Here is a 144,179-nt window from a genome sequence, read left to right as displayed (position 1 = left end):
TACACACCCGCTCAGCAAATGTTGCTGAAGGTGTTGCCCACCCAGCGGTGCTCCTGTGACCTCCTTGCTACCTAAGGATTCATCCCATCATGTTGCCCTCACTGAACCAGCCCTCTGAAGCCCGCCAACAGACCCCCACCCCCGGCCGGGCTCATTGTAGGAGAGTCAGCATGTGATGCCTGATAGGGTTGAAACATTTAGGAGGCACTCTTTTAGACTGGGTGGGAGCTGGTGCGGTGTGGTGCAGTGGTTAGCGCTGTTGCCTCACAGCTAGAAGGTTCCTGGTTTGAATCCTGGTTGGGGACTTTTCTGTGTGGAGTCTGCATGTTCTCCCCGTGCGTGTGTGGGTTCCCTCCAGGTACTCCGGCTTCCTCCCACAGTCCAAAGACATGCTCCTTAGGTTAATCGGTGACTCTAAATTGCCCGTAGGTGTGAATGAGAGCGTGAAAGGTCGTCTGTCTGTGTGTCAACCCTGTGATTGACTGGTGATCAGTCCGACCGCCTCTCGCCCAACGACAGCTGGGATAGACTCCAGCCCCCCCGCGACCCAAAACAGGATAAGTGGTATAGTACTCACTCTACGCCACTCCAGTGTCAATGTCTCATGTCGAGGAGAGCGCTTTGTTAAAGGGGGATACAGGTAGTGAATATGATGAACCATCTTTGTGATGTCTCTAAACATGCACTTAGTCAGTATAATGAACGTATTCTTTCTCATCCCAAACGGCGCCCCAGGGCATCACAGGTGCACCTGGTCACTAGGCCTCCAAAAGTGCGTTGGGCACGCTCCCGACTGTGCTTCACTGTAATCTGCCCTTTGTGTTCCAGCTTCTGCACACAGAGCAGCAACAACCTCTCTGTCGCACGCTCAGTACACAGGAAGTACAGAGGAAGCATGACGAATCTTTATCAACATGTACTAACAGCACTAATGTGATCGTACGTCCCTCTGTCAGCAGCTTGTGAGTGTGTTGCTCGTTTACATCTCTTCTGTCTTATGGATGTTTTAGATGTCGTAGCTGTCTGACACAAAACAAACCCTGGATGCAGGTCATATTTTTAGCTTTGGCACACTGCTGCTTATTTTCAGTGTTTCACACAGAAAAAGAACCAGAGCTTCATTTACATTTTACAGCAGAAACATGAAAGGGGATTTTCTCAGTAACAACCAGCTGCCCTGTCCGCTTTTTCTGTCCACCGCTCTGTGTTTCGACACATACACGGCACCTTTCACCCAGGCTCAGTGTTTACTGTAAATTATCGAGGCCGACTTCCTGGTCTACAGCAGCTTGTGGTTGCCTGTACTTTTGTAACCAGGTGATGATATGTGTGCGGACTTTTTTATCAGTTAATGACTCAGAGATAAGAGGGATGCACAGCTCTCCTCTGCAACGGACGCCTGGGAGAGAAGAGGAAGGAAGAGCCCCAGCTGTGATGCAACGTGTCGCATGGGGCTGCAGAATGAGTCTTCTTATGTTCTCTGTGTAAGTACTGTGAACATTAAGCGATTTACTTCCTGCTCATAGTTTGTATAGGTGCAGTGGCGTGATCGCAGACTGTGTGTGGGCAGGTCTGTGAGTCTAAAAGATAATGTGCTGCAAAGATGTTTTCTTACCAGGTTTAACTGTAAGAAATAAGAGACATAAAGTGGAGACTGGTGTGTTTTTAGAGGCAAATCAACCTGTGTGTTCAACCCAAACCTATTATATATTTTTATTTCTGCTGTTAGGACTGAACACCAACAATATGTTAGCAGTGGCATGCACTTCCAAGCTTCTGTTCTGCCCTTTGTCATGCACATGAAGCCTTTCCAGCCGTCACAGATCATAGACGGAGCTATTTATGGACATTTGGATCTTTTCACTGATATATTTCAGATTTTCTGCAGTTCTGCAGACTGAAAACGCATGGATTTGGTGATCATAACTTCAGATGCATTCTCTTATCTTGACATTTCAACGATCTTTAGACACATTTCTCTTGTATAACCTTCACATAAGCTGTGTCCCAATCCAGTGGCCGCAGCCTTGGAAGGCCGATTGTGTCACAGAAGAGCGTCAAAGGCTGTCCCAATTCGAAGGCTCCTTCAGATGCGTCCTCCGTTTCCCCGGCCCACTGTATCCCAAGATGCATTGCGCGGCAATTCAAACGAGATGGCGGACTTTTAAACGACCGAGGAAGTTTTTGGTTTCAACTCAATCGAATAGCCAGTGTTACACATGTTTAAGAAAACTAAAGGGCCCTTGAAAGAAATGATGTTTAAAATAATAGGTTAACTTACGCAACGTTAGTTATGCTAGCTAATTAGCCTGCTGGCTACCTGTTGCTAGACGACAGGAGCAGCGTTTGGTGACGCGAGGGCAGACCAGACCGTCTCATTTCAGTTCGGCTTGAACGTCTGCGCAGGTTCTGAATGGAGCATCCTCCGTGGACCGCCTCCTTCGAAGGCTCCGTGGATCGGGACACAGCTACAAAGAGGAACGTTTGCAAAACATTCAATAAAAGTGCAGATTTCTGATGAGAGTCGTCTGTTCATAACATGTTCCCATCAGTCTAAGGCAACATTTAGAGACAGTTTGTTTGGAACAAAACAGGGAAGTGAAGAAGTTAGGAAAACCAGCGTGGACGTCGGGGGAGGAGAAACAGTGGTGGGCATTTAGTTTTGCATTTGGAACATTTTCACACCGAGATCTCGTGTCCGGGTCAAACTAACTGATGTCATGGACTCTGATGACATCACTGGATCAATCACAAACTATTGTGTCCATGGTGTCTGTAATGGAAGAACAGCACAGTAGGAGGTATCAGGACAAAAGTCTGCGTCACTGGAATCATCCCAACAGTCAATACATAACATATTGTATCTTCAGCTGTGTGTGTCAGCGCTGTGTTCTCTAACAGTATTGTTTTACATACAGGTATTTGAGCAAAGAGAAGAAGAAAGCCTTTTGTAAAAAGTTACACTGTTTTGATGTTTGTGTCTCCTTTTTCTCTAAACTTTACTTTAACTCTAAAAAGTGTCTGACTGTGAAAAAGAGGGAACAAACATTTCCTGAAGCTCTTCCAGCTGCTGGTACATGATAGCTTCCTTTGTCACACATGTTGAATGCTCCAAGTGCAGCTGCAGCGCCCCCCGGTGGACGACTGCTCTGAAAAATATAAAACACAAGTCTTGCATTGATGGAGCAACGCCAGCACTGTGCGACTGCTGATTAAAGTCGAGTGCTGTTTAGAGGCGTGATATTTGGAGAGCAAGCAAATAATGTTACAGTCCACACTGTGGACGAGTCAGAGATAGCTGCACTTCTTCATCAGGTTGTACAAAACTGTAAATTGTGCTTCAACTGTATTGTCCCTGAGGGGAAATTAGTTTTGCAGCCGAGTGAGACATAAAACATTTAGAAAACACAGACACAGACTCGGTAACAAAAAACATTAAAACACAGAAGAATTAATTAAGAATACAGCAGACCACCTTTAACACATAAATTAAAAAACCATTGGTACCATTAATACTTGTCTGAGATTAATACAATATAACTGGGTAATGAGGACTTATATCACCCCTGAGAAATTGAATACGTTTGATCCTAATATTCCTGATCAGTGTTATAAGTGCAGAACACACAAAGGGACTCTATATCAATGTTTGTGGGAATGTGTTGAGATCCAAAGGTTGTGGAGGTCAGTGTTATGCTGTCTGTCTCAGATCACCTCATCCCCAATCATTTTCAGCCCCAAGCTGTGCTCGTTGGGTGTTCTCCCTGATACTTGCACTCTATCTAAGAGAGAGAAAGTAATGATTGATCTATGTTTGTCACAGACGAGACGTTCAATTACACTCAGTTGGAGAAATGTGTGTGGCCCCTCTCTTGGCTGCTGGTTGAAGGAATTAACAGCAAGTTTAGATCTTGAAAAATTGACCTGTATAGTGAGAAAGAAGCCGCAGAGTTTGCTAATATTTGGGAGACATTTTTGGACTTCCTCAAAAATGGTGATATTGAGGAAGCTTTGGAAGAGTGAGGATAAACAAAAGATGCTAACATAAACAAGTTTGTCAGTGTGAGAAAATGTCAACTTGTCTATATATTTATGTTTTATTTATTTTGTATGTCATATTGAAGACTGTAAATTATAGCTGTAACCAATTTAATCGTCTATATCCTCTCAATTCAGGCACACGTTTTATCAGCAAGTATGTGCGTGTTTATATGTATTGTTTTATTTTATTTATGTATTTATTTATTTTTTTGTACACTGCCATATGTTCGGTTAGGGATGGGTTTGTTATTTGGTTTTATATCCTGAAAACATTTTATAAATAATTTATCAATGCAAAAACCAATAAACATGTGTTTACAAAAAACAACAACATTGGTATTAGCTCAAAGCTAAAGCAAGGCGTTAGCTTTGTAAATGATAAAATAAAAACTAGCAAATGTTTTTGTTTAGCGACCGGGAGCTGCATCTTCAAGGGCGGAGAAAAGGGGGACAAACACTAAAAAGATGTACTCATGCGTGTGGTCTAAAATGACTCTTTTGGCTACTGAAGGTAAAAATACACAAGACTAATTTATGAACTGTTGTTTTTATAATTTAAATACAAGACAAACTTAAGAGTATAATAATATTTAGGCATAAAGACTTTGCAGCTCTAGTGGTGTTAAGTTTCTGTTACAGTCTTTGTTTGGCGTCTCTAAATGTGTTAATAGCAACGTTTAGGAAATAAAGTCCTCTCTAGGTTAACAACTTGTGTTAATGTGTGTTTGTAAGCTGACCTCCAGTGGAATCGTTTAGTCATAGCAGCTGCAGCAGTCTGCAGTTTGTCCACCAGAGGGCAGTAAGACACAAGTCAACACAGGACGGAGCCTGACGCCTCGCAGCAGAGACAGGCAGGTGAGCGGGTTGATTAATAACACAGGTAAACACAGGACAGGAACAATAACAGAGGTGTTAGAGGAATGATATCATAGACGTCAGAAGAAAGAGACACGCAGACAGACAGGAGGAGCAGGAAGACAGCTTCTCTCATCTCTCCGTCATGTGGGCTTGTTCGAACAGCTTTTGCTGATCATGCTACACTGCTGAGTCATGATTCATCACAGGCTGGGTCTGATCTCACATCTCTGCCGCTGTTAGTCTCCACTGTCAACAGAGAACACACTGTGCTCAGGTCAGGCTGATAAACATCCAGCCGAGCCTTTTATTGGAAACTGGACACGAGCCAGTCGCTGCATACGGATACAACTGCTCTGCTGTTCCTGCTGCTGTCACCGTCACACTGCTGCCGTCTCTGATAGTAACGCACGTAAAGATCATGATCGTTCTTCTCATGGACCACACAGGATGATTGTTTGGGGCTTAATTACAACAAATCTGCAACAATCAATAAATACAGCTGTAGTGAAGAGTAACAACGTGCTCAGGAGTAATTACGAGGCCTCTGCAGTTAGAAGCTGTAACGACCTCTGTCTGCAGGGATACGAGTTAAGAACACAGACCTGCACACTTTATGTTGAACATTTGAGCACAATTAGCTTATTTGCTGACCAAAAGTGACAGAGCAGCATTAAGTGTCCATGCATCGCTACGTTCACAAGCTAGTCGCTAACTGTGTCTATTAAGCCTTTTGCTTTTGTTTCTAACTTATTGAAGTAGTTTTATTCAATAGAAATGTATATGCTAACCTGGCCCGGGTATGGCGTATACATACAACCAGAGATCATCCCATTGGAAGGAATGCAGGCACTTCTGCCCGCTAACACCCGGCTTTTTTGCTTAGTGGGAAAGGCTCGGGTAGTTATCGCCTCGGCTCTGATCGACAATCATGGGAACACAAAACCCAGGTCGACACGCTACTCTCCGGCCCCTTTCCGGCGCAATGTTATGAAGCGCATCGAAGTTCCAGCAGCGGTTGCGTAAATACAGAAGATCAACGTGCAACGGTGAATTTGTTTGTTCTGTGCAAGATGCAGCAACACTGGCAAGACAGCTGCTTACTTAAGAGGACAACGTAAGGTCTTTGTGTCTACTATTGCTTACTAACCCTGTTCGTGACGTCAGACGGTGACGCAGCAGAAAAGAGACCGACAGGAGTATACTTCGCTGGCAATGGGAAAAGACACAATCAGCATTTATTAGTGGGTCTTCCTGGGTCTGATAAACCCGCGTCAATGCACACCTTTTGGTGGGAAAGGGGTAAACAGTCTTTTGTTTCCTCTTGCAGGTTTAAAGCCAAGTATTCAACGAGGAGCCAGTTCCTCCTCTAAACATGTCCATGCTCTGCCTCACTTCTGGTGCAGGACGAGTCCACCAGAGAGCCAAGCACAGCCCATTGCTGTCAAAGCTTACAGAATCAAACTACCTTTTAGTTGGGATGCTAGCTCGCTAACTTTAGCTTGTTTAAGACTGCCCTCATGCCCAATGCATGCACGAGCAGTGCACACAGGTACACAGGCAGGCAAGCCACGGACCCAGACTCAACATCCATCCATCCATCCATTATCTATACTGCTTATCCTGTTCAGGGTCGCGGGGGGGCTGGAGCCTATCCCAGCTCTTGTTGGGCGAGAGGCGGGGTTACACCTGGACTGATCTGTCAATGACAGAGACAGACAACCTGTCACGCTCACACTCACACCTACAGGCAATTGAGAATCACCAGTGAACCTAACGAGCATGTCTTTGGACTGTGGGAGGAAGCTGGAGACCCCAGAGGGAACCCTTGCATGCACGGGGAGAACATGCAAACTCCACACAGAAAGGCCCACTACGTCTGAACTTAGGTTCAAACCAGGAACCTTCTAGCTGTGAGGCCACAGCACAAAGCACTGCACCACCGTGCAGCCGTATAATTTCATCAAATATAATCTAAATGATGCCTAAAAAATTGCCTTTATCTTTAACATCTGAATGAACGCAGCAGCCTCCTCAGGCAGTCGTGTTGCTACTAAACATGCACTATCTCACTTTTGGCCACTTCAGGGCAGCAGGAGCGTGCTGCTCGTGTGCACTGGGGTTTTAGAGCTATTTCACAGGACACAGTTGCCTGTCGTAGCCGTAACATCGTTATAAGAAGAGAGACGGTGAACCCAAATTGTCAAGCTGCTGGGAAAATCAAAACAACGAGCTGGAAGGAGCTAAAATGCTAAACATATAGCTGACATTGATTAAAGCTACTTTAGGTGATATTTTAAATGTAGAGTTTCTACGGTCTGAGTGTTTGTGCAATGTGGAATGTTTTCCATTCATCCACTGGGACATAAACATTAATAGGACTGATAAAATGTTCCAAAAATATTCATTTGAATCCTTGACTGTCTACATTCTTTGCTCTCTTGTTAGAGAGAGATGCTCCTGAGAGTGTCCTCCCTTTTCCACTGCTTCCTGTTACATAAGAAGAGTCCATGTTGAGGAACAGCAGTCCTCCCTTCTTTCTCCAAACGTCCTTTTTCTTTCTGAAAATAAAAAATATTTTTCCGATTATGCAATCTACCCGTTTGAAAATGTATGAATCCATTTAATTGATCCTTTGACCACCAATGAAGGCGACAAGACTGAGCTGAGCAGACGGGGTTTGTCCGGCCAGGTTGGAAATATCCGCCATGTACAGCTGGACGTTCACATCATCAACATGTTTCTTATCACAGGACATGCTCTTGGACCGCTGAGTGGAACTTTCCGGAGGACGGAGCAGTCCCGTCTTGGACGGAGGAGGAAGCTGTGTTGGACAGGCGTCGTTGTGGGGCCGTGTGTATCAGACACATGCAGGGATTATTCTCATGAAGAATAAATTCCCGCTTGTTAACTTCTGGTATGTCTCTAAGCCCCGGCCACTTACGCTTTCTTGGAAATTATAAAGTGTTTCGTCACACTCGAGAGAAATACTTTGAATTCTTTGGAGAGTCTGGACGATGTGATTTGCTGAGTGGGGTTTTATAAATGTTTATTCAAGCCCTGCCTGCACACATCTTCACATCGCTTTGGCACAAGGAAGACGACTCACATGAACCTGTCCCTCGGAGGAATACTCGATCTGAGCGTGTGTTTTTATTTCCACAGTCAATCATTTTTGGGATCTCTGCATTATTTATTTAAACTCATCGCTCACCAAATATGGGAAAGGAAACTCCAGCAAAGTGCACAGACAGCTGAAGTCTCAATCAATAACACGTTATGTCACAAAAAGAGTAAAATGGAAATGTACTAACGAACAAAACCAGCGAGTTGAAGCAACCAGAGACAGACGCTGTACTCTTACATAAAAGTAGTGATATATTACAGTACCCAGCTCCTGGACCGGCACGTGGAAACATATTAAGTTAAAGGGAATCTAAGTCTGTTCTTCAGCACTTTATAAACACGTTCTCTCGTTGTGTGCAGAGGGGAGCGAGCAGGACACGTTATTTACACAAGCTCGAGATGGAAATGTGAGGTAAAGCAGACAGCTGGAGAGAGCAGCCTCCTTATCAACCTGTCGGCCATTATCAGGAATTTATTGACTTCAGTGTGGCAGGTCTGACCTCCAAGTTGTCCATAAATTCCTAATAATGGACACTTTATCAGGCAGGTTTCCCTGACGCTTATACTGTGGCCAGAAGCTTAAGAAGAAAAGAAACCTGTAAGTTATGTTTTCATGCATTTCAAGCTGTAATGTTGCTTTCCTGGTTAGGCCTGCGGGCCTGACTACTACCTGAACAAAACCCTCCAATCAGATTCTCATAATTCAATAAGTGTTGTTACAGTGTTACAATTTCATTTAGCAGACGCTTTCATCCAAAGCGACGTACATCTGAGAGTTAACACAACACAAGCAACGATCGAGACAGGAGGGAACAAAGTCAGTGAGAGCCAACAAACAGCTTCAAGTGCGATCAGACACTGGTGCATCATCAGCATCAACAAGGTCAATAAAGTCATCATTATCATCATCATGAATATCCTCATCAACATCATCATCAATAGCTTCAGTATCATGGAGTGCAGAGGTGTTCATGGAACAGCTGGGTCGTTAGCTTCTTCTTAAAGTTCGCTCACTTCCTCCGGACACAGACGGGTCTTAAATACACATCACAGCAACGGGAGATGTTTCTCGTCCACTCAGCTCATTGAACGCTTCGGCTAAGCTATTAGCAAGAAAGCTAACCAATCACCAATATCCAATGTACCCTCTGGGATTAATGAAGTACTCTATCATCTGTTCATCCATCCATCCATCATCAATCAACCTATCCACCCAGCTTTCAATCCATTCATCCATCCCTCTATCTATCCATTTATCCATCCATCCACCTGTCATCCATCCATCCATACATCTATCCATCAATCCATCCATCCATCCGTATCTCTATCCATCCATCAATCCGTATCTCTATCCATCCGTCCATCCAGCCATCCATCCATCCGTATCTCCATCCATCCATCCATCCATCCGTATATCCATCCATCCATCCATCCATCCGTATCTCTATCATCCATCCATACATCCATACATCCATACGTATCTCTATCCATCCGTCCATCCATCCATCCATCCATCCATCCATCCATCCGTATCTCTATCATCCATCCATACATCCATACATCCATACGTATCTCTATCCATCCGTCCATCCATCCATCCATCCATCCATCCATCCATCCGTATCTCCGTCCATCCATCCATTCGTATCTCCATCCCTCCATCCAGTTCAGAGGTGCGGTGTACTTCTTGAGGCCTGTGTTACAGGCGCCCTCCTGTGGCGTTCAGAAGAACTGAAGGACGAGGCTACACACATTTAAATAACAGTTTCTCTCTTTCCTTCACAGTTTCTCTTTCTTCCGCTGCGTCCCACACATCAAAGTTTTCCTCTTCTCCTAAAGGCTTAAAGAAATGTCTCAACTAGATGTTAGCTTTTTAAAGAGTTGCATACGGACAGAATCAACAGAAACACTGACAGTGGAAGGTGTTCACTGTCAGAAGATGATTGACACCGAGCAGCCAGAATCCAGTCCCATGATATAAACACTGATAAAGCCTTTCATCGTGACGATATGTGCGGGTAAAATAATGTAAATGTTTCGTGGATTTGATCTCTGAGCAGTTTAATAACAGCAGCAAACCCGAGACAGTGGACAGAGGTGCAGCGAGGACAAACCTTCTGTGGTCCAACTGCAGGTGCATCAGACAAATGATGAAAATAATAAAGTCGCTCCGTGTTTTTATACGTCAGGAGGAGAAGTCTGGATCACAACATACACAAGCTGCGTGTAATTCAATCTAATACAGACCGTGCAGCTGTGTTTTCACTGCTGATGCAGCTACATTAAAGGTAAATCCTAGACATGCGTTGAGCTCCGTCCTGCACGCTTCACATATTACAAGGAAGCATCTGCACCTCACGTCATTGGAGGTGGGACGTTAATCAGTCTGGCTTCATCCTCGAAGCCTCTTGGAAAATTAAAACTCTAATGTAGCATCTATCTCACCTTTGTGCTGCCTCTCGATGTAGGTTTTCACCATAGACGGTTTACAAGAAGTGAGCCTATTCCCTGTGACATAACCAAGCCTTGTGGTCCACCATGGAAGCCTTGTGTTTGCGATTGTGCCCGTTATCATCGTGGCTTTGTTCTTTGTAGCCGGAAGTGACCATATTTGGAAGAGAGCTTAAAAGGGATTAGGGGTAAAATCGATACAGCAAAGTGTATCGGTGGGCAGACGCCAAGTATCAATCTTTTATGATGGAAATTATAGCTGCAGTATCCATGCCGCTTGTCCTGGTCAGGGTCGCGTGGGGGCTGGAGCCAATCCCAGCTGTCATTGGGTGAGAGGTGGGGTTACACCTGGACTCATCACCAGCCAATCATTCACATCTACGGGCAATTTAGAGTCACCAATGAACCTAACGAGCATGTCTTTGGACTGTGGGAGGCAGCCAGAGTACCCGGAGGGGACCCACGCATGCACGGGGAGGACATGCACACAGAAAGGCCCCCTACGTCCGAACCAGAACCTTCTAGCTGTGAGGGGACAGCGGTAACCACTGTACCCCAACTGTACATCATGATGTATTGAAGAAGAGCCCGTGGAGTCGCCCCCTGCTGGCCATTAGAGAGAATACAGATTGAAGGAGGCTGTGGTTCGCTGGCCAGACAGCATCATCAGATTCTCTTACATACAGTTTGGCCTAATTAGAGGATTAACAGCAGAAGCGCTTGTTCACACTCCCAACGTGACTCTTCCAGTCTGGATCACACGCCACAGAACGAGCCGCGTCGAGCTCACACACACACACGAGCTGCCCTCGGTTCACAGACAGGCCAATGTGCCACCGGGCCCCGAGGTCGGCACGTGGTGCGGTTAGACGTCAGCAGATGCTGCAGGTTCAGCAGAATGACACAAGCAGAAGTAATATAAGAAGTGTAGGAATGTGTTAAAGGCTGAGAGGTTGTGTGTGTGTGCGTGTGTGTGTGTGTGTGTGTGTGTGTGTGCTGGTGTGTGTAAGAAAGAGGGCAGAGACAGGCACGGAGAGGGAGAGGTGCATAAATATTGCCTTTTCACTCGATGTGTGACTGTGTGCCTCTTTCACTCGGTCTCTGAGGCACAGCGGCTTTGACGGCTTCAGTGTCCTTGAAAAGAATTACACAGAGATGGCCTTTGAAGTATGAACAGCAGGCGCATTAATTCATCAGGCCTCCCAGTGTCCAGTGTAGAGATCATTTACACGGAGTCAGAGGAGAAGACGTGAAGCAGCACTGATGAACCTTTACTAATGCACTGATCACATGGTCTCTGTCTGAAACACTCATTGGTAAAGAAGGTCTGAATACTAAAGCCTGAATGTGAAGCACATTTATAAGTGATAACAAAACCTTCCTCTGATGGCTTTGTTAAAACATAAACATTCTACATGGTGGCTTTAAATGTTAGTTCCATTGAGTTCATGTTTCAGCCTCATCTTTCCACCAGATCTCACTGCAGTTTGTGAAACAGTAACATTCCTTGTGCTCTGTTTTTCATGTCAGCCAGGAGATCAGGATGTGCGTCCCTTGCCACACCAAAGGTCAAAGTTAAACAGACCGTCACAAACTGTGTTTTATCGTCTTAAGACCGAGGGCGTCGTTTTCATTGTAACACTGGTGGGGACGACAGCTGCACTCTCCCTGCCTTATGAAGCAGTTATGAGTTCACAAACAAACAACTGCTACCAGGTGATCGCTGCTTCATCACCGCTTGAGACTGAAAAGAAGAAATGACTTCAGTACTTGAACTCTGACCTCTGGTTCTTTCCCTGTTCTCTTCTCAAAGTGACGCGTCTCGCAGCAGGTTATAACCTGTGGTGATTCAAATGTCACGCTGTAACCAAAGACGTTATGGTAGCGATATTAATTAATATAATTATGTATAATATTTAAACAAACTGCACTCAACCAGGGAGGGGAGAGAGAGAGAGAGATGAGATGTAAAAACTGGTCATGTGATTACAACACATGTTGTTAGACTGAATCATTTTCAGTTTAGTGAAGTGTATGACTGTATGTCTGTCTTTGTTTACAGTGACAGAGTGATGGTTGTCTCATGTCCTCCCGTCCCTGCCCAATTCTACGCCCTTGCTTATGACAGTAATAAAACTGGATACAGTAACTCTGTGGAAGTCAACATTTAGGTTAAAGGTTAAAGGTTAAAGGTTTGGGCTGAGACTATCTTGAAACCCATCAGCTATCGTCCTCTGCAGTGGTAAATGGACTGTACTTAAATAGCACTTTCACACTACATGTCACACTCACATTCACACACTGACGGCACAGGTTACTAATCTCCAGTCAGGATTTATACACATTCACACACCAGAGGCTGTGCCTTCAGGAGCAGTTGGACATGTGACTGTAGCAGTCAGGGATCAAGCCCCCGACCTTCTGAACCACTGAGCCCCTGAGCACAGCACCCCCTGGGTGTCCTCCTCTGTGTGTTCTTCATTGTTTACAGTCCCAGTAGCTACTTGAGATACGAGATCGGAGTTTGAGTGGAGAGAGTTCAAATCTACAACTGGATTATTTCTGCGCCCACAGGAGAGAAGTCTTCATAGAGAGTAATATAAAGGGAAATCATCGACGGGTTATGGCCTCTGCATGCCGCCTCTTCTTCTCTTTACAATGAAGGTTTTCCTGTCGTTCAATCGCTCTTTTAAGAAGAAGAAGGAGAAGAAGAAGAACAAGAAGAAGAAGAAGAAGAAGCGATACTTTATTTATTCCCGAGGGGAAATTACATTTTTTCACTCATGCGGCTGAACTACACACATGCACAAACAAGACATGCACTAATGGAGAGATGTCAGAGTGAGCGGGCTGCACATGGACATGCGCCCTGAGCGGTGGGGGATTCGGGGCCTTGCTCAAGGACACCTCGGCGGCTACTGGCCCAATTCCACGCTTGGTCCATACCGGGACTTGAAGCACCAACACTCTGGTTCCCGAGCCAAGTCCCTACAGACTGAGCTACTGTTGTACAACACTCTTGGACTACAATCAGAAACCAGAACACTTCAGACACCACAAATCCTTCTCACCTACAGATCCTGCTTTCTTTGCACAATCTGTTTACAGAGATTGGCGCTAAATAAATACAACTTTGACTTCTGGTTTCACACATGCAGAAATTAATTACACAATTATACAAGTTGTTGAAACTTTCAATGTAGCTCTACATTCCTTCATCCTCAAATGTCCTCCCATTCAAGTATACAGGATAGCTTTATATTAATATGATGGGAAACCGCTTTAGTCCTGATTTCAGTCCTTGTCTGTAATATTTCATGTTCGGTTCTGGAACACCTGAGGCAATATTAAGTTTAATAGTCTGTCGTCAGCAGCAGATGAGGTTTTGCTCATTTGACGCTGTGCAGAGCAGCTGGCGAGGACAGAAATCAACGCAGAGAGCGGTGACGGATGATGTGAGGCCTGCGAGATTGAAAAAGAATATGTCCAAACCAAAGTGATGTACAACGTGTGGTCCGTTCCCGCAGCGCTTCGCCGTGGGCACTCTGCGGTCTGATGTTGGGCGAGCTGATTTCCAGATGTGTCTTCAGGCCGTGACTTATGTAAGGTGAGGCGTGTGCGCAGTGGGGGCAGGCGCTGGCTGTCTGCTCTCGTGATTGAGGGAGTTCAAATGTTGATTCAGTCTCAGCACAACGAGTATTTCACTGTTCACTGCGGCGGCATCATTAACCCTCTCTGCAGTCGCTCCTCTTGTTCGCAGGCTTGCAGGTTTTCAACGCGCTGCACGTCTGTTTGCTCTCCGAACTGACCTCATGAATGAAAACATAACGACTCCATTTCATAACGTCTCTGGCTCACAGAAGCACGACTGACAACTTCAATTCATTTGTGGTGCAAACGCGCAGAAAGGTGGGCCTGTCAATCCACGTCTCTGTTCACACGAGCTGACACGAAGGATTAGAAGAAACAGAACCCAAAGTCTGATGGATCGCTGCTGTGTGTACCGTGTGTGTGTACAGTGTGTGTACAGTGTGTGTACAGTGTGTGTGCTGTGTCGTCCCTCAGGGAACACATTTATGAGTTTGGTTTGCTCACCTGTGCGGACCTGCGAGAGCTCCTCAACAGGTGCTTTTGTGGTCCGGGCCTGTGGTTGGTACAGTGTGTGAATGAATCTGTTTACTTAAATAGCAGCAGTGTATATGTGTGTGTGTGTGTGTGTGTGTGTGTGTGTGTTTGTTAATCCTCTCAGAGATGACATCATTTGTGCATTGATTGAAGTGAAAGAGCTGCGACTTTACTGAAGTTGTGCCTGAATAGAGGCGGTTTAATGATGTAATGAGACTTCAGTCTCCTGGATCAGCGCCTCCTCTCATGGCAGGCAACACGTCGTCATACTTACACGTTCAGACAAGTTAACATTGTGACACGGTGGCAGTTTGGGTCGGTTTAGGCATCAAACATACAAGGTGTCGATTAAAGAAAAAGATCTTTGTTTGGGTTAAAAAGGATGCGCTATGTACATGAATTACCTCTGTGCCATTCAATGTAACTTAAAGTGATAATCTTGAAGATTTTCATTTAAATAAATGTCTGTTAAGTCGCCGAATGAGGAAACACAATGGTGACTGAGCCTGTGGCCCGCTGATGAAAGCCTTTGCATTTGCAGTTTATAGTATTATTATGGACTGGGTGTCTGTGGCGACATTCACAGAAAAAATCACAAGGGGCGCCCAGTTAGTGACGCGTTTTCCATCAGCCAGCAGTGGTTGGTCTGCCAGAGAGGGTAGGCGGAGCTAAGCGGCTGCTTTTCCGCTCTCGGCAAGTGTTGCGAGTAAACAGTAATCTACTATGGCTGAACAAACAAAGAAAAGATGGATGACTACAGATACAACTTCAACAAGAAGTGAAAATCCAAAGAAAAAGAAACAAACTCGACGCTCAGATGAAGCAAACAGTCTGAAAAGGAAAGCGACCGTCAGCCAGGAAAATCAAGAGTTACAACCGGAGCCAACCGTGGACGTCACACATGCAGCACTGTCTGGATATCTGGGAAGTGTGCTCCTGCAATTACCGTTCATCACCATAGGAGCAGTCAAAGAGAACGACACTGAGCTCTTTGAGATTAGCACTTTAAAGCAGTTGTTTACTTTTGGTTTCACACAGAAGTGTAAAGAGAAAGTCCAGTGTAGTTTGACCTTCACACCACGCCACCTGAGTTCCATTTTTTCTGCCATAATAACTACGGCCACTAGAGGTCACTGCCTAACTATGTATAATAAAAATGAAATAAGCTGATCGCAATAAGGCGGGGTACACACTACAAGATAACCGAGCTGATTCTGGGCCTGATTCCCTCCTTCAGACAAAAGTAAGTCCTGATTTTCTGATGGTTCTAAAGATGATCTCTCCAGATGTTCCTGTGGTGTGAGCGATGTTAAGAGTGATTTTACTTCCTGTTGTGTGGGGGGAACCCCGAGGACAGCCGAGCATGCACTCTGCGGATCGTCACGTGAAACCAAACGAGAGCCAATCAGGAAGCAAGCTGACTGAAGGAAGCACAAGAACCGCAGCCATGGTGACAAAAGCAAACGTGCAGCATAAAGTAACATGTGCAGTCCGTGTTCACGCCGTCTCCACCACTTCATCCACAGTTTCTTTTTTTCTTCCTGAATTTTCAGTAAAAAGTCAGAAAACTATCATCACCAATTCTTCCTGCGCACCTTCCGCCATGTTTGTTTACTCTGAAGTCTCGTTTGACCGCAAGCGACTTAGTGAGAATTCCAGCTGTGAGAGTCGGACTCTGAGTGTTGGTGAGTGAATCTGTGAGTGTGTGGTGTGCTGTTTGGGTCAGATTGTTGCTCAACACACTACAGGAACAAAACTGTTCAATCTGTCATTATCTCATGTGGTCGTCATGTGTGGCTCGCTCACCCTTTACACATCTGTTAAGATTTTAAACATCTTTTAGGGCACATTCACACCTGAAGTGTGTTTGTTTGATCTGAATCAAAGAACAAATTGTTACAAAGCTGCATTTTGCCTGGAGTTTGTTTGTGTTCACTTGACAGCTTTTACCAGCCGACCAAAAGTTTTGATGCGCGAGGAAACTGCTCTCTGATTGGTCAGAATTTCCACGTAGTAAAACTCCCTGAAGTAAACAAAGCGAGAGAGCACACTGATCGATCACACGACTGCAGACTTTAATGTTTTGTTGTCGGACTTTTTTACTTTTAACCGACATTGTTCCACAGATCGATCAGCTCCATCTCCTTCAGTTTGTCACTGAACAGTTTGAACACCTCCGTGTTCTCGTGCGTTTCCACAAGCAATTTGGTCGCCCATATTTCTATTTCCTCGTCGCTCCCTGACGTCTGTCCTCTACTCATCTCGCTGCGTGTCTCTGCAAACGTCGGCACCTGTAAACATACTACAATGCAGTTTTATGGTTTGTTTCCTTCGGTCCTGCTTTAAGTCCGTTTACGTTCTCACCAGAATCAAACCTGACCGTGGTTCGGTTGAAATCCCGTCTCGGTCCGGCTGTTTGGTCCACACCATAGTTCGATTCCGGCGTTCACACCGACCTGAACGACCCGTAGCAAGGGGACAAACGCTCCAGGGTTCGGTTCAATCGGACTAAACAAGTAAGTGTGGGCCAGGCTTTAGCTGATGCACAAAGGACCTGTACATTGCAGACTGTCTACAGGTTATCTGAGTAAAGATGGGCAGTATGCAAAGAAAAGCAAAGGGTGCAGTAAGTCTTTATTTTTCTTACTGTAGAGAAATACAATAACAAGTCTTAAACCTTTTATGTGTTTGTGGTCTTCATACTTTCCTACTTCTGTATTTGGCACTTAGCGAATGAGCTCGTGCTGAGGATGTGAATCACAACAATCTAAAACAAACCACTGTGCTCGTGTTCACAGTGATGAAGGAACACGTTCTCTGTGGCACAGAGGAGATGATGTGAACCCTTATAAGGATCAATTCATTGGTGATTTTCATCTCTGTGGGATTTGATGACGAAGGCGAAAATAAAAGGCAGAACTCTTTCAGTAGTTATCAATGAGAGGTGTAACCTCAGCCCAGGCTGCTCTCCGGGGGTTTCAGGAATTCTGGGAAAGTCTACCAGACGATAAAAAAATACATGTAGAAGGAAATGACGCATTTTCAGGGCCGAGAGTCCAGACGAGAAAAGTGAGCACACTTAACTCCTGACAGCCGTACACATGACTGATTTAAAACACACATCCAAGGTAGTTTTATAAACTCAGAACGTATTAACTTCTTAGTTACAGCAACAACAGTAAATGTCGTCCGTTGAATTGCCTCCATTTAAAGCTGCTATAAACCACAGTGACATTTAAAGCCATTGCTCGGGCCTGAAGTACATTAACTCATCATACAGTATAATGCCTCAGTGACACACACAGTCTGTTAAAGGGTGAATAAATGCTGCTGTCAAAGCATGAAATAACTTTGCTTTGTGGACAAACGTAAGCGGAGCAGATACACCACAGCCGCTCTGCTCAGCGTTTTCATCATAAACTGCCTGTTTTTAATCCAAGGCCACTCCTGACGTCAGCACTTCTGGAGAGGAACCCGCACGCATTCCTGAGACGAGGAGGGATCCAGACCCAGACTCATTCCTCCTCCTCCTCCTCCTCCTCCTCCTCCTCCTCCTCCTCCCCTGCACTTATCAGCTGGGACAACAAGCAGAGCTCTGCGCAGACGCCCCGATTGATGGATCAATTTGAGCAGGCTTACATGTCTGTTTCTTTTTGCGCCCGTCTGCCAAATGACGACACAGTTGTGCATTTTTTTGCAACACAACTATGTGAGTTTGATGTTGTTCAGCCGGCGCAGGCTGACCTAAACCTGCCACGTGAGGAATCAAATCTTTATTATTTATGAGTCACATCTGCTGACCCACAAACCCCGGAGCAAACGTGCAGAATGTCAGAAGAGTTTGGACGGAGAGGTTTTGCTATATGGAAAAGTTATTGCTCATTTTATGTCCGAGTGTGCACCGAGTGTCCTTAAGTCAGCTCTCCTGGCAGATACAGGCCTCTCTTCCACAGAAAACTGTCTTAATCTTTTCTCACAGTTTTTATTCTTGAGAAATTGTGCCTGCAGCTCGACCATCCTGCACTGTTTGCTGTGTCTTCACCTTTCTCCCACAATGCACTGGGAGGTGCTGCATTTACACAATCAGCTCGAAAACACAAAACGGCTTATATTAAAATACCTCCCCACCCCTACGCGACTGCATCCCTCTTGAACATGTTCCATGTTGCGTTCAGGAACATAAACTTTAATTGTGCTCATTACAGAACCTGTAAATCTGCTAGTAAATACTTTCAGAAAGCCCCTTCGACATCCCCCCGCTATCTGCGCGAGCTGCGACACACATGATGGGAACGTACATCCGATAGACCCATCTGATCGTCTGTGTGGAGAATTTGTCAAACTTTAAGGTCACAGTAAGTGAAAGGTTGGAAATGAGCATCAGAGTGACCTCACTTTGACCTATTTGGCTACGTGTTTAGTTTGAAAGCTTGATAAAGCTGACTTTTGGATCAGGCTGCAAATAACAGTGAAAATGTTTCCAAACGCTGATTGTTTGCATGTGAGATGCAGAACTGGATGAACAGTGTGAGCACTTAAAGCAGTTAAATTGTCAGTCGAAGTTGAAGTGCTGAAACAGTTTGAAGTGTGCTCGGAAAAAGCCAAAAGCCGTTAAAACCAGTTAATTTATATTTAAAGTCTGGACGTTGTAAACAGATGCATTTCTAAGCGGTCACAGAAGAAGAACTGTTAATTAAATGATCAAAGCATGTCAACTGTCAACCATGCAACGAGCCCTCCAACGCATACGACCAAGAGTGTTGTTTGTTCCTCAGTGCTAAACTGAGCAAGAGGTCGACTGCTAGCTGAGCGTCTCTGCATTGCATACATGTACCAGGATGCATTGCATGCTCACAGCTGCAGCCTCGGCCTCGCTCGCTGCATTTCTTGAGTAAATACAGTTAAATATCAGACTCAGCCAAAACACTGTTCCCTCATCCAAAACATCTTTGGTGCAGTGGTTAGCACTGTCGCCTCACAGCTAGGAGGTTCCTGGTTCGAGTCCCAGCTACAGTTACATTTCCATTCTTCAAACTTGATGCGCCGTACAGTCGTTGCATTGTTGCACTTTTTTAAGTTTATTTCTGTTGAAAGAAGGTTTCTATTTGAATGAACTGTAGAGCGAATATTTTCCTCTCCTGGTAAATTCCACAGGACCTCCGGAGTCGATCGTGCTCATTCAAGTCAATGATCGGGATTCCACAGCATGCGCATCGGTCCATCTCCCAGAAGCGTCTCTCCGCTCTGCTCGGCTAAAGACACGCAGATCGTTCCAAACAGGAAGACATGAAAACAGCATACAGCGTCCGGTCATTTCAAAATAAAATGAGAATGCTGAAGTAAAGGGCCCAAGATTTTAACATCCACAAGAACTGCATGAAAGCAAATAATATTTATCTATAGAGCACTTTTCAAGATCAAAGTCACAAAGTGCTTCACAAAGGCAGCAAAGAAGACCTTCAGCGACGAGACTGATAGAGACTCTTTATAGTTATATTTCATGTCTGTAACCGCTGCCACCGGGTCAGACCAAGCAAAACTATTTTTACATTTTAGACGGCAAAGATTCACAGAGATCGACACGTCTGACTGCTTAAAGATGGCAAGATGAGATTTCTTGGTACAGAATACATTTCGACATGTACAGGACAGGATCAGCAAAGAGATAAAATGTGCTGCTTTGTCCACAGGGGCGCCAATATCGACACAAAATGAAAGTTCCTCACAGGAGCTTTTATTATAGGATGGAAAATAGAAGTAAATTGGCAAAATTCCCTTTTAATTACTTAAAAATGGGCAGAAATCAGACAAAAAGCAGCTAAATGAGCTCATTAACCTCTGAAGGATTCGTTTCAGAAGACTTGATCTGCACAATAACCTGAGAAATCTTTTACTTCAGGTGTTGTTTCACTTAGTGAGGAGGTGATTACGCACGGCAGCCCCTCATTCAGCTTTAGCAGGATATCATGATGAAAAATATCCCTCCATGTTCCCTGAAACTCATATGCAGGTTCTGGCCTCCTTAAATTGGCCACATGTGCTGGCTGACACCGGGGCTACTGGAAAATGTCACAGGTGTCACAGGCGTTTTACTGTCACTGCTGTCAGGTCGGCTTTTCCATGACTTCCCAGAAATGCAATGGAAAGACTTTGCCATGAACGAATGGAAAAAGCTGCTCAGGACCCTCTTGTGATGGTCGGTTGGTGGGTTGGAAATCACAGCGTCGCTCAGAGAGATCCCTCATGTGCTCCAAATATTGGTCCTATTTGTCGGATATAAATTTCAACCCTGAGCCTTTAAAACGAAACAAAGGCTGCGAGCTAATGAGGGAAAAAGTGAAAGCATGCTTTAATATCTCCAGCACGTGCCTAATGTCACAAATCTGTCTTCCTAAGAGCCTCCTTTCAACACATGCAGGCAGGTTGAATCACTCACAGCGTGTGCGAGTAAACGCGTCACAGAGTATGAATGAACGGATGATGCGACAAAGCGAAAAAGCAGCCTTCTCTGCCCGTGCTGAAGAAACCGTCCAGGCAGCACCTGGAAGATTATTTGGGAAGATGAGACCATTGTCTGACGTCAGACTCGTGTGTCAGGGTGAGATAGTGTCCTTAGCAACAGCAGACAAACAATGGATCACAAAGACAGGCTTTATAGCCCAGGACCTCATCGCAGGATGGTTACAAGAATAACACATTCTTGGAAGTGACTTTGAATCGCGCAGCAGTGAGTCATTAGCGCTGGAAAGCTCTGCTGATGAGAGAAAAATGCTAACAGGTTCCACTCCAGTGAAATTAACTTTTATTGTCTTCTTTGGAAGCGTGTTGTGACACCGTTTACTGTAACCTTTAATAAAAGCTCTGCCTCCACCTCAGACGGCTCTTTTCTGCTGATCTCTGGAAAAAGGAGAAAAAAACAGAGACCTTCTGCGAGAGAAAGTTTGAGTGACTTTTATATATCGAGAAGATGATTCCCTTTCTTTCTGTAACCTGGTGGATTTATCAGGTCAACAGTGGATCATTTCGGTTCGATAAGTTGGATCTTATGTTTATAACTTTTAGTATTCGACTCATAATTGCTGACATCTGGAAATAAGATGACTGAGAAGGGAGAGTGCAGCTGTGCAGGTGTTAAAGTGTCCTTCAGTGAGACACGCACAAACACTATAACGTGCGTGTGTGTGTGTGTGTGTGTGTGTGTGTGTGGCAGTATGATCTCAAAAAATACTTGAATCGAACACAGCTTCTTAAAGTTCGTATTTATCCCATATATTTTACTTTTATCGTCACTTACATTTCCTGGGTGTTCTTAATGTATTTTAAACATTATGATTGATTAGAGATTTCTTTTCTTCTGATTTATCTGATTATGATTTTACTGTCCTTGTAGCAATTACATTCTGCTTCATCAAGAGTGGAAAGGAAGTCAATTAACCACACACTCCAATATCTCACTGCAATGTAGCAACTTGTTCAGTAAGTGAGACAGAAAGAGCTCTGATGGTGTATCAACCACGTAAAACCCAATGACTGTACATATAGATGGACGACGCGTCTCCATCTGCTCCCACTGTACAAAAGTGATGCCCCTGTGATAGGCGCTGCCATCTTGCGATGGTGACGTCATTTGGAGCCAGAGTCAGCGCAGTAGAGATCGGCGGGTGGCGCCGCCGTAGCCACTTCCGCTAACCCAAACACACACTTAACTTAAAAAAACTGCAAGGATCCCGCATGTCGGCGTGTTTAACAGCAGAACAGCTTCTTTGTGTTGGTCTGAGGTTAAAGTTCACAGGTATGGAAACTTCAATGACTGTAGTGATTGTTTTAGGTACGTTTCCACTCGCGGATCGTCCTCCGCTCTGCTCACCCGGAACTGATCAACTGCAGGAGCCGAATTTGTCAACAGAGCTGTCAATCATTTTGACAGCATCAAATAACTAATTAAAAATAAACTTGTGAGAAAAATGAACACTTGGACATAAATCAGCAGGATAAGAACTAACTATAATGACAGAAACCATGTTTGAGAAAAATGTATTTGACGTGTATTTAGATTTTATAGTTTGAGAGAGAGGGTTTGGCTTCACTTTTAGGGAGCTGTCATGTCGTCCATCTTTTTATACAATCTATGATAAAACCTCACACTACAGGTGACATTACTTCAAATATAAAAAGTACAGCTAGTGTAATACAATGCAGTGTTTCCCTCGATCATGGTGCAAACAAAGTCTAAAATAAAAGCCATTAAATAACATAAAACATGTTCAAAACAAATACAACTAGACGAACTAGAAATCCAGTCCAGCACAAAGCATGATGGGACATGTGGCATGATGGGCCGCTGGATCAGACAGGACCAGAGCCCCTCCCCTCTCCTACACAAACTTAACATGCCAACTTATCTCTGCTTAACATGATTATTAAAGTGTCCATTGGAGCTGAACAGCTGAAAACAACTCATTTCCTTTAGTAATGACAGTGTTTTCTTTTTTACAAAACATAAAAGAATAATTTATTCAACTCAAAAGGTTAATTATAAATCAAATCCGGGTTTACAGTGCAGCTAATAGAAACATATAATGTAATCTGTCAGTCCAGAGACTGAATCACAGAGAAAGGCTTTATGAACACCAAACACTCACCTCGACGCGTCAGTGACGTCTGGCCACGACAGTGCGCCTGCACGTGTTTGGAGCACGATGTTTGACCTGCAGCACATAGTTAGTCATACGACGAGGAGCATCACTCCTCGCAGAGCTCTTTTACATGCAGAAATTTGGGGAGCGATGAGATGCTATCATTAACCCCCCAATCTGGAGCCCACAGGTGGATGGGGCAGAAAGACCGAGCACAGACAGTCGTGGCATTGACAGGGCAGAGGGAGAGATGGGAAACATTGCAGCTTAAATAAAGCACTGAACTAGCTCGCAGGCGTCGCTACATTTATCATCAATACCAAACTAATCGACAAAAAACTTTAAATATAAAAATGGACTTGAGCCTTAAAGAGCTGGAGACGTGATCAAGCCTGGACAAGCATCTGCTGAGGTCCTGGTATTGATTAAGAACCCTCCACAGGCAGCGGGTCTTCATGCCACACAGCAGGAATCTGTGACTCACTAAGGAGCACGCTCAGGTGTGTTTAGCTGTATTGTTTGTGAGGCTGCTCAGACAGGCTCTCCATTCACACGGAGAGCTCTGATCACGGAGATGAGGCAGGAATTTAACAACCTTTTCCACATGAGCAGATGCTTAAAGGGCACTGAGTGAAACAGTGAAACTTTTATTCTCCTCTATCGCCTGCAGCCTTTCCTCTCAGCTTATGTAACTTTATGTTATTACCTGCCTCTCACACCCTCTGACGCCTGCTTCTCCTCACCCCACGTTACAGGATCCAGGAGCTGATGGAGCTTTCGTTTCCTTTATATATCTCTTTTAGTTTTTTCACGTCGTTGATTTAATTTTACATCTGGAGACACGGCTGCTGGCGGACAAACTGAAATTATCAACGCTGCGCTGTAGGTTCTGAATTCATCATTCAAATCTCCAAAACTTTGATGTTTTCACGAGAAAGTTCCCAGAAATAGAAAATAAATGTTACTTCTTTTGAAATGACGTGATTAGATGCATGAGAATTACAGTCACATGGGCCGACACGTGCCAGCTATCGCTTGTATCCAAAACACATGATTCATACTCTTTACCGCTCGAACCGTGACTGTGCTTTAGACGTCAAATCAACTAAGTGCCAGTCAAACACAAAATCTAATAACACAACTGAATCCGTTTTGTCAATGCAGATATAAATGTATTTATTGGAGCGGTGGTAAATAAACATAGGTTCAGATATCATGTTGCACAGAGGCTTGCAGACTGTTCTTTGTTATGATTTCTTCCCTCAGTCGTCTCAGCTTTTACAGACGTACAGTGAGGGAGGATTCATACAAATGTTCCCTCTGTCTTTCTCTCAAGGTAGCGTAAGTTAAGCGCCAATTACAAGGCACCTTTAGTATCTCTTTAAAGGTCTGTTGGCTTCCTTTCTTACAATGTAATACAGTCTGTTTGGTCAGTTTGAGGCCAACAAACTTCTTGGTTAAGTTTTGCAAACACATCACAGTGTGTTGAATTGTTACGGACTAGTCAGGTATAGGGTGGAGTGTGTGACCTAGCCCAAACAAAGAGGGAAAGGGGAAGAAGCTGGACCTGGAATTCAACGGCGCAGAGAAACAACTGCGTGGTTAGCTCTGAGTCCGGCAGCTCCTGGCGGAAGCCTTCCAGGGCTGGTCCTCGGGAGCGGCGTGCTACGTCGTTCCCCCAAACGTTCACGTTAGTTCAAGTTTTTATGATTGGTGGTTATGATCGAAACAACAAAAGTAACAATGCTGGTCTTCATCCAATTTCACGAGTAGGAGACGAGTAGTTGCCGTCGTCCCGAAGCCCGTCTCACCACAATAGTTGGCGTCTCACGTGTGGACTCTCCCGTGTGCTTTTACACCTGAGCGTCATTAGCAGACCGCTGCACGCACAGCTCACAAGTGGTGCATTTGAGACTTCAGGACATCACCAAGATGTCCTATCAAGAGCATAACCAACCACCTCATTGTTTCTGAATGAAAAACAGTCCAAAGTAAGGACAAGGAAAGACAGAAATTATAACCCCCCCATCACTCCTAACAGAATAATAACAGAACACTGAAATTGTTTCAAACTGAATGAGACTCAGACGTTTGTCTCCTGTGTCCAATTTGACTCACGGTCACGTTGGATTATATGCAAATTAAAGTGCTTTACGTTTCACTTGTATGGGTATAAAGAATGAATGAGAGCAGACTGACATAATTAAGGAGAAACCTGAGTAGACAAGTAGACATTGCTGCATTATCAGGGGTCACAAGCCTGCTCTCAACAACCTTATTTCAGATGCAGCTCTTTGCAGGGAAGCAGCTCTGAGAAACCAGCACACACAGAGACGGATGTGTGCCTCAGGATACGATGGAGACAAAAACAAAGGTACAAAGGAAAGTGAACATCAGACTGACATTCATCAGATTGTAAAAAACGCAGCTCCCAGTGGTAGCTCATGTTGCTCCATGCCTGCAGAATATGTCATATACTGTATATGATAGCAGGCAGATGTGTTGCCCCGAGCGCCCCCAAAAATAAGCTGTAATATTTAATTACTTCTTCTCTGTAAAGAATGGTGGCCACACATTGCTCATATGTCTTAAACCAGACTAAATTCTGTCTACAGTCCTGCTTTAAATAGACAGAGGGTTCTGTTTAAACAGTCATTGATAAGAGGTAAGGTTTGGCAATCGTCTATGCCAATGAAAAGCTGCACATGCTATTTTAGGAACCAGGACAAATGGAGGATCAAGATCAGTATCAGCTATCACTATACATTAAACCCTATGCCTCTACCACCATGTGGAAAACAGGCTGCTTTACACATTACACAAACTATAAATGGAAATGTGACCATGCAGAGTGTGCCTTCATTCAGTACAAGCCTGTCGTATATATCACCAATATAAACTCTAATTAAAATCAGTTTGTAGTTTAAGTTTAAGACTTCAAAAAGAGTGTGGCAGCATCTCACACCTTTAAGACACAGACTATAAGACTGGGTTCAGTGCAGGGTCACCGTCAAAACTAAAACTAGATTCCTGCTGAGATTATTTCCCATCATGCTCCTGGTGGAAACTTACAGGAAGAAAAACAAAGCAGCTTTAGGCCACAGCTGACCTTGTGTGCGCAGTTTGTTTTATCTGCGGTTATTGAGGCTACATTAGCTGGGTTAGCATTAAGAGCTAGCAGGTCACTAGCGAGACATTTCCTCTCTTTCCACTTCCAACTTTCACCAAGCTCACCACAGTTATACTAACACTGTGTCCTAAGAGCAGGCGAGCGTCCAACTATTGCGTCACATTTAATAAGGACTCAGTGACAGCAGCCCTCCTCCAAGTCCTCTACATGTTTACTATCTAACCGGTTTGCTACTTCCTGTTTGGTGAAAGCACTGATTGGATGATGACATAGTGTACACCACTGAACTTACTGCAAGAGCCAAGACTAAAAGTCTTGAGACCATGTCTGAATGTTTCGTAACATCAAGGCAGGAAAAGACGGACTTAAAACAAGTTTTATGACCAACTCTCAGCGAATGTTCGAGACAACATCAGCGGTCAAACTGTCTTCATTTTATTCAGACATTGGAAAATTGACTGTGACAGTGAAATCGCTTAAAAACGTTTTCATGTGAGGAAAAAACTAGAGCTTTTCTCCTGTGTTTCTGCAGGTATCTTCTGCTCCCCTCAATCCCAGAGATCCACCTTATAGCACATCACTGTTCAGGAGCACTAATGGAACACTCTGCTGGGATACAGATTGGTGGGCTATAAAAGGACTCTTTATAAATGTCAGCTCTTGTCTTTAAGGGAAGCGATACTCCAGAGCAGGTTGAAGTGGTTTTACTAGAAAGGGGTCCCATTATTCAAGACAGCAGACAGCATGCTGGGAAAAAGGGGGTTTATACGTATGCATCAGTGACTGTGCTCGTAGCTGGAGCTCATTGTTAAACAAAGCTTTACCATAATTAGTGTAAGAGAAGAGTTAATAATAAGGCCATAAGATAGAGAAACATTACTATAAAGGTTCACAGGGGGAGGAGGCCCAAAAGCAGACTGGCTGAAGTGTTTCGTTGGTAAAAGGCAACAGCAAAGGTGAAAGGTAACTGAGGGAGTTCAATGGGGAGCAGGTAAACACAAGGTGCAGAAAAATAGGGCCGAAAAACAGTTGAAGTTTAAAGATGAACAGAAACAGGGAAGACAAAGAGTAAATGCACTGTGAGGGTGAGAATTCTGCCCCCTACGTACGTTGCTCTGCACAGAGACAGACAGCTAAACAGAGTGGGCAAAGAAACATGACACTTGCTGGAGTATATATAATCAGAGGTGGACAGTAACAAAGTAAATTTACTTGAGTAAATTTTTTTAAGTATCTGTACTTTACTTGAGTTTTATTTTTTGGGGAAACAACTTTTACTCCATTTGAAAGACAAACATGGTACTTCTGACTCCACAACATTTCCATGAATGTTCTCGTTACTGAAGTCAGCTGATCAATTTTCTTTTCTGCAATCCAAAAGACAAACTGTTCGTGAAGTTCTGCGTGTGGTTTGTCTAAGTGGTGTTGCCGTACCTGTACCTCGCGCGTCTCCATGGTTGAGCGCAGAGCAAACGTCACTCAGATCAGGCGGCTCATTCAGTGGTGGTAATGACGGCTACGGCAGAGAAGGACGACGACTCTCCACCTGGGCACCCACGGCCGTATCTTCTGCCCATGTTCAAAGCTTTTAAAAAGGAGAATGATTCGTATCGTTTATCGTTCACCAACTTCATCACGGCCTACAAAAACTCGCCATCCAATCTGAGCAGCACGTGGAGGGATAGCTAAGCATTTGTTTTATTCCAGATGAATGTTTTAAACAAAGTTGTGTGTGCTTGTAGCAACAACGGTTGGTTGGTCAAGTTACTTTGTATGGATTTGCCCGCCGGCCGAGTGATCAGTTTGATGTTTGCTCACTGTGTGAAGCCTGGCTGACATGTTCCCAGGTCATCAGGTATTTTTGGCTGTTCCTCTTATTGTTCCTTTTATTTTGGAGCTGCAGATCTGGAAATCTGTAGCTTAAAAATGTGCATACTTTCACTTGTATTGGTGTAATGTTTGACCAGGTGTATCTACACTTTGACTCATGAAGTTGTGCACTTTGTCCACCGCTGTAAATAATCCAACAATGCTACACATGGCAGACATGGCTCATGAGGAATAATCTTTAAATCTCCAAAATTACGAAACAAAACAACAAAATATGCTTCAACACTTGTTCATAAATATCCAGTCAGGTGTCTGAACTGACAAACAAAGCTTCTCTGAGGCTCGACGCAGGCGGATGCGATGGATACACACCACGATGCTTCGCCATGTGACTCTCAAACAAAATGGCTGGTCTCAGCTATTGACATGAACATGTGACCCTAAATGACCAATAGGAACATTTAGCTTACAGCTAATCAACCGCTAGGTGGTGCTAGAGCTCTCTTAATCTACAAGTTCCATCACAGTGAGGCTAATCAAGCACAGGTGAGACAAATCAAGCACAGGTGAGGACACAAAAGCAGATATGAGAGGGAAAGATGAGTAACAAATAAAACAGGAAACGATTACTGAACACTAAAAAGAAAAACAACCTAACAACAGGGACCAAATGATGTCATACAGGTTCCAACTGTAACATTATTAATGAGCGACAGTCTGGGAACAGTCACTGACTCGATGGAACAGAGTCATTAGCTGTGCTCGTTTCAGCTTTTGATGTGAACCCGCCCGACAGGAGGTGATGAGTGGATGTTTAGTGGCTGATGAGTGATTGACGACACCTGTTCATGTCGTCTGGGGACATGACATCACCTGAGAAGGAGACCTTTAGATCTTTGTGAACAGGTGGTCTCAATCAGTCATCATCATCTGTCATCCCGTTTCTCTGCAGGTAATTAATCAGTCTCCAAGGCTTTGTTCAGACAGTTTGCACACAACGTTTTTTTGTGTGTCAGAACCACAGCCTGTATAAAAAGATGGCCGACATGACAGCTCCCTAAAAGTGAAGCCAAACCCTCTCTATCGCCCCCTGCTGACTGGCTGCAGTGTAGGTCCTAAAGCCCGCCTCCTCCATGTTAACAGATGGGACATGAGTCAAACTATAAAATCAAAATACACGTCAAATACATTTTTCTCAAACATGGTTTCTGTCATTATAGTTAGTTCTTATCATGCTGATTTATGTCCAAGTGTTCATTTCTCTGATAAGTTTACTTTTAATTAGTTACTTGATGCTGTTAAAAGGGGGTGTGACCTCATGATTGACAGCTCTGTTGACAAATGGGGCTCCTGCAGCATTCTGTTCCCGAGTAGCAGAGTAGAGGAGGAACGGCGAGAGGAGACGTAACTAAAACTTAAGTCATTGAACTTTCCATAAGATCTGCTTCAGACCGACACAAGAAGCTGTTCTGCTGCAGACTGAGCCCACCTGAGGGCTCCAACACGGCAAGGCCACAAGGTAAAGGTGTGTTTTGGGTCGAGGAAGGGGCGGGACGTCAATACAGCGGTTCAGCACACACTCTGGATACAGATGGCAGCGCCCGCTCAGGGAGGATTTTGGCTTCACATTTGAACAAAGAGAGGAAGTGGAGATGCGTCGTCCATCTTTATATTCAGTCAGTGGTCCAGCGTGGAAGCTTCTCGCCCTCAAAACAATCAAAGCTCCTCTGTCGCAACATCTAGGGTGTTTTCCTCCACAGCGCTCTGCTAGTAGCAACGTGCTCTGATGCATTCGTCACTCTTGAGTTGATGTAAAAGCTCTGTCACGTTGCGCCGCAGGAGTCACTTTAAAATTGCATTGGAGCCATCGGAGCATCAGGACTTGGACGCTCTGTAAAAATATGATGGGAATCACATTTTAAAACCACCTCCAAATGTTGTTTTGGAATCAATCTTAAAAATTCTATTTGATGTGGTGTTTTGCTGTCCACACTTTATAAAACCAATCTGGATGTAATCTGGCTACACCGAAAACAGATTTGGACTGGCAGCCAGATTTAGGCCTGACCTCCCTTAAAAACCTTTAACAACCTTAATGACAACAACGTGTTCACACCAAATACGTGTAAATAAATATGACTTCTAAATCAGCAAGTCTATCAGTAGTAGTATTAGCATGGATGAGGCAATATTTTACATTTCAGTGCATTTCTTTGTCTCAATTCTTTAATAACAATATTTAGGAATCCTTTATGTTTCTTTTTTCTTCTTTTCTTTTCCACAAGTCTTTTAGACTCGCAGTTATTCACCAGTTTTTCCCTCTAAAATCAAACAGGAAAGTGCAGCGGGGTTGTTTCCTTTCAGCTTTACATTTTGTATCTGGATGAATGAGACTCATTTTCTTACTGACACAAATAATGGCCACTTTTCTAGTGTTCCTGTTTCAATTTAATTAGGTGAGACAGATATGTCCCACACTAGAGCCCCTAGAACAAATCTGGTGATCTGTATTGTTTAAACAGTGCAGAGTAACCACACACACACACACACACACACACACACACACACACATATACATAGAGTAAAGTTTTGGCCAAAGCTTCCTCCTGCCTGCAGAATCATTCTGCCGTCCTCCTGAGGAGACGATCTGCTGTTTGCCTGGTGACACTTCTGCAAATGAACACCCGGAGTCGTCATAACAGAGCGTCTCCTTCGGCTCAGCGTTACCGAGCTGACCGTGTGCAGGCGCCTGGAACGAAAAGTGACAGATAGTGACGTTATGCTGCGGTAGAGCTCGAATGTTGATGCTTCTCTCTCTGTGAATCTCCTCTGTGTCGAGCGTGAAGTGAATGAGCAGGCGGGCACACAATGAGGCCGTAACCTGGTGATGGGAGACCATATAAGGCGGTGAAGGCATGCACCGTAGTGAATAAAGGGGCCCTTAAAGTCACCCAAACACACACACACTTTTCTACAGGGATAAAAGGTTTTGTTTTAAACACCTGTCTTACTGTACAGTTAGACAGCAGGACTTTACACCAACCAAAAGAGACGACCTCAAGAGCCAAAGGCCTCCTGAATAAATCAGGCTTATGTAAGTACCCAGGAGTGCAGTTAGACAGCCTCATAAAGCATGTCTTACTCCACAATGCAAGAACATCTCTGTAAGGTTCCAAAGATACCGAACGTTTAAGAGGCAAAATTGCCAAACAGGTGTTGAACAAACACGAGACGCAGCAGGGGAGACGTACGGTGTGTCATCTGACGCTGAAATGATGTCACTGCACACCAAGAGTCACCAAGTTATTATATGTCTTCTGTCTTCTTCATGTTTCTTTGCAAAGATTGGTTTTACACTAGACAATATTTGTATTTGCGGAGTCCAACTGACTGAGACATCACAGACTGCCTCATTTAAAAGAAGAGAAATGTGATGGTTAAAAACAGCAGCAGAGCTGTTTCGATTTACTGCTCTCGTGTGAGGCTTGTCCAACTCAAACAGACAGAAGAACAGAGCATTTAGCTGCAGAACACAGGGGTGCATTTAGCAGCTATAAAGACAGACGTTTCCCTCATGAGCTGGTGGAGACCAAAACCGAGGTAAAAGGAGAATCAATGTTGGTCTAAAGGCCAGTTCAGGTCAATGATTCGCAACGAGACTGGATGCAACTGCCAGAAGAATCCCTCGACATCTGTTCCTAAACGTTTTAAAACTGGGCCGTTCACATCAAAGCAGCGGAACGCACACAGACACAGCTGACCGTCTCTATAGCAACGCCGCACTGACATACCCCACTGCTTCTGCGTTAATACTATAATGTTAGAATTAGGCCGAGGTTACATGTATGAACTAGCTGGATTTCTTTAATTGTTATAAAAGAAGTGGATGACAGAGACATGCTCACAGTGTTCGCTGTAACACTGATTTATAAACGTTGAAGACAGAGAATTTGGAAAGAGAGGATCTGGAGCCGTCTTTGGCTACTGCAGCACCAGAGACAGGGTGCCAATTTATGCTGTTTCCTGATTGGCTGAAGTGGAGTAGTGACATCATTCAGTTCTAAAACTGCATTTGGAGATTTGACAAGTCAAATCTTCTGCAACTCCACGCAACGGCTTCAGACGCTCTGCAACTAAGCAGTTCAGTCCACTGCAATTTTCTCTGCAACATTCAAAAACTGTTGTTGCAATTGCTGCGTTGTGAATCATCGATCTGAACTGAGCTTTACGTTCACCAGGAGGGCAGAACCAAGACTATTTGTGTCTGCTGGAGGTGCATTAAAGCCACTGCTTGCTAACACATTTACCACATGCTGAGGCTGCATCTTGTTTCACTGTCCTTAAGCGGCCACTGCAATGGGGATGTATTAATATTGTTCAACTTAGAGGCTATATAGTGCAGATAGCACAGGCCGCTATCTTCCAATGACACCAATCTCAGACTGTTACTTAACACAGCCGGGTTAATGTGAAGTCTTATGTAAAGCACAGAAACACATGGAACCATTTTCCTAGTCAAACCCTGGGAGCCACACGGAGCCTGATCGTATGGGTCAATTACAACAAAGGGTCCGTGCCGAGCAGCTTCAAAATAATTCTTTGAAAACATAAATCTGTGTCACATAAGTTAAAGCAGAAATGTGCAGCATGCCCGCAGGCAGCAGCCACTGAATCACGCAGCAGAGGACCTCCAGCTTCTGTAGGTGAGGCAGCTCTCCTTTCACAGAAATCACATTAGGGCAGGATGACACCTTCCCAGGACTTACAGAGGAAGTCAAGGTACCACGCTGTACGGTGACCAAGAGGTGCATTAAAGGTTGATTTTATTACGTAACTGACTGGATGAACTTGCTGATATTGTTGGAAAATATGCTCCTGGCCAAAGGATAGACAGGTGGGTGGATAAAGTTTTGGAAAGAGTATTTTTCAAGTCAAAATCTGGAACATTTTCATATAAATAAATATGCTTTACTACTCGCAATCACTCAACAGTAACAGAAAGCTTTTATAGCGACTGTTTCAAATGCAAGCCATCTCGTCTTCCCTTGCATAAAGAAATTGTTTTGGAATACTTTAAGCTTCTGTTTGGAATAAACAGCGGAGAAGTGGTTAGTTCGCGTGAGCAGTAGTGACAGCTCGCAGGGAAACGGCCGCTGCCTACAGAAACGCAAATTACCAGCAGAGAAAAACGCGTCCAAAAAGAAACCCCATCACCAGACGAGTAATGTTGGACATTCCTGGAAATTCCTAATTACATTAAAGACAATATCTTTGGAAGTACTTCTTTCTTTTATATGTACACATGGCAACAACAATGTGGTTTAAACAACCAGGAAGGTATGGTTAAGATTATGCAACTTAAACTTGGTCGAGGTTAGATAGATGGCAGTTACATAAGACAACAGTTCACAGCCATGTTAGCAGCTCTGTGCGGCTGCATTCAGGCACAGCAGTGCAATGTTTACCATATATAACATCTTAGTTAAGCACTTTAGCTAGCTAACAGTTGCTAATTGGACTGGAACATATTAGTTTTGCATGTATGTTGGAAGTTTAGACAAATAAAAATGTAAGCTGACGATGGCCAAGAGCCAAAATGAGAGTCAAGCTTTTGCTAATCGTTCTTCCGTCATGACCGTCTGTTCCAAATTTCACGACAACATATCCAATAGCTTTATGATACTTTACCATCAGTTATAACCTGGTCATGACGCTAGAGGAGCAATCAGAGGGTCACCTACGTCATTGAAGCAATAACATACAAGGGAGGAAGCTGGAGTACCCGGAGTGAACCCACGCATGCACGGGGAGAACATGCAGACACAGTAAGGCCTCGTACGTCTGAACCAATAGTTGATATTTCAGTCTGGATAAAACTGGTGCACAGACGGACCAACATTGCCATCCGTGCAGCCACTTCACCAGCATGACAGTCAGATGCGTTGCACACTTACTTTCTGCCTTGTTGTTTAAATGCCACCCTGCTCGCTGCATTAGTAATGACCTTAAATCATGAGGTGCAGAGTTAAATCAAACATGGACATCATTTTTGGCTTAAATAAGAAACAGAGAACTGCCTGATTGATGGGATGTGCGGTGCAAAAACATCACTGCGATGCCCTAATTGCAGACATATTGGTGAAAGAGCTGGGAAGTTATTTGACATGGCACGGGGAAGCGTCTGGAACATCGTGATCAGACACGTTTCACAGACATAAGAGATGTTCTGCAGCGAGAGCACGACCTTAGTTTTAATGAGGCACATGATCCAAAGAGAATCTACGGTTTGACGCTGCTGTCAGTGTCTCTCTGATGTTCAAGGTGCTAATAAACTCAAACAAAGTATTTACTGTGATGCAAAGTCCTGTCTAAGGAAAATTTCGTAAGCTTTGGTTTAGCCGGCGTTTCTTACACTGATCACGTTGGCCTCTAGTGGCAGCAGAGTCACCTTCTGTTGGTGTTGGTCATCAGTCCCTAAAGCCACATGAAACTCAAATCCACAACAGTCTTTTAATTCTGATATTTAAGGTTTTATCTACGGAAGCCCTAAGCGGACATACATCCATACATTTTATTTACTCCATTGTCCTGTGATAACGAGTGATTTTCTGTTGTTTTCTCAAGATCTCAACTTATTTATCTCGTTACCTCGAGATAACAACGCTGCACCGTCATAACATCAGATCATCATAACTCATATCCTCAGAGCTGCAAAAGCACAAAACAAACATAGAAACAGACTTAACATACCTCATTAATGTGGGCGATGGCAGCATGGCATGTTGTTCTGTTTTCTAGATTGACAGAAAATGATCGTGTTATAACGAGGAAACCAGCTTTGTTATCTCGAGATAACGAGATAAATGACTCGTTATCACGGGAAAACAGAGTAAATAAAATGTATGGATACATGGCCGCTTTGGGCCTCCGTACTCATCGACATAAGCATTTAAAGTATTCAAAATGTTCAATACAAAATTGAAATACTGTCATTTTAGTTCATATTGGGTTTGAATTAGGCGTGGTTACGATGAATATTTATTACTCAATTAATCCCACAATCCACAAAGTCACACAGCAGCTGTTGTTAACACGAGCGTAAACGTGGGTCAAGGGTCAACTGTTGACATCACCGTGTTTACAGGCGGCTGCGGCTGTGTGCTTAACACTGCAGGAGTTTAGTTATGTAAAAATATCTAATGTTACAGAGCCATCATTTAGCATTGCCGTCATAGCTTTTAAAATAAATAGGGGCATCTCAGCTAAGGCTGGATGGGTATGCTAACTGCTAACTGATGTGGATAGCAGAGCTTTTTGTAACTCACCATTCAGTGACATATTGAAATACTGTATTGGTCAGAATATGAGACGACCCTGATTATAAGGCAACCCCCCCTTTTCAAGACTCATTTTTTCACGCACACACACGCTCCTGTCAGTCTCTTGGAAGCGCCCGCTTTGAGGACCACGGTACAACTGTTACCATTTGTTAGCTAAGACTGTTAGCATTTTTAAGACGCGTACGGTGGCTCGTTGCTGTGTTTTTCCAGGGTGGGGAGGGCAGGTCCGGTCCTGGGGGTCTTCCAGGAGCTTAACCAACGTGCGCAGGGCTGGGCTGGGACGGGGCACATAGCGCCTCAGCTAGCCGCGGACTACAGTGGCCCCTGATCTTTTTGGGCTCACCATTTTTCGGACATTACACTCTGTAACAACAATTATCTTAAAATTAGCATCATAACTCCGCCTCAGTTGTTGGTTAACTTGTCCGACTTTTAAGCCATTTGTTCTGGACAATCAACGTGTCTCTCCATCTTTCATCCCTCTGGCTCTGTAGCTGTGAGTGACGGCTAGTCTCAGTCACAAGGGGTACACTCGCTTTACAGATAATTGGCAGCATCTACTGTTGTGAACGTATATTGGCCTTTAAAAGCCCAGACCCCGAATATAAGAGCCCTGTGTTACTATATATTCAGACCAGTATGGAAAATACATCTCAGACAGCCGGGCTTCTGCTTCCTCTGACTTGAATTGGCACCTGCACTGTTGATATGCTCGAAGCCAGGCAGGTATCCATCAAAATGTGATCGGCCACGCCTGCTCATGTCTTTAGAAATGGATTAATCAGCAAAATAAGCCGTTTTTTAAGGTTTGTTTTATTTCTGGATGCTTAAATATATTATATTTTATATTTGGTCTATTTCTACATTTTCAGAGGCTTTCAGAGCAGTTGGTTAATTGCTTCAGGTCCTCTAGACAACCCTCTCACATGTTTGCCTCCTCTTCTCGCCTCCGTGCACGGCACAGCGGGACATCACGTGACTCCGAGGAATTTACACTGGAATGAAGGCTGGATGTTCCATGTCTGGCTAGGATGAGGTTTTTCCAACACTAGAGAGCAGATTAAATTCTGAGCTGTAGTGGAAAGAATCATGCCGCAAATAAATGCCTGAGGAACTCATTAGAGAGGAGTGGAAATTGACATAATACTGTCGGTGGATGAAGTGATTTTCTTATTGCTCCTATTAGGAGGTAATGGGCAGAGTCGAGCTACTAGTGGACACACATGAGCCGAGCTGTGGAAAAGGGCAAAATCAGCAAGGTCAATGCTTTTCAGAGGCCTGTCATCGCCGTCCGCGATACCTGGAAAATGACGGAACAAATGTATTCACTTTTTGCATAACTGCGAGACTTGCGCCAAAAGGACGGCCAGAAACATTACCCAGGTCCCGGGGTCACCGCTTCAAGTACCCAGCTTGGGTTTCTAACTATTATTTTCTGTGGATACAAAAGCCTAATGAATCTGGCAGGGATTTGATCAGTGGAATATTCCATTGAATCCAACCCCTCCATTGATTGGGAATGTATGACATGTGTATTAGTCATGCAGTGTGTTTTATTTTTCCTGGCAGGAAGGCTTGCCCCGGCATTATCACTCTCCTCACAAACTGCTGTATCCAGTTTGTCTAAAATCCCCCTCCGGCCACGCACGTCCAACAGATAAGCCCAAAACTGTAAACAAGTCATAAATGCATCTGCAAACACATTTCTGGCTCTGCAGTAAAAGTTTACAAGGAACGAAGTAAGAGCCCAGAGTTATGCAATGAGGCTGTGATGGGGGCAATGCATGCAGGGTGAATGGTGGAGGGTAAAGACGGGCTGCATCACCGGTAGTGTATATTCATCCACCTGTCTTTCCCCCACAAATAAACTGCGTCTTTATTTTGTTCTTTTATTATTTACAATCCTTCTGTAGCTGTTTAAAATACTTTATCAAAAATCTGGGCACAACAAAGCCAACGTGGGCTTCAGGAGTTCGGAAATTTCAAGACTTTTTCTTCTCCAAATTTTAAGTGATTGGCTCCATCTTTGTAAACACAGGTTGGGGTAGGAGGGATGGATTTTCTCTGATGGGTCTGCGATCCACCACAGGCCAAAGTCAACACAAACCTGGCTCTGTGAAATGGAATAGATTAGCTTCACATTACCCAACATATACCTTAAACCTCAGTGTCATCCACCGATCTCTGTTTCTTCAACAAACACTTCCAGGAATAAAACAAAGGCTGATTATGAAACAGATTTACAGCAGAGCCTGACATGCTGTCATCCTTCGTTCAACTAGAAAAGCCCTCATGCTTCTGTGTGAGATAAATTTTAAACTAAATAGTTTTGTAAAAGTTGGATTTATGGTTCACGTCTGTAAGGAGACGGGGTGGTTTAAAGATATAATCTCAAATAAATCACAAGCAGTGCCCAGTTAGTGACGCGTTTTCCATCAGCCAGCAGTGGTTGGTCTGCCAGAGAGGGTAGGTGGAGCTAAGCGGCTGCTTCTCTGCTCTCTGCAAGTGTTGCGAGTAAACAGCAATCTACTATGGCTGAACAAACAAAGAAAAGATGGATGACTACAGATACAACTTCAACAAGAAGTGAAAATCCAAAGAAAAAGAAACAAACTCGACGCTCAGATGAAGCAAACAGTCTGAAAAGGAAAGCGACCGTCAGCCAGGAGAATCAAGAGTTACAACCAGAGCCAACCGTGGACGTCACACATGCAGCACTGTCTGGATATCTGGGAAGTGTGCTCCTGCAATTATCGTTTATCACCAAAGGTGCTGCCAAAGAGAACGACACTGAGATCTTTGAGATTAGCACTTTAAGCAGTTAATTTTGTGATCCAATCGTAGGAAAAGTCAAACTGTCACCTTTGGTATAAATGCCAAAGGGAGAGGACTCAGATGTAGATGAAAAAATAAGTTTGAGAGCAAAAGTCTAAATTCCAACAACAAGTCAAAAGGGTAAAATCCAAAAGGGGAAACAAAATGCTTACTCAGTATCTCAGGCAAAGAATAATCCGGGAAACACAACCGCAGGTGAAACGCAGGGAGCCAGGAGGAAACTCGAGCCAGGATGACATAACTTTCTCAAAAGGCTTCATGGGAATAGACGAACTGGCACAGAGACACGGTAAGACTGAATACACTGGGGAGGTGAGGCTAATCAGACACAGGTGAGACAATCAAGGAACAGGTGAAAACAATAAGGGCAGGGAAACACGCAGAGGCAGGAAGTGGAACATCACAGGGGTAGTAAAAAACAAAATAAAACAGGAAATGCTTTTTGAACGCCACAACAAGAACAACTCATGACACATGAGTATAATCGTGATCCACGGGTCATACTGACAGCCCAGGATGTTGACTGTAGACTGCGGTTGTCTGTTTTGGCTGCAGGAGTTAAGTGTGGTCACAGATTCTGATCGATTGGCGATGGGTTGTAATAATAAAACACTAGCGAAGCCTTCAGAGCTCGTTTAGCTCAGTTCTGCTGTTCGGCTCAGGATGCTGACGACTGTTTGAGAGTGACGTGACAACAATCCATGTATTCCACAACCTTCAGAGGACATGTCGCATCTTTAGGTCAGAACAGGCCAAAAACACAAACTGTCATAATGTGGTGCTAGAGAATCCAACAAGGACGGCTCTGCTGGCTCAGACGTGTCCTCAGAACGAGATGGACACCACCGGGAAAGAAGGAACAACCTGTTGTAGAGCTGTGATCTGCAAACAGCAAACCTAACTCGGGGCGAGGCACAGCATGCTGCACAGGGACCAGATGGAAGCCCTATGTTAAGTCAAGTAGTGAACAAAAAGGGGCATCTCTGCTCACGCTCACGCTCGGCCACGCCCACAACGTCTTCGAGAAACTGTATTAGCAGCAAAGTTAGCTGTTTTTTGATCGAGGTTTTCAGATAGTTATGATGGCTTAATTTCATTCACATTTTTGTGGATGCTTAATGAGACTCTAAACTCAAATGTGCATTTTTTATGTTCAAAGTCAAATTTCCAGAGGCTTTAAAATCCTTCCCCACAGAGAGTGCTGCGGCGGGGATGTTTCAGATGTCTCAGGGTCTTTGTCAGGAACGTCCTCCCACAGGAATCGATGCCTTCTATGTTTACAGACACAATAACTGTGGTTTCTTTGTTATAAATGAAATAAAAACACAGTAGTTAACTGTGGCGGCAGTCTTCATCAAATCAGAGAGAAGAGGGAACTCAAATTTCATCAACAAAAATGCAGAGGAAGAAGAAACAGATGAACGGCTCCGAGGCTGCTCGCTGCGACAGCAAATGATTAGTGGAACAAATATTTTGTGCTGTCTGAGCCTTTGTTGTTGTCGAGAGACAGCTGTGCCAGCTTACATAACGGCTGCTAATTTTAAATGTTGCAGGTATTTATAACAATTGAAAGAAGGCATGCCTCTGCACACTGAGCACACCGAGCAGTCTGTGCATCTGTGCAACACTGGTGTGTGGCCTGCTGACACTGCTAACGTGACTGATAAAGACCTGCCTGACAGGGCCAACACAGACAAAGATGGTTACAATATGAGTATGGAGGATTATTCTTAATGTCTTGTAAAAAATAACCATCCATTATCTACTTATCCTGGTCAGGGTCGCGGGAGGCAGGGTTACACCTGGACTGATCACCTGTCAATCACAGGGCTGACACAGAAAAACAGACAACCTTTCACGCTCACACCTACAGGCAATTTTAGAGTCACCAATGAACCTATCGAGCATGTCTGTGGACTGTGGGAGGAAGCCGGAGTACCCGGAGGGAACCCACACATGCACGGGGAGAACATGCACACAGAAAGGCCCACTACGTCTAAACTGGCACTCAAACTAGGAACCTTCTAGCTGTGAGGCGACGGCACTAACCACTGCACCACCGTGCAGCCCTTGTAACAACATGTTTAACAAAATTAACCTCATTCTAAAGATGAATTAACGCTCAGCTTGTCTAATGCTAACAATGTTGTCTGCCTTTGCCATGGATGGCAGATGTCTGAATTTTTTTAGCACAGCGCAACAAAGCATTCCTTATAGATAAACTGAGAGATGCACCAACAGAAACAAAGAGAGCAGATGACTACAGAGGTAGTATCTATGTACTTAGATGTATATCACTATACATTTAATAATTTCTTGAGAAGTTTTTTAAATAACATCAAAGTGTTGGTTTTAAATCACACGTGGGTCAAACTCTAGTCTCTCATTGGACATTCCTGTGATGTTTGACCAGTGCACGGCAGGAACAGCTGCTCTGATACTGTCATGGACGTGTATTCTTTTCCTCCCCAATACGTGCGTCATGTATGTATTTTAGTGCATTTCTTTAAATATGAAAAGTGATTGAACATGACTTTAAAATCAGCCTTACCTTTTTTTAAACGGCTTTAGCTCAGTTTAGCTGTTGAGTGTAACTTCATTGTTTTCTTCAGTGAATACAGGCGACCTTCCAGAGTGTATTTAAACATTTGAAACTTGGTGAGCAAATTTAAGTCCAAGAAAAAGAAGACGAGCCCGCACACGTGCTACAAAAGGTTTAATAGGCTAATCACAACGTTTCAACACAACGATCTTCTTCAGGTGATAGTTCTTTGAGAAACTAGGAGGCCAGGTGAAATACATCCATAAAAAAACATACTTAAATATAAAAAATAAAATATGTATGACTTTCCCGGTTGTAAAGATGTTGAAGTTGTTCCTGAAGGCCATCAACTGATTCTGTCCCATTGTCAAACAAAGAGTCTCTTACTATCATGCCGTCTTCTTTTTCTTGCTGCTGTTTGTTGATCGCCCTGCACCTGCGTGATGTGCGGACAAGAACCCTCCTTCAAATGTAAGCCACAGCTTCAGCATTATAGACAGGCGAAAGGTGACGTCCAACATGGAAGTTCCAGTTTGTGAGAGAAGATTCATGAAAACAGACATAAAGTTTAATGGAAAGCTGCAAATCAGAATTCACTTCACGGCATTAAAGAGAAACGATCCAGACTTCTGAAAGGGCCTGATAGTTCCTAATAAAGTACACAAAGTAAAGTCCCTTTACAATGAAAATCTGTGCATGATGAAATATCATACATTCAGACTGTAGTGACTTTTTCCTATAATTTTCATAGCTGAAACTCGAACAAGGCCAGCGACATATCAAACAAAGCCACTGCAGATACGCCATGAAGATCTCTCATGTCAGTAGGATTCAGCGAATCTGTAAGTACTCATCTTCAGAGTTGAACAGTTCATGCATACAACCGGTCGGTTACATAAGGATGAATCAGTGTTGACCTGAGCGTTTGTCACAACTCTGCATCCATCAGAGCGTGAGTGCAGTTCAGGGCGCTCATCGTGTGTTGGGGTCTTTAAAAGAATGATAACTATCTCTGAGCCAAAAGGAAAGTGAACATCAGCGTCGGCCGTCCAAGATTACAAACACTCCCAAACAGGATGGGAACAGTGATGAGGAGCACGCAGATGTGGATCTTCTCTACACTGTGTACTCTGAGTGACTTTATTATTCTGGGCCGCTGCCTGCACAGAGTGCACAACTTTAAAACACTGAATGCTCATAAGCATAACAACGATGGTTTGGCCTCTATCTCCTTTAGGGAGCCAGCACGCACCCTCAGAACATCTGTGGGAACGCTGTGATCCAAAGTCCAGCGGATGACGGTCAGACTGCAGGATTCCAGGGTCGTTCCGGTCTTAGGTACACAGCATGTGATCACGACGTCGCTGGTTTGAATCCCACATGTTGCAAGACCTCGTCCCACATCTAATAAAGGCAAAAATGATCCGAGGTCTATAATTAAAATGCATGTTACAAAATGTACAAGCAGAGTAAGCTTACATCAGCAGTCGAGGTTTGATTGCTCTGGTCTGCAGAACTCACTGGGCCCTGACGGCTCCAGGCTTTATGTGTATCAACTGGTGTAGTCAAGGCTGATGGATGTGCAGCTCGAGTCCTTCTGCTTGAGGTTTATGCTTGCTCATGGTGGAATTTATTTGGATTAATATGACTGATTTATTATATATGTGACTAATATCAAGTATGGTATAGACCTGGTGCAGTGGTTAGCGCTGTCGCCTCACAGCTAGAAGGTTCCTGGTTTGGACGTAGCGGGCCTTTCTGTGTGGAGTCTGCATGTTCTCCCCGTGTGTGCGTGGGTTCCCTCCGGGTACTCCAGCTTCCTCCCACAGTCAGTTAGGTTCACTGGTGACTCTCCTGTAGGTGTGAATGTGAGCGTGAAAGGTTATCTGTCTCTATGTGTCAGCTGTGATTGACTGCCGATCAGTCCAGGTGTAACCCCGAGTCTCGCCCAATGACAGCTGGGATAGGCTCCACCCCCCCTACGACCCTGAACAGGATAAGCAGTGGATGGATGGATGGATCATTTTGTAGGTATTCTATCTGGTATTTTGAAGTTTTTTATTTCTAACAAAACACAACAAATGTTGATGACTTACCCTGCAGTCACGGGCGCATCCTTCACTAGCTTCTTGCGTCTGCATAAAACACAGAAATATGCAGAATTAAAAAGTACTCCTCTCGCCGCTTCAGGGGAACTTTAAGTGTCAAGAGATAACTTTTGTTTTGATCTTGTGCTAATGTTCTGAAAACTATCCACGACTAAAGCCAAATATGAACCAACATGGTGAAGGCCCCGTTTTGAGTATGGTCCCTAAAGACTTTCAAAAAAACATTGAATTGTCTTAAATGTCTTTAATAATGCTGCCAACAGAAACAAGCTGTAAACAGAGGCGGGTTGCTGTAGGAGGTTGTTTGTATGCTGAAAGCAGCCAATAACTCTTTTACTGTACGTTGCATGTGAGTATTGTTTTCTTCTTTTAGCTAAGTACTTAACTACGGAAGCCCTAAGGGGACATGCATCCACACGTTATTGACTCACGTGATAAGTCATCTCTGGATCTTTCTTCGAGCTCTCGACTCATTTATCTCAAGATCACAAAGCTGGTGTTCTCGTGATAATTTTCTGTCGATCTAGAAACCAGAACATCAGGCTGCTCACTGTGATATTACCGAGCAGGACATGCTGTGCTGCCATCGCCCGCACTATTGAGGGAAGTTAAAGGAGCAGTTCTCCCCTGGATGAAAGCCGCTCTTAGTCAAAGCTGGTGTTCTCTGTAATCAATAGAAGCAATAATATTTGAAATTGGCGCCTTAGCTGTGGAGAAGGTTGTACAAACAGCTCGTGGTTTCGCCCATTTTACATTCCTACAACACCCAGCGTGCATTGCGCCCCTCCCTCTGAAAGGAACGGCCCAGCGAGAGACGCTTGAGTAAAATACTACCGTTTTCGCTGCAGGCGGACGTGGACGGGCAGCGGAGGAGCAGCTCGCCTACTCCCTGAACAAAGTATCCAGAGCCATATAGACAGAGAGTCACGTCAGTGGAGGTCCAATATGCTCCATGATCCGCCATTGTGTCGCGACTCTCTCGCTACGGCTCTGAAAGTACCGTCACTCACTCGCTCACTCACTCGGTCAGTCAGTCACATACAGACCCAAAAAAAGGGAAATTACTCGTTATCACAGAAAACAGAACATAAAATTAATTTGGAAATATTTTTTTCTTCTACAGATAAAAACTTTCTGATGATGTAAAGTGTATTAATAACTGTGTACTATCACTTAGCATAAGTAGAAGTATAAGAGTGACAAAAAACAACCTCAGACAAGCGTTGTACTTATTCTGACTTAGGTTTTTTTATTTACATTTTATACTTTTACAAAAACGACTCTTTTTAATAACAACAGGACTGCAAAGCCAGAACACTAGCAAAGATTCAGAACAACCATAAACTCTAAAATACAGAGTGGTCTTTGTCAGTTTTTAACAGCCAACTGTGGAATATGATCCAGTTAAAACACTCAACACCACAAACTGTTCTCCCTATACAATGTGCAGGTTGCATTACTATTATCTGGGATGTTTTTGTACAGCTTCTCCAAACTACAGTTTAAATACAGTATCAAAGACACAAAATACAACATCTGTCTCAAAGCAGGTTGTAATCAAGTAGCCTACAGTATAAAGAATATGCAACATAGTATGAGTGTATATACTGTATATTTATATATATACACATACTGCAGACAGTCACAAAGTGAAGACTACCAAGGCCCCCAAACTCCCAAACTAAGCTGTTCTATTCACATTTAACAAGAATATCCAAAGATGCCATGAAACAGCAACCATCATACAAAAGTCACCAAAAATATATATATGCAATTATGAAGAGCTACCATGTTTTTCTTATATTTTCCTACTTTTAAATAAGGACTGGAAAACGTATACAACATCAAGTGTACATTGAAAAGGCATGTCCTGTATATAATCAAGATATCTGAAAACATTGCACATAAAAAGGGAGAACGTACAGAAAAGAAGAAGGCATGCTGAACAACAGATCAAAGCTACGCTGGATGAAGAGTCATCGACAAATAAGGCCTTGACATCGCCAACTGAAGACATGCTCCCCACTTCACAGAACGATATGAACATGCAACTCTCCAAACGAACAGAAAGGAGCTGAATAGAACCGTCACATCGAAGCTTTTTGTTCCTCGTTTCACAGATCAAACGGGGCCCTCGCCTATTTGATATTCACCTTCAGTCACATTTGAACAAACAAAAGTTCTACATTCTTTTTTTTATATAATTCACCATTCCAAAAACTAAATTACAAACTCTGAAAACAACAACCTGTCCATTTATTGCACACCATTGGTTCACAAAAATATTTTGGGCACTTTTGCGTTTCAACAAACAGCAGCATTTCATTATAAAAAAGTTTTTTTCTGAATACAGACTCCGAACACAACAGATGAAAAGCGTGACATAGAAATGGAGGATAGAAAAACCTTGTTAGATTTTTTGATATTGTGCAACTAGAGTTAATAGGTCCATTTACTAAGGCTAGCCTCTTAATGCACAACATCATACAGTGTTTTAAGGGGCCGAAACAGCAGGACCCCTTTGCTAAATAGCATGGACCACTTACAATGATTATCTCTTTCTTTTATTATGTGCAATTACTGATTGCCATGGCAAATCCCCAATAAGATAGAGAACATTTGGTCCTGTAGGAAATAAGCATGATTAGTACCCAGATAAAACGGGCAAGATGGCACGTCTTTTAAACATCGACTGATAGGAGCGCGCACGGTCACACTAACTCTTTGTAAGACTAGAGCCCGACCGATATATGACTGATAACTTTACTTATTATCAATACGGTGGCCAATATGGGTCAGTTTTTGAGCTGGGATTAAAATAGAACTCATCTTTTAGGATTGTACGTCTGGTTTTCACTGATATGACTTTGCGAATGTGCTCTGAAAGGTGCTCTTCTAGACAATTATCTTGGATAAAAAAATATAAACTTTGTCAACCAATTCGAGTGCGGACCACCGTCTGCTGCTACATGTGAGACAATTCTTAAATCAACACAAGCACTGTTTTCTGTTCCATAAAAAAGTTTTCACATCGTCACATATTAGAAACATTTATATATCTGTAACAGGCCGATATCAGACCGATAACGTCAGCCTCCTAATATATCGGTCGGGCTCTAATTAAGACAGCTCTCAGTGAATTTCAATGATCAGGGCAGGTCATATCTCTGCCCTCCTCACAGCCATTACTCATCTTTACATTTACAATCAACCCTGTATATGAGGTCATACATCCGGCTGTGATTATCCTTAATGTCTGTTTGTACTTTCAGGGGACATTAAAAAATAAAAGAATTCACTGAAGACGAAACCCAGTTACAGTCAGTAGCATTCAACTCATGGATTATCGCCATGGGCGTCATTATCTTCTCAGAAATACAGGCACAACGATGTCCAAGTACACAATTACAACCATGTTGGCACAACACAGGTAACAGGAGCTGGAGGTTTGACCCCAAAGCGACGTAAAGAAATGAAATTAGTAAAGACAAACTGTTTTCAGTTTAAGGTTTTGGAGTACACGATATATTCATCATTTAGAATGATTCAGCTCACAGTATTTGCATTCACACATTAAACAGCTCCTATTGCTTCTGAAGCAACGTCATCACATAAAAGCCGACAGCCTTGTAACCGGTTCTGACTGCCATCAGACTCTGTTTGCATCACTTCCTGCTTCAGACAGACAGGTATTTCTTTAATTCTGGGAATTTTTTCACAATCTAGTTCTTCCCTTTGTGACAATAAAGGTTAAAGAAAAATAGATGTAATGCTGGTAGTTAATCCACACGACAGAGATATTCTTTGTTTATAGTCACAGACTGTTTATGAGAAGTATAAACCTGCATCCTTTTTAATGGTACCAAATGAAGCTTTATCACCCCGGTAAACGCTTTCCTAATGAGTTTATGGTCTTAATTGCTCAAGACTTTATAAGGGCAGTCCACAATTCAATGTGTGGCATCAGGGAGGCGACGGCCACTTCTTATAAACAGTCTGTGTTTCTAATCAAAGAAGACACGTCAGGATTAAACTTTAAAACATGTTGAACCAAAGTGAAACATCGCTCCAACAGTCATGCAGTTTCCTAAAGCATGTTGGTAAATCAATATTTAAAACACATAAAACCATTTGACTGAATTAAGCTGGGATGAAATGCTACATCAACATCTCTTGGAGCCCATTTGGGAAAATAACACTGCAGCTGTAATAAAAAAAAAAACCTTGAAACTCCAAGTTTGAAAATTGAATTTTACATAAATTTCAGTCTTATTTTGTTTTTGTTTTTTTAATGGACCTTGAAATGAAACGATGAATCAGTGCTGACAAAAGTTTCCTAAACTCCCGGAGTTCACTTTTTGAGATCCAAGGTTTGATTTAACAACAGTGTCTTAATAAAAAATAAAAAAATAACTCGTTATATGTCTGGAAAATTATATACTGCACAAATGTCTTGAGGGAATACTCTGTCAATATAATTTCAAGTTTTAAACATTTAGAAAATGAAATGTTTTGTGTTCATATAGATAAAAAAGAAATGCACATACACACACCTGACACATCGGATTTCACAACACCCAACATACACAGCATTCAAATAGTAAAACAGTACAAGCTATTGCAATATAGATAATATTGACATTTAACAGTTTGCCTATAGCGACGGCACTGAAGGAATAACACAGTCTCTGCCCATACAAACTAGCATTATCACTACAAAGGAAATACAAGGTTTTTTTCTTTAGCTCAGTTTGCAAAGACTCGATTTGTCACCGTTGGCAAAGTCACGACCTCTTCTTCCTCGACACGCTGCTCTGTTAAAAAGGGAACTCTCAGGCACTTTCCAAAAGTAGGGCAAGGCTTGTACTTACCAGACCTCGAATTGGCTAAGACAAAGGGACTTTAGCTAGTGCTGCATTCACGTCATATGGGAAAAAACAACCTTCCTACACATCACTCTTAAAATACTCTTGATAAATACTGCGCCCAGATTCTTTTGACCTACTGAAATCTCACGTTTGTTTCAAGAAAGTTTGGAAAATTCTACTTTTGTTGCAAAGAAAACAAATAAAATGCTCATTGACTGGATTTGGTTTAGTTTAAACATAAATAAGTGCATCTGTTTTGCTTGTGGAAAAACATCATCAAGGCGACAGAAGTCTTCAGAAAACTTCCATCGCGGCTTCACGTGGGAAGGTTCAACACGTGTCCCAGTTCTCACTTATATCCGCGCTTCAACAGATATTCCCATATGACCAGACTGCGAAATAAGACATGCTAGGCAAAGTAGAGGGCTTGAATCACTCGATGGTAATTGAAGCCAGCTCCTTGGCCTGTGCATGCTGCTGCTGCTCTTCTTCAAACACCTCTGGGGAACTTCCTCCTTCACTGTTGTCCATCTTGGTCTCCTCTGTCATGGCTGCCGTCTCATCGGCGTCCATCTTGAGGGAGGTCGGGGCTTCCAGGGGATCCAGGGGCTCAGGTGAGAGGAAGCCGGAGGAATTCTCACAATTCTGGGTAGAGGAGGAGACCTGGGAGATGACGGGCATCTGGACTGAGGAGGAGGATGAGGCTGCGGTGGTGGTGGAGGCGGAGGTGCTGCCCGGGTAGACAGGGTGATGCTGGGACTCCTCTAGCTCATACTGGACCCCCAGCGCCTCCTCCTCCTCCTGCACCTGGCTCAGGTAGTCGGGCACGAGGAAATCACTGCAAAGACGGACAGAAAGAGACACGTTCGATGTCATTTCGTTTGCTGCCTCGCAACACTTTTCTCATTAAAAAAAATACTTGTTGGCAATTAAAACAATATTTTTACTTTGCACAATTTTCCAGCATATGGCCCACGGTAAAAACAAAGTGTCTAATGATGAGAGATTAACACGTGTCCTAAATGAGACTTGTATACAAATGGAGCACTGCTGACTAGAAGCTACTAGAATATTTGGGCCAGACATTAAAAAATTAAGAATAAAGTCAAACTTTTAGTGTAAGTGTGAAGCACAGCCAGAAATCATTGGAGGAAAAATATAAAATATTTTTCAAGTTCAAATGCCAAAGATCTCCTTCTTCGGATGTATTTTTTCTTATACCTAACAGCCCTTTTAAAGCCTTACAGATATAACTTATGTAAGTCTCTATCCATCGCCAAATGAGGCAACAATGCTGATTGAGCCTATGGCCCACTGATGAAAGCCTTTGCATCTGCAGTATTACAGACTGGGTGTCTGAGGCGACATTTGCGGAAAAAAATCACAAGCACGCCCAGTTAGTGACGCGTTTTCCATCAGCCAGCAGTGGTTGGTCTGCCAGAGAGGGTAGGCGGAGCTAAGCGGCTGCTTTTCCGCTCTCTGCAAGTGTTGCGAGTAAACAGTAATCTACTATGGCTGAACAAACAAAGAAAAGATGGATGACTACAGATACAACTTCAAACAGACTAGGTCCAATATGCTCCACCATTGTGTCGTGACTCTCTCTCTCTTTACGGCTCTGAAAGTACGGTCAGTCAGTCAGTCAGTCAGTCAGTCAGTCAGTCATGTACAGCCCCATGTGTAGGGCTAAAAAAGAAGTCAAAATCCAAAGAAAAAGAAACAAACTCGACGCTCAGATGAAGCAAACAGTCTGAAAAGGAAAGCGACCGTCAGCCAGGAAAATCAAGAGTTACAACCGGAGCCGACCGTGGACATTTGGTTATCTGAGAAGTGTACTCCCACAATTACCGTTTAATTATTTATTATTATTATTTAAATAGAATGAAACTGTGATCTTGGAGATTATCACTTTACCTTTTGAGCTTTGTTTTATCTCTTAAAAAATAACTCCCTTGCAGCCACTGCAGGCGTGCAGCCGGCTGTCGGCTGAGGTGATCTAATGGAGCAATTCCAAAACAGTTTGAAGCTCCGAGTCGTTAACAGCAGAACATTTAAAAATAGGGCCCAGGTTACAGGTCATATGTTGCTGATATATGTAGAGCATGGCTATACAAACATTTCTGCAAGTCATAAAAAGATGAGTGTTATCTCCACTCTCAGATTGTGATCTATATTTTAGCATATTCCCAGCTCAGCCTGGCCATCTGAATTCCTATGACAGAGGCCCTTTAAACTGAGTGAGTGCGCCGTGTGACCATGGTTGTAAACTAGATGAATCCCAGCGCTGCACCTTAAAATGTACAGACTATCAAACAGTTGGAATCACAGCTGAGTATCCAGAATAAACAGTGAAGGTTGAGTGTAAGTGTCCACTGTGACCGCTGAATACGACAAACTGGAATGCAAAACAGAGACTCAGAAAAAAAATACAGTGTAGTTAACATCTCTTTTTATGTGAAGACTGAGGACGGGAGTTAAGAGACTGACTGGACTGCCAGAGAATTTTCCACACTGTTATGATCTCAAGCATAGACTTTCTACTATAAAACTCTTGAGGAGTCAATGGCCCGTTCGAGCCCTGCCGACCTGTGAGGGCTTGAGTTGATTAAGAAGTGGAAAAGTCTGGGAAATAAAAACACTCTTCCACTTTATAAAGACACTGTGTTCTGCCTTTCACAAGGCTTTGTGGGCTGAGCTGCTGATAGAAAACAACCAGCCCACTCTGTTTGGTTAAGAGAAAGTCATTCAGGTAGCAACAAATAGTGATGACAAAATGATCAAAGTTTTGTTTAGAAGCTATTGTGAATGACCAAACGTTTTCAAGGAAGAGTGGGAGTATAAATGAGGGACTTATAACTTGGAAATGATCTCATGTGTTTTAGAAAACTGTGCAGATGGCTCTAATATCGGCAGTGTATTCCAAAAGCTTAACTCTTTTCTTGATAACTCATTCATCCTCCGATTTTCTCAAACAGACCGAGACGAGCTTGAGCTATCAGCCATCCCATCCTGACAATGAGCTTTAAAGGAATAGTTCAAATCTTTAGGAAATATACTGATGTACTTTCTTGCTGAGAGTAAGATGAGAAAATGTATAACACTCGTATGTATTTAATGTAAATGTAAAGCTAATGCTAGCAGTCGGTTAGCTTAGCTTAAAATAACTACTGGAAATGGGGGGGAACAGCCAGCGTGGCTCTGTCCAAAGATAATATCCACCTTCCAGCGCCTCTTTAGCTTTTTAAAAACTCTTCACTGAACACTTCAACACATCTTGCTTGGTTAATCTGTGCAAACTAACTGAAGTGTAAACATGTTAATTAGTGTTTTTACAGTTATGTATTTCTCAGTCGGGCATAGGGCAGGGCAACTTCAAATGACATCTGCTTTTTTGAAAACTCTCAAGTGCACATGAACGATGGGAGCTCAGGAAGGCAGTTACAGAAGTCCAAAATGACTTTCATTTTTAAACATGGTCCGAAACCATGAATTCAGATTAACTGATAAAATAGAATCATCATCTGGCTTTAAAAGGGCGTACCTACGATTGGCCCTGCCAAGAGAAGGCTTTAACCCGTCTGTGAAGTGGTGTCTGAGTGGCATTTCTATACAGATTAAACCAGTGGTTGCCAACCTTTTCCGACTAATGACCCACTAGAAAACCTTCGCGGCACACATCCGACCATAAACAAATATGGAGGCCAAATAATGCGTTCTCAGAGCGCTTTTATAAAAGGAGCTGTCCATCATCACACAGAAGACAGAAACTAAGAGTGAGGGGCCGTCTGCAATCGGCTAATTAACAAGTAATTGATTACAAATTAAATAACAATAAAGAAATACATTGTCATACATTGTGATGAGCCTAATACAATTTAAAAAACAACAATGAAATGAGTTTTTAAATGTTTTAAATGTTAAATCATTTTGTTGTAAAATATTTAAAAACTTTTTTTTTTTAATTATTAATTTTTTTGCAATGATTTGCCATTTTCATTGATTTAAACAAATTAGATAAGAGTTCATTAGAGAGGTTCATAAGTGCTGGTAGACATATTTGGACTGAGCCAAGCTACCCATTCACCCGTTTCCAGTCTTCAGACTAGCTTCAGAGCTTAGCTAACCAGTCATGGCTCGATACATAGTAACAGGAGTGCAGTTTTCACATCTTATTCTTGAGATGAAAATGAAAAAGTATATTTCCCAAAATGTTAAATTATTCCTTTAAATGAGTGAAATTAAAAATCCCAATAAATACAGTCAAATACTTCAGGTACACTTGATCAAAACAGCTGAAATCATCTCAAAAACAAGTCTAAAAAACCAAAGTCAGGAAGGAAATTGATCAAATGAACCTCAGGTATTAGAATCTAAACTGAATTATTTTCTGATCCAGGTGGGATCTGAGTAAATGATGGGGGTCAGCGCCCCCAGACTCCTCACCTGCTCTGGAAGTAGTTTGCTAGTTCGGATGCCTCATGGTTCAGACTCCTCAGGTGTACAATTAAATTGCCAGAGTTGGTGAACATGGCGCCGCACGTTTTGCACTCGTAAATCCGCGGCTTGCGGATTATGTGTCGGGAGACCCTCATGTGGTGCTTATATTCACCGAAGGACGTGAATGTGGCGCTACAAATCTGGCACCGGAAACAGCGTTTACCTTCGTGCTTCAGCCGATGCATCTTTAGGGAGTAGGCCCGTGTGAACTTTTTCCCACAGCGGTCACACTGGAAAGGCTTAATGCCTGCAGGAGGAAGGAAAGACACAAGGTTCAGCTCATCTGTACATTAGCATCACACGTGTTGGTATAGTGAGGTGAGGTGAAGTGAGGTGAGGCATCATGTTGCCACAAGTATAGCAACGTACTATCAGCAGTAAGGCTGCGGTAACATGAACACTCATTTTCATTCAGGTTCAAGGTTCCAGTTCAGGTATGTGACATGCATAAAAGTCATGAGGACATCACGGATTCATCGTCCTTGAGGGCTACCTTTCAGTGCCAACGCATTCAGTAATGTCATGTTAGCACATATTTGATCAGCTCCATGAATATGGATATTACATTTCCACCAACGCATGTCCCCACGCATATACAGTGAGACAATGGGCATGTGCAAAAAGACTGTAATCAGGTTAAGCTATGTATGTTAAACTTCAGTCATTGTGAAGTTTTCATTTCCCCCTGTCAACATACCGGAGTGAATGAGCATATGCTGTTTCAGGTTTTGAATGCGCGTGAATCTGACTCCACACGTCGGACACTGGAAGGGTCTGTCGGGGCCGTTGGTGCCGGGCCTGGCTGAGGGGCTGATGTAGAGGTGGTATGGATATTGAATACCTTCTAACCTAGAAGGCAAAAAGAGAAACGCTCTCAGTGATATTCAAGCTTGTTTGTGATCTTAATACATTTAAAGTTCCCATAAAATATCGAGCAGAGAGCTACTGGATTCCTTATATTATGTGTTTTTAATTCAAACATGTCATATATTGTTATTGCTGGATCAGAAACCTGCAGGTAGTGCAAGACAAGTAATAAAACAAACATGTATTTAGATTTCATGGGAACTTTAAGCTTCTCTTAGAGGAATACTTGAAAACATCTTTTTTGACATCTTCTGAACTTTTCTGCTCGTCTCCTCGCATGCGTCTCGACTTCCAGCTAAATGCCACATTGGCATGCAAATAAAATTTATCATGCTGCCCGAGGCATTTACAATTCTTGGTATGAAAGTGCATCATGTCTTTGCCATTTCAACATGACGTCTAGATTAACAACCTAAACAGGTGTGGCACAGACACCCAGTTATGAGGTTTATGTCTATATATTCTTTATGGCTTGCCTTGCTGCAAGTTGCAACAAATCGTGATACCTTTCATCATCTTCTGCATGTCCTCCAGTGGTGGAGGTGCTCTGCATTGATGGCAAGCCCTCAGACACTCCCTCATCCATTGACCCTGGAAACAGCAGGAAAGAAAATTACTCATGTGGTCGCTTTCTACTGAAAAAAGAATAAAGCCTTATGCTTGTCATCTTGCATGGATTAGAATAATATACTGAAGGTCTTTGAGGGTTAATCCCAAATTTAAGGACTAATGCTGCTGGATTCAAAGTCTCTGTGCTACTAAGCAGCTTAGGAAAAAGTGACGAGTTTTTCCATTTTGGTTGTATTTACAGCAGGAAAGCCTTTGAAACTGCGTTTGGGCCACCAGACAATAAAACTTTCCACAGAGACAAATACAAATAAAGTCTTGTAGGTGGGTCAGCAGCTCTACTGCATGTTTTATAAGGGACACTGATAACTGGGTCAGGACGCAGCCCCTATCATACCAGTGATAGATACAGTAACACTAACATGCTAATATGTAATCTAACTGTATTGTAAGGCTAATGAATCTAGTCAATATGAATTAATGTTGACTGGTGAAGTATTTACACTTTGACGTGAATCGCACATGCAGTCATCCAGTCATCACTCTTGCACACATATGCAGATTCCAATAACGGTGGCAGGTGAGTCTTTAAAGACGTCCTCCAGAGAAAATCAAGGGTTTTGTGAACATCTCCATGTGGTGTCTTTCATGTGCTATGAGACATATCAGGGACAACATCAGCAGTCTGGGCCTGTCTGCTTTCAAACTGCAGTGTACCAAGGACAGGCTGAACAACACCTTTTCAGATTGGCAGGTTTGAGACGTCACAAACCTAAGGAGCCAAACCTGTTAATGGACGGGGTGACGCTATGCATATCACTATGTGCAACCAATGGCAACCGCTTCAGCAATGCGCGAGGCAGCTGGAACTGTCATTCTTGCAAATTCACTACTGACTACTAACGTTAACTTTACTACTACTTATTACTACATTTCAAGCTAGCTAAGTTTCAACTACAAGTTGCCACTAAACGATGGCAGAGATGCGTTTTGTTTTCGCGATGGAGGGGACGGGGACTATGCAGATTCAGGAATTTTTAATGAGGGCTTAGAGATGCCTTGGGAGGATTTTTAAAAGGTAATTAAATGTGTTTTGCAGAAAAAACACATCAAACACAATTTATTATTTCAAGCAGAGCATTTTATACATCTTACAACATGACTGGAGCTGCTCTTTAAAATTTAGCAGGTTTTGAAACAATGAGTCCTTCATTTTAACTGCTGCAGCTAAATAGATATTGCTAATGCTAATATGGGGCGTTACAGTTGCTCTGATACAGAGAGATTGTGTCGTGCTAAAGACCTGACATAAAGGCTGTATGTCCCAGAGTCAGCATCCTCACTCGTTGATTATCAATGTTGAAATACACACTGCCTAAACTCCACCTTGCTTCTTGCTCAGCCTCAGATCTATTTCTCTTGTTAAAGTGAAGCACACTTTTAAAAATATAAAAGATTTCATTCTGAAACAGACTTTTGGTTTTGTTAAGTGTGGCAATTTTTTCTAATTAACTACTCAAAGTTTAAAAGGAGCGTATTTTTACAGTGGCACACCTGCTCTACCATAACAGTTAGATCTTATGAAGTTAGTTGATGTTTTGTGTTAAAATTGCTATGACATAGAGAAATGGTGTGATTGTGTATTTGTTATGTTTTGTCTTTATGCTCTTATTTTATACTTTAAAGGATATTATTTGCCGTTTTTTTCAATACATATGTCTACCTCTGTTCTGTGTATTTATCCTCCGCAATGGCGTGTAAAAAAAAAGTGAGTTAAGGAGAAGAGCACCACCTATAGAGGAGGACTGTGGACTGATGAGGAGCTCCTCCTGGACCTGTTCACTTCCTGGAACAGTCTGTTGGTCACTTAGCGAGCTCTGGGAGGCACTGACGGGCTGCGAAGAAGCCTCTTGGACCTCCTCATCACTAAGACGCTCCACCTTCACCCGCACGTCTTCCTCCTCCGCCGGCACTGGCGATGATACCGTCTTGGAGCTTTCACACGTTAGGAAGTCACTGAGCCGCCGGCCGACTACCACCTCTGAGGTGCCCGGGGTGCCCTGCTCTAAACAACGAGGGCTCTCCGGGAGTTTTGATTTGTCTGAGTGGAACCTCCTGTCAATACCAAAGGGGAAAGTCCATGGGAAGGCCAGGGAGGACTCCACGGGCTGGGCTGTGCTGTCTGAGAATGAAGGGGATGGGTTGGGGATCTGAGGGGAGGTGGTGACCATCTGTGTAGTGCATTTGAGCGGACTCTCAGGCGATGCCATTGTAACAAAGGTTTTTCGTTTCCGTCGTGATTCGCGGCATATAGGAACGTTTCTCTCCATCACGCTGCAGTCAGATGAAACAGGCGACACACTGCCGTCCAATGGCGTCAGGGCACAGTTTGACGAGGCGCTCTCTGGTGCAGATTCATGTGGTTTATCCGCTGCCATGTTGTTATTATTGTTGTTGTTCCCCGGGCCCCATAAAATGCTAGACTTCATGAACTCTGAACATGTGCTTGCCACAGCAAACATCTGCATGTAACTTGCAGCTGCTAGAACATCGATGATATTCTCCGTGCTGATGGAGAGAGTAGATGTGTAGGCATATTCCAACAGAGGAGCGAATCCGCTAACGGTCACATGGTGAAGGTCCAACACAAACTTGTCCTCCTCCTCCGGCCTGCCTACGAGTTTGGAGCGAAAGAATTCACTGCAGCAGGCCAGGACCACTTTGTGGGCCAGGAAGAGCTTGTCTTGGACCCGGATGGTGACGTCACATAAGTGGCCCTCGTTGCGTAAAGCGTTTAGCTTTTCCAGCATCTCCTGGCTGTGGGAGGTCGAGCTGTGGGTGAAGGTTTTCACCCCCATATTGGAGTCAGTTTCTGACTGTGTACAGGAAATGTGTCCTGCAGAGAGATAGGGAGAAAAACAATTTAGCACAAACCTTAAACCCTGTGAACTGTAACTTATGAGTCAAAGATCAATTTGCAGTAGGAAAAGGGAAAATTGTTAACAACACATTTTTTTGCTAATCTTTGTTATTCTTTGGTATCAAGAACTTCAGTCTGTCTAATGATCACCTGACTAAACACAATCCAGCCCCAGCAGTCTGAGAATCGTGGTGAAATAACAGATGTCACAGTGGATTCTCACTGAATCACTCCATTAGAAATCAATGAGTGTAAACATTAAATGAGATGTCAAATATCACTCTGTAAAGACAGGATGAAAAGGCAAGCGTATTGTGGAAACAGTGGGTGTAGGCAGAGAGAAATACTAAGGTGCTCTCTGAGGGGAAGGCAAGGTGAGGGGGGGTGAACGCTGGGACAAAATGCCAAGTTATGTAACGACAATCAAAGCAGATGCGCAGCGATGCGAGCCAGACCCATGTGGAGGCCAGTGCACTACAGGATGCTCGGCAGCTGTCTGTGAGACATGTGGATTCTCTGAGGCATGAGATTTTCCATCAAACAAAAGCTCGAGTGAAGGGGCTCTCGCAGGGAGAGCGCGCTCCCCTTTACACACACACCAAAGGAAAATACTCTTGGGCTATGTTGGCCCAGTAAAAGGCAAAGTGAATTATAGACGTGGGCTGTGGAGGTGCAACAGGAGAGTGCCTATTCTGCACCAGCGAACAGGGCTACGAGAGAGGAGCTTTAATTCCACCATGGGGGCTTTCTAAAGGCTAAAATGTCTCCTGTAGGAGAATTATTTAGCTACATGATCTCTATAAAGTTCATCCTAACCTAACAAAAGGGAGTGTTCAGAGGAGGACATGAAATTGGGAGAGCAATTTACTGAATATTAGGCCTATTGCAAATCATTTCCAGTGTAATTAACCAAAAATCAAACTTAAACACCTTCATAAGGACACAATAAACTGTTCTACAAAAACGTCAAATTCTGCCTCTAAAACTGTCGTGTTTAACTTCTTGAATCGCTCAGTTTGATGCTTCAGGTAAGAACAATCTTAAATTTTAAAGGCCATGAAGTTTACTGTTAAAATCACACTCCTGCTAACTTCCAGCAAAAGTTAGGAATGCAGTGATTTGCTTTGCTTTCGTTTTTGGGTCAGATAAAGTAAAAAATGTAAAGACATCAATGGCCCATTTGTTCTAAACATTTTATAGAGGACTATAAACTTTATTGATTTGTTGATTAATCAACTACTAGTAAGTAAGTAAGAATCAGCAATTAGGGTTAAAACAACTACTAAAATTAACGACAAAAACATTTTTGATGGCGGTGGGGCAGAGGAGGCGTAGCCCTCAGCCTTGTACTTTTACTCTGTTTACATCACGTACTGGCAAGTGAACTAAGCCTGATATTGACGAAGGAGGGCTGACTGTCAAAGTCACCACAACAAGCAGAGCGACTGTATGTATGTCTATAAAGCTTGGAGGATAAATGTATAATGAGAAAGATGCTGAACAAACACATTTGCAAACACAATCACAGATCAGCTAACAGTAGCTAACAGCGTCACGCTCATACGTAAAGTCAACCAGGAGATTAAAAAGTACATCCGCTTTGCTGTCAAAATAAAATACAACAAAATCATGCTTGAGTTCTTTTACTCAGGTATTTTATCTAGAACAGATATAAACATTTATGTATATGACAAGCTAGTAATAAATCATTACAATACGCAAAACATAAACTGGGAAGAACCAAAATAAAGTAAATTAAGCCCTTTACTTATAAGTCGGGGTACCCCCATTTCCGGTTCAACTGTAGATACGTCTACGCAGCTGCAGCACGTAAGCTAAATAACGTTAGCCACAAAGCTAGCGCTAGCCAACACAACACTCTTACTTGGTTCCTTTGCCCTGAATAAATCGTTTAATTTAGCGGTGTTGGAGTGCATTTAGCAGGATAACCGTTATCAGACAAACTGTTCGGAGGGAATTTACCTTCTTGGATGAAGCCCGTGATAACGGCTGGGCCTCGGGATGCAAACAGCTCAGCTGACAAAAAGAAGCGATAGACGGAGACAGCGGTTCGCCCTGCCGCTTCACTCCGAACACTCACATTCCTCTTGCTTAGGCAGTTGTCAGCCTGCCAGCCGCTTAAAGTCAAAGTTTAATTAACGTTCACATGAATTTACATCACAACAGGATGAAGTTAAAAGTTTCGGGGTGCCTTTTTCATTCCTTTGTGCTCCCTGCTGTCCTTTCTGCGCTGTATTTTTATCCCCACAATGCAACGCGCATCTGTCACGCTGCTGTACAGTAAGAAACAGGAAGTCTCAAATTTAGCAACATGTACAACACAACTCTGACACTGCTCAGGAATTCCCACTGTTTATATTTATAAGCTTGGAGTTTGTATGACCTCCTGGTGACCTGGCTATCTAATTATAACATGAACAGATATGCTATGAGTTATCACACATTTATTTCCTCCATGTACTTCTATTTTTTGGGTGTTCTGAATTTGGGCAATATGATGTTTACCTACCTAAACTATTTGGCACTTTACAGTGAGTTCATATTCTTAGGTCCTGAAATTTTCTTGTTTACTGTTTAAGCTGTTGTCCTGTATCTTGTGCAATGCAATTGTTCATTGCTGAAGATATAGTAATATTTTATCTTTTTAAATACATCTTTTTTTTCTTATTAATTCTTTTAAATAGATTTTTTTTTTAAATCCTACCCTTTATGGCAAAATCTGTGCAAGGGCTGCTAAGTAGCATTCCCCCACAGAATGCACATTTGGATTTTCAATGTTTTTTTAAGTTTTACTTTTTAATTAATTTCTTAAACTTTGTCGTACAACTATTGTGTTTACTGAGACGTTCCTTACTTGTTTGTTACTGTTTGTTACTGTCTTACTGTTATTGTTTAAAATTATTACAGACATTAATGGTCATCTCACTGTGACAATAAAAACCACAGTCCTCATACTAGTTCTGCATTTGGAAAAGTGGATCATGGCATCCTGCTGGAGAGGCTAAGGAACTTGGTAAGCCTGTCTAGCATTTGGTTCTAATCCTATCTGCATGATAGGGATATCATTGCCACACTCCAAGACTTCCATTGTAACAGTCAAGAATTTGTGTGGGGGCCCCACAGGGCTTGATCCTGGGCCCTCTTCTATTCAACCTGTCCATACGGTACTTAACTTTAAATACATTACCAGCGAACATGACATCAGTTACCATAATAATGCAGATGACAAGAATCTTCTCATCTCAGTATATACTGATGATGTTGAACACAATCGGCAGTCAGTTTCACAGTAAAAAAAACTTTAACTCCAGTCCGTCACCATCTTCATTGCTAACCTGGTGATATTAGAAAACAACTCAAAATGTATTTGTATGAGACTGTGCTATACAACTTAAATATAGTGGGCATATTATTATCTGTAACCTGTTATGATTTCAAATATACCATATACTGCCCGTTTAATGGTGGATCTCCCAAACCGCAGCTACTGAGTGCATTTTATAAAGCTGTCCTTGTTTTAGACATCTGAGAAGCACGGTTATTCCAGTGTGGGAGGATTTTACTCAACATGTTAAAGGGTTTCAGTTTGTAAAACCAGCAATGAAATGTGCCTCGCCCTGCTTTTAAAAGCTGCCGACCCACCTAAAAGAATTCCATTAGTCTGGACGTCATTGGTGGGTTCCAGTGGCTCACAGTGGTCTAAAAGAAGTCTCCTCAAAACATGGAAAACATGAACAAGATTCATGGGTCATTTGGAAGTACAGGGTTGTTGATATGTACCTAGTAGTCTGGACTCAAGAATCCTCATAATGAATCTTTTGTGCACAAGAGAGAAAAGGAAAACGTCCTTTTGATTGCAGATATTTGGAGAAATGTTGTTCAAAGTTTCTTTTTTGTTTTCATGGAGGATTCAGTAAAACAGAATCATGTTTTGACATAAATGTGTTTATTTGACCATTTTTATAGACAAAAATCTCAAAGACAGCAGCTTCTGCCATGTTAATTACACATACAAGGTAAAAACTTTACAAAAATAAATAGCTTAAAAAGGAAGCTGTAATAATAAAATAGTATGGTCCTTCACTGAAGGGATATTAGGCCTAATGCTTCATCTCTTTTGTTTTATGACATAATGTAAATTAACAACAGGAATGAAGAAATCAAATATACATACAGGAGTGTGAAAACAACTGTGAGTGTTTGCATTATGATGCATTAACAAATAAAAGTCTGGAAAGGAATAAAATTAATAATATTGTTCATATAGACGATAGATAGTGTGGTTATCACTTAACTTTGTAACAACACCTCCAAAGAAGTAGATATTGCATTGCAGATGGTTTGGACCACTGCTCATTTCCACTGCACTATAATACAGTTGGGAACATTGAACTACAAGGTAGAGGGAAAATCTCTGTCGTGGGTTTTTCTGGTCTTTAATGACCGGTCATTATCTAGACTAATTCTTTTACACACCGTGTAAACTCAGACTCTTTCATTTTCTATAAACTCTGCACGTCAGCATTGAAACGTTTTGTTCTGACTGACAGTCGGCTCTGAATAGCACATTTTAGATATTAGAAGATATTTAGTCAGATTTCGGGTCACTAAATGGTTTTCATCATAGGCAAATTTCAGGACAACAACATGACATCTTCGTCACAATCATTTAACACAAGTCACATCTTGGTATGTGTGTAGAAGAGAGAAGCAATCAGTTCCCAGAGGCTTGAAATCCCATTGCATTAATCGTATGTACCTACCTCTGTAAAAGGTAAATGGCTCGATCAAAGCTTTATAAGGGTTTGAGTTCTGTGGAGGACACTTGGAGGTAAATTTACACTGTGCTGGTGTTTGACAGCAGATTTCATGCCATTGTTCTAGCCCCCCTCTAAGTGACAGCTGACTTAAACAGATACGAAGATTATACCAGACTTCTGTTTAAAGTAGGACTGGAAAACCTCTCACACACACACAGCACCTTCATGTAGCATCTATACATAGCATCACATGTACATCCTGAGGTAGATTTCCATTGTTTCAATTCTTAATAGTGGTTGTCAAATGTCAACAAAAAATGACAAAACAATATTCAGGCTAAAGCCCGTCATGTGACTTGATGCGACCATTTGTTTACATGGATGGATCATGAGGAAATGGGCTCCTGGGTACAGACACATAAAAGGCTCCCACCCCTCCTGCACAGAGGCAAGACACCAAAGTGAAAGAGACACAAAAAGACTATAAACAGGAAGCTGCATTCGAATTGAACCGGAGCCAGAACTCTCAGAATCTCAGAGACACAGAAACAACCATCTTGTTTGTCTTTTTGCAGCTGGTTTCGGTCGCTGAACTTCCATGTAGTCGTTCTGTCTTTGTGTAGTCTAACTGCATCTCTTTTTGGTCAGTGTCTCTGTGTCTTTCATGGTCAAATGATGTCTACTTGCGTCTACTCTTTGTACTCTGCTGCATCTCTAAGTACTTTTATATATTTTGTACCTCTCTGTCGTTACTTTATGTCTCTTTGTGGTCTTTTGGTGTCTGTGCCCCCTGACTGCTTAGACCCCGTGCCCTGTGCCCAGTTTGCCCATTCTATAATCCATCCACAGTTAGTAAGTTTAATCAGACCAAAATGGCAAAAGTTCACTGTTCTCATGTCCCTCATAAGCACTCTTGGTTGAGACATTCTCCAGAAAGTGGTTCTGGCATTTTCTTTGGATCACACTTCTCTGGCTCAACAGTCTTCCCAGTGTAGTCTATGCAGAAGACGCTGCGACGGCGCTCCCCCTGACCACAAGTTCGTGAGCAGGCGGACCAAGGTCCCATCTGCCAAATGGGGCATGGCAGGTCCCCACAGGCCTTGATGTCTATGGGCTTCAGGTCTTTGTCACACTGGCTGGAGAGGAAGCCTGCGGTGTCTCGGCATTCAACGTTTCTCCTGGACCATCCGGAGCCGCAGCTCTTGGAGCACTCAGACCACTCCCCCAGCACCCAGTCAGGCATGCCGAACGGATGGATCATATGCAAAGACGGAGAGGAAGCCTTCTTCTCCTTGGATTTGTTGAAGGACACATCTTTGGGGATGAAAAAGGTGTATTTGACCTTTGGAGGGTTGGCGTCCCCGGCTGTAGCTAGGATTTGGACGGTGATGGCCTCCTTCAGCTGCCTGAAGCTCTGGATCCTCTCCAGAGTGGTGGAGGAGCCGCTGTACTTTAGCACCGCGCCCAGCACGGGAATGTCCTGCTCCACCGTGGACACGGAGAAGTTACCGTTCAGGATGTAGCTGCCACTCTCCCTCCTTACAGCCAGGTAGTTCCCGTCATGTTTGATCCCTCTGTTGCTCCGCTGTTTGATGTCAATGTTAGTCGCTCCAATGGGAATTGTGACGATGTCGCTGTATCCGAAGCTGGTGGAGTAAAAAGAACTGGATTTAGATAGGTGATCAAAAAGAGTTCAACACTTTTCACAAGAAGTTAAGTACGTGTTAGAGCTCAAGCTTAGAGGCGATTAGCTCAGCTTAGCGTAAAAATTGGTTTAATATTTTGATTAATACAATTATTTACAGAGCCAGGCCTTTCACTGTTTTAAGTCTTTCTGCTATGACGGCTAATGCAGTGGTATTAGTCTAATCCCTCTCAGGGTAAGAAACCAAATACGTTTATACCCGGATATTTCAAACTATTGCTTCCTACATTCCATCACCTGCGTTTAATCGAAACACAAAGGACAGGAAGGGTTACACAGTGAGGTTAGCAGATAAGCAGCGCTGCATCATTAGAAATCTTTCCCTTCATGGGGTTCTCTGTGGTTTCATCCATTCACAATAACTGCTTTCATTGTTGCAAAACTTTCGCATCAAAATAAGCATACAAGAGGAAGCAAGGGTTTTCCATGCTACAGTCTCTAAGGCTCAAACATGCCTCTCGTCTAGTCTTTTATTTGTCCTTGAAGATATGGTGCAAGGAAAAGCATAAAAACTGACCGTCTGTAACATGTTCATATGTTTCTAAGGACTTATTTTCAAATGTAAGGGATTTGTTTTCAGCACTTACGTTGCTTTGTTGTAGGAGCCTGTGATCTTCCTACAGGTGAGCCCGCTTCCTCCACACACCCCGCACTTATCCACTCTCTGGTTGGATCCGATCACCTGGTCGCAGCCCGCCTTCACACACTGACCTTGGACACACACTGACGTGGTGTCAGGGCCGCAGGTCGTCCCGTCAACCACCTGCAGGGGGACACAACAAGTTCATCACAAGTGTTAAACAACAGTCAGATTCACCTGCCAGTGCTCGGTGTTCACTATTAAACACTATTTAACCACATCTCAAAGTCTTCACCAGCAGGTTATGAGTTATAATCCTCCCTTTAGTCTGAGACTGAATCATAAATAATCTGCTGATGGAGACTGTGAGACTGAAACAGCTCGACATTAGACGACTGTTTCCAACATCAACAAGACTTTTCATGCAGAAGTGATAATGATGTTGTAAAGAGTAGTGAGGCATCTTTACAATTGCTACATATCTGGCTCTGCTTCCAGCACAGTGGCCTTTCCATGCTCTCATTAACTCAGCAGATAAACCTGGATTCTCAAAGATAGTCTGCTTTATACAGTCGGACATGTGACCATAAGTGATGTAGTGACGCCGTACCTTGGACTCAAACACCTTGAATTCACTGCTGCCTCTGGCCCTGCAGAACAGCTTACATCTGTCTCTGGGAGAAACACCAGCGTACTTTGGGATCCACTGTTTCATGTTCCCGTTGAAGTCCAGGTAGTTCGGGCTGTTGTACTTCTCGCACTGCTCCTCTCGGAAACTCTTTCCTAAAGATAGAAGAGGGTGTGAAGCTTAGTGTGCTGTACGCTGAGGTCAACTTTCTGACAGGAAGCATTCAGTCATCTCTCAAAGTAAATTCAATCAATTAAGTTTACTAATCAATACATATATTTCTGTAACTGTGAAGACCATACATCAGGAAAACATTTTTAATGCCTTTGATCGGTTAGTGTGCCACCTATGATTATGCAGACTTTGCAGCTTGATTGAGGTTTATTTACGTCCTCATGCAACATGTGCTGTAAAGTTTAGGGTGGTGTTACTCTTGAGGCTGTGCTTAAAGGGCCAGATCGCTGATTTTCACCCTCAGTCCTGTCATTCTATTATGGGGAGCTAATGTCATTATGGTAGGAAAGAAATGTAATTTTGCTCTGTGCCTTTGGAGGACGCTATCCGCTTCTCCAATGGGCCCTGGAAAACCTCCGTCAGACTACATAAAACGCGTCATCTGGCGGATGAAACTACACTTCCTGAATCGCCTCTGATGTCATGTCTCGTTCAAAATCGTCAGGTTTGAAATGTAGACTGCAGACGTGAAGATTTTTTTGACGATCCACCGGTATATTCTCTTCATATTTCAGATTCTGTCCCGCTCTGAGCCGTTGCCTGCAGTGTAAACGGTAGTATTTCACTCCAGCGTCTCTCGCTGGGCCGTTCCTTTCAGAGGGAGGGGCACAATGCACGCTGGGTGTTGTAGGAATGTAGAATGGGTGAAACCACGAGCTGTTTGTACAACTTTCTTCACAGCTATGGCGCCAATTTCAAATATTATTGCTTCTACTGATTACAGAGAACACCAGCTTTGACTGACAGCGGCTTTTTCCAGGGAAGAACGGTTTCATTTTTGTCGCAATTTCAGAATAAAGTTGAAATTTTGTGAATAAAGTTATAATGTCTAAAACATATGACATCATGTAGTTAAGAAACTGCATTAAAATGTTCTAGTATAAGAATATAATTGATGTCTGTAAGCAGCTCTAAGAATTGCTTCATGAAACCTTCTGGCTGCTGATTCTCACCTTGGTTGTCTTCACAGGGCAGCGTGTTGCAGGACTGGTACTGCACCCTCTGTCCCTCGCAGTACTTCCCTCCGTTCTGAGGCACGGGGTCGGTGCACTCTCTGTAGGAGAACTCCACCCCTCCTCCACACGTTCTGGAGCACTGCTGCCACGCTCCCCACGAGCTCCAGCCGCCGTCCACAACCACCTGCGGTCAAACACAGCAAGAAGAGAGCAGTCAGAGTGGTTGGTTAGAGCTCAGCGCCAAAGGCAATCTCAGCTGTGTATTCTCGACCACAGTCTGGCTTCTGGGTTTGAGGCCGCACAGTGTGTTGGCGAGCCGACACTCCGGGCTAAATCTGTGTTGAAGTTCGGCACGCGCCTGCTGTCTGCCTCTACCCACATTCCTGCCACATGTGTCACTCACCACCAGGGGAAGCTGCCATGCTGCAGCTTCGTAAAGCAGAATTTAAAGTGTGTGTGTGCATGTGTGTGTGTTTGCCAGAGTGGGTGTCCTTTCCAGAAGTTTTACGAGTTTGGATCAGCTAACGTTCCAGCTGCCAGCACGTCTGGGTTCATAAACAGATGTGTGATCATAACACACGGAGAAGATATCAAGGCAACCAAACTCAAATGAAACACCAAGATGTATAAATGTTCTTTAAGGAAATATAAAAAGGCATCAAGAAGCAGCTGGATTTAAAGGCACTTAAGCTCTACAGCGCTGTAATCTGTGCTTTTAGCCTCGAAGTTTCTCTCCAGGTTTCCTGATTCAAACTGCACAAAGCTGCAAACGTTTAACATCCACAATAACTGACACACTGAACAGAGTTTATCAAAAGTAGCAGATTTGTAAATGAAGTTTTGATAGCTTCTCTTCCAAGGCTAACTGAATTGGACGCCTATTAAGCTAACTTGAGCTCTGTCATCCAACCTCGTCATGAAAGTTTAGATGTTGAAATGCCCACTTTAAGGGCATCTCATTAACCTGGGAAACAACAGATGACTAAATGATGTCACTTCCTGGCAGTTTTTAAACTTTTCAGACATCACGCAATCTTCTTTAACTTCTGTAATAAACTTTGATGCACGCAAATTTAAGATATTGTTGGTGAGAGAGGTTTTACAACACACCAAGAAGATCTCAGGCAAACATTAGCTGCTATCTGCTGGAGGAGGCGGGAGGAAACGTCCTCAGAGCTGTGGAATGATGCGTTTTCTGCCGACAAACTTTCTTGCGCCTGAGTAAATGAGCGGGGCACTTCAAAGGAGGTGACTCATTGAGTCCTACAGGCTGTTCTCAACAGCAAGTAAACACAACATAATTAGCCGGCTGCAAGAAGGAAATTATCTAACAATGCATTGTGACATGTCATAATACATCCTCTGGAGGTCGATGAGGTCAAAACGACAGACATAAGGACGCAGGGGCTCCACAGCTACGTTTGCTAACTGGTCATAACAAAGACGGAACAGAAGAAGTCGACGTAGTATCTGGTTCTAAAAGTGAGGCCAATGTGGAAGTGGTTTTAACCTGCGTTCTTTCTAATCGCCAGCAGGGGGCGACTCTGCAGGTCGAACAGAGAAGTACGATTGATTGTGCCTTCCTCTCTCAATCGATTTATTACCTCAGAAAACATTTTCCTCATGAATCCCGATGGCTTCTTTCAAGTCTTCTTCGATACAGCATGATGCTCATTTCGTAAATCGTGGTCCCATTTAGATTACACGTTAAAGGCTTCAGGGCATGGCTACCTGTGATTGACAAGTCGCTACCAAGGCGACCAACTAGGACAGAAATCTAAGAATTCGTGTCCGCCCTGACGTCCAAATATGGTCAATCTAAAAAACCAAGATGGCGACAACCAAAGTCTTCAAGATTCAATAAAGGGGTTTCACGAACAGTCTATGGTCATAACAGACCAGCTAAGGCTACAGCAGGAAACACCCAGCGTCTATCAGATAGAACAAGAATTAGAAACATCCTTACCAGCGGCTGCATCACCTCCTGGGTGGACATGCACGCTCCGTGGAGGCAGCTCCCGTTGAGGCCGCAGGGGGTGCCGTCAGCCCAGGGCAAGCTGCCATTCTTGGTGGAGCACTGCATGGTCCCGTCCTCCTGACACCACAGCTGGCTGCAGACATCACTGTCTGAGGTGTTGGGACAGTGGATGAACTCCTCTCCAAAGATCTGCTGGCACTGCTGGTCCAGGCTGTACTTGAAGCCTGGCAGCTCTCTGGGTAGCGGCATGGTGCTGTCAGGGACATCCAGCAGGCAGTCCCCTGTGGTTACAACACAGAGAGACACTAAGTGATGCTGATCGTGTTTGTGCCTAATGGAGATTATGGCTCTAAAGATTGTAAATGTGTTGCTCCTTATGTGCAGGATGACAACAGTGGGAAAATATTTAGGTCAAGTCGTGTCCAGACTATAAAAATAATTCATTTCAATGTAACTAATGGAGCGCACTTTTATAGGCCGCCTTGTGCGCCAAATCTGGACATTTGACAGTAAATCTGTATTTATGTATTATCTCGCCAATGAAGCTGTTTTACATTCGATAAGCAGTTTGTTTGGAGTTGTCAATGACATCCGCATTTTGGAACCAACATTCTCAGACACATTTTTTTTATTGGAGGCTTTTCCCCAACTGATAAAGAACATATTCTGCTGACACCAGCTGCTGCTTTTGGCAGAGGAGGTGAAGAACAGGAAGAGGTCCATCGTATGAGTCATCGGAAAAGATGGTTCACTGATAGGTCTTGTAAGGATACAAACAATGCAATATGCAAAACATGAGCGACAGAGGCCAGCTAAGGAACGGAAGACGGGATGTGGAAAGAGCTGATGTGGAAATCTAGGGCAAGATAAACCATCCGTACAACCCATAATTTAAAGGGAGCGACATGTTCGAGCAGGAAAGCCATCGTTAGAGCTCAAGAGGTCTAACAGTATGTTTTATTCATCTCTGAATCAGCTCTAATGACGGAGCCACAGTGTCGTGGCAGATGTCCACTTTGGCAGACGTTCTCTGCAGGAATACTCAGTGTCGATTTATTCACTGTGTGAGCCTGATATGTTTCCTACCATGTCCGTTATCAAAGAACTCGGTGACGTAGAGAGCGCTGCAGGGGGACCAAGGCGCCGTCTTGTTGAGGCTGACAAACAGAGGAGCCATCAGGTAATGTCCTCCCAGGTCTCCAAACAGCCTCTCGCAGGTCTTGGAGTCATCATGAGGCATACTCAGCACATGACCTGCAGTGGGAACGGGTGCAATGATAAGTCATGGATGCATTAAAATGCGGTTATGAATGACTAAAAAATCCTACGCCCACACCAGCCCACCCATCGGACAAAAATGTGCACTGACCGAGCTCATGTGCAGCTGTGAAGGCAGCTTGCAGGCCATTGTCCTCGATGACTGAGCAGCTTCTCTTGGGGTCGCACATCGTGCCGACGTCAGCCACACCCAGCGTGTCGCAGCTCTTCTGTCCGCAGATATCCTGCAACACAAACACAGGACACACTGAAGCGCTGACGGCAAGACGAGGAGGCTGATACCAGGTACCAGGCCGGTGAAAGCAGTAAATTCTAAATGAACTGAAAATCCACACATAGTTGCATTTACCCAAGCTTTGTCATGAGTATTGTATCCTGTTAATTAAGCTAGCCCAGAGTAGCATACCAGTATTGTAGCTTGTGGTGTGTCACCGCGGGTTATGATATGCTGCTGCTGAGGGCATTTAGATTCTTTTTGGGGCTTTTTGCCTTTAATTGATAGGACAGCTGAAGATAGACAGGAAATGTTGGGAGGAGAGAGTGGGGGACGACATGCACCAAATGATCGGCACACCGGGAGTCGAGCCTGCGATCAGTGTGACGAGGACTGTAGCCTTCGTACATGGGGCGCCTGCTCCACCAACTGAGCTAAACCAGCGCCCCTTTAAGGCTTTAACATACCTTTGGTGTGCCACTCTTGTTCTAAACAGATAACACTACTACTACTACTTTCCACCTGCAGGTACAGGGTAAAGGTACAGGCACTATAATGATGTAGTTTATACGGCAGTTAGTTCCGACCAAGTAATCTGATTGGACTGATTGAACTTTTCACTCTGTGCATCACTCCGCCTCAGCCAGGTGTTCTGAATACTGTGAACTAACATTACAGCAGAGCGTGTGTGTCTGTATTAATGAAGCTGGTGAAACTCTTATTTCACTGGTTGATGAGACATTAAAACGGACAGGTAAATGTACATGATACAAACAGCTGATCTGTGGTCACCTGCAGACACAGAGTGCAGAGCAATGTTTGGGTTGCTTGGCAACAAAAGTCCAGTTTCAGTTAAAGGGGGGGTATTATGCTAATTTTAACCTTCATATTTCACTCTGTGATACCTGTGGACTAGCTTAGCATAATTTACAGTTAAAAAATCATTTTTCTCACTCTGGCGCTCTGTGTAGGCCCTCATACGGCCTCTGACTGAAACGACTCAGTCAGCTCTGTCCCTTTAAGAAACCACGCCCCTACAAGCCCACTTTCTTCTTCTCTCAGAAGCCTGCTGAGGCTGCACTTTGTGACATCACAAAGTGCAGAAAAAACAGTGTGAAACCCGCCATTCACAACAGCCTGCAGACTGAGCGGAGAAGCCTGGGGATTACTCCGACATACTTTTATTACAGGTTTGAAACTTCACCCACGTTTAGTCCGGACATCCAACATTGTAACATTATATATATGTCTTAAAATGTGAAACAGCATTACACCCCCTCTTTAAGTTGTGGAGCTAGTTGAGTTGGTGGAGCATAAACTAATCCATTGATTGTTACTGTTCATCACTACTCTGTGCTGCTGTTGTATCAAAGCAATATGACACTCGAGGTCGTGATGTTGTGCTGAATATCAGCACGGCTGTGATTATCTGCTGCACGAGGCGCGAATCACAGCCGTGATGATATTCAGTACAACACAGTAGCCAGCTGTCACTGATGTCATGAATCTTTGTATTATTTTAGCTGTTTACTGGTGAGAGCTTAAGTTATGTAAGAGTCTGGTGCGGCTAGGATGGCGCAATGGCCTTAGGCATAAATTTGACCAGTGACTAAGAGCTGCAGCCTGACTGTTACATTGTTCGACCAATATAATGGGCCGATCACAGTTATATCTGGAACTGGGAGAATTGCTATGAAAACTTTTACTACACAACATATAACACAGAAAATAACACTTGGGGTGATTAACAAATGTTGTCATCAAGTAGTTTCGCCAGCAGCGACTCCTTCCTGACAAAACTCTCAGCGCCGTCTGCAGCACAAACATCACAGCTGATCAGACTGTGGACAGAGCTACGACCGGTCTGTTGGTATGTTACATTATTCTACATATTCTGTAATAAAGTTTCAAACACACCTGACTCTCTATATTAGTCACAGACACAGCTACACGCTGTAATGAGCGGTGGGGCACAGTGTAAGAATCAGTGTGTAAGAGTGGTGTTTGTCAGTGGAACAATAGTTACACTATTTATACATGCCATAAAACACAAGAGCCACAGCGGCATACCAAAACCCAACAGTGACATACCGACTGGAACAAAAGCTTCATGAGCCGCACGAGCCAAACCAAGAAAATACATTCTTGTTTTGCATGCATTCAAATTAGTTCCAGGGAAGTTACTGCAGCGGACCATCTGTGTAGTTTAATGCCTTAATTCATCTGTAATCAGACAGTTTAATATCCTATGATTAATACGAGGTCAGTGACGGCTAGATACATTGTTAGGAACCTCAATAAGTTCTGTTCGCCTTGAAAAGTGGTGACTTGGAAACAGCTGGCCGAGCGGGCGACCAAAGAGTTAAAGACATTATTCTGTCAGAGTAAATGTAGAGAGTGCACAGGCAGCCCTGAGTGACTGTTTTATTAATCAGATTGGACGGCGGACCTTCACCATCTATTTATGTCAACTTGTTTTTCTGCCATTTTTGAGGAAACAAATCAAAAACATGTTGCTCAGTGTTTCCATCATAAAACAAAGCAAATAAATATCCTCAGCATGCATCGGCCAAAGCTGTGATGTGGAGAAAAGAACAGCAATCTGTCCCCGCTTTGTAAGGACGGAGGAGGACGCTGCACGGCCTCGCCTCAGCCTCAGAAAGCCACAAGGATAAACCCTCTGTGATTCAAAACACATCTGGACTCGGAGCTGCCGTTTAAACACAGCTCAGCGTGTGTTTGTACACCTTGTTCCACAATAGCGGCCATCACTCATGCGTGCAGACACAAAGCAGAATGTGTGAGGTCACAGCATTAGCTACAGCATTGCATTTGCAGACAGATGTGCAGGCACTCACACATACAGTATGAGACCATAGAAATGCATGAGAAAAATGTTTCCACTACATGACACCGAGGATACGTTTTGAGTTTCACAACAGCCGGTAGTAGCAGCAGCCTTCTCTTCTGACTGCGGCATACATGGCACACATTTCAACCCTGACCCGGCCGCATACTGAAGCCCTGAGCATTTAGTGTGTCCCTAATCATGTCAGGGCTGATTTGTGGCGGCACTAAAGTTAGCTCATCCACGAGGAGCCTTCCGTCCTCTGCATTTCAAAGCATATCTCCGCGGAAATGGAAAAACAAACACAAACCAGGTTTGTGTGAATGATGGCTTCCCCGATCGAAAGCCATCGCAACAAGACTGCACAACCGCATATGGTCTATTCATCATTTCCCCAAACTAGGGTCAGATTTACACGCCAACGTCATTCAGGAGGCGGATAAATGCCAAGCCTGTCATCAATCAAGCTGCAAACAGAGATGCACGTAGATATAAAAGTGTTATAATAGAGAGGTTACTCGCCTAATGCATTGTCTGCTATCACCTTGTCAAAATGCACATACCAGAGGGAAGACAGCAGCCAAACCCTGCAGAACAAGCCAATCAAAACACAGACCCTGAGGACTCATGACCTTATTTCCTGCTGAAGCATCCATAAAGCAAAGTTTGTTTGTTCTCTGTTGACATTCCCCCCGCTTGGAAAAGATTACACCTAGTCCATCTTGAAGATTTGTTTTCAGCACCTTGACTCGCCCACAGAGCGTTCCTAAACAACTCGTCTCCTCCTTTCTTTAATCTCAAACAATCTGAAAATAACAGTGCCAAAGCAACGCGTCTGTTTCAGCCGGGACCTTAAATCCACCTGTTTCACTGAAGGGAGTTTGGTTTTGAGTAATTGTTGTGCGGTCGGGTTGAAACCACATCATGTACCACAGCTGGACTGAATTCCACCAGCGCCTGATTCATGACTCATCTTTTCTGGGATATTTCATGTTGAATGGAGAACAGAATATACCAGACCAACGTGGGCGAGTGGACTGTCCATTCTAAGAATAAACTGTGTAACATTGTCGGAGCTGTTTGCACCCGATGGTCCTGAATTAACAAACAAAGTTCTGTAGGACTGCTTAACTATCCTCACTAAAATTGTTGTTGTAGCAAGTTGTGGGAATTACAACTCTTGGAAGGGATCTTAAGGCTACATTCCTTTCCGAGAGCCAATAAAACAACTCGTTCTTTTCTAATGTTGTGCATTATATGACGCAGAGTTTGGCAAGTTCATTTTTTTAACTACATTTGTGACTTTAAAACATTCACAAAGGGTTTATGGGTTTTGGACAGTCACTAAAATTTGGGAGCAACAGTAAAAACCAAAGAGCCGGTGAAAGGAATCCGATCATTCGCGAAACTATCATCACTAGTTATGGCTAGCGTGTTGAATTGACGGTCAGGAAGCTAATTATTTTGAGACATGTTTCTAACCACCTCAAAAAATATGAATCCAAAGTTTAATATCCTTAAAGTTTTGTTTTAGTCTCCACCAAATCACAAGGAAGACATCTCAGTCTGTAGCTTTCTCTCTGAAACTGGAGGAAGACGATGACTGACCTGAACTACAGAAGAGATGGCGCTTCTACGTGTTCATCACTACGATAAATACATTTTACATTACACACAGGCATACAACCAATGAAATGTCATCAGTTTGGTTTTAAATTACAGCTGCCTAAAGCTTAAAACTTCAGATCAAATCTGTAATGCTCCTTTTAATATTAAATTAGGCGTTCCCCAGGGACCTAGTCTTGGCCCACTGCTGTTTCCATTTTACTGGTGTAACTCAGCAAACATCTACTTTATAAGACTCTTAAATAAAGCTAACTGGCTTGAATTCTAACAAATGCTTGAAGACAGTGTATGCAGATGATGTTAAGGTTTATTTCAGAGAACCCCACAGCTACTCTGCAGCAGTTCAAGAACATAAACCAGGTATGTACTTGTCCCTCACCTCTCTTGTGAAGAGCATGGCCGTGTCGTAGTGCTCCGGATGCCTCTGGCTTGGTGGGTTGAAGAGCTGCTGCCAGGAGCAGAAGTTCCTCAGAGCCACGCCTCCGTTGCTGGAAACCGCCGGGCCAACCTCCTCGTCCTCCACCACCAACATCTTCACCAACACCATGTTGACCGAGTTCTTTATGCTGGGGTGCTTGTAAAGCTGGGCGGCCATCGACATCAGGGTCAGGATGTAGTGCTGTGCAGAGAAAAAAGAGCAGACACATTTAGAAACGTAAACTCCCATGAACATGAACTCTTTTGCTCGAGACTTTTTAAAAGCTTGGACAGCAGAAAGATGCAGATCAAAGAGAGCAAAAAGTCAAAAGGTCAAAAGTCCAAGCGAAAAGGGTAAAGGTCACTCGGGTCAGGTTCATATTCTTGCATGACATTTCTGCCGTCGCCAGGACGTCCACAGAACTTGGATGTTTAAAGTTAATATATTAAAACTCATAAACAAACACATAAGTGCTCTCTAATGGACCAACCATGTTAAGGCAACAACTTTATGATTGCAAACACATCTTTGACCTTATCGGTGCTGCAGTTTCTTATTTACCTTACAAACAAGGTAATAGAGTTTAATGTAAACACAGTTCGGTTAATAAGCTACTATGCAGCCAAAGAGCACAGATTAAATCGACGGCAATAATAACTTTGTGTGTATCTTTGCTCACACTGAGAAGTTCATGTCTCCAGAAGTGACATCATTGGCCCTATAAGCATTAAATGCTGAATAACTATGTCTGTGTACATTCATAATTGCCATCAGTATTTGTGTCTGGCTGGAGAGCAGCAGTTCTCTCGGCCTGGAGTCTCCTCCCGGCCCAATAAACTGTCTGCTGCCTTTAAAGGGGATGAGAGTAGCAGATGTGATTGCTCATCACGGAAGTCTGAGACCACCTGTATGTTTCCAACTACGATTGTACAAAGAGTGTACACTTCAACAGGAGAGTGTCTGCGTTTTAAGACGGCAAATACTTGTTTGACACGGATACATGTCATCGTAGGCATGCAACACGTTTCAGGAAAATCCAGGCGTTGCTTTTTGTATTTTCTGTCCGACTCTCTTCATCGTATTCACTAAAAATACACTCAACTATAAAAAGCCTCCTCCTGTTTGCGGTCCATGGTTGTGTAATGGGATGTCGTAGTGATGTGCAGGCTTTTCCACAGTGCTGTCATAGTGTTGTGTTTGAGTGGAGCGCTGCTAAATCATTATTAATGTGATGGGATTGTGCCACGGTGTGTATTGTAAAGTCTTCCATCAGTCTTGCTGAAATCACTTTTTCTGGGGAGGGATGGCTTTCCCACATAAAAACTTTTTCCACATGTGCTGCACACACACACACACACACACACACACACACACGCACGCACACGCACGCACACACATGTTAGCCTGGGACCTCCAAATCACTAAATCCGCCCCTGCTTGTAGAAAACCAAAGTAATGCGGATGCAGTTTGGAATGTGATTTGTAATCTAAGCCAATATAAACCCAGTTGACCAGTTTGACATGTGTCCACCTGTCCCTGGCGCCTGGTTTGCTTTCTTTACTTACTTATCTTTGTTACTGTGGAATAGAGCAGAGGGTTTGGCAGCTGAGGAGCTTGTTAAGTACAAACAGACAAGAATTTGGCTGCTGCAGGTTGTGCCAGGATCACGGACCATCTTGCTTTTGTTTAGGAATTTACAGGACTGACTGGAATAAAACAGGACTGATATGTATATGCATCTTTACATGATTTCAGCATTAAGCAAATGTAATTTAATTTAATATTTGGTGTTTTGCAGGAAGTAGCCACGTGATGAATTCATAATACTGAGTCAAAACAGCATACACGGATATTGTAAGCCCTGTGAATCTGCCCTGCGTGATGCTGAGGCTCTGCTGCCAAATCGTGACCAAGTCGTGAGGAATGCGCTTCAGCATTGCATGCATTTCTGTAGCCTGACCTTATTCTCAGTCTGTGGAAAACAGGGAGCACACCGATTTCCCTCCCAGGCTCCCTCACTGCCAAAACATGTTTTTACGAAGCAACACAGAACGACTAATTCTTGACACTTTATTTCTGAGCTGTGAATCCTTGCAGACTGGATTTGGGAAAATAGAGGGAAAAGATGACGTCTTCAGCACTTTGTTTATGGGACAGACTAATCTGCTTAATTCAACTATGGTGTGTTTAGCTTCATTTATCAACAGTGTGTGCAGGAAAGAATGATTTCATAGTGTCTGACCTTTATTTCATCTCCATAGAAGTGGGCCATCGTTGAGTCTGCCACCACCAGGGTTTCTATGAACCGTGGCGCGGAAACAAAGCGTCTCCGGCGAGGTTCCCTCCGTGCGTCACTGTCGCTGCGCGTAAAACTTTCCCCATTGTGCTTATCTGCTCGGCTCTCCGCTGCCGCGTGATCAAACAGGAGGGGGACACCGTGGCTTTTGGTGAATGTCCTCCTCTTGATGACATGCAGCTGCTCTGCAGAGTCTGGCCCCAGGCCGCCTCGAAGTTTGGGCTCAATTAAATATTCTTTCCCCTCCGTTATGAAGGAGCCAAAGATGCCAGAGCACAAGCTGACAGACACAACTGAGTTCTGATCCTGATCCACGTTCCCCGAGTAGAAACAGCTCCTGAGGTGTCCTTCGCTCTCCACAGTCTGGTTCATTAAACTCTGGAGATCCGCGGCAGGTTGGGCACCTGAAGCGCTGCGTAAAGCGCCAACATCTCTAGCTTTGATGCGCTGTATGGTGAAGGAAGGTGCCATGAAGCTGGTGTCTGGAATGAGATTTAGAGTCAAGTCTTTGCCAAACGCGCTGAGGATAAACCTCGGCTGTTCCTCGCTTCTTTTCCAAAAGCGACCTCTGATTCTTCCAGTTATCCGAACAGGTACAACATCCTCTGATTCAAATGAAGTGGAGAGTGCCGCGTTCATTACGCACAGGAGTAAAAAGATAAAACACAAAGTGGAACACATCTTCAGTCACGTATGTTGCAAACAAAAGAGGTAAAAAAGAAAAAAAAAATACAATTTATTACAGTTTGTGTCCTTTATCTCTGGTTAGTTGCGCGTCTCCTCAATCGAAGGAGTTCCCTCTCAAATGTTGTTAAATCGAAAGTAATCTGAGTGCTGTAGAGCCAGTCCTGGTCATCAGAGTATGTCTGGTATTTTATATCAGTCTTTCGAAGCTTTCGTTTCTAATCCCCTAACCCAGCTAACTCTTGTTGTGCCACTCACCAGCACCGCTGCAGTCTGGACACATCGGGGGTATTTATACTTTCTGCTCTTCCCTGACATGAGGGGGTTTATTTTTGATATCCTCCGTTGCTGGAAATTCTCCTCCCACTCACGCACTTCACGAGACACTCGCGGATAAAACGGATCCAATGAGAATAGGCCGACACTCCCCCCTTCTGAAATAGCTTGACAACCGTGCTCCTATTATTAACCCAGCGTGCTATAAGGCAGCGGCAGGACATCTATACTACGCATAGCTGGAAGTCCGCTACTCGAGTTATTTCGGAGCCGTGTGTGAGTGACAGGCCCCCACAGAGCCCGGAGCCCCCCACCCCAAGGCCGAGCTGCTTTATCCCCGCACAAAAGACCACCGCTGGACGGAGACAGGCGCTGTGTGTGTGCTTGGAACTGACCGCCACCTTGAACACTGAGAAACGTTTGATCCCATCAGCAGAGCGCTGGGAACAATATCAGCATTGAGACACGTTTAGTGCACATTTTATGTTCTGCAGAAAATCTTCAGTAAAATTCTTATTAACAAAGAGTTTACCAATGAAAATAGCAGGTTTGATGCATTTAAAAAAAGTCTTCAATAAAATGAGCAACAATTTTAATAAACTTATTTTTTTATTCAGTGTTTGAACAAATAGTTGGTGTATAAAATATGTATAATATGTCTTTCCACCACCAAGAAATTCCGCGCATAGAAGCCTTTTACTCATGCTGCTTTTCTTAAATCCTGCTGCTGAATTACAAGACCGAACACGTTTCCCATGAAAATGACTTTATTAAGACCGTGTGCCAGCAGAATGCCAGCACTTTAAACGATAGAAATGATCCCGGTGGTGTAGTTTAACTCTTTCACCACAAGATGGCGCCGGAATACAACAAACGTCTTCTTGCATTGCGACGCACTGAAGCGCCAGTGAACTTCTGGTGCAAACAGGTGTCGCTCTTTGCCTGCGTTATAGTACTTTGCATCTGTCTTTAACTTTTTCTTCTGCACAGAGGAGAGGCAGAGAGACTGCATGTGTTACTTTGAGGTTACTCCTCTGAATAAAATGTAGTGTGCTGATGGTCACTCAAAGTGTTTGATTTGATTTTTACACATTTTGTGGAGAAGAAAATAAAAGATTTATGGCCTGAACATTCTGGAGAAATTGTAGAAAAACATATACAACATAATTAGACCGACAGTTTGAAGCTTGGTGCATTTTGTTGAAATTAATGTCAAAATGTGTAAAACCTTCTAATCAGGCCTCTTTCTGTTTGCATCCTGTGTGTTTGCTCCCTGTGAGTCCGCCTCGCAGTGAGTCTTTGCGGTGGGAGGGAGGGAGGGAGGGGGATGATGCTCCAGCTCCTGTCACACATGCTGTACAGCAACAATAATATTTGGAGAGTTACAAGTGGCTGCGGTCTGCAGCTCAAACCGAGACGCATGACCAATGAGCGCTCTCTCCTGCGCACATACCCAGATCTCACTTGACAGTGATCCTCGGTTTTTACGCGCGACTTTAAAGCTCAGCAGCTCAGAGGAGTCGGTGGCCAGAGTGGAAACGATGCAAGATGGGAGTGAAGCTGGACGCCAGCGCGGGTGCTTAGGTTTCTGAGGACGCACGAGCCGCGCTCTGTGCCATTGCGCACAACTTCTACTGCATGCAAACGCACCACAGCCGAGTTACAGAGAGGACATTGCTGAGCAGGAGCAGAGATGGCTATACTCATCAGCTCTTTGATTATTCTTACAAAAATCCTACTTTATTTTAAAGTCACATATTGCATGGAGGTAGATTTCTGCTTACCTGTTCGTGTGGATCACCAAAAGCATGAAAAGCATCTGCACCGGCGCGCGGAGCAGATGAATGAAAGACAGGTTGTTTTTAGATTAAGTGCATTCAAACAGGACTTCTACCTCCACCTCACGCCGGATTCTGGTTTCCTTGCACCGGCGTACAGCAGCTCCTCAGCATCCAACGCCTCTGCCACCGCTTACCTCAGGGACTGCTTCTACTCTGGGGATGTCAACGCAGACCCGGACTCCTTCGCAGCACTCAGCCTGTGTAAAGGTCTCCACGGTGGGTTCTCCTATAACGGCATGGAGTATTTCATCAGCCAGAGCCGGGCTGAGGACGCAGCTGACGCGTCTGGATATGCAAACTCTTTCGACAGGACACATATGATCCGCCGCCGGAGACGCGCTGCGCACTCCGATGGCAACTTCACCAGCAGGTGTGGAGTTACACCTGACTCCAACTTCAACGTGTCTTTGGAGAAATACAAACACATGGGTGAGGTGGAGATCGATGGCTTAAGTGAAACTGTGCTGAAAAGTTTGGGGAGGTCAAAGAGGTTCGCCTCCATCCCCAGGTTTGTGGAGGTGCTGGTGGTGGCAGATGAATCTATGGCCAAATTTCACGGAGATGACCTGAAGCATTACCTCCTGACCCTCATGTCAGTAGCAGCACGGCTGTACAAGCACCCCAGCATTCTCAACTCCATTAACATAGTGGTGGTGGGCTTCATGGTGATAAATGAAGCTGACAAGGGGCCAAAGGTTTCCAGTAACGCTGCTCTGACTCTGCGCAACTTCTGCTCCTGGCAGAAGAAGTTGAATAAACACAGCGACAAGCACCAGGACTACTGGGACACGGCCATCCTGTTCACCAGACAGGTAAGGGGAGAGGAGGGAGACCCGGCTGTGATGCATCACATCGCTGGTGTTGGGAGTAGAAACACATGCACAGCTTGTAGGATTATGACAGTTAACAGTTGCACAGAGTTTAACAGCCAAACTGAAAGGGCCGCAAAACTCTTTAAACAATCCAGAGACGTCATTTGTGCACAGGTTGCGTCACTCTGTTCATTCTGCAGCCTGATGACTTTAGTACAAGAAATACACTACCTAATAAATAAATGAATATAATCTTTATATCGTTAAATCAATAAAATGATATGGCCCAAATAAAATACATCACACATCGTATAACTTCATAAACTTTCAAGGACAGTCCACGTGTGCTGTTGCAGAAATGTGTTCCCTTCATGTTATGTTAGTAGCATATTAACTCACCTAAAGCTGGCATACACAACTTTACAGAAACCAGCAACAGTAAGTCACATTTTGAAAGCATCCAATCCAAATGGGCCAAATCTACCAAAGCCCCTCCCCCAAACAGAACAACGTGCTCTGCCTCACTTCCAGTGCAGGAGGAGAGGAGCGATGCTGTCATCCCGAACCGTATCCTTCTAGACCCTTTAGTAGCAAGGACCACACCTTCATCAACAGTTCAGTAATTAAAAAGAAAGATTGCCAAGTGCAGATTGATGTTGCCTGGATTCATGTCAGAAAGCCATCCGCTGTAGCACCCACACGAAACACGAAGGACCCCGTCAGGACTCTACAGTCAGGAGGAAGGACAGGAAGAGAGAGAAAGAGGAGGGGAGGGAGGGAGGCAAAATGTGCAAGCAGAAAAAGTCAGGAGGGTTTGATTAGTGTTTACTGGAATGCCTAAATGCGCAAGGTTGAGGTGTGGTCCTAGATTGCTTCGATTCTTGTGCAACTTGCTAATAGAAGACAAGCAGGTAGGTCATCCAAATGTTACATTTTGTTCCGACTTATTACAGCCCTGCAGCAGCCACAGATGGCCTATCCTATGTCTTTGCTCTGCGTGCCTGTCCAGCAACCTATGCATGGACTTGTCACCTGCAAAGCTCTGCAAGTCCCCTTTGTTAACTTCAATAAGTCAACTGAGACAGCTCTCTCTCCATGACACGCCTCACCTCTGTCTGCTTGTACTGAATAAGAGCTCGGTCACTATCTGCCTCCCTCATCGTCATCAGAAAGAACCCCATTAGTTCTTTATCACTTAAACTGGTGTAAATTAAAACCGTTTAAAGCATCCAGCCTGCTCACAGCTGATAATCCCACGTGGCCACTGGAGCTGTGACTACTGATAAGTAAATCTTTCTCCATAATCACTAACTTTCCCCTCTCTCTCTCTCTCTCTCTCTCTCTCTCTCTCTCTCTCTCTCTCTCTCTCTCTCTCTCTCTCTCTCTCTCTCTCTCTCTCTCTCTCTCTCTCTCTCTGATGCCTGCTTTCCATTAGATCCAGTTAAGCCATCTGATACGCGCCCTCTCTCCCTCTCTGCATAGCAACACACAAAAACACGTCAAGGTCAAAACCAGCGAAGAATCACCCCGGTGCCGGGAAGGATCTCTTATTTACACTGAGGGCAATTATATGTAGGAAAGTGCAGGTCCGCTGTTGTCGTCCTTGTCGGGCACAATGAGAGCAGCTGCTGCGGTGGAAAAACTCGTGTAATAGGTTACGGACAGCAAAGTGTAGTGGAATACACATGGCTGGCAGAGGGAGCTTCTGGCGCCGCTGGGCCTCGTTGTATCACTGGGTTAGCAAGTTCACCGTCCACTGTGCTCATATTTACTTTGGAAGCTATGAAAGCGCAGCAAAGTCATTTTAATTAATGAAACAATGAAACACACAGAATTAGTTTTAGACACACAAGAGCCTCTCCAGTAATCCTTGGAACAGGGAGGCAAACATCTTACTGATAACTGATGAGTCATCTCCAATCATAACAAACAATTATTAAAAACAATCTGTTGTTTCTGTGGGAAATGATCATAACTCTCTTGTTTGAGCTGATGTCGACACCAGACTAAAATGCATCCATTTTATGCATCCCAGCTGTCATTGGGTGAGAGGCGGGGTTACACCTGGACAGGTCACCAGTCAATCACAGGGCTGATACAGAGACAGACAACGATTCATGCCCATATGCACACATAGAGGTAGTTTTAGAGTCACTTAGGAACCTAACGAGCATGTCTTTGGACTGTGGGAGGAAGCCGGAGTACCCGGAGGGAACCCACGCATGCACGGGGAGAACATGCAAGCTCCACACAGAAAGGCCCGCTACGTCCAAACATGGAACCTTCTAGCTGTGAGGCGTCAGTGCTAACCACTGCACCTCTGGGCAGCCATCCATCCTAGGGTTAACATATTTTTAATCCCCCAAATTTACACAGTTAAGAAGTCGCGCACGCTCATGCAGGTGCGCATGTACGCACCTATTCACACAGCAGAAGCAGCTTCTTCTGGATGGGGCACAAATACTTACTGAGCGCACTTTTCATCACCATGGACTCCTTGAATGCAGCATTGCTGGCTACTTTACAGAGATGAAGGAGGAGGCCTTCTTGAGCTCTATAGAAAAAGCAGCTAACAGTTAGCATGACTCATGGGCTAGCAGTAGCATTGACAGCAATGCATTGATTAATTGACACACATGCAGTGAATGTTATCAACCTGAAATATCAACCTCATCGTGTCTCTCTAAGAAGATCAACAGAGTCAGAAGGATTCAGCCTCTGGGGACCATCGATGTCTGTACACGATTTCAGGACAACCTACAAGTTTGAAAATATATTTCAAGAAATACGATCAATAGAATCAACAACTTGCATGTCTGCAAAGATAATCCAGGAGTCATGACCCATCCCCGGCAGAGATGTGTACAGGAGGGAAGGCTGGTTGTCGACTGTATGTCCGACCCTGCCTGATAAAGCCAATAAGCTAAGAGCTAGAGCTACAACACAGATTAAAGAGGAGAGAGAGTTAGCGATGAACTTGTAAAGAAACACTAAAGTGGAGCTGACATGGTGTAGCTTCACCCTGCGCTGTGTGCTGCAGGTGGGACTAATCTAGTCCTCTCCTCTTACCTCTTTAACTAAACACAGAGAGCAGGCTGCGGTGGTCTTTCTCCCCCGGACCCGCTGCTTCAGTATATTTGAAGAACAGTGCAGCAACAAGCGACCGAGGTCCATGTGCTTTGTGTTAGTGCTCTTCACGGTTTGTTCGGTCTGCAGCTCCTGATACAGACACACACAACCTTCTGTTTCTGTGTTTACAGGATCTCTGCGGAGCCACAACCTGTGACACACTGGGGATGGCTGACGTTGGGACCATGTGTGACCCGAAGAGGAGCTGCTCCGTCATTGAAGATGATGGCTTGCCTTCAGCGTTCACAACGGCCCACGAACTTGGTAAGAAGTCCATCGTCAGGGCTTGAATTTTAGATGTATTACTCACATTCAGCCTCAGAGTAAAGTATGTTCAGGGAAAGAGCTGCAGCTAACCTTAGGAGTCAGGTTTGACAGATGTCCTGTGTGTGCTTATAATCAGTTTGGAAACTGGCCTGGCTGGAGGGCTGTGCAACTTTCAAGATGATCTACATGTCCGAGGTTCTCAGTCTTGTAGCTCTGCTGGGTGGCTCTTTAATTGCATTCACCTGATGTCCCGTCTGCAAATCAAGCCCTCATCAGACGGGCACAATGAAAACCAGTAGGTCTCAGGGTCAAGGTTGAAATCAGTGCATGGTGCACGTTCTTTGATCAGGCCTCTTTGCCCTGAAAGATTGCAGCCATTACTGCCTGTCTGCTGGCTGAAGCAATCTGCTGGAGCAAATGTACCAATAAATCGTTTGGACGCTAAAATATGTCACAGCAGAGAACAGGTTTAAAGTAAGTTACCTTTAAGTCAGATGACTGCCTCTAAATCAACCAATAAGAACATTCCTTTATGTCGGCCTACCAGTGAAAGGAAAGCGTATAAATAGTTAAAACAGGACTACATTAGAGGTGTAGGCAGGATGTAAAGTTTTTATGACCTGAGTTTAATGTAAGTAAGTCTCTGGTTCAGTTTGGACAAACTGTGTGAATCTACAGTGAAGCAGTTTTACTCTTGCATCTGAGACCCAGGCTGATTTTATGGATGTTGATTTTAACTTCGCGTTACTGAAGCTTTAAATTGATAAGATATTTGTTCCTTGCGGCCGCCGTTTACTGGAGGACGAGCTTTCAAGAGGACTTGAGACAAGAAGCCAAACACATTTCAGCTCATTGTTATTGGAGATTTTAAATTTGTTCCCCAACTTTATTCAGGCTGAATAAGGGACATGGGTTTGGAACAGCAACAGAGATTAAGAGCAATGGCAGCTCAGGAACGAGGCAAAGGGAAGCAGAGGAGATCTAACCGTTAGCAGCAAGGCTAAAGACGATTAGAATAGTTGTTTAGCTAACGTTACCTACGGAAGCCCTAAGCGGACATGCATCCATACATTTTATTTACTCCCGTGGTAATGAGGAATTTAAAAGATGATTATAACTTGTATCCAGATTTAAACAAACACAGAAACAGGCTTAACTTACCTCATCAGTGCGGGCGATGGCAGCATGGCATGTCCTGCTCTGTAACATCACAGTGAGCAGCCTGTTGTTCTTCAGAAAATGATCCCGTTATCACGAGAAAACCAGCTTTGTTGTCTCGAGATAACGAGATAAATAAGTCGAGATCTCGGGTGAATAAAATGTATGGATGCATGTCCGCTTAGGGCTTCCGTAGTTACCTAAAAATATTAAGATAAAAGTGCGCTGAGACGGATAAAGCTAAGTGAACAATATTGAGCCGAATAGGTCTGGGATATAGCATGGTTATTGTGAACGTTAGCTAGCTAGCAGCTGGCTAAGTATTGCCAACTATTTAAAAATATCACTGAATAACAACCTGGAACTTCTGCAATGATCCCAATGATTGTGTTTCTAAAGTGAAATAAGCTCCTCACTTTACTGTCACCACAGTTTATTTAGTTTTGCGAAGTTGAACATAAAATAGGAGCTCTGTCGAACGCAGCTAATGCTTCCATTTCTGATTCATTTGAGGTTCATTGTTTGTATTAAGCTGCATATAGTTCGACACACTCCTAAGTTTGTCTAGTTAAAGCTAATCCTGCTAATATCATAATCAGTGACAGCCTTTCTTTAACATTTCCAACAGTCAGTGGCTGTAAAAGCACATGTCTGAGACCAGATGCAAAAGTAACTCCCGAGGCCCCACGAGAGGGATCGGTTTACACCGTCCTCAGATATGTTTGTAATTACACAATTTCCCCTCAAAATGTTCCTGTTTTATGATTGAATACCCTGAAACACGTTCTTTTCTTTTGGAAGGCACTCCGTGTTCGTATGAGGGACTGAGATGATTTCCTTGGGAGCTAAATTCTCCTGTCAGGCCGGGCTTAGGACGTGGACGTGTGCCACGCTGAATATTCCCATGTATAACTGCATTCCTGTCTGCGATGACATCAGCTCTAAATCAGGCCAAGTTTAGCCTGCTTTGCCTTATATACACATGTGAGGAGGGACGTCTGGTATATAGAAACTTCACTTTAGCTTCCCAGGGATTTCACCCGCTTCTTGTTGTGTTTAAATCATGGGATGATTGAAAATAGAAGCACTTGACTCTAACAAAGACGTGACCTTCTGTGTTTCCTCCCCGCCTCAGGACACGTCTTCAACATGCCCCACGACAATGTGAAAGCATGCGAGGAGGTCTTTGGGAAGCTGAAGGACAACCACATGATGTCTCCCACGCTGATTCAGATCGACAGGAGCCGGCCCTGGTCCGTGTGCAGCGCAGCCATCATTACTGAGTTCCTGGACAGAGGTCATGGTTAGTAAACACTTCCTGTTTGAGTCTCTGGATTCTGATGGACGACTAATTCTGTCCAGGCCTCACAAGTCTCAGCTGGCTGTAATCTAATAGTGCCCACAGACCTCGGCTCTATTTCGTCATGGTTAAATTTGTCATTTCAGTTTCAACATGGAAGTCCACACACATTCACACATGATACAATATTTAAGTATTTTATTACTCTGACAGACATGCATTTGTTTTTCCTTAATTATCTTTTAAGTTTCTCAGTTGTTTCTTCTGTGCAAAGCCTGGTCTGAAATTAGAAAGTCAAAGTCGTAAATGTCTGAAATTAACAGGCTCAACACGTTTAAACATTCTTTGAGATAAATAACACAGAGTCAAAAGCAAGAGGAAAAAACACCTTAAACCAGCATCAAGCTAAAATAACTTCATTTTATCCTTTTGACATTTTGGATAAGGAAAGCAATCGACAAAAAGGCTGTAAACTAATAAATACATTTAACATTCATTAAAAAATTGTTTTTTATGCAAAAAAAGTCTCCATGTTTAATGTGTAAACAGTTACTTGGAGTGATAAACCCACAAAGAATTATCACCAGACTGTTTAGGAGTCTTTCAGAGCATCGTTTTGGTTTCTGGTCCTCAACAAAACAGCTCTGTTGGTGAGCTAACATGACACAAATATAACTACAGGGTTCAACGTAACATCGATTTTGAAAATGAGTGGCACGCCAAACACAGCCTAGTAATGCATGTCTGGTAACAAGGCAAACAAAAACATAACTTACCGTTATCAGCAGAGCTCTGAAAGTGTAACGAGTCCTCCACCATAGACTCCACGACCGTCACCGAGTTTAAAGCCCCGGTGAGTCGGCACGCCGGTCTGTCAGCGAACACCAAACTGCAAGGAGGCAGCTTGTCTCCACTGCTTCGCCTTTATATCCATACGCTTTCTTTGTTTTGTGTAGCTGAATGTAGAAAAACGGACACTCTCGTTTGGTTTGTCTCTTTGGTCACGGCAACCCCGCCCCTCGCCCCTGACTTAAGTGGTTCATGGACCAGCAAAGAGTTGGGGCCGCTCTGGAACATGATTTCCTGGCCGGGAGCCGGTTCATTTTCAGTCAAAACACAAAAAACTGGTTCGCAATTAAGCACTGGCCCAGAACCGGTCCTGAAACTGCCTTGGTGGAAGAGGAGTATGATAAACCCAAACCTGCACACAGCAGGCCCAGCATTAAACTGATGTCCACAAACAGATCGGCCACCTCAAAACTAGAACATGTCCAACATGTGAAGTAGGAAAAAAAATGCAGCTTTAAGAAAAAATGAATTGATTTTAATTCAAAGTTTTAAATGTGCATTTAAAAGAACATGACATTTGAGCAGATCTCAGGTCAGGAGGCGGTTTGTTCCAGAGAACAGTACCATGGTGACTAAATGCACCTTCACCTGCTTTAGTTTTAACTGCAAGTACATTCAGAAGGCTCCTACCTGATGATCTGAGGGATCTGATGGGTTATAGTCAGTGAGCAGGTCAGATGGATATTGAGACACCATACCATTTAGTAGTTCTATAGCTCTATAGAGTAGTGAAGTAGTATCCTGAAGTCAAATCTGGACTGGAAGCTAATTTTTTTCAGTGCAGGTGTAATGTGCTCTATTTTCTTAGTCCTGGTTAGCACTCTGGATGAGCTGGAAGCATAGAGGGCATTACAGTCATCGAGTCTGCTGGAGACGAATGCATGGACTCGTTCTTCAGAGTAAGATTGGGACATGAAGCACCTCAGTGTGGACATGTAGATGAACACCTGATCATGTCACAGTACAAACAAGCCCCAAAGACATTTGTGATGCAGCGCCTGCAGCTTCTCAGAGCAAAGTTTGTTAAGTCCCTGAGAATGACCAATCATGTAACCCACCGATTATCTGATGTCGCCTTCTCCTGTAGCTAGCAGAGAACTGGTTTCCTCTGCTGTGTGCGGGTCAAAGTTAAGAGTCCAGCTCGTACTTTGAGCTTCTGGTACCTAAAAGAACATTTGTTCATATTTTAATGTTGTCACACCCAGATATGTAGCATCTCCAAGGATTAAAGCAGATAAAAATGTTGTTAACAGTCATTTGTTGTCATTTTTAGTTGTCCAATGCATCGATTATAAAACCGGCAGAAACCAGATACCACACACGAAACGTAGCCCTGAGAAACACTTGAAGCTGGAGTGCTATAATTACAACACTTCAGGATAGACTGAACAAAGTGTTCCCAATGAACTATTCTTCCTTGTAATGATGTTTCAAATGCTTTCACGAGTGTATTCGTATATCATTCGGCTTCTTCTCGTCAGTACCTCCTTCATGCCAGGTCTCCTTTCCGTCTGTGTGTGTAAACTCCCGTAAGTGACTGTGAGCGGATTCTGTGGAAAAGAGCAAATTAAACAGACCAATTTATGACCTCCCCTCGACCAGCACACTCACTGTAACAAGACTTTAACACTTCAAAGTGACACCTCTGTCTTTTCAACATGACTCATTTTCTCAATCCAAACATTTTCAGTGCCTGCTCTGTCTCATGAAGGGCTGCGTCTGCTTTCATACAACCTGAAGGCGACAGCAACTAATCAAACAGTTTAAAGCTCATCCATGCATTTCCAAGTAATATCTATATTTGATCAAGTTGTACAATAATTCTCTATAAGTGTTAACGTTCCTTAAATGCTATAACCAATACTGTCCGACAAAGCCAAACTGCACGAATCACAAATTAACAAAAGGTTAATAAGGCGTCTTAAGCCAAATGGGTTAAAGTTATACAACTGATATTGCACTGATTTTTCACTTAATCACAATGTAATTTTACTCCCCAAAAACCCAACAGCTGATTTGATCTTTGACCCCCAAAATTGTAGTTAGTGCACTCTGCCTTTGGATGACCCTGAAATGGCTCTAATAGCAATGCAAAAGAAAAGTGCTCTCTTTATAATTGTATGTGACAGTAATCAACAACTCTTCTAATTGTCTTCTTCTTGCTTAATGAAGTCTGAACACTGAAAATCTTGAAATTATAAAGTGAATTTGTGTATGAGTTAAACTTTGAATCAGTGTCCTTATCATTGTTGTCACCACAAAACTGTAGAGAACCCTTACCCTAACCAGCTGTAGACCAAACACTAATTTATGTCCTTATTTAGTCAGTATTGTAAATGTGTTATAAACAACAGTTGCCTGTTTAAACATCCAGCAGACAGGGACCAATCATTTAGTATGTTTTGGTTGTCACCAGCATCTCGGGGAAGTATCTGGCTCTTCAGCAGCATAAAGTACACCAGCAGCTGCTGGAAACAAAGTTGACGAGAGTTCTGAGACTGATGGTTGTTTCCTTTCTGTAGGAGACTGTCTGCTGGACCAGCCTCAAAGGCAGCTGTCCCTCTCAGACAACCTGCCTGGTTCCAGCTACAGCCTGCACCGTCAGTGTGAGCTCGCCTTTGGCCAGGGCTCCAAGCCCTGCCCGTACATGCAGCCCTGCTCCAAGCTGTGGTGTACCGGGAAGGCCCGAGGCCAGCTGGTCTGCCAAACCCGACACTTCCCCTGGGCGGACGGCACCAGCTGTGGTAACGGCAAAGTGTGCTACCGAGGAGCCTGCTCGGACAAGAACACCACCATGCACATCCAGGTGAGAGAGTTCAGATGGAAAGCAGTGCCTTGTCCTGTTGGGTCATTTTTATTAGAGATTAATGTTCCTTCTGCATGTTTTTCTTCTATCTCAGGTGGATGGTCGGTGGGGGAAGTGGGGTGCGTTCGGAGACTGTTCCCGGAGTTGTGGTGGAGGAGTTCAGCTGGCAAAGAGAGAGTGTGACAACCCTGTACCCGAGAATGGAGGCAAATACTGCTACGGCCTTCGCATCAAATACCGCTCCTGTAACCTCAGCCCATGTCCTGAAACAGGTACGCTCGTCTCTGTCGGAGTTAATGCACACAAGAAGGGCTGTAGCTGATCATTCGAATACCTTTCCCCCAAACAGAAGGCCTGTCAAGCTTTGGCCTTCTCTACATGATGAAGCAGTGTTCATGGGGTTGAAGAGAGGGACATTCAATATTTACAGAGTTTGCCAGTGTGTTTATCTGCCCTAATAGACCTGCAATTGTTAGCTGGATTACTAGGTCCCAAACTTCAGTAGTAACCTTACTCAGTCTTACATTTAGAGTTTGTGTAGGGGTTATCTCAAAAAACATATCTGCAAATGACAGCAGAATTTGGCTCAATTACAACTTTTTTGCCAAAGACATCAGGAACCCTCATCCTACCGTTACAGTGACGCATACTGTTTGAAGACTATATTAGAAACAGCAAGTGCATATTAAAATGGTAAATTGCATTAGTATTATGGGGTTCAGTGTTTTGCCCAAGGACACTTGATCTGTGGGGAATGGGAAGCCAGACCAATCGCAATGCAATCACAATCTGTTTGGTTATCAGTGATGGATTAGCTATCCACCTAATCTGTGTTTTCCTTATTACTCCTACAGGTAAGAGTTACCGTGAGGAGCAGTGTGAAGCGTTCAACGGCTTAAACCTGAACACCAACAGACTGGGTTCCTCTGTGGTCTGGGTTCCCAAATACTCGGGCATCTCTCCCAAAGACAAATGCAAGCTCATCTGCCGTGCCAACGGGACTGGATACTTCTACGTCCTCGCTCCAAAGGTACGTACAAAAATGAACCTACTCCACACACGAACCATCTGATTGTATCTTCTTAAACCACTTCTTCTCACTTCCAAGTTATATTCATTAGAGAGCCCTGTGGGAACACTGTGTTAATAAAGCAGAGAAACTCCAAATGAGTTCTGAAAAGTTCTCAGCAAATGACATATTGACTGCTTTCACATTACCAGCACAGCATAATTACCCACCCATCTGGAGGCTGATTTGAGTCTGATAATTGCTAGCTTTAGTGCAAATGTGGTTGCAGCCTGTAGAGTGTATATAGCGCAGTGCTGTCAGCTTTCATTATGCTGCTGTGAATCAAAACCAAAAGTCCTGCCACACTTAGCTGAGGCATGACATTGGGGAATGGTGTTATTATTCTGGGCTTAATGGGTATCAAGTATTATACCAGCTAATGCAATCTGAACTTCTTGTGATTGAACACCTCATCATGAGTCAAAACCTCTCGGGAGGTGTACTTAAAACATTTAGAGAGACATATTGAGCTTTCACAATGGACTTTGGGTTTGGCATGAAACTACCCAGAATGATTTGACCCTTATCGTTAATGCAAGAAGTAAAGGGTAGTTCAGTGAGAGATGGTGTGTTAGTGGCAGTAGAGAGAGTTTGGCTGCTGCTGCTGCTGCAGGATTGATGGAGTAGCGAGAAAGGGAAACATGCAGGGACAGTATCACTTCACAGCTGTGGCTTGTCAGCAACTATTTATGCAACCAGCAAGGAAACAATCTTGTAGCAGCGACACAAGCCAACAGCTCGTTTACACTAAAGGACACTGTACACTCCCCGTGGTGCTGCTTTAGACTTTCTGTTTATGGACCGAAGCTCTTTGGCTTATTATGTTTGTTTAGGCAGAAGAACGAAGTATGCAAAAGCAGTAAAAGATATGTGGTAGGACATTCTGTATTGTGCTTGCTTTCTCCCTGTTGTTCCTGCTTACATTATAATTGGCATAATGTGATGTCTCTGAAGGTTGTGGATGGGACGCCCTGCTCTCCGGACACCTCCGCTGTGTGTGTTCAAGGAAAATGCATCAAGGCCGGCTGTGATGGCAAGCTGGACTCTAACAGGAAGTTTGACAAGTGTGGTGTGTGTGGAGGGGACAACCAGGGCTGCAAGAAGGTCTCAGGACTGTTCACCAAACCCATGTAAGTATACTTACATACACCTCTATCTTCCCTGTTTCCTATCCGCCCTGATTCTATCTTTCTATCTTTCTGGCCGAAAGCTTTTGCAATAACCCTTGGCAATCTAGCATCATTAATACTGTATATCTCCACACTTTCTCCTCAGTCATGGCTACAACTTTGTGGTGATGCTGCCTGTTGGAGCTTCAAACGTTGACATCCGTCAGCGCGGCTACCGAGGAATGGTCAGTGATGAAAACTACTTAGCGGTGAAGAATCGGCACGGCAAGTACCTGCTGAACGGCAACTACGTAGTGTCTGCCGTCGAGCGCGACTTGCTGGTGAAAGGCAGCTTACTGCGCTACAGCGGCACCTCAACTTCTGTGGAGATTCTTCAAGCCACCAGACCCCTGCAGGAGCCTCTGACTGTGGAGGTGCTCTCTGTGGGGAAGATGACTCCTCCGAGGGTACGCTACTCCTTCTACATTGCAAAGGAGAGCAAGGAGGAGAAGACTCTTAGGAAAGAGGAGAGAAGCCACGCAGCGCAGAACAGCGTCTTGTCGGACAGTAACAGGGTGGAAGCAAAGAAGCAGATGATGGGTAAGAGGCCGGTCAGCCACTGGGCGACAGGAAGTTGGGATTCCTGCTCGGTATCCTGTGGGAGTGGCCTGCAGAAGAGGCTGGTGCAGTGCCAGAACATGGAGGGGCGTCCTGCAGTGGACTGTGACAGCACTGACAGGCCTGTAGCAGTGAGAGCATGTGGGGATCCATGTCCCATGTGGGATGTAGGGGCCTGGTCTCACTGCTCCAAGTCCTGTGGAAGGGGCTTTAAAAGGCGTCCAGTGCGCTGCATGACTGACAACGGCCTGAACCTACCCAGAGACCACTGCGCTGGAAGGAGGAAGCCTCAGGAACTGGACCTCTGCAGCCTGAGGCCATGTTAGAGCAGAGGAGACACAGCCTGAGGACTTCTTTTGTCAGTCAAATTGAGGATTTGACATAAACCTTAAGTCCAAATCAGCATGATAAGGACTCCATGGCTGTGTCGGGTGGAGATGCACTCAAATGCAGCCAGATTGTGCCTGAAGGGACGTTTGCTGCGATGGTGAAAGCTGATGAAGATAGAGAGGGTCTTCCTCCATTGTTTGAAAAGACAGACATCAGATAAGACAATGAAGGACACTTGTCTTCTCGTAAACTGTCGGACCATCTGCAGCAGGTTTGACTTGTGGTTAGTCTACCTCAGGAAAGATGACACAGTGCCTGAGAATACAGAGAGTGACAGAGAAGGGAACAAACATTATTTCTGGATATAGTTACGTGCACGGGATGAGAAATGAGTCCAGGATGAACAGATAAAGTATTGTGAGGTACCACCTCAACACTCTGCAGAAACACTGTGCAGTTATCTCACCTGTGAATTGACATTGTTCCCATTTCACTGAATCAAAATGTGAAACACAGTACTGTATCGTTCATGCAGGTCCATGCAGTTTATTCCACTTTTTTTTCAACGAGTGCTACTGGCTGCTGTCTCATATAAACAGATCAGAGCCAGCAGGCGATGACACTGCTCATCAGAGTCAGAACACTTCAACAAACAGTTTTACAAGCTTTACACCCTGCAGTCTACAATTCATGCTATGCATCTATCACATCTTTATCACCTCCAATCTCCAATATCAAAGAAATCTTCATGAATCTCCAATATCAAAGAATTCCTTACTTTAACTCGTGACCAAAAAATGTAAGAATATTTTTTATAAGAGGAAAATTAGTTTACGATGTGAGAATACTCTATGTAGTGAATGTACATTAGGCTTTGTCCAGTGCAATCATAATGCATCAGTTCTTTGTAAACCAAACCGAGCACTGCTCAGCTGTTCGTTCTGCTGCCAAAGAGTTATAACCTACAAAGGAGCCTTGGTAAAGGGACTTGAGCATCGCTTGCTCAGTCCAACTCAAATTTAATTGCATATTTTCGTGAGCTACAGAATACTTAACTGCTCTGTAATAACACGTGTCATGTGTTCCCAGGGAACAATGATATATTCTGCCAAAAAATGTCCTTTTTTTTTGTTGCTCTGGACGCTTGTTGGTCGGTGCTTCAGTATTTCTTCAAACCTCACTGGCTTTTGTCTTTCTGCTGCATGGCTGCTCATCACCTCTAGCCTTAATGAGAACATTAAGTTTACATACATTTAGTGTTTAGTGCCAAGCTCATGCATCATGTCAGTCTATCATTGCACTGCTCCATCCATCAACACGTGTAAGGTGAGATCAATTGTTCTGCAGTTACGCCTGCTTTATTCACTGAAGTGTTGAGTGAACCATGACATATGGACGAGTAGAAAAAGTCTGATTTCCACTGAAACGCATACACAGTGGAATTAAAGGGTGAATCCACCCTAAAACACAATCAATAACCAAACACATATTGATGTTTTTTCCATCCTGGCTTTCAGCTGTGTTATAGAACTTGGTTTGTTTTCATTGGATAACTTTAACTGCATTTCCCGCTCAGCTGGAAACGTGTTAAGTTGTTTGGTTAATGTCCAGTTTTGGTGTCACACCCTGACATTCTTAAGTGCGAGGGCGTCTGTCTGGACTCAACATTTTACAAATTTGCAATGTTCAATAACAAAACAGACAGAAATGCACTGAAGGAGATGGATTTCACCACCTCTGAGATTTAAACTTTAAACATTTCAACACCATAAAAGAACAGCTGGAATGCATCCTAAAAGAATAACAGATGACTAGGAGCAGTCGTCTTCTGCACTTGGTTGATGCTAGATGCTAACACTAGATTTGCATGCTGTACATCTTCATTGTGAGCAGTATTTGTTGTGTAACATGGAAACATGGAATAAAGATGAAGCGAGCAGGCCAGGTGATTCTAGCCAAGTTCTTTTGGTGCCTTAACTCGACTCACCTGTGACGTTGTGAAGTGGTATGGATTGGATTTTGATTTAGGAGGTCGACTGTATCTAAGAAGTGGAAGGAGCCTCCTGTTTTCGAAAGTGAAGACCCTCAAACCTGCATTGCTTCTAACGGCCAGCAGGGGGCGACTTCACTGGTTGCAAAAGACATCAGCTTGTATAGAAGTCTATGAGAAACTGAACCTACTTCTCTATTGATTTATTCCATCATTAAATATATTCCTAATGAGTTTATGGTATCAGTGTCTAGTTTGAAGTCTTCTTCGATCCAGCAGGAGGTTTAGTTTTTAATTATGGTCCAATTCAGATTGAAATAGAAGATAAAGCCGATTTTGTGACAACCTGTCAACCGGCATAGATAAAAAGAAACAAGTATCAACCCTCAAAATATGTGTTTTCTGGTTCCCCTTCCACACAAGAAGGCAACGGCCAAAAGGCAACAATTCACTCTTTATAATGGTCATTCAAAAGACATTGGGTAACGTCATCGCGGCTTCCTCCACTTCTTATACACAGTCAATGGTTTAAGAGTCAGAACTACGTGGTTATGTTTTGGAGAAGATCATGGTCTGGGCTAAAATAAAACATCACTTTTGGTTTCACGCAGGAAATGATCAGCTGTCTACTGGTTGAATAAGACAGACAGCGAGTCGCTATGTTTGACATCTCGTCACAACCATAAACTGATGGTTACCATGCCAACACATCCTTCAATCGAAAAGTCATCTACATTTCATCTTCTTTGGTTCTAAGGGACCAATCATATCGTCTCAAAGATGGTATTGTACAGTTTGTTTTTCTTTCACATCATGTACAGATAATGTTATTTTTTATTGTTCTTTGTATTGTATACTATGTATACATTCATCTAGCTGTATAAAATAAAGTATATAAGAATATAAACACGTGCAGATTCACTGATTGATGACATGTCTGAAGGTTTACAGTAACATTAATTAGGGGTGGGAATCGCAGGGTAACTCACGATACGATGCGATACACGTTCACGATGCGATATGATACACGATCACGATGCGATACACGATATGATACACGATCACTATTGCGATACATGATCACGATGCGATACACGATATGATACACCATCACGATGCCATACACGATGCGATACACAATGCGATACACAATGCGATACACAATGCGATACACGATAACAACACGATACGATACACGATCACGATAAGATACACAATCATGATGCGATACAATATACGATCACGATGCGATACACGATGCGATAACGACACGATACCATACACGATCACGATGCGATACACGATAACGACACGATACGACACACGATCCAGATACACGATAACAACACGATAACAACACGATACGATACACGATCACGATGCGATACACAATCACGATGCAATACACGATACGATTCACGATGCGATACACGATCACGATACGATACACGATAATGACACGATAGGATACACGATCCAGATACACGACACAGAACACACGATACGGTACGATCACAATATGTGGCCTACAATTACGATAACATCCCGTACAGGGATTGTGCGATAACTGAAGCATACAAAATGTAGAAAAACTAAAGTGTAGGATTAATGTATTTATTCGCTGCAATTTGGTGTCAGTTTCAAAGAATGTGACAGAATGTGAGATGAATCAATGATGCGGTGAGTCACGCACTCATCCTACGAGTCAGGACTTATTGCCGTATCGATATTTTGTTCCGCCCCTGATATTAAGATATTTTTAAAACAACAGGGAGACGTGACTTCCGTACTGTAAGTGTATCCCTCGTCATTGAACACTGGATTTATTTCTGTTGTCTCTTGAACGTCTCCCTTTGCTCCGGCTGTATCTCTTACAGCAGCTTTCTGCTGTGCAGCGCAGCCTTCCATCACATGAGATGAGACAGTCTTGATACCTCAGCTGAAGCATGACCGCAGATGAAAACACATTCATTCATCCATTTTGGTATTCTGCTGATTCAAGCTCCGTTGTCCCGGCTGTACTGTAATAACACACCCAGCTCGGCCAGCGCCTGCCCTGTAAGCCCGATGCTTTGTTGGACAGACGTCTCTCAGACTTGGACGCCCTCACTCCAAAGATTTGACCCACATAAGAGTTTAGTGGTCCATATTAATGTTGATATTTTTGGAGAGAATATGTAACAAGTTAACACCATGTACCTTTGTTTTCGTCTTTTTAAAGAGGATCTCCTCATAAAATCGTAATTTTTTAACTCTGCCCTTCATCACTTGATCGTAACGAAGCTCTGCCGTTACGCCGCCTTTGCCGTTTTACAATGAACCAAGCAATGCAGGTGTTAGGCCGACCCCAGTGTGTTTTCCAGGTTGTGTTCCGGTGTTGCAGGAGAAAAGGTGTGCGGCGTGTAAACAAACAGTTTGAGCTTCACATACACACACACGGCGCTGTTCAGTTCTGCCAGCTCTGCCATTTACACTGACGCCATTGCTCCTCTGTTAACCAACTCTGATACCGGCTCAGAGGTAGAACAACTTCACCCCACCATTCGGCATGTAAAGGGGGATTTAGACAGTTAATTTCGTTAATGAAATTATGAGGATAAATGTTCATCAACGACCTGTTTTCCATGAAGACGAGATGTTGACGAGCTAAAAATAGAAAATAGACACGTATGTTTTGAATTTACTAACGAGACGAGGCGGGATTAAAATGTTAGCGGTCAGCTGTCGGATATTTAAAATCCATGATATTTTCCCCACTGTGCATCTAATCTGTCCGTCAAAATACAAGCTTTTCATTCCTGCAACTGGTTGAATTGATTGAGGGGTTTGTGCAGAACACCCTGAACCTGACCCAGCCACACAGGTGAGGATGTCCTAACGCAGCAAGTTGACAACAACACACGCAAAACGAACAGATATCGACACAGGCTTTCTGCTGCAGCTTTCTGTGCGCTCACAGAAAAAGGGGGCGCTTTACGAAAAGAGCCAAATGATCCGAGTATTAATGGAACTGGAGTCTCATCTAAGGTCATGTGGACTTTCCCAAACCCCTGTTAGACTCTGACAGTTGGAGCTGCTTGCACCGACTTCAGAGCAGAGCATCGCATTTTCAGTTTACTGCACAACTGCACACCCTCCTTCCACGTCAGCAGAGAAAGTGTTTGACAACAGGTTGACTGATTAGAGCCACTCTTTGTTCCCTGACCACCTCTCCCTGCAGCACTTCTGAATGCATGCAGGCAGACACACACAAACTAAGAGCATAGCAGTGCTGCACCTTTGCAGCACTTCATTATGCACCTGTAGCATTCACAGTTTTGATTTTAGATTTCTGAGAAATCCCCAAAAAATAAAAAAGTGTGGAGCCAAAGCTTGGGTAACTCAGAAAGTATTAAGAGAGACTTACATGATGTTACTTTGGGCATTTTCTTGGGATTAAGAAATATATGTTCACCCTGATCCTTTGATCAGGAGTTTGCAGCAGATTAAAGTGGACATGGAGGCGTGTGGGGCTGAAACATGGACGCACTGTTTTCTTGGTAAACAGGGTCTTCATGTTCCGCCAGGTGTCCGGCCCCTTTAAAAGTTCAACCAAACCAAACATCCACGTGCTCTGAATTCCACGAGATCTCACCTGAAAAGCCCGAGCCAGGAAACCAGATGTGCTTTGTTCTTTGCTTTTATAGACGATATCTGGTGGAGGAAGTTTAGTCTGTGTATCAGTGCCGCCTGTGAGGGCAGTGAGCTAAGAACACAAACACAATTACCTCATTATCTGCAGGCCGCCTTTGAAAGCTGCACCAGGTTAGACGATTATTCAAAACACATTAGGAAGCCTGAATCTCACAGTAACCAATCTCAGGCTGTAGATTTGCATAAATGTAATTGCGGCGTGAGTCTGTCTGCTCTTCTGCAAACAGAAAGTGACCTTTTTAAACAGAGTCTCGTAAACAGCAGTGACTCATCACTGTTGGTATCCCTTTGGTGTCCTCTGGTATAAACTCTGCAGACAGGCTGGGTTGGTAAATATGAACACGTCTGTGTGCAATCCTATGAAGTCACATCGTATAACTCCTGATTGTCCAGTAAAAGAACGGTCCACGTGACGGCTTAAATCTTTTGCATTTCTCTCCAGCATCTCTGGAAGATGTTGGAGGGATGAAGTTACATTATGGCATGCTGTGTGGATTGTTTAACCCAGCAGGGAGGGAGACAGAGGCAGTCCTGGAAAGGACAGGGATAAACGTGCAGTCTCTCTTCTGTGTTTTTCGAACCTGGACCCCATTTTTTTTACACATTATTTGGTGTAAAGGTAACGAAAGATTTGGAATAGCTCCAGCTGATTGTTTTAGCTGACAGCCATGAAACAGGCTGTAAATACAAACTCTGCAGCCAAGTGTGCGTCCACTAAAAGTTCTTGTTTCAGCCCCTGACAGGCTCAGATAGTTCAATATGTAAAAGATTCCCTTCATAGGACGAGCTTTCGTTTCTAAACCTGACACAGCAGTCACTCTGCAGTTTTCAAAGCCACCAGATACCACTGACAAAAAACAGTGATTTAACTTTGCATGACTTTTATCACTGAAATAATGGCTTGTAAAACTGTGTTTTAAATGGTTGGTTCGGATTCTTCAACGTGTAACAGACAAAAGCACAAACAAACTAACCTGCTCAGGCAGCTGTAGACCAGCAACTCCTGGGTTCTGGAGTCTGCTGGTTTTAACACTAAAACCGCAAAAGCTAAGCACTTTGTGAACAAGGTGCTTCACAGAAAACAAACCAAAGAGCAGCAGAGAGCTCCCCGCCATCAGACTCACCTTCACTGCGTGAATCTAAGGCCTGATTTACATTCACAGCTCTTCCTCTTATCCACGTTGAATTGGAGTTTATGACTCGATGAGCAGCTTGATGACACACAGTTGTAGAAAAAAAGGCGTTGCCATAGCAACATACAATGTATCAATCTAAACGTGCGAAATGAACAGCGCGAAAATGACGTCATTCTTATTATTATTATTATTATTATTATTATTATTATTATAAATTTGACCTGCTGGCGGTTATAGGTCTACATGGCCATTTTTAACATCTGGCTTTATGCTGACATTTTTAACAGTGGGGGCGCTACCGAACACACTTTCAGGAAAAGTCAAAGGGGGGCTTGAATATACAATCAAAAGACTGCCGGTAAATTTTACCCATTGGCGGTTCAAGTGTTAAAGAAAGCTTCCGTTTCTTGCCTCATAAAAAGCATCTTCCTCTTTCACACAGAGCTCCATCTCTGTAGAGACTCTTTCTGTAATGTTGTCAGACACTTAGAAGAACAATCGGAGCCTCTCATCGGGAAAAACAAAAACTTCATCAGCGAATGTGCTATTGAAAGATCTTGTTGCAGCCATTGTAGTCAGTTTGTGTCTGATGGAAGCGAGCTACCGGAACAATTCCAAACCTGTTTAAACCTCATTTAGACCTCAAGGACAGCGAGCTGTCATCCAAAACAGCTCATATGCCTGAAAACATCTGATATGAATATTTCCTGATCTGCCACCTCTATTGTTGATGCTGTGTACCGTTTAAGCGACTAAATCTACTTAATAAACTTGGTTAAGATGAACTAACAGGTTAAAGTATGGACGGAAATCACTGTGAACTCTGTAGCAACAAGATGCTACTTCCACCTTCGTTAACAGTAAACAGTCATTACTCTCAAAACCAGAAAATGCAGCTCATCATGAAAACGTAAACTTCCCAACATTTGAAATAAACAATAATAAACTGGTCGTTTACAGTCCAGCTTTCCGATCAATCATAGAAAGGACAGAAAATACAGGAAGAGCAGACGTATAATCTGAAGTGACTGAGTGTATTTACACAGTTTGACAGAGATGTTCAGGTTACAGTCGAGCTGTGGTTTTAGATGTTGACATTCTGTGGCCAAGTTTATTTATTGAGCTCCAGAAATTGAAACAACGATGCTGAGCTTTATGGCTCCCAGTCTGTTACATAACTTATGGCAGGTTTGAACATTTAAAGTAGCAGTTGGTAATCTACCATTCAGGGAGCAGCTACACGGCTGAGTCGGTTATCTTTCAATCGGAAGGTCGGAGGTTCGATACCCAGCTCCCTCAGTCCACATGTTGAAGTGACACTGAACCCCAAATTGTTCCCTGTGGCAGAGCCATCGGTGTGTGAACACGATGACTGATTGACAGTTGGGCACTTCACGTAGCAGCTTCTGCCATCAGCGTGTGAATGTGTGTGAATGAGTGAATGTGACATGTAGTGTGAAGGCAGCTTTGAGTGGTGGCAAAAAAAGAAAAGCACTATATAAGTTATGAAGTCATCACATTTTTCATCTTATTCAGTTATTTTTGCAGCTGCTTGTCGCGCATCAAGAGGATTTACTTTACTTAATGCATCATCATACTTTTTTTAATTTACTGCTTAATGTCATTTCATTTTACTACAAGCTAATGTAAACACTTTGCAGACGGTCTTCTGCGCTCTGACGTCTCTGGTGTTTTCTGACAGGCAACCAAATGAAACAAAGTAACCTTGTTTAAAATTACAGATTTGTCTAACAATGTTGTAAACATTTATGCAAGTGCACAACACAAGTAAATATACAGCTCCGGAAAACACAAGAGCCCAATCCAAATGTTCCTTAAATCAGCATCTCTCTCTTCATGTCATGGCCGCCCAATCCAGATGTGAACCACTGTAAACCTCCTGAATGTGATGAAGAGGAAGATAGACGGTCACAAGACATCGAACAAAGAGCAGCCTAACGTCACCCAGCAGCTCTGTGACAGACTGGTGGAGAGCATGCAGAGATGCATGAACGCTGTGATTAAAAACCAGGTTATTCACTAGATATTGATCCCTGAACTCTTCCTGAGTGAAAACATTAGCATGCTGTAGTTTAAACGTGAACATGAACTTGTTTTCTTTGCATTATTCAACATCTGAAAAACATCTTTTCGTCGTCATTTTTTGCAAATAAAAGAGCTGAATGAGAATATTTGATTTGGAAGAAGGAGAAAAGTTTACAATAAAAGAAAAGTTCATTTTACACAAACACAAACCTGTAAATAGAAGATTCAGAGGAAAACTGATTTTTGTTGGGGTCTCTTATTTTGATTTCCGCAGCTGTGTAACGTAGGTCGAGTTTATAGAGGTTTTAATGAGCTAATTTCAGCAGGACTGTTGCATACTGTGACATCTAAAACTGAATAACCTGCTGCTAAACTGCCTGGTTGAATAAGCCTCTTAAAACACAACTATTCATCTTGTATTTTCCATTACAGTGCGTCAGAAATCTGTTTGAAACCATAAACCACCACACAATTAAATACTGAGTGATGGCATTTTTAAATAGTTGCACCACAACAATAAATGGTGAACAGTGAATATTTTAGGCAGCCCTGGTTATGCTTCAGCCTGACATGATGATGTTTGTCTGCACACTCCTCCACTTTAAAGACCTTCCAGGAGTTCTGACAAAGCAGCATGTGTTTCTCATGACGGGTGTGGCCGGGTGGAGCGGGTTCATGATTCACACAGTGACCGACCAAGTTAAAGTTCTGCACATAATAAAAACAATTAGAGTCTGAGGCGTGAGGAATGACTTGTTGTATGACATCAATAAAAATGTTTCAATTGAAAGTGTCTGGAAATTAGATCAACTGGCTTTAGGCAGTCATTACTGCTCTGTTCCACTGGCCTTCAGCTCCTCCACCCTGTCATTATACACGGCGGCCATTTTTCTCTGATGTTGCACTCAGGGTGGGAAGTTAGAATGCCGCTGTAATGTTGTCCTGCTGTTTCCAGGTTGTATGTTGTATAAACACAGAGAATGTGACTGTTTTAATTTAACCTCTTCCTCACTAAGAAACAGAAGAGACGATGCACAGTGTGAATCCATAAGAACATTAGGCCAAATTTCAAAGTGAAACAACATATTACATCACTAGCTACCTGTAGACACCAGCTAACGTTAGCATTCAACAACTTCCTAGCTAACGTGTTTATAGTATTACATGATACACTAGGAAAGGTTTAACTTAACTCGGAAATATCATCACATATCTTCGGTGCATTTATTCAAGCCTGGAAGGAAAACACGACAAACCTTTCTGATCTCATCGTGTAACACAATCAAACAGCAATGGTTGCTAGGAGGCGGTTGATGCGTATCTAAAATGCTGAGCCCTCTAATTTCTCTATCTTTAGCTGTGTTCGAATTCATTTTTCAAAGGACGCATTTGAAGGCTGATTGCGTCACATCAGCACGTCGAAGGCTGGCCCATTTTGAAGGCTCCATCAGATGCAGCTGACAAATACGTCCACCTTTATCCCGAAATTCATTGCGCACCAATTCAAATGAGATGGCGGACTGTCAAGAGGCCAAGGAATACACTTTGAATGTAAAAGTTTTTGGTTTCGGTCTTAAAACAAATTATCTTTAAAATAATAGGTTAAGTTACCTGATGTTAGTTATGCTAGCTAGTTAGCTAGCTACCTGTTGCTGGGTGTCAGGAGCAGCGTTTGGTGACGCAAGGGTAAGGGTGGGAACAGCTGCTGACGTAAACAGGAAATCCTCCGTAGACCAGACCGTCTCTTTTCAGTTCAGCTTTAGTGTCTAAGCAGGCTACGAATGACTCCGTAGACCGAGTCCTTCAAAGGCTGCAGCCCCTGAATTGAGACATAGCTTAAAGTTATAATCTCTAAGATCTCAGTTTCGTTCTCTTTGGTGGCACCTATGGTGAGAAACGGTAATTGCGGGAGCACACTTCCCAGATATCCAGACAGTGTTGCATGTGTGACGTCCACGGTCGGCTCCGGTTGTAACTCTTGATTTTCCTGGCTGACGGTCGCTTTCCTTTTCAGACTGTTTGCTTCATCTGAGCGTCGAGTTTGTTTCTTCTTCTTTGGATTTTCACTTCTTGTTGAAGTTGTATCTGTAGTCATCCATCTTTTCTTTGTTTGTTCAGCCATAGTAGATTACTGTTTACTCGCAACACTTGCAGAGAGCGGATAAACCAGCCGCTTAGCTCCGCCTACCAGAGATGTGATCTTGAGACTTGGTGACTTGGACTCGAGTCGACTCGAGTCACTGTTTTGATGACTTGCGACTTGACTCGACTTGGACTTGAAGTTAATGACTTGAGACTCGACTTAACTTGAGGCATGATGACTAAGCAGAAGTTGCAGAATGCTAACATTAGCCAGTGTCTAAAGGTAGCAGGTAACTTATCAAACATGCAGTTTTACTTTAAAATCTGGCCTGATTTTCAGATTTTCACCATCTATTGTCTTTTCAGTCCAATTTATTTGGAAGTGTTGTTATAATACTTTTTAATACTACTTTTTATAAAACCTTTTTTCTAGATTCTTGTTTTTTATACGACTTGCGACCTGAAACAAAGCAGTTTGACATCAGTGGAGCAGGATGTCAGAGGTAAATGTCGGCCTGTAAACAGGTTGAATTCTATGTCTTCACACCATCCTTTGGAAAGTAAAGATGCAAAGACTCTAAGTGTCCTCCTGTGACATCACTGAGTCTTTAGCCGCTTTAATGGACCTGGACATCCTGAATGGATCAGGGCTCTATTGAATGTGAGCTTTGGTCCAGTGTATTCACCCTATTGGAGTTCATCTTAAAGACTTTTACTGCACAGTGGGCCGCTGCTGCAGAGAGGTGTGAAGAGAGCTCTTGTCCGGAAATCACATTATCTGCTTTACACAACAACGCAGCAGTTGACACCGGCCTCTGCCAAGGGCTGAGTGGATTTTGATTTACTTTTCCCCCCTCTTGTCCAAGCGGAGATCTGTCCACCCATTCACACTCCGCTCACGTGGTTAATGAGCATGAAGGGTTAATGTTTCCCAGTCCATGGGAACCGCTGAGGCTTTAAGTTGGCCATTCTTTACATTGACTGAACCGCAAAGTCACAATGACCAGCGTTGCAGAATTAAATGCATGTGGAGGGCTGTAAACAAGTGGCTGTGAAGTTCATCTGCCGAGCCAAGGCGCCGGGAAATACATCAAGATCCCTGCTTGTTTAACAGAGAAGCACTGTGAGGGAAATACTCTGAATCCAACAGTAACCAACATCAACTACCATTCACTCAAGTATGCGAATAACATGCTACAGGACGTGATGGAATCTGTGCTTGTGATTCAGATTCTACTTCGCAGGCTACCCAGACGACATGCAACAATGGCAATGACAGGAAACACGTCCTAAAACCTACACGTCCATCCTGGATAAACAAGAAGAACATAGTTACCGTTAGCGTTACAGAAAAGGTTGCAGTTTTGGTTTATAGGTTGGTTTGGGATGAAGTAAGTAATTTAGAACATAACCTGCTTTTTCCAGCCTTTTATCCCCGAATAACTACTATGACATGTGAAAGCCGACCCTTATGAACATAAGGATTGTAAATAGAAAACCATTACAGTTTTATCTTACGTTCGGACAGTCTCATTTTGATTTCATGATAAAAATTCCAATCTCAGTACAAAGGTCATCATAAATGCTGGCTTCACCTTCCTTTTCTCTCCTAAAAACTTTGTCCATTTAGTTCACTTTCTCCCCTCAGAGCCATGTGGTTACTTAAATTAAGATGTGCAAATTGTACGCTTAAAAGTTGGGATTCAGAAGGTGATTTTGACCTCTTTCCATGAGCACCTTTTAGGTGAAACAGTACCTGCTCAGGTCTTTGAGAGGATACCTAAGGTGACAAATGATTTTGTGCTTTTTCCAAACACTTAAACTCCAGTTAGCCTTGAAGGTATTCCATTCCATTCAGTGGGAGACACATTTTTCACATTTTTCCATACCGGGAATGGGAAGTGTTTGACGCTTGCTGCCTTTTAGGGGGTCACCCCGTCCATTATGATGTGTTATTCTGACAAATGAAAGTACATGTGTTCATATTTTAGCTGCCAAGTTTCAGTCCTAACAACATACAGTATGTCCTATTGTTTGTTAAGCTCAGTAAATAATGTCAAATGATCCATACGTTTAGCTGTGAACACATTATAGGTAGAATTAAATGTAAGCTTCAGTGAAAGAGGATAAAATCGACAATCATGCTGAAAAATTGAGAGACGAGTCCTTTGAAAAAGTCTTTAGTACAGACGAGTTAGTTTCAGACAAATAGACTTTTGTTACTCTATATGTGTGTTTTCCCAGATGCAAGCAGTAAACCAAGACTGCAGCTGAGGCTGACGGGAACGTCATTAGTTTTGCAATAATTTGGTCATAAAGTACAAATTGAAATCTTGACCTGATGATGTCACTACATGAAAAGTGAACAGGAATCATAGCTAGGCTTAAAACAGGAGAAATTACTGAACCAGAAATTCATATCAAACAATATCGTTAGCTAGCACAACACTTTTGCCTCGCTAACATTGCCATTAGCTACAAAACCAATGCAGTTAAGCGCTTTCAGGACTCAGCAGCCTCAGCGCGGAAACAGTTGAGTTGATAATAGTTCGACTTTTGGAACATCGCTGCGCTCATCAATGTCACTTCTCCCTGGCAGACCAATCAAAATCAAGAAGGGGCGGGATTTCAGATATAAACTTTGTCAACAACAATGGCGGAAGAGAAGCTAATCTTCTCGTTTTTTAGAGGGTACAATTTCAAAGTGTAGAGCTGCGGCTAAACCAGGACACGATTCCTTTCATTGTTTTTGTGATTTCTTTGTTAAATTTTGTTGCATAAAAGCTTTATTAATATTAAGCACACAGAGCGATTGAAAACAGACTGACCGGTCACTATAGAAGGAAGCCGAAGTGCTGCCAGGCAACCTTTGTAACCTAGCAACAGTAAGCGCCGGTTAGAAGCGCTCTGAAATTGTGGTTGAGGACGGCGCCAGCTCAAGAAACACTGTTAGTGGACACAGGCCCTTAGTCTTATTGGACAGACGGATGCCTTCAGACTTTCCAACATCTGACAGGAATGCACTGAGCAGCCAGACTTTAATCCGTCCAGAATGCTTTTGCTTGCAGTTTCTTTGCTAGCAAGCTCGCCAACCCAATCACTGCATGAAGCTGCTAAAAAGCTGAAACAAGCTTTTCTGGGTTAGACATCATTTTGGTGAGATTGGGAGATGTGTGCAGTGTTTCCTTTGTGACCTTTGTTTGCCAATTACACTCTTTGATGCCTGGGTTCACAGAGAAGTTCATGTGTGTCCTTACAGAGGTGAATGTAAATGGGGTCAGGGGTCTTGAAGCTAATTGTGACTGGCATTAGCTCTCAGTCTTTCAGTAAAAGAGCAGCCACATGTTTCAGGAGGTTAAATGAGTTTGATGTTCCACCTGAAGCTCAGATGTTCCCTGTGATTTATCTCTGTTTATTAGAGCCTTGCATGATACAGCAGGGCCCGCAGCTGGAGCTTTAAAGTCAACACAAACCACTTTAGCTAATTTAACTGGCGCCTGTGTCGTCATATCTAAATCTTGGCCAAAGTCAGACAGGAGTGCTTCCTCTGCAGGAAGACTAGCTGCGGTTTAAATCAATAAATCAGAGGGATCGGGGCTGTGAACGCGGGGTTAACGGTGACGACTTCATCCACAAGAATTTATTGGCGGTGCCGTGTCCCCGTACCAATCTTGTTTTAAAGTGAAGGATTGATGGTTTTCAACTGGAGATGAGATACTGTTATATACAGTCAGACCACAGCCACATGTGTTGTTTCAGCGATGTGTGGTTCTGATTATGTCTTATTGCAGGATGCAGTATATCGGACTGATAAGAAATCGCCAGCCTTGACGCTTTAAACATCGGAGAGTTCCCTGAAGACAAATTTGACCTTCACTGAGGTATATTTATTTCCCCTGATATTGAGATTTATGCCCCTGAAACCTCTTTTTATTGTGTTCCAAACATTCATAATCGTAACATGTTAAAGACATTGTAGAGCTGGCCTCACTTTGGTGATTAGAACCAGAACTAAATGATAATCCGAATAACATAGCACACATGCTTTTCGTCAAGTAGCATATTTTTCGGACTGGTATGTCGAGATAAAAATGAAATATTTGTTTTTAATCTCAAGCCCTACTGTGCTGCATGTCTGATCAAAACCAGATTGTGTTCTTCGTCCCCTACTCCATACAGTGAATGAGCGGTAGACCGACCGGGTATCCCTACGAGTTGCATCCATATTGGATGATTCTGCACCTCGTGATTTATGTCCGGGGCCAGAGTTCAGGGTCAGTTTGAATCTATGTAGCAAGGCGCAAAGTACTGTAAAGCTGTGTAGCACATCTGACTAACATACAGGAGGCCGTAGTTGCAGACATGTGATAAACATTTGTCTTTTTAATAACTCTAGCCACGATTTATTTGCCTAACCGTCTTCTCCGAACCCTTCAGCTATCGTCAAAGACGATAAAGCCTCTGGGAGCGACTCTATTCATTCTCCCAGCCAAGACTTCCTTCACCATGCATTTGTCTTTGTTAACAGTCCAACGAACAGCTTAAGAAGCATCTTAGATTTGATGACCAAGTCACGGATTGTTTCACAGCAGCCTTATCCATCGCCCACAGAAGTCATGCTTAGCCTGGAGTTGAACAAGAAGTGGTTGTAGCCACTGATGTGACCCGTCTGTGTGTGGACAGCAGAATCCTGGATTTTTGGATCCAGAGGGAACCATACATTTGACGAGAAGTTGGAGCTGGAGATGAGAGAGGGGTTAGAAAATGCTAACTATTAAGCGAACACTAGCGTATCTTGGACGGCAAGGAGCGTCCTCAATTCGCCGTAACTCTGACTGACTATTTGATGCTTCTGTTAGATGGTGAAAAGCAGGCTTAAAAATACATTAATACTGAACGGGTCCATAATTTACTAAACCAGCATCATTCTATATTAAACAAGACTTGAAACTAGGGATTGAGAGAATAAAGTTAAAAAAAATGTTGGCAGAGGAAACAAGTCTACGCTGTCCAAGGCTTGACCCCGGCACATACAGGCACACTTTCACCTTGAGCCGGTCTGGACCAATACGCACGACGCAGAAGAGTGTCTGTATGAGGAGCCTTGGACAGCCCCGAACTGATTTAACCCCTGGCATTAACAGTAAATGTAATGTCTTAATGACTTCACTATAACCTGGTGAGATGAGCCCCCTCCCCATCCAGCTTATCATCTGTTGCCTATGTGACAGAAGTGAGCTCCGTCAGGATGAGAGCGAAGCTGCAGCGCTCGTTTTATTTATTTTTTTATTCCATGGCCACTCCGGGGCTCCGTACAAGTCAACTGAAATATCGGATCATTTTCTTGTAGACGAACAGAAAATCATCCAGCAGACTTTCGCAATGGGCTGCAGAAAACAAGCAGGAAGTAAAATATTGTTGTTGTTTTTTTTACAGCCCACATGCTAAAGATTCAAAGCCAGTTGAAAAGTTTTATTTTGGTTTGATTGATTAGCATCAAAATATACAATAAAAATTCCAAAAGTAAAAGAACTCATTGTGAAGAAAAACTAATTTATTGTATCGTAGTTATTGATGTATGAATGCTTGAACTATTAACATGTGAGGTTTACTTTAATAACTTGACACACTGCTTGGCAGCTTGTGAATTCCTTAATGTATTTGTTAACACACTTTAACTCAATCTTACAAAAACTATAAACACGAACGTCTGCATCTGTCAGTGACTTCAGTCTGCTCTGATTTAGCTTCATTTGTAACCTGCAGAGACATAAGTCCCTCTGTATCCCTTCACTCTCACTTCTTCCTCCTTTTTCTCCCCTCAAAGTTAAAAAAAACAACCTAACAAGGACTAAATTGGGGTATTTCCAGCGCCTACATAGATTTAAGTTGCCATGGAGACTTTTCAAAATAAGGGCCGGGCTTAGTTAACTGCTCTTCTAATGTTTCAGCAATCATCCCGGCTGTAATGAAAAGCAGCATGCTAAAAAAAAAAACACTTTACAGTCCTGTTCTCTAAGTTTTACAGTTTTCATGCCTCTAACAACGACTTAACAAACATGTTCAGGCTCTTAAAAAGTTGTGAATAAGCATGAATCATAGTGATAAAGTTTTCTTTCTGCTTTACAGATTGTAAAATGGTTGTACGCTCAGATGCTACACTGACTCCCGGTCGGTTCACAAAGGTCAAATTGCAGAAAAAGTGAGAGCAGCACGTTTGGGATCCTGCTGAAGACACCAACAATGAGACTTTGCACATTTTAAACGCTTGCTTGCTCTCACACAACAAACGCCTTTTGTTATCTGAAGGAGATGGAACCGATGGATGGCAGGAATCCGCTGAAGATGCCAGTGGAGGCTTTGATCCCACAGAGCGGCCTCCGCAAGGCTTTGGCTAACAGCCATAACATGTTCAAACTGTGAACTGGACCGAGAGCAAGGAGGGAAGAGAGGGCTAAAAGTTAGAGAGAGAGAGAAAGGGAAGCGCGAGGCAGAGTGAGAGCTAGTCCTCAGCTGTAATAACGCTGACTGTTGTCTTGAAAAGGCGTGGAGTGAGACAGCAGGGTTTTTATCACAACACGGTGGGTTTGCTTAACAAGTTTACACTAGAGCGGCTAACCTCGGGCTGCACTGATGAGCCGCTCTGAGGGGAGGCAACGTTTCAGAGGAGACGCGGTCAGGCGGAGGAGAAGCAATCTGGAGGACAACTAACAGACACACACACACACACACACACATACACACACACACACACACACACACACGCAGACACACACACACGCAGACAAACTCTGACAGAAATAAAGGAATTAAATGTCTTTTGTTAAACACGCTTCGATAAAGTCTGCCAGCTTAACTCACCGTAAATCTTGCCTTACTCACCACCGCCACCTCTGCCTTTGACACGGCACTTATCCAGTTAATAAAGATTACTTTGCCATAATTTCTTCGTCTCAAACTGAAGTGAACAAAAGCTTCTAATATGTAGCAACCATCGATTCCTTCTGTTGAAATGACAGCTCTCACTGGCAGATCATCTGTAGCTACATAGCTAATTAAGCTAACGTTATGTATGTGATGTAAGTTGATTGAAAACACAGTCTGTATAAAAACATGGACGACATGACAGCTCCCTAAAAGTGAAGCCAAACCCTCTGGTTACTATCACAGATTTAATTGCAGCCTTAGCTGTCACAAGCGATCAATCCATCAGCTACGCGTCTCAAATCAGCAGTCACAGGAACATGAGCTCCTGGCTTCCCTACCTTAAAGACAAGTTGATCTAGATCTAGATCGATGTGTCTCATTCATAGACTGTATAAAAACATGGACGACATGACAACTCCCTAAAAGTGAAGCCAAACCCTCTATCGCCCCCTGCTGACTGGCTGCAGTATAGCTCATAAAGCCCGCCTGCTCCATGTTAACAGATGGGACATGAGTCAAACTATAAAATCAAAATACATTTTTCTCAAACATGGTTTCTGTCATTATAGTTAGTTCTTATCATGCTGATTTATGTCCAAGTGTTCATTTTTCTGACAAGTTTACTTTTAATTAGTTGTTTGATGCTGTAAAAAGGGGGTGTGGTCTCATGATTGACAGCTCTGTGGACAAATCGGGCTCCTGCAGCGTTCTGTTCCTGAGTAGCAGAGTAGAGGAGGAACGGCGAGAGGAGACGTAACTAACACTAACACTACAGTCATTGAACTTTCCATAAGCTTGAATATCTGCTTCAGACCGACACAAGAAGCTGTTCTGCTGCAGACTGAGCCCACCTGAGGGCTCCAACACGGCAAAGGACACCTGAGGGCTCCAACACGGCAAGGACACAAGGTAAAGGTGTGTTTTGGGTAGAGGAAGGGACGGGACATCGTTACAGCAGCACCACCTCTGCTGCACCGTCTCTGGCTCCAGATAACGTCACCAGCGCAAGATGGCAGCGCCCACCTCTGGGGGTGTTTTGGCTACAAATAAGCACAATGAGAGGTGGTGGAGACACGTCCTCCATCTTTTCATAGTCTATGTTTAAAATAACATTGTACACCTTGTCGTACTTTTTCACTTTGTACATTAAAGCTTAAGAATAGAATTTGTTAGCTGACACAACGGCATCTGAATTGTGTTGCTCTAGCTGGAAATAACTGCTAAGTTTACCCTTTGATGTGGGAAAAATCTACTCAAAGCTAACAGGTCTTATTGTGTTGATAGTTAATGATGCGCTCTCTAGTTTTGGAGGTACTACTCCATTAAGCTGGTGGTAAGCTCGTCTGGCATGTTAAGGATTGTAGCTCTCACCAGAGCAGAAAAATGCACACTTGGTCTGAAGATGCGGTTTTGTGAAAGCTAGAAAAAAATACCCTCGACAGTCTGTATTAGTCTTACCCCCCCAATATCTCAAACCATTGGCCGGTATTTATCAGCTGGCCAAGACTTCCTTTTCTTTGCGCTGGTAATCGTTTGGCCGACAGTTTGGCTATAGCCACTTTAGATGCTAGAATAGAGTCTGAGTTGAGAGACATCATCTACAACCGCTTGTTTTTGTAGTCTAAATTATTGCTGTCTGCACTCATGAGCTGATAAATCTTTTCAGAGAGATTATTAAGAAGATAAATAGTCGTCTGACAGAAGCAGATAGGTCCCAGGTTCCTTTACTGTCTGCTCGAATGGTTGGTCAATTAGCTGTGCTGAGCTCTTTCACCAGCCTGTCTCATCCCATCTCTCCGATCTATCAGAATCACTCAACACATGTCTTTTGTTGTTTTGACAAAAGTCGGTTATCTCGAGTTCAAACAGTCATCTGCAGCTAAACCTCGGCCATCGATATAGACGTTGTTATGGTTACTATAAATCACATTTATTGTGACTTCCTTTTTCTGCTTCGGCAGAAACTGATGACATTTTTGTATGAATCACTTGTTCTGATCTCTCTGCAGAGCACCTGTATCTAAATCACAGGGTTGAGTTGGATTACATAACGCTTTAAGGAAATGTGCACATACTGTATTGCCATGCTATAAAACTGTGTGTGTGTTTATGTGTGTGTGTGTTTAACAGCGCGTTGGAGTGAGGAAAACATGCGGTGAAGCCTGCATACGCACGAGCAGTAAAAGGCCGCTTTATGACGGGTGTTGTCATGCTATCCACAGAGCCTGTTTTCAGCGTGACAGCGTTGGATCAAAGAGCACCACTTTAAAACATATGAAACACTAGACTGTGATGCCGGTGACATGATCCGTTAGGTCTGACAAGGTATCAGGTGTCATGTTGGAGAGAGAGAGAGGGAGAAACACAGAGTGACGTAACCGGCACAGCGGAGGACTCTCACACAGACCATTAATCACTGACGTCTTCAAAGCAGCCTCATGCCACACACTGGACCGCTTAGTTCAACTGAGAGGAGGACTGAGCCGGAGCCAAAGTGAAACCATACACAGGAACTCTGTCCGGAGCAGGTTCAGACCTCTTTCTGTCTCTTCTGTTCTGTACTGATGTTTCTGTTGGACTTACATTCAGGTTTTCTGTTTTGAACTTTTGACGTCCAAATTTTTACACATCACATTCCACCTAATGCCGTGTTAAAGGAATAGTTAGGATTAGCCAAATGGTAAGTAGATCTTTCTACAACCGCGTCTACAGCAGTACATAGCTCAGCTCGTGTGTCTGTAGTCCAGCCAGCTTCCACAAACATACATGAGCGCCTTCCTTGCAGCGGCAGTTTAGAGTGGAAGAGTAAACAACAGAGACCGGTGTTTCGGTTCAACCAGTGGCCATGTTAACTGGCGACTTTCATCCGGATGCGTCTCTGGTTGTCATAGTTACAGCAGCTGTTGATGACGGAAAGACAATACGAAGCCGTCCTGGTGAATGCCTCTCAAACTATACTTCTCTGTAACATCTTTGAAGTGTTTGTGCAAAAATCTCATGAAGGTGACTATCCCTCAGTTGTGTTATGAACGCTGTTTGTTGTTGTTATGCTTAAACAGGAAGTGAGCTAGTCACCCGTTAAACCAAAACACTGGTCCCCCGAAACAGCTCATCATCGGTTGTTTGGAGGTATTTCAGGTTTAGGACAAGTGATGGTAAGAGGAATAAATAATCTCAGGTCATGAAACCTGTGTCTGCGCTGCAAAGCAACATGACTAACTTGTTGAAGCGGCTGAAAAAACAGCACAAAGTGCAGCATGATGAGTGTGTGAAGGCCGAGAGGAAGAACGAGCTGCTCCCCGTCCTCCAGCGTCAAGTCAGACAACAGAGACGCTGTACAGCATGACACCCACCCAACGTCCAAAGACACACTGAAATTACAAATTCAATTTGCATTGCATGTTGCCTCCAGAAGATGCACTAATCCTTAAGTCTGAGTTTGATGCAAGATGCATGAGCCAGAATGTAGCACAAAACTGAACTGAAAGCGTTTTTTTGTTTATTTAAATGTGAAAGTACAATAAAAAAAAAAAGTTCATAAAAAGAATAAATAATTGTGATCTCAATATTGATCAAAATGATCATGATTATTATTTTGGCCATAATCGTGCAGCCCTAATCCATTTCAGTGTGTTCTGTTAGAGCTGCACAATATTGGAAAAACACTAACAATGCTTGTCTTTTCAAGTCTACAAGTCTTTTCTTTCTGTGATATTCAGTATGTTGCAATATGACAAAATACAGGAAATTATACCAAAACAACGCAGTGTGTTTTTTATCTACATGTATAATCATGATATTTTATATTATTTGCACTTTAAGTCTATTTAAACGAGACTGTAGAGTAAACAAACATGGCGGACGACGGGCAGGAAGAATTGGTGACGATTTTTTTTGGACTTTTTACTGAAAATTCTTCCTTCTTCAGTCAGCTTGCTTCCTGATTGGCTATCCTTTTGTTACACGTGACGATCCGCAGAGAGCGTGCTCGGCTATCCTCGGGGTTCCCCCACCACAACAGGGAATCAGATCCTAAATATTGAACATGTTTAATATTTATGATTAGTTCTTCCGAGCAGTTCGGGGGAAGTCAAATCACTATTAACATCACTCACACCACAGGAACATCTGGAGAGATCCTCTTTAGAACCATCAACACTTCAGGACTTTTGTCTGAAGGGTACAGCGACTCTCTGACACCTACACTGACAAGTAGAGAGACAACAGGTAGAGAGAGACCGGGTGGAGCTACACTTTGTGTTACTTTTATCATCAACCATTTCTAACAGTGTTCAATTTACTGTTAATACTGCATGTCCAGCCCCGTGACAGTAGCTTCTAAATACAAAAGCTCACTGTCTCCTACTTCCTGTCTACTCACACAACACTGCACTGCACATGCACTGCAGGTGTAGCCTCTAACAGTAAACACTGTGGCACGTCCACTCAGCTAACGGTCCTCATATGTAGCCGCAGCGTTAACCAGCACCGGGACAAGTTGCCGCTGCAAACGGGAATACACTCACTCATAAGCCGCCTCGATCATCTAGCCGACATAATCGGTGACTGCAGCAGCAAACAAGGAAATTCAGGACAGTCTAACTATGTTGTACCATATAAGGTCAGATATGTGTGAGAAAAGAAACCATATATAAGTCGAACTTGGCACATGAAAAGATGAAGACATTGAATGTAAAATGTGCGAACACTTAAGTAGAATGAAAACCTTGTACGCTGCAGACTGCATGTGGCAGTCTGGAGCGCTGGAACCAATAACTGGGTCTCTCTTTAATGTCGGGTTCCCTTGTTTGAAAGTTCTCAGCTCTCGGGAATCTATACAGTATCCTTCTACTCTACACATGTGAAGCCTGCCAGACTACATCAGGAGCCTGAACATGAGACAGAAAGAGTGAGACGCCATCTGGATCCACTCCAGTATTATCAACAAATTGCTGATCAAAGCTGAATAATCAAACAGGGACTCGGTTATTTCTCTGATTCTCTGCAGACGTGGTAGGTGAAGCATATTAGAGAAAACACTGAGGCAATATGTCTTCTGGAGATTTGACATATTGCAGCTACAGTTAGCATTAGTTTACTGAAGGAGTCAGGGATTTGTGGTTCAGGGATTATGGCGAGCCGCAAAGACAAGCTCTGAAGCAGCAGTGAACACAGGAACACGTCGTTATGGCTCTGAAGAACGAGGGAACAGTTGGAGGTCCAAATCATGGAAACTAATTCTGTGGCCGCAACAGGACTCGTATTTCATAGGAAGGAAAAGCTGCAGCAGCAGGAGCACTTGATTGATTCTCATGCATAGTTCAGTTTATAGGTAGGTTTTTCAAACCCTCAAGAACCACAGAAAGGGGGACCGGTTTGCTGAGCGCCGTGTGCACCGTGTATAGAGGCTCGGTCCTCGACGTAGTGGTCTTGGGCTTGACTCTGACCCTTGGCTGCTGCCCACTTTGTCCAACACAAACCACTTTCTTATCTAATAAAGGCAGAGGCCAAAAAAAACAGAACCACAGTTTGTCTGCCGATTCCCTGCTCCACGCTCCAGTCCAGTAGGTGGCGGTAATGCAAGAAGAAGAAGACGAAGAACACAAACCATTCTCTACATCCTCTCCCTACACACTTCCACTCTGTTTGCACGCTCGTATGGAGGGTCCGCCACATTGAGTGCCGTCCAAAACCTGCGAGTGTGGAGTGAGAGTGGACTGTTAACCCTCCTCATGAGATGAGAGACGTAAATTAAAGTACCGTGTTACCCGTACAAATGAGAACTGCTTTAATTAAGATAAACATGAAATGACATCAGCGTCTTTAAGTTAACGTTATATTCGGGATCTAATAAACCACTTTCTTGTGAAAAGTGTTTTATATTAACGGCTGTAAATGTCAGCAGGTCATTAACATGAGTTTAAGAATATATTCAGACTGCAAATAAGAAAAGCCACCGAGGAAGCTCGGGATGAAGTTTATTTTCCTCATGATGTGGAGAGGGATTTTAATGACTCTGCCACACTGGTATTTACATAGCTTATGTTATTTGTATGACATGTAACCATGGTTACACACATTTCCTGCCTCCTGCCTGAGTGAGGGGAGTTCGTCTCAGAGCCCGGCGCTGTATTTAATCCCTTCACCTAAACGAAGGGTGCTCCGTTCTGCTGTGAGTGTGACGTCAACTTCACTCTGCAACGGAGTGTGAGTGGAGGGGTCCGGCTTGGGAAAAGGCCTTCGGTCTGACAACGTAACAGATCATTCGCTGAGTAACGGTCTTTCAGAATAAAAGAACGGAGTAAACACCCGACACAAGGCCAAAACAAGTCCAAGAAAGAACCACATTACTAAGCTGTGTGACAAAGTGAAGGGAAACCTCCTCCTTAACCTGCGCTGACATATTACACCACATTATTTCCTCCATGTGTCCATGTGTTTTGTTTAAATTCATTGTTGCTGTTGTAACTTTGCGTCATTAACTATCCCAGGTTTGTTTGTGTTAGCATAACTTCCTCATGCTACAGTTCACAATAAAGCACATGAGTGTTTACGCAAACATTATTATAAATTATAAATAATAACTTACCTTTGTTTGTTCCTTTGTTACTGGCACACCATGCAGGACTTCCTTTAGGGAGGGGCCAGCCCAGCACTTCCTGATTTTATGCTTCTGGTGATGTCACTGCCGACATCACTGGGTCAAACCAAGTGGAGGGTTTTTCTTTTCAGTGTAGTGTTTCTTCCTGTTCGTTTCATGCATTCTGGAGTCGTCTGCTTAGATTACTTACCTGTTATAGAGCTTTACTGGAGAGTGGATGAGCTTGTATGAAAGTAAAAATGTAATTAGATTTTCTTTTTATTACGTTAATGAAGACATCAACTGTTTGGCTAATGGTACTGGCTGCAGCGTTAATTGAACACCCTATAAAGGCAGTTTGTGTTAGTCTTTGAGGGAGGAGAGAGGTGAGGCTGTGCGCTTATATCATCCACCTTTTGTTTTATCTATGAGGTCAGTTATTGTCTTTGCTGTATGTTATTTTACACAGATATGTGGACACTAGTGGACGCTAGAGGAACTGCGTTTTTTTTGCAGTTCCGCATTGGCTTCATCTTTCAACACCGGAGTTTGCCGCTTGGTTAAATACTCACCTCTAGGAAAAACAAGATGTCTGCTTAGTTGCCTACAACCTTCTTTGATTTATGTTATTTTGCCAAGTTGTACTTGTCATTGTTCACTGTAAATAACCAGCTATATCTGAATAATCAGAAAAATGTGTTTCCAATTGGGGATACTCGCTGAAACCATCCCTCGAGTCAGAACAACTCTCGTGCCAAACTTGTTGATTTGATTAATTTTGAGTTTTAACCCTGAAAAATGACAGACAGATTGAGCTGGCAATAAACCTAATGTATGTCATAGATTAACCTAGATTAGTTTAGAGCAATAAAACACAACACATTATCCTTTTATCGGCCATGTTGTTTCCACATTACAACTTAAAAGCTCATGAACACACCGGAGTTAGAAGATTGACATTCCAACTAAGGAATTTAAAGTATCCAAGGAGCACATGAAACCGTAGATACTGTGACGTTACAAGTGGTTTCTCAATTATGTAAATGAAGCCTTCAGTTCGGGATATGGCCGCCGCCATGTTGGTTTTCTGGAGCCAGAAGTGACCATATTTGGATAAGAGGGTGGAGCTGGAGAGGAGAGGATCAAAGCTAAGCAGTCTGTGTCTGTGGATGATCCATTAGATCGTTAATGAGCAGGTTCAGCATCATGTTTCCCACAGAGGAGAATCTTTTTGTCGTGGGATGGGAGACTGACTGCAGGTGATTATTTATCAGACTGAAGAAGCAGCAGAATCAGGTGAACAACACGTACCGGGTCTTCTCATTTGTACGGTCCGCTGTAATCTCCCCAGGAAAAAGCAGCGTCCACCTGTCACTCAAGTGACCCCGCCCCTTTAATTCAAGATTCATATAATGAAACAGGTGAGTTGTTAAAAAAATCACCCCCTGTACGGATATCCTTAATAGTAAAATTAGCTGTTTATAACAAACCCGTTTTTTGTACCAGGCTGTAAACATGTTTATTCCTTCTGTTAAAATAGCCATTTTCCCATCTGCAGTAATGTTATATCTAAGCTTCTGGAGTCAGCCTCAAGTGGACACTAGAGGAACTGTGTTTTTTTGCCGTTCCACATTGGCTTCATCTTTCAACACCGGAGTTTGCCGCTTGGTAAAATACTCACCTCTGAGAAAAATAAGATGTCTGCTTAGTTGCCTACAACCTTCTTTGGCACTTGAGCCAGACATCATAGTCCGGCATCCTTTTCTGTAACAGTTTACAATCAGAAAAAGCAGCAGAAAGCTTCATACAGGACTCTTCTTGTCTCTTCCCTTTGTAGTCAGCTTTGGATATGCTAAACGCTGCTGCATTCTTTAAGACCTGCAGTGAAGTTGTTAGTATGCTTCAGCCTGGCTGGAGACGTAGACTGGGCACCAGTTAGGGATGAAGTCATGGCTGTCGACATGAAACTCCCCTCACTCCCTTCATACTAAAGCCAGCACCATTTATCACAACACAACTGTCTCTGCTCTGAACTGCATGTGCTCTAATTGACAGTGAGAGGAGGTCACGGGCCTCCAGCTTCACTCCAGCTTCACTCCAGCTTCTCTCGCTGTCAGCTTGTCAATAAGCCCGCTGCCCAATATTAATGTTTACCTTTAAAGTGCAACGTCCCCTCAGAACAGAATGACCCAATCCTCGTGGTATTGAACACGGACACGGTCGGGGGGTTTGTACGTGTGTGCTTGTGGTGCACGTCTGTCTACGTGTGCATGTGGGAAATCTCAGGTTACCCCCTCATCATTCCAGCGCATGCTGCAATACATCACTGTCAGAGCCAATGTAGCCCTGTTCCAAATAGTTCAGCCTGACAGGACCCACTTGAACCTGATAGCAGGGTTTGTGTGGATACATGCTACAAGCTGCTTTGAGGACATGTTATCTGTTATTTGGCAGTTATTATTGTGGTTCTTGAGGGTTTTAAAAAAACCTAGCAATAAATTGTGAACCAAATCATGTATGAGAATCAATCAAGTGCTCCTGCTGCAGCAGCATGAAGCTCGGGGCCGCTGCATCAAGGACCGCAGCCTCTGCTGGGATGCACAAATTAACCGCTGAGCTAAACCGGCGCCGCTCCGTTCATTTCTAAGAGCTGTGCTTGTTTTTACAGGATTCCTTCAAGAGATTCTTATTTCCGCAGAAGAATCCTCCCCTTAAAAACCAGTGGAACAGGAAATTATAACCAACAAAAACACTAAATGAAGCAGTTTCTGGTTAAATGATTGTTTTTCCAACAACCTTTGGTTGACGCAGGATGTCCGGTGAGGGGGCTGCTAGCGGCGCTGCCACCAACGTCTATAACTGACATCATGTTACAATTTTTGCTCAAGAATTTCTTCGTCTTGAAAGTTTAACCTTTCACCTTTGCGGTCATGCTTCTTGGTGCCATTGTTACAGAAACTTTCTTCCCCTGCAGCTCAAACAAGGGGAGGAGCTGTGTACTTAACAAGCAAGCAGAAAACTGCAGACGTGATATTTGTTGTCAATACTGTTACTGTGTGATCCGTCCATAGGCTTTTTGAATTGGCTCAACCTTTGATATTTTACAAACAGCGACCTCTGTTGCAGTCCGTCTCACACTGTTGTGTTGTGAAAGTTTGACCCTGTAGTTCTCCTGTACAATTCAAGAGGTTAGTTAGTATAAGAATAAACCTACGTTCATGTCTGACAGCCAAGTCATTAATGTGTTATGGAAATACAGTCCTCATTTGTAATGCTTGTGCAATCCAACATTATTCACTAATGAAGATGTAATCGAAGCCTGGCTGTGATTTCATAGCCTCTCTGGGGGGCCGACAATCATCCCTGACCCTTACGCTGTGCTGCACAGTCCTGATGGATCATTAATGTAAAGCATGTAGACATGTTCATGGTGGTAACTAAATAAATAATATGTTTTATATCTGCAGAAATCTATATCCCAACATCCCCCCACAGGACCCCGGCCCCCTATAAATTACATGTACGACTAATTTGCAAATTTGTTTTGACAGAAATGTAAAGCCCGCTCAATTATGTTCTTTATCAACATAACAAGGAGACCATCACTACATGCTCATAAGGATCATTTGTTTTACCTCCCATGTTCTCTATTGTTCCGGGATATATGCTTGTTGCTACGCCGGAGCCAAACTGTAGCCTGAGCAGAGCGTGACCGCTGCCTTGCTGAACAGCTGCGGATCGTGTGGTTGCAGTGTCCACACCAATGACTGTATATAAAGATGGATGACACGTCTCCATCTGCTCTCATTGTACAAAAATGAAGCCAAAATACCCCAGAGGCAGAAGCTGCCATCTTGCGATGGTGAAGTTTTTTGGGGCAAGAGACTGTGCAGTAGAGATCGTTGAATGGAGCCGCCGTAACCCCTTCAGCTAGCCGAAACACACATTTAACTTACCGAAAAAGAAGGTCAAAGATCCGGCATGTCGGTGTATCTAACATCAGAACAGCTTCTTGTGTCGGTCTGAAGCAGATATTCACGCTTATGGAGTGGCCCAGGAAAAACAGTCCACTAGCACCAAATAAGGAGGAGGAAACGGTAACGTTACTTTGGACAGCAGCAGCTGAGTCCAGCTGAGAACAGGACCTGTTAGCAGATGATGATTTCAGTTATTATGCTGTTGGCTGCAGGTCAGTGTACCTGTCCTTAGAGATGGGGTTGTTGGATGAGGCCTGTGCAGTCGAAGATTGCCATTGTTCCCGGTCCAGCCCTGTTTGCCAGCGAACATAATCAGGCAGCAATTTCCCTTTCCTCGAAATGTGTTCAGATGGGACATGATGAACATTTTACATGGCAGCACAACTGCTGATAAATTAGATTCATTCGGTTCATTAATGATGCAAACAGATAAGAATTCTGCATGATCTGTCCACACACACTTCAACTTGTTATTTATTGATTATCAGGAGGCGTTATGACTCCAAATGATAAACAAACGGAGAGAAGAAGAACTGTTTCTGCTTCATTTTGAGTGCCTCACACCCAGCCTGACTACAGCCTCACATTACATCTGTACAAATCCCTTAACGTTCAGTCTGAGTACAAAGGGGTTGATGTGAAATGTTAACATGTCTCCTCTGGATTATGTCTCTAAATTGAAGTATTATTAACTAATGAAGAACTCAAAGCTTGGCAGTGATGTCACAGTGCTGATCAGACTGTTGAAAGAACAGAAAACTCTGACGCACGCTGCGTTTTGGGAAAGGCCCTTCCTGAGGACGTTAATTGGTAACAGGTGATGTTTGACTTTCAAACTCACATCCAACCTCCTGCCCCATCCCGCAGCCAGATATTTCTGGGAAACCTGTTGGACTACACGTTCTGTGGACATTAATGCAAAGATGTAACTTTTGAGGGATGTTTTCCTGGATGGAGACGCACCACGGTAATGCCAAGTGACAGTTCTTGAATATGGAAAGACACACTTTATGAAATACCGTTGTCAACAAGAGTTTGAATCATAGTGTTTTAAACTGTTGCCAAAATCTTTTACTGAAGCTTCAAGAGCCAACGCTTTGTGCTGATGTGAACCTTTATACGTGGCGGTTTCTAAATAATGGAACTCTTAAAGTTCCCCTTTACACATACTAATAAATTGTTTCATTCTTCATCGTTGGGGGGAAAAAATCACTGAAGGAATAGTCACTTACTTGTATGTGCATTCATTATAACAAGAGTGAGATGAGAAGATTTATACCACCCTCATTTCTGTGAGCTTTAGTGGATAGCCTAGCTTAGCATAAGCACCGAAAATGTGAAAACATCCAGCTTTGCAATGTCCTAAATGGAACAATTGTGCCAACCGCCAACACATCCCCCCCCTAATACAATATGTTCTTAAACAATAGGTATAACACTTGGTTGTTTTATGAGAACTTACATGGTTTAAACCCTGCTGAGCGCAGAGACTGCTGTGCCTTCCAGAGTCTTGTCATCATAGGGCTGTTGCCAAGCTTGATATCATTGTGCGTGTACAGAGACCTCTAATAAAACCCGCCATAACCTGGCAACCTGGGTTGTAGCAGGACATACTGTACCTCACAGGGGAGGGATAAACTTTGTTGGTTAAGAATTAATCAAACCACAATCACAAGTCAGTCAGTGGTCGGTGAGCTTTTGTTAGCCCACGAAACTATGGAGCCAACATGTCCAACTTCACAACAGAAATAAACATGTTTTCAGCCTTATTCATATGACTCTTTTCTATAAGATAATTTGCTTTTGCTTTTATTGTTTACGAACGTTGAAGAGAGACAGGAAATGTGGGGAGTAGAGAGTGGGGGGTGATGATCGGCAGACTGGGAGTCGAACCTGCGATCAGTGTGTCGAGGACTGTAGCCTCAGTACACGGGGCGCCTGCTCCACCAACTGAGCCAAACCAGAACCCCGTGCTCGTTTTATCCAAGATGTGATGTGCTTTCTTTTTATGCTAGCTAGCCGTGTCCTGACTTGGAAACACAAAACTTAAAAAACTTAAAATGTTATTGCATGCGATTAAATGTTCACTAAGCTGCTGTGGTCTACTTTTTAAACCTAAACAAGTCTAGATTGAAACTGGAGGTTAAAATTTTGAGTTTGAATATCACCATGGGCATCGGTCAGAATGCATCAGCAAGGAAACTTCAGGCACTTTTTTTACCAAGGTCCATTTCCTCACAGTAATAATGATTGGGGTTCAATAAGAGGGAACAAAACACACATGGGATGTCTAATTTCTGAAAAACGCTAAACAAAATATCAATAGAGAGATTCACTTATCTATTAATAAAATAAGGATAAATAAAGACCTCAGTTAAATTAATATGAATGAAGACTTCCAACTGCCACCCCATGTGAAGGTGAGAGACTGCAAGGGAGAGCAGTCTTTAAGTGATCAGGTGAATTCCATCAGACTAATGAGGAGTGACAAGGACTGCAAACAACCAATCGATGATGAGGAAAGGAGACACAAGGAAGTGAACTAAAAGAAGTGAGGAAGGTGGTGAAAGGTAACAAAATAGTGATTTTTATTACAACTGTACCAGAATAACAATATCAGATTTTGGGTATAAAAGTCCGGACAGAACGGTCATGTTGTCGTAATTAACGCCGTCTATTCTCCTGTCTGTTTCCTGTCTGTTATTAAACACCACAGTCTGAGTCCGTTCCAGACGCTTTCCTCATCTGCCCTCGGTTACATGAAGGCCAACATCTCTGGAACAAACCGTGAGAATCTAACTTCGTCTGGATCGGAGCGGACGCCGTCTGCTTTCACACCCATTTGCAGTCAGTCAGGCTTCATCCATCTTCGTCCACTCTTCATCTTTCTGACGCATCTGGAAATACCTGTCATAAACGTCAGATTGATGAAATATGGTGAGAAAAGTTTTATATAAAGCTGATTGAAATTGTGATTGCCAAAGTTACAAAACAAAAGTTTTATAGGGCTTTCATCCAAAGTAGCTCACAGACCTGTGAGTGCATTGCTCTCCAGAATTGGTGCTGCCTGTGCAAATGAAACACCCTTTGTCATGTGAAAATAGGTGATCTCGCCCTTCAACTATTTGAGAATCAAAAATAGAGTGCAATATTACAAAAGTAGAGGAGCTGGGAGCCAGCATTTTGAGTTCCACATTTACACCAGGTGAATAGTTTGTGTGTCTGTGAGGATTAAAATAATCCACCTCTCACCGACCGCACCACCCGGGACGAGAGCCAGACCTGAGCCATTATTTGCTCTGTGTGAAGCGCAGCCACAGAAAAACCTGTGCGGATGCCATGCTAAACATCTGGAGCAGTCTGCTTAATGATTTCATCCAACAGTCATTCACACAAGTGTAACTCAATAAAGAGAACATGCTCCATTTAGACAATGCTGGCAACCATACGTAGCCGTTCTTATGAGCGAAGGTATACACACAATTCAGTATGTCGCTTCATTGCATCATAAGTTGTTATCCAGAACGGCCTGGTCTGATGAGACACGTTTTCTTCCACATCATGTGGAGGGCGGGGTGCGTGTGTGTCTCTTACCTGGGGAAGACATGGCACCATGATGCACTATGGGAAGAAGGCGAGCCGGCGGAGGCAGTGTGATGCTTTGGACAATGTTCTACTGGGAAACCTTGGGTCCTGCTGTTCATGTGGATGTTACTTTGACACGTACCACCTACCTAAACATTGTTGCAGACCAAGTGCACCCCTTCATGTAAACAGTATTCCCTAAAGGCAGTGGCCTCTTTCAGCAGGATAATGCACCCTGCCACACTGCAGACATGGTTCAGGAATGGTTTGAGGAACAGGACGAGTTCAAGGTGTCGACACGGCCTCCAAATCCTGCAGATCTCAATCCAATGGAGCGTCTGTGGGATGTGCTGGACAAACTAGTCCGATCCATGGAGGCCCCACCTCGCAGCTTACAGGCCTTAAAGGATCTGCTGCTCACGTCTTGGTGCCGGATACCTCAGCACACCTTCAGAGGTCTGGTGGAGTCCATGCCTCGACGGGGCAGGGCTGTTTTAGTGGCGTCTTTGTTGGCTGATCACTCTTTGTTCTACCCTACAGATGTGTTAACCCAGCTGTATTTAAAGGACCTTCTTATTACCCAACAATCAATACAGTAATGGCTAATGTCTAACTGCTTAGTGGCAATCCATTATCCTTTATGGAATAGATGTCCTAATAAAGAAACGCAAACCTGGCACATATAACCAATCATTATTGACTGTATCTTTAGATGGCCGATTCATTTACATTTCCAGACGGGATTTCCACCTTAACAACACCAGTGGCTGAGTCGGACATCCATCAGACAGCCTCCATTGACAGCTCCCAGCCTCTAATCCATCAGCTTCATTGACTGTAATGTGGAAATACCTCCATGAAGGCCACTCGGGGGCAGTTTGTCAGAGTCTACATGGGCTGTTGTGACAGGAGCAATGATTCTAGCCCTGCAGGAGGAGGTCATGGAAATGCTACCTTAATATACTTATAGTAAAGGCTGACTGAAAGCAGCATGTGATTACATAAATCATTTTAATCTAATATAGGATGTGGAAGAGTTATTCTCTCTCTTTAATGGATGGCTAATGGAGGTTCAGTTAAAAAGGATATTTGCTACTTCAGCCTGTGGATGAACAAATCATGGGAAATGTGTCTATAAAAGAGATTACATGTACAGAAACAAGCTGCAACTTCCAGGGCTGAAACGTGAGCCAATGCTAAGTGCCAAACACTGCAGTTCCCTTAGTGTCCACTTGAGGCTGGCACCAAAAGTGAGTCACTCTTCATTAGACCCCATCTTAAAATGCTCAAATTAACAGCAGTGTAATACATGTTTACAGCCCAGAACAACAAATAGTTTTGTGTCTCTTTAGCTCATTTCTCTCTTTGTGGCAACTGTATGGGGATGAAACTTTATATAATTCACCTGTTTAAGTTGTATTAAGGCTTAAAGTGATGCATAATAAGGGCCACCTGTCTGCCAGACATCAACACAGCTGATAGTCACAGAACTAAACCTCTCTGCTGTTTTCATGCAAATATTGAACAAATAATCTGTCTTGCTGTTTGGTTTATTGTACGAACAGACCGTCCAAGAAGTCTGTGCTCCAGATAGTTCAGTGACAAAAAAATCAAGTACCAATTATTTTATTTAAAAGTTAGAACTAATTCACAGGAAGCAGTGTCTGCACTCATTCTTACTGTATATATCTGTATATAGAGAACTGATCTGTATGTTTTTTGTGGCTTGTCAGTACCCGATCCGTCCCGGCTGCCCGATCCGTTCTGCGCATGTGCAAAAGTCAGTGCATGTGCAGAATTGAACCTGTTTTACGACACTGCCCGATCTGTTCCACGCATGCATCGCTCGACTCGAGAGAGTTGTGTTCGTGTGCTGGAGGTCAGATTGGCGTGTAACATTAGATTAGAGAGTTATGTTGGCTAATAACGGCCACGTACTGTTATTTGTATTGCGGTGTAGTGTATTTGTCTAATATTGTGTTGTTAATAAAGTTATTTAAAAAAAGACTTGCTGCCGTCACACGTGAGGTACAAGTCGGGCAGGAATAAGTATGCACATGCGCAGAACAGATCGGGCAGCAGGGACGGAAGTGTGGGAAGTAGAGGGGGGGGATGTCACGCACCAAATGATCAGCAGACCGGGAGTCGAACCTGTGATCATGCGTGGAGGACTGTTGCCTCTGTACACGGGGCGCCTGCTCTACCATCTGATCTAAACCAGCGCTGCAGCACGGAATAATGTTGTTGGCTTTTTGTTGACTGTGTTCCACAATCTCTCTCAGCGTCTTTGGTCTGATATAAAAAAAACTACTCACTTCACGGACGGCCACAAGTGTAAAAAAAAATATGTTGTTGAGTCTATAATTAGCCTGCTAATAACTCAACCTTGTGCAAAAGTGTATAACTTCCTGTTTGACCACCCTTTGCTACTCAACAGCCACACCCACTTATCCAAATATGGTCAAAATAAACTTTTGAGGCCTCAAAATGAGCCCACCAATCAATTGTAGACGTCACAGTAACTACATCCACATCCACACAAAATACTTTTTATGTGGTCAAGAGAAAAGCCACCAGGTTGACCCTGATGTAGCTGCCTCTGCATTAAGCCATTGAAGCCATTCCACGGGGCTAGTTTCTGCTAGCTTCTGACAGAATCCAAGACAACAAGCGTTTGAGGCTCTGCAGTGACAGTGGTGAGTTAGTATGACCTATAGACGCACAATGGCCACGTTAATGGGAAATATGGCAGGTTGGAACATTATGAAATTCTCCCTTCAGTGTTTGCAAGAAGAATCCAACAGCTGTGTCGGGAACAGAGCAGAAGCTAACATCATATCTGTGAGTATTCACACTCCAGTCCTGTTGAAAGTTATGGGTGGTATGATGAAGAAGTTTGGCCTTGTCTATTTGTTGCCATGTACATCCAAATATTAGAACACTTAAACCAAAGTTTATATAAGACGAAGACAAAGCCAGTGTAATCTCTGTGCTAACAGCCGCTCTCGAGTAGCAGTTGAAAGATAGGAGCCAGCGGTGTGAGGATGCTACGAGGAGCGGAGATTAAGAAGCGTGGGCGTGACAGGGGTGTTTGTCTGCCTCACAGTTTCCACTTCCATTTATCATCCTCAGATTCCATTCGTAGAATGTGGTCGCTGCAGGGAGGAGAGCAGGGGAGGCCCGAACCCCGACAGCCTCTGATGGATCACCTGCATACTTCACGGGATTTCTAATTAAATCAACAGCAGCAGAAAAAGTACAGGTGTCTCTCTCTCCTCTACTTTACCTTTCCTTACCTTAACACGCTGTAGTCTGGATAAGTGACAGGGCTGGAAAGATTAGACGTCTGGACGCAACTTTGGTGTTGGATCGCCGGCCAAGAGAGAGAAATATGCTTGTATTAAGTAACTAGACTTCAGCCTCTGGAACAACTCCCAATCCCTCTTCTCAGAATGCGAGTACTTGATTTCGCTGCATCATTTCACCCTGATTAAACCCCCTTTAGAGAGGATCAGTGTCTCCATTCCAGGTATTTAAGTGGTTTAAGTAAATGTTATTTTTTCTTCCCATTAAAGCTCCAAATTTCCTGTATTTCATATTCACCTTTTTTTTCATTTAGCTGATAAAAACTGACTGATGCGTGAATGTGTTTCGTGTTCTCTAAGTGCTCTTGAAAACTTAGAGCTCCTCACTCCTCCAATAGCTCGTCTCCTTTCTCGTTTTTTTTTAGATTATTCTTCTAGCTGACTGTATCTGAGGCAGCAAGCAGGCTGAGGCCATGTCTACACGTAAAAAACGATGTTTTAGGTCACTGAAAACAGATCTTCTGTAAAACTCTGGCCAGGGCGAAGACTTTTAGAAACTCTGTTTCCACGGAGACGTGTAGACAGCGTAACGTTGTCTTTGGCTCGTGACCTCAGGCCGTGCGCCGTTATCTCGCGACACAAATGAGGCGACATTCCTTGCAAAAGGCGTACATGACATAAACGGTGATACTTCTAACCTTCCTTACAGGACTTCGTACGTGTTTACACATACGGTAAATGTGCAGCTACTCGTCCACTATATTGAGGAACAGAGGCGTCGGGATGCACCACAGAGGTCACTGCTACAAACTCCAACACTCCTACGACACACACGCGCCTGCATCACATATGATTCACGTATGACTCCCCCCTTCCTCGTTGCACCATTGCAGCCCGCCAGTTCGTGTTCCAGCAATAGATTTTTTCAGACTTTTGATTGGCCGCGATTTTCTTTTTCTTCATGGCATGACTCGGTTATATCGCCACCTGTTGGTGTGGCATTCTCATGACAGCGTTTCCGTTGTGTTTTTGCGTTTTCGTTTGGGCGGGGATTTTTTTATAACCGAGCTCGTGTGGACGGGTTCTTGAAACGAAGGAGGGAAAAACTCCTTTGAAAAATACCCGTATAGGTGTAGACATTAAAGAACGTCAGGCTGTAATGTTTCTAATGTGTAAAATCATGTATTATTTTTAATCAGCTTAGCCATGATCAAAGAAAAGTAAGTGTCAGTGAGTTTCAGTGAGTTGGATTGTTTGAATGGAGAAATTATTCGATTTTAACAACGAGTAAAAGTTTTATGATTTTATAAACTTGCCTTGTTTTATTCAGTTGGACATTTTTCCTCTTAGTCCTGCATTTTGTGTGGAATTAAACTATTATTAAATGTTACTCGTTACGTTACTGCATTACAAAAGTAATACGTTAGCGTCTATTGATTACAGAGAACACCAGCTTTGACTGACAGTGTTCTTTTATCCAGAGGTGAACTGCTCCTTTAATAGTTCTATGTAAAAAATTATGGGTTTTTTTCAACAGCTTCCATGTCATGTGACCCAGTTTAAATCCTGTCATCAAAAAATAAGGATGAGATGCAATGAATTGTAACAATGGGGCTGAGCAGCACTTTCTCACCTTGACACACACCTGGTGAATCACAGCTTGAAGGTGCATGCCTGTTCAATGTGGGTTTAGGTAACATATCATTCCTTATTCCTGACATTCAAAACGTGTTGGAGTTTTAGACACTGTTGGACGGATCTCACTAGTATTTAATGTGAAGCACACTGATGCCTCTGGGCGTTCCCTTAGCAACTAATTTCCTGTTGCAATGACCTCTGCTGCTTCTGAGGGTTAGTTACAACAAAGCCAGCCTCCCAGACTCGATGGACGCTTTCCAGTTTGCATATTGGTCAAACGACTCCACAGATAATATTCTTCAAGTCCACCTGATGATATAAACCCCTCCAGTTGTTCCAATGAACAGACGAGAAGCTCAGTACAGAAGAACTCTGACCTCCTGTCCAGCCATCGGAAAATTACAAAGCCTTGTTCAGGCCGTCATTCAAATAAGTAACATCCAAACAGCTCTACATGTCTTGTGAAACTTTTGTGAACAGCTCTACGTTAAAAAAAACAGTGAAGTGCAGTTTGACATGACTCTTAATGAGCCTGAATGCCTCTCGCAGAGCTTCTGTTCTCGGTAATAATGACACAGAGGTGTTATTACTGATCTCTGAGTCACACCATAAAATCAAACATGACAGAGAAAACACGCCTGCATGTTTTAAACAACACTGCAACCCTCTGTTGTGTGTGCTGTTGTGTTGATAACGAACGTATACGCCCAAAGACTTACCGGAGAGATCATGACTCGATGGATGCTTCACTCTTTGGCATTGTGCACATCTGACATCATGCTGCGTTTTAATGACATAATGTGTAATTATTCTTCAGATGTCAGAGACATGCAGAGAACGTTAAGATCGCCGAACAAAGCAAGAATTACAAAATGGATATTGTCTGGCTGCAGTTTAAAGCCAACATTTCTTTTTGCCATTAAAAGCACACCGCGTGTAAAATGTCAAATCCTGAAAGCTACCCATGTCGTAGTGAAACTGGTCGTCTGTGTTCGCGCCGTTGGCTCTGTGTTCTGGTGTGTTCACTGACCTCTTGTTGCTCTGTGTCTCTGAGTAACGTCATGAGACAGGCTGTTTGATGTGAGAAACAATCAGGGTGGGGAAACGGCAAAGAACAGGGAAACTAAACTGGAGAGGATGCTGCTACTAATCTGACGCAGATAACCACCGTCATAAAGTAGGCCGCACATGTGCAAGTCACAAGCAAATGCCAATTCTTAACCTTGAAGTCGCAAGCAAAGTCTGTACGAATGAATTGAACACAGCCTCTTTGTGTAAAGTATATCTCTAAGATTTTCATGTAAATAAATGTCTGTTAAGTCTCTATCTGTCACCGAATGAGGTAACACAATGGTGATTGAGGGGTGTCTGTGGCGACATTCAGGGAAAAAATCACAAGTGGCGCCCAGTTAGTGACGCGTTTTCCATCAGCCAGCAGTGGTTGGTCTGCCAGAGAGGGTAGGCGGAGCTAAGCGGCTGCTTTTCCGGTCTCTGCAAGAGTTGCGAGTAAACAGTAATCTACTATGGCTGAACAAACAAAGAAAAGATGGATGACTACAGATACAACTTCAACAAGAAGTGAAAATCCAAAGAAGAAGAAACAAACTCGACGCTCAGATGAAGCAAACAGTCTGAAAAGGAAAGCGACCGACAGCCAGGAAAATCAAGAGTTACAACCGGAGCCGACCGTGGACGTCACACATGCAGCACTGTCTGGATATCTGAAGTGTGCTCTAGCAATTACCGTTTATCACCATAGGTGCCACCAAAGAGAAGAAGCTGAGATCTTTGAGATTACAACTTTAAGCTCTAAACCTGCACTATTTCTAAAGGCCAGCAGGGGGCAACTCCATTGGCTACAAATAGAAGTGATTGTATAAAACCAGAGAGGAAAATGAGCCTAATTCTAACCCAATATAAAGAGAATTTTTTGTCCTTTTGCTTATTTTTTTTAATTTGTTAGTTGCTGCTGCTCGTTTCCTAACAATCCAGAGAGATCATTTCAGTGTTTTTTGAGGCTGTAGCTTAAATCTTGCACAACTTTTGAACCGTCTAATGAGCACATATAACGGGAAGAACAAGTGAGATGTGCGGCTGCCTGGCTCTTCTCCATCTGCTTCCTACCTCTTTATGGGAAATTGGAAAGGTCATACTGACGCATTCATTCTCATGACTCTTCCTCTTTTCTAACTTTACTGCTGTATCGTCATCCACCTTCGTGTCTGGTCCTCCTCACTCCACCCAATCCTTTCGATTTCTCCATCCACACTCATCCCTCTCCCTCCTCAACCCCAATTTGTCTCTCCCTCTCTTATGTTCTGGTTTATATTGGTTGACTCACCCCGTAACACATGAGGCAATTTAGCAGTGAGGAGGTCAGAGCCCAGCTGCTGCTCGTCTCCTGGTTGTCAGGAACAAAATAACAAGACTGAAGATTGTTGCAAATCAAACAATGAAGCTAATTTAGTCACTTAAAATGTTTGTGAGGAAACCACGCTCCACCTAATTCTTCAATGTTTAATTCAGTTTAATTACTGTTACAGTTAATTGTTTCTACAAACCAGAAATAGATCAATTTGTGTCAATCTGACGTCATTATTTCTAAGTACCTAAAGGAAATCGAGCAGGTTGTTCCTATCTTTTGTTAGTGTTCTTGTCTGGATCAATTAGTGCCATGATCAGATTTTTCTTTGTACAATAAGTTAGGGGTATGAGGAAATACCTAAAAGAGAAGATGAATGAAATTGTTGACAAGATGCGGAACACAGAGATCTTGGTCACGAGTGAGAAGAAGCTAAAAATTGTATTCCAAATGAATAAAAACGAAAACAAAGAGAGAAGAATATCAATTAATTGGGCCACAAAAAATGGTTTGGTGAAAATTGGTTTACTCCAAAGTAAAATGCACACCTTTACATAAAAGTGTATTGTCCCTGTTACTGAGGCGGGGGGGTTGGTGGCGAATGATGCGTGAACAAAAAAGGCCCCAGGATAGATCTTTGTGCAACACCATGTTTGAGGTCACCAGTGGGGGGAGGTAAACTCGCCATCAGCGACAAAGAAGTTCCTGTGAGCCACATGAAATGTGTTACATCAAAGAGATGGTGTCTTTGATTATATCAAATACTAAGCTGAAAATGTACCTTCAGTCAGCAGCCGTCAGTAAATCATTTGTTACTCTGACCCCATGTATGTCACATCAGCATCACACTCCCCTTGTCTCTAAAGGTATGTCGTGTCTGCAGGTCTAGTAAAGAAACTTTGCAAATAAATATTGTTTCTGCAAGTCAGACAGTGTGCGGAGTTTACACTTTTTTGTTGTATGACCTGTTCCTCTCCTACGCACCTGTTTCGAAACAGATGTGCGAAGCTTTTTCAATATTGTCTGCATATTTAAAAGCAAACTTTCTGTGCAGTGTGCTGTCGATTTTTCCATCCTCGCTGATGCATATGACTGACAATTGTGTCATCATTTTACACTGAATCTGACAGTGAACTATGCAAATGTTTTGTGGAACAAGCTAGTAGAAAAACAGGAAAATAATGACAGAATGAAAACAAATGTAATAAGGAGGTGATGAGTTTGTCTAACATAGTCTGGGTTTCCAGTTTTCACTTGATGTATTCATGTTTTTTGTACTTGAGTCCATGTGTCTCTATATGTTTTATTTTTTAACCTGGCTGTGAGACTAATTTCCAAAGATGACTTTAAACAAATGTTCTGCCTCTGAGACGGTGTGGAGTGTGAAATCAGCGAATCTCTTGATTTAAAGTTGCAGTTACAAATGTCACAGATACTCAGATGGAAATGTACAATAACCACGTTAAAAGTAAAAAAATACTGTTATTAAGTATCTGTAGACGTAATAAAGAAGTATTTTAGATCTATTTAAAGGCTGTTAAACTGTTAAAGATATAATGTGAATCTTGTTCTTGTCAGAGGTCCCGTATTGCGTGCATACCTCCTTAAACTGGACTGTGACTCCGGGGACCGAGCTGCCACCTGATCCACCTGGAGGTACACTTTACAGAGTGAGTGAGAAAGGAGCGTTCACACTGTGTTAAATTAACTCAATCAATTATATTGCTCCTTGTAAATCTCCAACAATTAGTGTCAGAGTGTAACTTCCTTGAAATGTAGCCCAGACTAGAACGAGCTCTTTGTGCCTGGACTTTATCCAAGCAGGCACAGTGAGCGTGTGTGTGTGTGTGTGTGTGTGTGTGTGTGTGTGTGCATGCGTGTGTGTGTGTGTGTGCGTGTGTGTGGCATACCTCTGCACACTATGTCCATGTCGTTCCTGGTAGTTCACGTGCTCGTGCTGGCATGAATGACAACACCTGGTAGAGATTACTCATTGTGGAGCCGAGCATTGATGTACAATTAGCGCGGGGCTCACGCCTGGTCTGCTCTGCTGCGCTAGTAAACGGCAGGGGGGAGCTTAGCGGCTGGATTTTACAGCTAACACCTGCCCCTTATGGGCCAGAGGTAAACTGCTCTACAACCAAACCATTAACCTGAAGAATGAGAGCTCACAGTGACAGAGTCCTGCATTCCTCTTACGTCTTGTCAGAGCGTTTCCTGATCATTTCCACCCTGGGAGATGATGTAATGTCAAAGTCAGCCATTGTATGTGCGTTTATGTGCTGGGGTAACGTGTGTGTGTGTGTGTGTCATTGGATTTTTTTGGTTTCATTTGAAGGGGCATGAGGGAAGTCAATTTTGAAGCATATAGCGTTATATTTATGGCGTTATATTTGAGCCTCATTCCTGCCTGCAAAAGAATTTGACTTAAAACTTAAACTTCAATTTCAAAAGAAAAATTATTTCTGGAGAATGTATCACAGAAAGCAAATAAATATATTTATTACACAGCTGTGTTAAATACTTTATTCTGATTGGTTAATTACAGCATTCTAAAGTCTGCTATTCCTCAATAACAGACCGTTGCTATGAAGAACAGACTGTTGCTAGGGAGTCAGCTCTTATCACACAATAGGACTAACTGTAATCATATCAGTCCGGTGAATTTGACGTTGGTCTGTTTACAGAGGGAAAAAAAGAACAAAGGCTTCGACAGAGAGATCTACAAGCTGACTGGCACATGACGTAAACATTAAACGGATCACAGCACGAGATACAGTGGTGTTTAAAGGAGCATTTCACCCATGAAGAAAGCCTCTGTCAGTCAAAGCTGGTGTTCTCTGTAATCCATAGAAGCAATAATATTTGAAATTGGCGCCATAGCTGTGGATAAAGTTGTACAAACAGCTCGTGGTGTCGCTCACATTCACACCTACGGACAATTTTAGAGTCACCAATGAACCTAACGAGCATGTCTTTGGACTGTGGGAGGAAGCCAGAGTACCCGGAGGGAACCCACACATGCACGGGGAGAACATGCAGACTCCACACAGAAAGACCCACTACGTCCATGAGGTGACAGCGCTAACCACTGCATAAAAACATTTCTCCCATTAAATGATCTCAAAATGTCCAACTGAGTTTTAAAGAATGAGTCTAATATAAAACTGCACAAGTCAGATAAAGCGTGTTTAATGTGATAAACGTGATGATAAGGACATGAATAGAAACTATAATCCAAAGATAAGAAACCTTGAATCTAACTTAGAAATTAAATCAATGAACACAATCTCCATTCTTCAAACTCAGTGAAACTTTTGCATCATTTGGAACGACAATAGCACAAAGGACACTTTGGTGGGAACTTAAGATCCCAGTGTGAATAAAGGTTCTTTGTGTTTTAGATAAATGCTACAGTAGCTCCACTGTTCTGAGTGGGTGGGAAGTGAACAGTGAAAAAAACATCGCTTAAGGCAAAGCAATTATTAAACTTCACAGAACTGACAATTAGACGAGGGGGTTGGATCCACTGACAGGCCGAAACATTCCTCTTTCAGTCCACAGCCAGGGCCGCGTCTCACCGAGCCGACGGGACAAAACAGCTTTGAGAAGAAGCCAAAACACTGAGAGGATTCAGTTTCTAGCTGCCGATCAGAGTTCGGACAGCTGTGAAGGGGCTGACTGATTGAGCGACCACTCATGATGGATGCAAACTAGTAAAAGCCACGTTTAAAGCCACTCAGACATGTGGAGGCTCAGCGTGTCAATGAAGCAGCCTCAGGAAGGGTTTTGTGTTACACTTATCCAATCGTCATAATTTCATGTGACGGGTACCTTCAATGTGTGCATTTTTTCTCTGTGAGGAGTCTGCCTGTCGTACTTTACTCACAAATGCCCATATTTGTTCATTATAACCAAAATATGGGCTGAGAAATAAAGGTTTTGCCAGCTGCAGTTCCCTGAGTGGCCACTAGAGGCTGGCTCCAAGAGTGAGTCAGTCCCCATAGAGCCCCATGTTAAACTTTACTCAGCTAACTGAACTGAACCTGTCAGCTGTTTTGTGTGTTGTTTTGTGGGACGATTTATGCAAGTATCAGACAAATAACTTGGCTTGCTGTGAGTTAATTGTGAGTCTCTCTCGAGCACCAGCTAACGAATTAGCGTAAATTAGCTTAATAAGCTTTCATAACTTGGCATTTCCTCTCCAGTGCCCAGTGGTGACAACCAAAGTAGACAAAGCCGACAACCCAATGGGTCACAGTGGCTACGTCCATTATTAATACCGTCTGTGATGATGAAGCAGGAACAGCAGTCGAGCTGCAACATGAATTAAAAATGTGCTTATAGATTTGTTTCCCCCCTGCCACCATATTCCACAGCTTTGTCACAATGTTGGTACCCCTGTAGCACAGGGCCCCACAATGAATATTATGCAATATCCTGTTAGACTTTCAAAATAAAGTTGCCAAGTTAATCATAAAAATAATTACACCTGGATCCCACAGGATTCGTGTCCGGCACGTTCCGTCTGTGCCACGGTTCTGGTAAGTCAGACGGCGCGAGCCTTCGCCCACAGGAAGCGTGTCTCATCTACATCGCACGAGAATTGCAAAATCACGCGATAACATCAGTGTTAAACAGAGCAACACACAAATAACAGTTCAGTTTGCTCCTCAGAGGTTGATTTTCTGCTCATTTTGAGATAATTCTTAGGATTTTTGTGCTTCTACCATGGCTGAGTACACACTACTTAATTTAAAGTGTTATTTTTTCAAGATTTCAATGTGTTGAAAACGGAAAAAAATCGTGTCTGTACTGGTCTCTACATGGTGTTTTATTTTGAAATGACCGGATGCTGTATGCTGTATTTGTGTGTGACTTCCTGTTTGGAACGATCTGCTCTGTTCAGCTCGACGCGTGCTTGAAGCGGCCTCCGTCAGAAATAGACCCGGCACGTATTTTTAGTGGAGCAGAGCGGAGAGACGCTTCTGGGACGTGCCGGAGACGGAGCGCGGTGCGTGCTGTGGAATCACGAGCATTGACTCGAATGGGCGCGATCGACTCCGGAAGTCGTGGCGCACACGGAGTGCGCCGGAGACGGACCCTGTGGAATTTGAGGGTTAGACTTTAAGAATAAAGCTTGCTGGGAAACTTTGCATGTGTAAAAGCACTACATGTATTTAGCTTTGCATAATTAAGCATTGAGATATGTTACAGTGACACAATATATGCTTATCATATTATACTTGTTTACTCCATTGTTTGGGAATACGTTCATATTGTAGTTTTTTACTGTATCAATAACAAAGAAAAATTACCTTATGCAAAAAATAGAAGTAAACAGGTCTCATCAGAAATCTGATCAACTGAAAGTACAACAAAAAATGAAGTGTTGACTGTCTGTCTGTTAACACTGTTCCGATAAAGTTGTGTTAAAAAAAAAATGCAATCCTAAACCTTAAGTGAGAAGAGGAGTAATGACAGTGAGCTATGAACACACACACGCTCACACACACACACACACACACACACAGGAGTCTTTGTCAAAGAGGAAATGATAAATTGGAGGTGTTTGGCAGCAGCAGACGCCCTGTACGTGACGGCTTTGGCAACAGCAGGTCTATTTGTTACCTGAGTAGGAGGGCATTGACAGAACCACAGCACAACATTCACTCTGTCACTTTGAAAACCTGCAACTATCCCGTCGCTAAATGATAGGTGAGGGTGAGGAATGATGTCCTGGAGGGACATGTGGGATGCGCTGTGGGTAAGGCAGGTATGATCTTTCTGCACCTCTGAATATTACGCACTTTGTGGTGGTGCAGATGATGTGAGGTCAGTGAACTGAGGAGCAACTCTGTGGAAAATACTGACGTCAGTGGAGCTGGCCAGCAGGGCGCATTGACACCATCCTCAAAGCCAAGAGATGCTCCAAGCCTCACTGTCCGAGGTCTGAAATAATCATTTAGCAAATTCCAAAGGATGTGTCACTGAACTTTCCCCCTCGAGTGTCGCAAAAGTGCTCTGAGCTTCTATCAAGATGTCCTCATCAGCGCTGGAATGCTGTGAAGCAGTGCTAACAATGATGCTAACTCCCGTGTGTGTGTGTGTGTGTGTGTGTGTGTGTGTTTGTGTGCGGCCCTGTAAAGATTCTCATGTGGGGAGCAGACTTTGTTTATTTGGACTTCACACAGCGTGCACGTTTCAGTGTGCACATCTATTCTTTTACATTTCCTGCTTTTCCTCAAACACGAGACGCATCCAAGACAAACAACGTGCATGAGGAATAGTAAAGTAATAAAACATACATGTGGCTCTATTGGACTAAATCCATTGGACTTTTATTAAAACAAAACATATGATTGGATGTGCATGGATGGACATCACACCCAGTACAGTACACAATGTTCGAGGCATAATTCCCATTTGGAGTATACAGCTGCATGCAGAGTTATGTGTTTTACATCATTTGGAAATCATTATTTGAATGCAGTCAATTTGTTGTACTTACTGTCATGTGGAAGATATTATAAGGTTGTGCCCAGCCCTCATACTTTCACAAGTCATGTCAATTAAGTTCAAATTTGCTGTGTCATTGCAAAATCGCAGATATTTACTGCTTACAAATTTCCCCTCTTACCGTTTAACGTTCTGTGTTTTCTCGGCTAACTTGCTATAAAAATGTCTCTTGCAGTTACTAAGACACACTGCAGAGAAGAGTGTTCTTTAACACGGACATTAAAATAAATTGCACTTAAAGGGGCGGTCGTGGCTAAGTGGCTTAATCACAGGGTTGATGTTTCAATCACCGTCTAATGCCCATTTAACGAAGTGTTGCTCAGCCAGACTGTAAACCACAACTGCTCCTGATGGCCAGAGGCCTGCATGGAAGCTCAGCCAGCATCACAGTTACACTAGAGACACCTGAATGAGGGGCCATGAATGCTAATCACAGACTGTATATGTATATACGGTTAAATCATCGTTTTGTGGATTTCTGTTTTGAAGCCTTGAAATCCGCATTTTGGCAGTCATCAGAACAGCTTCTTGTGTCGGTCTGAAGCAGATATTCATGCTTATGGAAAGTTCAATGACTGTAGTGTTAGTGTTAGTTATGTGTCCCCTCGCCGTTCCTCCTCTACTCTGCTACTCGGGAACAGAACGCTGCAGGAGCTCTATTTGTCACCCGAGCTGTCAATCATGAGGCCACACCCCCTTTTTATAGCATCAAATAACTAATTAAAAGTAAACTTGTCAGAAAAATGAACACTTGGACATAAATCAGCATGATAAGAACTAACTATAATGACAGAAACCATGTTTGAGAAAAATGTATTTGACGTGTATTTTGATTTTATAGTTTGACTCATGTCTCATCTGTTAACATGGAGGAGGCGGGCTTTATGACCTATACTGCAGCCAGTCAGCAGGGGGCGATAGAGAGGGTTTGGCTTCACTTTTAGGGAGCTGTCATGTCGTCCATGTTTTTATACAGTCTATGAATGAGACACATCGATCTAGATCTAGATCAACTTGTCTTTAAGGTAGGGAAGCCAGGAGCTCATGTTCCTGTGACTGCTGATTTGAGACGCGTAGCTGATGGATTGATCGCTTGTGACAGCTAAGGCTGCAACTAAATCTGTGATATTAACCAACTACCTGGTTTATATCTCTCTGGTCTTACATCCATGTCACCAGCAAGTCAAATGTGTATTCTCCTTCTGTTACGGCCTCCCTAACAAAAGAAACAAATAAACCTAAAGCTCAAAGTGGGGGACCACAACATATTAAAAGAAGGACGACACACAAATGATAAACATATAGCCTACAAGCTTTACTGACCAGAAAAGATGTTCAGAATAACAGGAACTAACTAAAGGAAACAGAATGGGCTGGAGCCCGAATGAACAAACGGGAACAAACTAAAGACTAACGGGAAAAACGAACATATTATAAAGGTTCTGACTCTGTTTTAATGTCTACCAACTCCTCACAGAAATATTCGTTTCTAAAGCTGCTTCATTTTGTTACAAGTAGGGCTGGGTTTAAAAAGACAAAAAATCTGATTCAAATCGATTCTCATTTGAATGAAGTAATATTGATTCATAAATCCAGAGATCGATCTTTAAAAATACGTAAAAACGTGTCTGATTACTCACATTTCTGAGCGTTCCTGAACGCAGCACGACTCAGCGCATCCCCTCGAAACACAGCAGTGAGGGAGACATGCCCGGACTTGTTTCTCTTTTTATCCTGTGTCGTCCATGAATCTGTTAGTTTTGCACTGATGTTTATGTTCCTCTCTGTTAGCATCTGCTTTGGCTGTGAGTGTATTATCGGCGTGTTGTTATACAGTATGCCTTTCCCTAAAACTCGTATGGGTTTGTTCTTCGCGCTATGAGATCTCGTGGCCAAATCTCGCCCAGCTGAAGTTGAAGCCCAGTTCGTTTCATCAAAACCATGAGCCAGATGTTCAGACTGAAAATCTGAACTGGACAAAAAGTTAAGAAGCTGTCTTATTAATACAATTGTTTATATTTTGTTGACTGCTGTGTGTTTTAATGTTAAATAAAAAGTACATGATGTAACTTCCTTGGGGTCCATTCTTATTGTAAACATTTAAAATGTTTTTAGAGGTGCAGTGATATTGTAACTGAAATAATCTTAACACAAAACGATATCAAATCCGATCGGAAATCGAATCAAATTGAGAAATCCATATCGATACCCAGCCCTACAGTCTGCAAACACGTTCCTCATGAGTTTATGGTCTCAATTTCTAGTTTCAAGTCTTCTTCAACACTGCCTGATGTTCATTTACTAAATCACGGTCCCTTTCAGAGTAAAATAGACGACAAAGCAGGGTTTGATTTTACTCTACCAAGGTGACCTGTGAATAAGGATAGAGGTGTCGCCGTCAGTATCCACCCTGTCGCGCAAATATGGTCACATGTGGCTCCAACAAAATAAGACGAACAAAACGGCAGCCACAAACCAAAGGGTGACTTCACAGTGGCTACGACCACTTCTGTGGTTTCACACATTTAACAGTCAGCCCACTGTACGTGCAATTTACTGTTCTTGGGGGCATGCATTTGTAAATTGCGTCTGTTTTCCTCTCACTCGCTGAGTTTCCGTTCCCTTTCCTTCTCCTGGCTGAGTTACATGTTGGATAAACACACACATGTAGTTTTGTTCCAACATGTTAGCGTCTTGTGGGCTGGGTGCTGTGGATCTGCTGCTTTTTATATAGCTGGGATTATTTTCCACACACCGCGGAGGACAGCCGGGCCAGCTCTGCTGTTATGTGCCGTCAAATACAATGACATCACTGTTTTGTCAGTTTTTCTAATGTGTGTGTGTGTGGTTGAGGACGGGCCCGGTGGTGCTGTGCGGTGCACGGTCAGCTGTTGGCCTGCTACGACTCCATGACTGATGGGTAGCAGAGCCACTGGCACAGATTTCCACAGCTGCACTAGATGATGCCGCCGCGCTGCCAAGCCCGGCACTCCACATTCCCACAGAAGAAGGAGAAATGAGGCAGTATGCTTGTGTAAAGGCACGCACAACTGTACGTTAAAGTCCATATTTACATACATGTATCTCTAAAATCCAAACCACCTATGCACACTACCTCTGCATGTACCTACAGGTTTATATATGGCATCAGACGACTGTAAATAACGTCTGTTGCTGATTTAGACGGGCAGATCTGGCAGCTCCTGGGTTCAGGTTTATGGGAGTATCCAATAGGATTAATTCCAGCTCATTACAACCCATAAACATACATTACAGAGTAAATATATGCCTCACAGTAAACTGCAGTATTTACTCATTTCTTCTATGAGCTAGCGAGATGATTTCCATTCCAAAAAGTCCCCAATATAATCTGCTGCCAGCTCAATGAGTCAGTGGAACAGCTATTGCATAACTGAGGCTTTGAAAGTGAGCCTCATACTGTGTGATGTGGCACGTGTAAATCTGATTATGACTTCAGATCCAGCTCAGAGATCTTTGAAAGCGTTTTTTTTCCTGGTATTTAGCCCAAAGTTTGAGGGGTGATTGACACACTGAAAACATGCTAAGTGAAATCAGGCCTCAGCCCATTTGTAACTGACAATATAAATCTGGTTTCTTTGATATTAGATTCAAACACGATGCTTTTATCAAGTTACTTAATCAGACCGCTATAACTAAGATCAAGATTCATGATCAGGCAAGTCCTTTGGGGGAATGTGTTTTTTTATTTACGGACCAAAATGCCACGTCTAATCAGATATGTTCACGTGCGCATGACGGCTGCCACGCTTCCCTGCGTCTGTCTGGAGCGTCCGCTGTGCACATCCTCAAAAATTACCGCTACATGGACGCAGTTTGCACATGTCCAGTAGTGGCAGTGTAGAGGACAACACAGCAGCAGGGACAACAATGGCAGAAAGTTCTGAAGACAAGCTGATAGACCAAGTCGATGTGTCGTTGCCGCTGCACAGAGACAAACATGCCTGTCAAACAGCTGCAGACAGATAAGTTCTGTTTTAGAAGTCGACGTGGAAAACTGCAAAACTAAATGGGAACAAGTCCGGGGCCGTTACGTCCGAGCACGGAGGAACATGTTGGAGAGACGGAGCGGGGACGGTGCAGACGATGGATGTCAGAGTGAACATCATAGTAACCTCCTCAAGTGTCTCCATGTCTGTTGTTCACATCCCGCTCATACAGTAGCAGCATACGGCCTGAGCTCTCTGGTGCGCCCTCTAGAGGTATCCTCCAGTAACACGCGTAGTGCAGAGACAAGTATGTGAACAATTACGTGCATGACGCAGACGGTTGTGTGCGCGAAGTAAAGGTTTAAAAAAAAAAGTATATCCCCGGCCTGTTTTGTACTTGAGACACATTTATTAGGGCGTACTCCAACCAGAATTTATTTAGAGAATGACAAGCTTTTTCATATCGGGAAATGTGTTTCATGTTGTTCCCGCCCTTACCCTTGTGTCACCCAGTGCTGCTACTGTCGCCTAGTAACAGGTAGCTAGCGGGCTAACTAGCATAACTAACGCCACGTAAATTCCTATTATTTTAAAGATATTTTGTTTCTAGGCCCCTTTCATTATTTTTAACATTTGTATCAAGCTATTCAGTTGAATTGAAACCAAAAACTTAAATTTTAAATTTATTTTTCGACCACCTAAGAGTCCGCCATCTCGTTTGAATTGCAGCGCAATGCATTATGGGATACGTTGGGTCGCAAAGGATGCACCCGATTGATCCTTGGTGGCTTGGGATCAGGAGGGCGCATTTGTCGGCCACATGTGAAGGAGCCTCTGACGCGCCGCTGTGACGCAATCGGCCTTCAGATACGTCCTTCGAAGGCTGCAGCCCCTGGATTGCGACACAGCTTATGAGTAGCTTTCTTTGATATAATTGGGCAGCCATCTTGGAATCTCTGTGACCAAATATCTTATAAGTTAAGATATTTAATTTCTGGCCACTAGCATCGATACTTTTGCATCTTATTTTAACAAACCCGATGTTTGACCGTTAAGGATCAAGCACTTTTCTCAGCATAGGCGAGATGATCTCCTCAAAGTTCTCTCTGAGCTGAACATGACAGTTCAAACAGTCATACGTTATCATACATGTGAACTGACTCATGTACAGGCACGATCACCATTCATACAGCGTCAGTGTTCCTGCTGTAAAGAACTGAATCATGGGAACGTTGAGGAAGTCTTCCTTGTTAAATCCATTTTCAACCATCAGCTTGTCGTGCAGATCAACACAATGTAATTAGCGTTTCTTTCTCTTGTCTCAGAGGAGGTCGCATGCCTCGCCTGCAAAACACGACATACAGTTGGAGCCGCCCCGGTGAAGAGCACAGTGAAGTCTTTACACAATACTTTTATGTGTAACAACATGACGTGCATGTGGTTGTGTGCAAAGTCAAAGCGAGTAGATTTGAGGCAACAAAGACAGAATGAAGACGAGCTAATGGCTAGCAGAGCGCTCGTGGACTTTAACCGTGTTTGATTTTTTTTGCTGTAATGATGTTTTTAAGCATTGCCACTTTTCAAATATAGAAATGTAATGAAAACGCTAACAGAGGCCTTGTGTTCTCCGCTGTTTGTAGTTCAGATTGGGAGAAAAAACAGGAATAAAAAACATGTTTTTGGGACCAAATGTGCTGAGTTGTGTTTCTGAAAGAGGCAGCCAGATGTCGGTGAAGAGCTGGTGACAGTAGTTTGGAAGAAAAGCAGATTAGCAGCAGAAGAAAAGAGGAATGAGGTCAAAGGTCAGGACATGGGTGTGTGGTGTTTTGATGCTCTTAATAA

General features: G+C 43.3%; 3 protein-coding genes across 4 annotated transcripts; 1 reads left to right on the top strand and 2 right to left on the bottom strand.

The window, feature by feature from the left end:
* Window positions 1-44,242: 44,242 nt before the first annotated feature.
* Window positions 44,243-58,770, bottom strand: zbtb44 (zinc finger and BTB domain containing 44). Of its 2 annotated transcripts, none has more exons than XM_069676652.1 (6): window positions 58,722-58,770; window positions 55,611-56,714; window positions 53,758-53,842; window positions 53,082-53,233; window positions 52,331-52,631; window positions 44,243-48,725 (listed from the first exon to the last, which is right to left on the bottom strand). In XM_069676652.1, the coding sequence occupies exons 2-6, from the start codon at window positions 56,674-56,676 to the stop codon at window positions 48,320-48,322; spliced, it is 2,010 nt and encodes a 669-aa protein (XP_069532753.1). In that variant the 5' UTR covers window positions 56,677-56,714; window positions 58,722-58,770; the 3' UTR covers window positions 44,243-48,319. The 2 variants fall into 2 exon arrangements, with proteins under 2 accessions (XP_069532753.1, XP_069532754.1); XM_069676653.1 differs by having other exon boundaries at window positions 48,617-48,725; window positions 52,548-52,631.
* A 1,950-nt stretch (window positions 58,771-60,720) lies between these two features.
* LOC138604576 (A disintegrin and metalloproteinase with thrombospondin motifs 8-like) lies at window positions 60,721-77,209 on the bottom strand. Its single transcript, XM_069676516.1, has 9 exons — window positions 76,228-77,209; window positions 73,946-74,185; window positions 68,970-69,102; window positions 68,687-68,854; window positions 67,589-67,881; window positions 65,620-65,806; window positions 64,415-64,587; window positions 63,812-63,987; window positions 60,721-63,165 (listed from the first exon to the last, which is right to left on the bottom strand). The coding sequence occupies exons 1-9, from the start codon at window positions 76,960-76,962 to the stop codon at window positions 62,421-62,423; spliced, it is 2,850 nt and encodes a 949-aa protein (XP_069532617.1). The 5' UTR covers window positions 76,963-77,209; the 3' UTR covers window positions 60,721-62,420.
* A 1,725-nt stretch (window positions 77,210-78,934) lies between these two features.
* On the top strand, window positions 78,935-92,525 carry LOC138604602 (A disintegrin and metalloproteinase with thrombospondin motifs 15-like). The gene is made up of 8 exons (XM_069676550.1): window positions 78,935-79,894; window positions 83,155-83,287; window positions 85,584-85,751; window positions 89,120-89,403; window positions 89,498-89,675; window positions 90,258-90,433; window positions 91,427-91,602; window positions 91,748-92,525. The coding sequence occupies exons 1-8, from the start codon at window positions 78,935-78,937 to the stop codon at window positions 92,523-92,525; spliced, it is 2,853 nt and encodes a 950-aa protein (XP_069532651.1).
* The last annotated feature ends 51,654 nt before the right edge of the window (window positions 92,526-144,179 follow it).

Source organism: Semicossyphus pulcher, unplaced genomic scaffold, assembly GCF_022749685.1.
Source record: "Semicossyphus pulcher isolate SPU_LCO1_2020_fin unplaced genomic scaffold, fSemPul1.0.p SCAF_26, whole genome shotgun sequence".
Classification (NCBI taxonomy): domain Eukaryota; kingdom Metazoa; phylum Chordata; class Actinopteri; order Labriformes; family Labridae; genus Semicossyphus; species Semicossyphus pulcher.
This window is presented reverse-complemented; position numbering and strand designations above follow the sequence as displayed.

What these genes read in the sequence shown, in the direction of transcription:
- zbtb44 (XM_069676652.1), bottom strand. Translation starts at nt 56,676, where the DNA reads ATGGGGGTGAAAACCTTCACCCACAGCTCGACCTCCCACAGCCAGGAG. An exon ending in CATGCAGAAGATGATGAAAG is followed by an intron (nt 53,234 to 53,757) that starts GTATCACGATTT and finishes TTTGCCTTCTAG; the next exon opens with GTTAGAAGGTATTCAATATC. An exon ending in GCATATGCTCATTCACTCCG is followed by an intron (nt 52,632 to 53,081) that starts GTATGTTGACAG and finishes TTCCTCCTGCAG; the next exon opens with GCATTAAGCCTTTCCAGTGT.
- LOC138604576 (XM_069676516.1), bottom strand. Translation starts at nt 76,962, where the DNA reads ATGTGTTCCACTTTGTGTTTTATCTTTTTACTCCTGTGCGTAATGAAC. An exon ending in CACAGCTGCACATGAGCTCG is followed by an intron (nt 68,855 to 68,969) that starts GTCAGTGCACAT and finishes TTCCCACTGCAG; the next exon opens with GTCATGTGCTGAGTATGCCT. An exon ending in TCAAGGTGTTTGAGTCCAAG is followed by an intron (nt 63,988 to 64,414) that starts GTACGGCGTCAC and finishes GTCCCCCTGCAG; the next exon opens with GTGGTTGACGGGACGACCTG.
- LOC138604602 (XM_069676550.1), top strand. Translation starts at nt 78,935, where the DNA reads ATGGCTATACTCATCAGCTCTTTGATTATTCTTACAAAAATCCTACTT. An exon ending in CCATCCTGTTCACCAGACAG is followed by an intron (nt 79,895 to 83,154) that starts GTAAGGGGAGAG and finishes CTGTGTTTACAG; the next exon opens with GATCTCTGCGGAGCCACAAC. An exon ending in TCTACGTCCTCGCTCCAAAG is followed by an intron (nt 90,434 to 91,426) that starts GTACGTACAAAA and finishes ATGTCTCTGAAG; the next exon opens with GTTGTGGATGGGACGCCCTG.